Source organism: Harmonia axyridis, chromosome 1 (assembly GCF_914767665.1).
Source record: "Harmonia axyridis chromosome 1, icHarAxyr1.1, whole genome shotgun sequence".
Classification (NCBI taxonomy): Eukaryota; Metazoa; Arthropoda; class Insecta; order Coleoptera; family Coccinellidae; genus Harmonia; species Harmonia axyridis.
Window position 1 is genome coordinate 3,524,350 of NC_059501.1, and position 139,426 is coordinate 3,663,775.

At 34.9% G+C, this 139,426-nt stretch overlaps 5 protein-coding genes across 17 annotated transcripts; all 5 read right to left on the reverse strand.

Annotated features, from left to right (window-relative positions):
- Positions 1 to 1,748: 1,748 nt before the first annotated feature.
- LOC123683260 lies at positions 1,749 to 78,967 on the reverse strand. Of its 8 annotated transcripts, XM_045622220.1 has the most exons (14): positions 78,798 to 78,967; positions 77,494 to 77,543; positions 77,392 to 77,432; positions 19,756 to 19,912; positions 19,120 to 19,327; positions 17,051 to 17,363; positions 10,000 to 10,325; positions 9,619 to 9,823; positions 7,916 to 9,558; positions 6,890 to 7,588; positions 6,450 to 6,829; positions 5,798 to 6,217; positions 5,527 to 5,706; positions 1,749 to 3,829 (listed from the first exon to the last, which is right to left on the reverse strand). In XM_045622220.1, exons 3-14 carry the CDS (start codon positions 77,426 to 77,428, stop codon positions 3,649 to 3,651), a joined length of 4,749 nt encoding a protein of 1,582 aa, XP_045478176.1. In that variant the 5' UTR covers positions 77,429 to 77,432; positions 77,494 to 77,543; positions 78,798 to 78,967; the 3' UTR covers positions 1,749 to 3,648. The 8 variants fall into 8 exon arrangements, with proteins under 8 accessions (XP_045478176.1, XP_045478143.1, XP_045478161.1 ...); XM_045622187.1 differs by lacking the exons at positions 77,392 to 77,432; positions 77,494 to 77,543; positions 78,798 to 78,967 and adding exons at positions 70,038 to 70,272; positions 74,151 to 74,310; XM_045622205.1 differs by lacking the exons at positions 77,392 to 77,432; positions 77,494 to 77,543; positions 78,798 to 78,967 and adding exons at positions 70,038 to 70,192; positions 74,151 to 74,301.
- A 2,596-nt stretch (positions 78,968 to 81,563) lies between these two features.
- LOC123683304 (glutamyl aminopeptidase) lies at positions 81,564 to 108,146 on the reverse strand. Of its 5 annotated transcripts, XM_045622274.1 has the most exons (17): positions 108,009 to 108,025; positions 107,539 to 107,646; positions 100,695 to 101,059; positions 88,263 to 88,407; positions 87,479 to 87,740; positions 87,155 to 87,325; positions 86,702 to 86,799; positions 86,510 to 86,644; positions 85,440 to 85,738; positions 85,089 to 85,174; positions 84,151 to 84,470; positions 82,835 to 82,914; positions 82,634 to 82,773; positions 82,383 to 82,512; positions 82,027 to 82,140; positions 81,858 to 81,966; positions 81,564 to 81,753 (listed from the first exon to the last, which is right to left on the reverse strand). In XM_045622274.1, exons 2-17 carry the CDS (start codon positions 107,638 to 107,640, stop codon positions 81,607 to 81,609), a joined length of 2,703 nt encoding a protein of 900 aa, XP_045478230.1. In that variant the 5' UTR covers positions 107,641 to 107,646; positions 108,009 to 108,025; the 3' UTR covers positions 81,564 to 81,606. The 5 variants fall into 5 exon arrangements, with proteins under 5 accessions (XP_045478230.1, XP_045478239.1, XP_045478214.1 ...); XM_045622283.1 differs by lacking the exon at positions 107,539 to 107,646 and having other exon boundaries at positions 108,009 to 108,146; XM_045622258.1 differs by lacking the exons at positions 107,539 to 107,646; positions 108,009 to 108,025 and adding an exon at positions 102,145 to 102,549.
- A 577-nt stretch (positions 108,147 to 108,723) lies between these two features.
- On the reverse strand, positions 108,724 to 110,654 carry LOC123683068 (protein Wnt-8b). Its single transcript, XM_045621969.1, has 2 exons — positions 110,373 to 110,654; positions 108,724 to 109,226 (listed from the first exon to the last, which is right to left on the reverse strand). The coding sequence occupies exons 1-2, from the start codon at positions 110,623 to 110,625 to the stop codon at positions 109,012 to 109,014; spliced, it is 468 nt and encodes a 155-aa protein (XP_045477925.1). The 5' UTR covers positions 110,626 to 110,654; the 3' UTR covers positions 108,724 to 109,011.
- Positions 110,655 to 116,428: 5,774 nt separating this feature from the next.
- On the reverse strand, positions 116,429 to 119,668 carry LOC123670764 (protein Wnt-8b-like). The gene is made up of 3 exons (XM_045604311.1): positions 119,660 to 119,668; positions 118,404 to 118,522; positions 116,429 to 116,933 (listed from the first exon to the last, which is right to left on the reverse strand). The coding sequence occupies exons 1-3, from the start codon at positions 119,666 to 119,668 to the stop codon at positions 116,429 to 116,431; spliced, it is 633 nt and encodes a 210-aa protein (XP_045460267.1).
- Positions 119,669 to 125,297: 5,629 nt separating this feature from the next.
- On the reverse strand, positions 125,298 to 133,998 carry LOC123670712. 2 transcript variants are annotated; one of them, XM_045604244.1, is made up of 2 exons: positions 133,605 to 133,966; positions 125,298 to 125,796 (listed from the first exon to the last, which is right to left on the reverse strand). In XM_045604244.1, the coding sequence occupies exons 1-2, from the start codon at positions 133,843 to 133,845 to the stop codon at positions 125,468 to 125,470; spliced, it is 570 nt and encodes a 189-aa protein (XP_045460200.1). In that variant the 5' UTR covers positions 133,846 to 133,966; the 3' UTR covers positions 125,298 to 125,467. The 2 variants fall into 2 exon arrangements, with proteins under 2 accessions (XP_045460200.1, XP_045460199.1); XM_045604243.1 differs by lacking the exon at positions 125,298 to 125,796 and adding an exon at positions 130,892 to 131,244 and having other exon boundaries at positions 133,605 to 133,998.
- Between the last annotated feature and the right edge of the window lie 5,428 nt (positions 133,999 to 139,426).

The following is a 139,426-nucleotide window of genomic DNA, read 5'->3' on the forward strand; positions in this document are numbered from 1 at the left end:
AATGAAATATGGGTACTCGCGTTGGGATATTATATTTAATATTGTTATGGAATATTTTCTATAGGAATTTTTGCTTTTTTGATTATAGGCTGAACTGGGCATGCGTAAATTAGATTTTTTACAATACTTAAAAAGTCTTGTATTATTATTGTGCAGGGCTGATTTTTGAGGCGTAAGGACGATAAAGCATAGTGCCACATCTATCGGCATTCTTTTCGGAAATAAATGTTGAATACTTTAAAATTTTCGTAATTTTGGATGCTGTAGAAAAAAAATGTATATGTATTTCACTCTATGGTTTACTTTACTACATCCTTTTATATCATAAAAAATCTTAACTCGAAAGGAAAAAATATATCATGAAAGTGAAGCGGCGGGGTTCGAACCCGCGGTTTACATTTCGAAGCCTGAATGAAATTTTCAAAGCTACATGAATATCGAAGCTAATATTTTGCTGTAGAAGTAGAAATTTTATGCTTTTACAATTCATTTTAATATTCTCTTCATTAGATGAATAGATGGATCCATATTTCGATTTTGGAGTCAAATTTTTGAGATAAAATTCTGTGCTTTTGTGAAAAGTCTTACAAAAAACGATAATGAAATTGATGATTGGGAAATTCTATTACACATTTTTGCTGATGAGTCATACATCAAGGCAATTTTATATCAAATGTCAATCCACAATTGTATGCTTGATAAGATTTCTAGAATTAATTTTTCGACTTGAATATATCATTAAGGGTTTCCAAGAAAGATATATCATGGAATTTTTCGTCCTAAAGATCTAGTACTTTAATTGAAAAGAAGTTACTATCTTGCAAATTTTTTTATTCTGATTTTTGTTTTTAGATTTCGTCTCAATGGCTCATCCAGGATTTTGTTTGGGGAGCCGAACAGGTTGGGTAGGGTATTGGGGTAGGTTGTAGAATTTTTTTTTCCCTCTTTGCACGAGTATTTCACGATTATCAAGCATCCCATGACTTTCAGGCGTTATGAAATGGCTGGTTGCGTTACTCTCAATGATCCTGCTAATTCTTGTTGCGTTTGACACGAGTCTTGATCAAGTAATGCCTTCAATTCTGCATCTTCGAAAACCTTCTCTCTTTCACCGCCATGCTGGTCTTCGACGTCTAAATAACCGTTCTTGAAGCGTTGAAACCACTCTCGGGCTGTTCTTTCGCTATAAGCTGTCTCACCATAGGTATTTGAGAGCATTCGATGAGCCTCAGCCTCAGCTGCAGATTACTTCATATTGAAGCAGAAAATTAAAACCTCCCGCAAATGACAAGAATTTAGCTCGTAAGCTGGAAAGTTAAATCGAGAATAACTTTATGATGCAGACACAAATCGACTTATTTTTCGAATGCGTTATGATAATTTATTTTTATTTTATTTTATGACATCTACGATCTATTTATTTCGATTAGCACTTACCGCTACAGCCATCTCTATTGCAAAACGGCGGAAGCAAAGTTGTACACCTTATATTCAGATTAACATTCTGAGTATGATGCACGTCATTAAATATATAACTGTTCAGACCACCAGTGAATATAAGTGATAGTTTTAATATTTCTGATCATACAAACCCAACTAAAATAATCCAACAAAATCCGATTTTTATTAAGCCAGACATGTTTAAGCATAGCAGGGCGGTAAATTTTTTTTTGTCGGGGCACCAAAATGTCTGGTGGCGGCCCTGCACCCTGTATATTAAAATAGGAGTTGTCTACTAAAAGAACGAGTTTGCAATAATGTTTTATTATCATTATCCTGGCTAAATGTTACAAACTAATGGTCAACTTAAATTAATGATAAAATCAATTTAAAGCTATTCAACAAAGTTTATTATACATAACATTATAATAATATATGGTAACGGGTGTCATGGCACCGCTAATAATATGGTAATCTGGCTCCCGAAAATAATTAAAAAAAAATCTCCAATAAGATATTTACACCAATCTTCATTGCCTTTATATACAAATCAAAAGTTTCAAAATCAATTCCAAGTACTTTGCGAGTTCGAAAAATATCTGCCTACTATAGACATAAATATCAAATCCAACACTACGTCGATTATTATTCAGTTAGTTTTCCTTTCAAAAATAGAATTTTTCAAACGAAATTAACTGAAGAAGGTGGGTAAACAACGCGAAACAAAAACGATATTACCTTATCATCGAAACAATATAACATCTATTCCTCTTTAGTCTATCTAAATACCAGTAACTTATCACATTTTTAGGGTAGTATTCGATGGAAATTTACAATGATATTTTGAACCGTTTTTACAATGGTTCAATCTTAACATTAAAGTTTCCTAAAGTACTAAAATTATTTAAGTTTCTAAACCATTCGTGAAGGTCCAAAGTAAATAGAGAATCTTGACAAGGTTGGATCCCACCGGTATTGATACTAATACATGGACCACACTTGATTCGGTGCTTAAGAGTTTTGAAGGAAATATTGCAGAGCAATGAAAGGTGCGAACACCTCTATTGAAGTTAGTAAAGATAGACTAACTACTGAGATGTGGATTGAAGAAGAAATGAAGCGTAGAAAGCTTTAAGAATTTTTTTTAGTCAAGAGTTTAGCATCAAACTAAATTTGATTGTGCTCCTCCTTCATTAGAGAAGAAGTTAACATGCAAGGAAAGGATGTGAGGAATTTTATATTAGTAACTGAAGGAAGAGCTATCACCAGATTTTTTCAATTGAAGCCACCACCACCGTTAACATGCAAGGATAGGGTCTTAGGAAGGGTTGATATATTAAAATTTAGATGGCCCAAACAAACCAACAAAATTAGAATCATTCTAAACGTCCGAATACAACAATAGTTAAACAAAACAAAGACCTTTGTTAAACCGAGTAAAATGAAAAAACAAAATTTCGAATAAGAAACACCAACACCGAAACAAATCTAACAGAATATCCCAAGAAACCAACCACCAATAAACAAAAAGGGACCTTCGTAAATGGTCGGAAACAAATAATTCTAAACGAATAGTTCTATAGGATTCTTGTATAGCTCCTAATAATTTTTTTTTCAGTTCGTTAACTGGTAGAATAAACTAAATAATTGGAAAGGGAAAATTTAGATTAAACTGATGACAACCTAATGAAAGAAGGTTTATTACCTAAGTGCCAATATTGGTTATTTTTATTATTTGGATAATTATTATTTGTTTTTTATGTTTTTCTTCAGATGTTATTTTTCTCGTTAAGTACATTAGACCCATTTGGTACTAGAAGCTGGATGATAGACAAAATAATATCAAAATAGCGTATTACAACATTAAAAAGCTGTATAATATCGTCGCGTAATACTGCAAGAACGATATCGTTCTAATAAATATGATATTCATCAAATGAAACACGAAACTTTCATCTTAAACCTACGATATTAATAAATAAAATTTGGGATTTTTCGAGATATTTTTGATAGGTTATAATATGCAATATGCGTACAACTGAGCGTTCAACTCCAAGGACAAGTCTACAGTTAACCGAAAAGACACCACCTTAAAGTCACTTGGTAAAAAATACTGCCCCATTCTATAAAATACAAATTTGCAGTTTTGTATAAAAAATTTACAACCGAAAAATGCCAGTGAGATTATTTACAAGGAGAAATGCTCTATCAGAAAGTTCCGATATCTGCCGATATTACGGCAGATACTGGAACCAGACCTTTCTGAGTACCTCTGCAGCAAAGCAACCACTTGTCGTCCACCCTCAGTATGACCTTCAGGTTCTCCCCTTCATTGTAGGAAAGGTGACCACTTTCGGAGGGTAGTCTATGGGATAGTGTCCTCACCACTCTGGAAGGAAAAGCAATTTGAATATGGATGATAAGTAAAGTACCTACTGAAAGAAACACATTTCTTTCGATACACAGGAACTCAACGCAGAGTCAACGCCAAACTTTTGCCGCTCGGCAAAATAAAATTTCGCCGCCCTGCTTTGCCTAATTCATCTGAATTTTCTTTTGATGCTGTTATTCTTTCGGGTATCTTTTCAATTTTATATGAAATTGTATTTTTCAACCTTGTCAAATTTAACAAAGGATGTTTTGTCGTTTTCATAAAAAACGTCCTGAATTATTTAAAAGCCCAACGCTCTAAAGTAAATTGAAGACGTATAGTCCTTAAAGGTGAATTTCAATAAAATTGGCTATTGGTAACTATTTTATTTTACTGCAGAGAGTGGTATTTTCCACTAAGAAAACATTTTTGTGTTTTTTTAACTGACTTTGCGCCCCTACAATTTGGCGCCCGGCAAAATGTCTAGTATGCCGGTCCTGCTTACGTTCTTTATTACGGTTAAGTTCTGAAATTTTCGAATTTTTTTCGACACAGTATCATTAGGGTCCATTGAAGTAGGGCCTCAGCCAGATATTTTACCGCCCCGGCAAAATAAAATTTCGCCGCCCTGCTTTAGCTAATTTACATGAATTTTCTTTAAAGGCGCCTTCTCAGGCATCTTTTCAAGTTCATATTATGAAATCGTATTTTTTTTTCTGAAAATCTCCTTGTCAAATTCATCAAACGACGTTTTGTCGATTTCATCAAAAAACGTCCTGCATTGTTTAGAAGCATGACGCTCTATTTATAAGTCCTTAGTAAAAAAAAGGAGTTCTTAAAGGTGCAAAACGTCCAGTAAAATGTCCGGTATGCCGCTCCTGGCGGCGGCCCTGCATTAAAGCTTTATTCTCAAATTATTTGGAAATACACAGAGTGTACCAAAAATGTATAAACGATCAAACACGTTTTTGCTTATTGAACACCCTGTTTTTCATTGAATTTTAGATTGCGTGGACTAAATTATCCCAAGGTTGTTCGAGGTTTCATATGCATAAAACTTTCAGTTTTTGAGATATTTCGAGATCTCATAATTTGGAGAGTCTTTGGAAAATCCTGATAGGTAAGTACTGACTTTTTCATAATCATTGAGAACTCTACTGGGTGTTCAAAATGAGAAAATTAATTGATGAATAATTCAAACGTTTATATCGGGCTTATTCCAAATGGTATACCCTGCATTTAATTTCATTAGGTAGCAAATATAATTATCTTCGAAAAATTTTCTATACCAAATGAGAAAATAAGATATAGGGTGTGCCATTTGGAATAAACCCTATAGTGACGTTTGAATAAGTCATCAATGAATTGTCTCATTTTGAACACCCAGTAGAGTTCTAAATGATTATCATAAAGTAAGAACTTAATTCAGTTCTTCCAGTAATTATCATCAAAATCTATTAATTACAAATATAAACTTGAGGGACTCGGATACGAAAAAAAGTTGTAATAAATTCTTTATTACTGGGTGTTCTTCTTTCTATGTCTCTTCGTATAGTACCGAATAAAAACATTCCAGACTGAAGACTGTCTCTGGTTAGAATTGCCATAACGTTCGAGTTCAAATGGAAAGTTAGGTTAGGTTAGTGTATCTATAGGTGCTACATTTCTCATCTAACCTCTAAAACTACTGGTTTCACACAACACATCAGTCTTACTTGGGTGTTTTTGAGTGGATAGAAAGAGGTCTTCTGTTCAGGGAACTGGAAGCTGCTCTTCTGGGCGGTATTTTTGTAGCCTTGTTGTTTGTTGTCGCTGGTTTGTATGGCAGACTGCTTGGCCTTGGAGGATGCTTGCTGTTGTCACTACCAGCCTCTACTTGATCAACCCGACTTGTCCTAGAAAATGGCAATGAGTTAGATTTTGCTTTGGAATTTGTATTAAAATTTAGAGAAGATAACTGACTTGGAGACATAAACACTCACTCACCTAGTATTACCCACTGGCATTTTTCTAGCAGGCGAACTCTTCACAGAACCCACTTTATTCGTACTCGGTGGTTTAGAACTTGGAGGCGTCGTAACCTTCTTCTGTCCAACCTTAGCATTAGCTGTTTTACTTCCTTGACATACCGGAGTTGGTATTCCTGACACTGGCTTAACTGGGGAGGTTATCAGCCTGGGTATCCTGGATTTGCTTGGGGTATTTGGTGTATTCGGGGTGTGGGTAGGAGAAAGAGGTGGAGAGAAGGCCTGATCCTTGCCACTGAGCATTTCCCATCTTTGTTGCAGTTTCTTGAACCTCTTACCGTTCAAAGGTTTACCTTCTTCGTTAGTGTTATATTCTAGCGATTCAGGCTGTATCTGTGGGATGTTTTCGTCTGAATTGTTGTCATCGCATTCTTCACCCCTGGAAAGATTGCATGTTACATTTGGAAATGTGTATTAATCCTCATTTGATAGTTTAAGTAACCACACTCTTGTCCAAGAGAATTTTCATGTCACTAACTAAAATGGCAATATATACAACATGGATTAGGTGCTACTCCCCCAGTACTTACAAATCCTGTAGACAAAAATGTGGCTACTTTAGCACTCAAATAGTGAAGATTCTACTCTAACTATTCCAAACTTATTTTTACCTGAAATTATTCGCATTTTCTAAACTATCTGTATACTCCTCGTCATCTTCTCTAGCTAACCTATCATAGACCTGATACAATTTAGAATTCAAGGCGATACCAGACCACCTCTTCTTAGCTATACTGGTAACATCTTCTCCAAGCTTGAATGTAGGTTTTCCCAAAACTCCAGGATCGCAACAAGACCTAGGACGTTCTTTATCACCCCTACCCTTCATTTTAGATGAGGTTGAACCATTTAGTATGTCTGGAAGGTTCTCTTCGTCTTGATAACCTGACCTATGCCTTACAGTTGTAGCAGCCGATGCCTCTTCTGAGTCAGAGTTAGATTTGTTACTGTGCGTTGAAAGACCGGTGTTTGTCCACTGTTTGAAGGATAACTAGAAGAAGCAAACAATTGTTGTCAACATACAAAATTGAAGGAAGGGATGCTTAATTACCTTATGAGTAGGACTTAAAGCTTCCATCCTCTTGAGACTCATATGAAGCTGCTTGGTCTCATATAGCAAATCAAGTTGGAAAGGATAAACAGCCAGTGGTTGCAAAGCTGTTATCAACTTATCCAAGAGCACCCTAACGTTAGACCCGCCAGTATGGGACAAAATCAACAGAGAATCATGGTCGTAATGCTTCTTCAACACGCTTTCCCTAGTCCTCAAATAGCTAGCCCAAGCGTCAAGCGACCTAACATTCAACAAGCCAAAAACAAAGGTATTGAACTTGACTAGACCTTCAGTTATAGCGTCTTCACTGTTGATCCTCATTACCAACTCGTTGAGCGCTTTGGTAAGGGGACCTTGCTTGGCCGAAGCTTCGACAACTTGCCACACTGAATTATTCATAGCACCAAAGCTGGTTTCTAGGTTAGGTTTCAAACCGTCGCTCAGAACTGCGTATAAGGCAGGGCAGAGGTGGGTTAGGGCTAGTTTAGCACACGTAGGGTTCAAGCTGGAGTCTCCTAAGGCTGTTAGTTCAGATTGGTTGGAAGCCGAAGAGAAATGTTTGACTAGGAGGTCTACAGCGTTTGTGACCCCGTTTACAAGAGACCATTTTTGCACCATGTTGTAGGACTGTCGGTGTATCGGTGTCGTTTGAGGACTAGAATATGTGGGGTCGCATTCTTTTCCATCTTGAGCATTCTGTAAGCAATATTTCAGAGTATTACGAAGGGTATTAACATAATTTTATATTGTCTTAAAAATAAGGATACATATTGGATGGTTCATTGAGATTTCGAAGTGAATTCTGAGAGCTTCAAGTACTAGTTTCAAGAAATATACTGCACCACAGTCCACAGAAGTTAAGGAAGTCCAGAAATTATAAAGAATAGGCACAAGAATGAGTTAAATAAGTGAATAGTTATTCAGATTCTTCATATTTAAAAAAATTGGAATTTTTGAAACAGTCTCAAAACTTTTATGCAGCAGAATATTTCCAGAAGAATATAAAGCATTACTACTGCTCACCTGATAATTCCTCTGATGACCAAAAGCAGAAACGTTTGGCGAATTATTAGGTGCCAAAAAGGTGGGTTTAACATCCAAACACCTCGGTAGCACGTTCACTTTCTCCGCAAAACTGACAGTTTTCTTTCCACCGAAGAGCTCCCCACCCTCTTGGTTCATCTTCAAGGACAAGAACCTACTGACGTAAGATCTAAGTTGTGTAAAGTTTTCGTCACTTAGATCTTCACCATCCGAAGAAGATATACCGCTGCATTTTAAGAACTCCTCGAACTGCGTCAGCTCGTCGATGCTCATGTTTGGAAATAGTCTGTTGGATTTGGATCTGGTGACCAGCGGTGGTTCGTGTTCGTCCAAACTACTGCTGGAGGTTCCAGCGTCAACTCCTTCATCCTCAGTCTCTGAAAGCTTTTTGTTCCTAGCTAAGTAGTAAGGTTCTTGAAGAGAAATCCTCTTATATTTGTTATCTTCGAAAACTGGAGAGTCGCTGGTGGTTTCACATAGACTGAACCTTTTGGGATCTTTAGAGAGTATGTTCTTTGGTAGAGGGGGTCTTGGAGGTATGATTTCTCCGTGAGTGACACTGACGCATCTTTTGGTTAGAGGAGGAGCTGTGGTAATACTTCTCTGCCTGTCGTTCTGCATGAAACTAGCTTCAGAGCTCGTTACACTGTCGTACCTATATACAAACAACGGATTGAGGTTATTTCCAGGAGCTGGACTATTCTGCGAATCGTTTAAGATAGTTGAAGAACCTCTATAGCCAGAGCTTGGTTGAGTAGCTGTGCTAGAACTAGAAGAAACGTTGGTTTGGTTTGAAGTGAACGTTCGTTCAGAGTAATCACAACTGACAGGCCTCCTTCTTGTCCTTGTAGTCCTTGGTGGTGGTTGTTTAACACTGGTCCTCTTGATGTAATCTGCGACTTCTGGTATGTCAGACAATATTTCTCGGCATTCTGGAGGAAGTAGGAAGTTCAAGGAATCCCAATCTTTGACGTGACTGAAACCTTTGGCCTTCAAGATCTCCAAGTCGTTACAACTCAGTGGTCTCTTCTTTTGAACGGTAATTTGCGGTGGTCTCTGAGGCATCAGCAGGATCTTAGCAACGTCGTCTTCCTTTTCGTTCAAGAAGTCCAAGTTGGGAAGGACATAGTTCGGGTAGATCACGTAGACTGGTTTCTCTACCTCGCCTTCCTTTTTAAGCTTATTCAAGAACGAAGGCTCCACCACTTTAATAGGTTCTTGTGGTTTTGGACTAGCTGGTTTTCCAACGTTTTTGAGGTTCACGATCTCGGAGAAGTTGGAGGTCTGTATACTCCTGTTAATTGCTTCATTTTTGAGAGATTTCATGCTTCTTTTCAATGGTGACTCGACCTTCCTCACGTCACAGAAGCTGGTATTGTTATTGACGGATTTCTTGCTGCAGTCCAGTTTCGATATGTCTTCTTTCTTGGTCAGTTCGTCCTCCGGTTCTTCTGCTATGTACCCGTGAATTTTGGATACACTGTCGCAAATTCTGCCATCATGACTGTGGTCAAGGTATCTTTGGTGATCAGCCGATTTGGTTTCTGAGCAGTTGCTTTCGACGGACTGGGTTCCAGGCCAGTTTTCAGAGGAAGAAAGTTGGTCTGCTGTTGTGGACATCCCTTGAAACAGATTAGGATCGGTTAGGTTTGATCATGTGGACTGCTGGTTTTCTGACTTACCTTCGGTACTCAGACTCTTCTGCTTCATGAAGAGCTTCACCAAACTGAAGTTTGGTTGTTTGGAGTTGGCAACATTTTCACTGGAACTGGCGTCGACCGACGTTGCCATGTCTGATATGCTGGCGCCGCTGGCACTGTTGATTTGGGCTTGGTGTTGAATGTCGAAGACCTTGACCTGCTTCCTCTTCTGCGTGCAAACGTCAGTCTAGAAAGAAAAGTGGTTATTTTCCGAGAACCATGATGTTTGAATATAAACAATAGTCATAGTAACTACAACTGTGATTAAGTGTTATCTCAAGGGGAAAACTGTGTTTTTCTTAACCTTGGTCATCCAGAAGTAAACAGCGGTGTCATACTCTACATGCTTGTGAAAAATCTTACCGCATTTTTGGCGTTGTGCATTATGTTGTTCTGCATCAAACTCTTGATCAACTTCTGCTTGTACAAGTTCGGCATACTCTGACTTTTGGCGGTGTTGTCGTTTAGTCCCAAATGCGTGGCGTCGTCTCCAGAGTTGTTATTGTTGCCAGAGGGGTGCCTCCGGACCTGGTTGTCACTTCCAGCGTTTTTCAGCTTGCTCCAGGTGGTGAAGCTTACAGAATCGGACTGCGTCATTGGTAATGCGTTGGATAATTTCTTAATGTTCTTGGCTTGGACCTTGAGTTCATTTGAGAAGTGGGCGCTGTTGGAGTGTTCGTCAGATTTTTCTGGAAAGAGAGGACATTTTGGGAATATATTTGGGAATGAATTTTTGAAAATATCATCTAAAATTCGATTAACAGTGAGAATTTTGATCTCTTAAGACTACCCTTTTCAAGGGTTGTCCTATAAATGAATGGCAGAATAAAATTTAAAATGATTATTATAAAAACACTCTGTTATTTGTGTTCATTAGGTTATGTAATTTAATCATGGAAAGATAGATGCTTCAACAACGTTTAAAAATTGTTTCATCAAAATCAGTGCTCATTTGTGAATTCTAAAAGAAATTTAAAAAGGATACATGGACGACATCATTCAGTCTCTCTATTTGTAGTATTGTAGACAAATTCGAAACTGGTAGTACTGGTTCTCTTGTATTGTGTTGAACAAATTCATTTGCAAATTTGTCTACAATACAACGAATTATATCGTCGTCGTCGTTATATTTTCTTGAATTTCTTTCAGAATTCACAAGCACCGATTCTGATAATTTAACAACTTCCAAACGTTGTTGAAACGTATATCTTTCCATAATTGAATGGCAGTACCTACTCAACATAAATAGTTAAATGGTTTAAGAAAATTGAAAAAGGCGAAAATGCCAAGAGGTGATTTCGTGTGACACAGTTTTTTGCTTTTAGTTCAGTTATGTTTTGATAATAATAATAATAATAATAATGTTTATTCATTCCGAAATACAAAAAAATCTATCTACCGAATATCGCAATAATTTATAGATCTTTGAGACAGTCTTGCCATGATTCACGAAAAATAAAAACAAAAGTGGGCTGAATTCGGTAGGACTTTTCAATTGTTGATGTGAATTTGGGATAGGAATTCGAAACTAAAAATTTAAAACCGCCTAGCCTTTATTCTATTATTTGTATACAGGGTGTCCCGTAAAGACCACGTCAAACCGAGAGAGAATGTAGATCAAAGGAAAACCCACCTGCTATGACAAAATTCCCATTATAAAAGTCTTACCGTTTTCGAGATATTTTTTTTCGTTGAAAATAATGAATTTTTGCCCCTTTCAATAGTTTTGTCCTTAGGGTTGGTACACTTTTACATCTTTTTGGTTAATTTTTTCAGTAAAATATTGCTGAAGAATGATTTTAACGTTTACATTAAAAACATCCTCCGAACATTTTAAAGGGGGGCTATGAGAAATATTTTTATTGGAAATTTTGGTAGTGGATTATTTTGTTCATGAAGTTTAGCTCATCGTAGTGGAAAAAAAATTTACCGAGCTACTGCTGCACATTACACCAATAAATTGTTTATTTTATAGTGATTTCAAAGAGATATCATACAAGTCATTTGTTATTTAAAGAAAAAAGATATGGCTGTTTTCATCCAAATGGGTACGTTTCTGACAAAATCAAGTTTGTCGATTCTGTTAAGAAATCTTCGATATTGCATTACTAAGTGAACAATGGCAATTGTTTACGTGCGAAAATATTACTCGCATAATTATTCACCTCAACGAAATTCAATTTTTCCGGCAAATTTTGCGATAACATCATGCAGATCCAGATTTTATCAAGAAGATCATTTGGAGCGAAGAGTCTCCCTGTACCAAGGATGGGTACATGAAACGTTAAAATCATTCTTCAGCAATATTTTACTGAAAAAATTAACCAAAAAGATGTAAAATTGTACCAACCGTAAGAACAAAACTATTGAAAGGGGCAAAAATTCATTATTTAAAAAAAAAAAAAATATCTCGAAAACGGTAAGACTTTTTTAATGGGAATTTTGTCATAGCAGGTGGGTTATCATTTGATCTACATTTTCCCTCGGTTTGACGTGGTCTTTACGGGACACCCTGTATATTGTGATTTATATAAAACAAATGATACACATTTGTGTGAAATTCGCAATGTTCTTCATTCAATTGAGATTTTACACTACACGTTATTCCCACAAACATTGAACATTTTTCCTCACACCATTTTTATTCGAAATGATAATAATAATTTTAAAATTGAAACGTATGAATATTATTTCTAATTTTGTAGAAATATACAATATTCTCAATCAAAATTTGCAATGATTTTCAACATTCTCAAATCTTACCGTAGCTGATAATGTAAAATCCTTATAGAAAATAAGGAACTCACACCACTATTCAGTAAAAATCACAAACTGAACTGAACAGAAATATACTACAACCAATTATGTTAAAGGTAGGTATCTCTTCCTTTTCATTCACTAATTGTACACTAAGTGGAAGTTATCAAACTCGTGTAACGTAGAACACTTATTCTATAACAAAATCAAAGTTAATAGGAGACTAATAAACTTATCGCTGTCATTTTGTTTGCATAAGACTGAACTGCAATGTGAATCATCATCTTGTTGGTTTTCAGTGGTTTAGATAAGAGAAACGATTAAAAACCCACTGTGTTACTTTATGATTAACTATATAATACGAAATATCGTCAAAGTTCGTACTAATTTTTTTTATCTAAGTGAGGCATTTTCTGCTTTATACTCAATCGGGAAGTGGATCACTTGCGAAATTTTTGTTTACGCCGGTAGATTTGTTTGAGCTGAATTAGAAATGAGGGATTCGCGTATTTTGTGGTATCAGATAACTTTTTTTTGTATGCCAGTGTGTGGAATTCAACTTTATGCACACAACAAATACTTGAAAAATTTCTTTTTTCGAAGGAGGGGCGGAGCGATGATTCAAATTTTCAACATCTTAACGTTTGAGTCGATTAACTGAAAAATATTGTCAATTTATCCTTCTTAAATATCTTTCAGTATTCACAAATGAGCACTGATGTTGATAAAACAATTTCTACATGTTGTTGAAGCGTGTATCTTTCCATGATTAAATGGCATAACATACAGGACGGGAATTACATAAGAAATGTCAAAAATAATACACAGTGTTGCCCATTCGTTCATTTGCGTATATATGTCATCGATAATTCTATCTTTAAGGGTTTTGAATCGATTGTGGAGTATTAATATAGAATAAGTAAGGTTCAATCACACCAACTCAAAAATCGCAGCAAACAATAGAACGTTGAAGATGGAAAGGCTTTTCAAGAATTATTCTTGGATTTTCTCGATAGTTTTCCACTAGTTTCACCATTTCCGACCAAGAAGGTGCTTCACGACGACCCAAAAGTGCTTTAGTTTTGTGAATTGTGTCTGCAAAATTTTCACCATTTTTGTAGTGAATTTTAACAATTACAGTGCGTTGTAGAAGTGTGTACCTTTCCATTTTTAGTAGTGACATAGTTTTTACTAGTTGAATGTCAAAAGATTACAGCTTCAAAAGTGACAGCTGCCAGACAGCGGCTATTCAATATTAAACCTATAATTGGTAAACCCTTCATTTCGTGTTATTTTATGTGATAATGAATTTCCATTAGTAAAGGGTTTTTTTTTCGAGGTATATAACTTTAAGTTGGCATTACTGTTCAAGATGGCGACCAATTTGACAGCTGTCAAGTGATTTATTCTAAATTTGGTTTGGCAATTCATGATGAATAGACTCACGCCTGAACAATGCTTGCAAATAGTGCAAGTTTATTTCGAAAATGATGGTTCTGTGCGAAATACGTATCGCGCATTAAGTCCATTAGCGATGAAGCGCACTTCTGGTTGAATGGCTACGTCAATAAACAAAACTGCCGCATTTGGAGTGGAGCTAATCCTCAAGTGTATGTCGAAACACCGTTACATCCAGAAAAACTGACTGTTTGGTGCGCTTTATGGGTTGATGGAATCATTGGTCCGTACTTCTTCAAAAACGATGATGGCCAGAACGTTACAGTCAATGGTGATCGGTATAGAGCCATGATTACTAACTTTTTCATTCCTGAATTGAACAACCATGATGTCCAGGACTATGGTTCCAACAAGACGGCGCAACATGTCACACAGCTCGTGCCACAATCGATTTATTGAAAGACACGTTTGGTGACCGCCTAATTTCACGTTTTGGACCTGTGAATTGACCACCGCTAGACTACTTTCTGTGGGGCTATGTAAAGTCATTGGTCTATGGCTCTATGCGGATAAGCCACAAACCCTTGACCATTCGGAAGACAAAATTCGCCGTGTTATTGCCGATATACGGTCACAAATGTTGGAAAAAGTCATCGAAAATTGTACGTCCAGATTGGACTACATCCGAGCCAGCCGTGGCGGTCATATGCCAGAAATCATATTCAAAATGTAATGCCACAAGATTATCTTGGGGATGATTAAAATTCATGTCAATCGAATAATCCATCGTTGTTTTATTGCAATTCAAAGTTCTATAGCTCTAAAAAAAACACCCTTTATAAAGACTCGAAACCATTAAATATTCATGAGGTTACTATTTAATTTGTAGGAGAATATTTTCATACTATCAAATAGTCTACATTCTCTACGTCCAGTATAGCAATTATCTAAAACTCTCTTATTATTCCCAAGCTCCACGCCCATTCCAGGCACCAAAAGCAAATTTCCAGACAATCTGCGTTCAAGATGAGTCAAAAGCAAACAAACCACCCAGCAAAGCAAACCTCGATTGCTTCTTGTTAACAAGCGCACGAGCAAAGCTTATAGGTGTGTGTAACGCTTTATTACGAATACGCTGCAGGACGTAATTTCAAAGATATCGACCTCAAAGGACCTGGCACCTGTATCTGTGAGAAATGGTTACCGGTTAATTTCAAATATTAGTATTGTTTTTGTAGGCCTTTATGTCCTATAAAGCCTTTATCAGCCTATATGCAAAGCTGATTAGAAGACTTTGGTCAATGCTGGATCCCAAGTTGGGTATAGGGTGTTCAAAGTAGTCATAGCGATAAAAACTAGTAACAAATTTGAGTGGTTTTTCGCTACTAAAAAGGCTATTCTTTATTGATTGCTAGGGTTCTCAATTTTTATAAATTTAAGGGTATTTATCGTCTTTATTCCTATCGTCTTTATTCCTTATTATGTGTTATATATATTAGAATTTCAAGTTTATTTTTGTAACAATTTACAAAAGCTCTGACACCAACATTTGTTGATTAAGAGTCAGGAATAAAGATTATTATTATTATTTATGAGTGACATGAATATAGACAGAAAACTACATTGTTTTATTATTTCGCTATTCTTGTTGAAATATTAAAGGCAAAATAATATGATAATACACTGCAGTACACTATCTAGTAAGTTTCTCATCTGCTCTGAAGTGAGATTCGGCCAGTATACCATCGGTATAAAGTTGATATGGGTAACTTTGTTCCTTTTCGATAATTTACATGGACGTACAACTTTGCTTTCGCCGTTTTTTCCGAAATTCGAGGTTTTATTGTAAATTACTGGTTATACATTTATGATTCAAAGTATTGTCCATCGCTGGCCACTACTTTCTCCCATCTTTCAGACAGCGTACGAATCCCTCGTTGAAAAAACTGGTCATCTTTAGAAGAGATCCACGAATCGAACCAATTTTTTATTTCTCCATAAGACCGGAAGTGCTGATCAGCCAGGTCGTGTGCCATTGATCGAAACAAGTGATAGTCCGAGGGGGCAACGTCTGGAAAATACGTCGGGTGGGGTATTACTTCCCATTTTGACGGTACAAAAGGTATCTGCACCGACAGTGTCCTGTCAGCAGTACCACCATTACCCGAAGCTCAGCTAGTGGCAGCTTCAGGAGCTTTGTGGTATAGGTCGGTGAAAGCACCGCAAATTTATTTGCATGAGCAAGACCTGGAGTATTACTCCAAAGGGTTTTCCTATTGTCCCTCTCCCATTGTTGGACCGCTGTCTTGTATTGGTATTTTCCAAGCCCACAGAAGGGCTCAGGACCAACAGGTATCAACCTTGATGCCCTTTTCGTAAGTTCATCGGCGTTTTCATACCTTCAATACCACAACGCCCTGGTTCCCATTTTATATCCCTCAGGAGCTCTAGTTATGACTCAAAAGACAATCAAGCGTTAATGTTATTAATGAAATTGTCCAAATCGAACTGAACTTAAGAACACTAGAAATGAGGCGAAAAAACTTCGACATAATGTTTGTATACAAAATGCTGAACAATTTTCTCGAAAGTAAATACCTATTGAATCAAATAGGACTAAACTGTAAGCCAACATCTTTGAGATCCAGAGAAACGTTTCACGTGAGATTCAACCCAACCAACTACACGATGAATGGTCCAATTGATAGAGCACTTCGTTCAGCGAATGGTTGTGACATGGATCTATTCTCTACAACAATTTTTTCACTAAAACGATACTTCGAGTCCCAAGGCTTGATCGGTAGATGAAAATTCGAAGCTTGTAAAAAGTCATGTTTATTTTTGATGTTATATTTTGAACACTGTTTCTTTTTATTGGTTTTTTTTATTGGTTTTTTAATATTATGTAGAATGGCTTGTCCGTATAAATAAATAAATAAATAAATGTTCATTCAGCACAGCAAAAGTAAATTTCAATAAAATCCCAACATTTGGGCATTTTAGATATACATGGCAACACCGCAATGTTCTCCCGAGAAGAGCTATAGGTACTTTCTTTATGAGTTCAACTGGTAGTAAAATTGTTTATAGTTGATGTTTAAAAACCTCGAAAAGATGAGCGAATATCGAGTTTCTAGCTAATGCAAACATTGACACATTAGTACCTGGCCAGAGTGAAAAGTTTTAGTGTTCAGGGCCAGCAGGACAAAGCAGATCAAAGGCAGATCGGCAGTCTTCTCGTTCAAACTTGCACACTTACCAGTTCCATTGAAGTCAGACTCCTCCGAGTACATTGTCATGGACCCCTCAAACGCTATGGTGTAGTTGTCCTTGTTGGCCTGGCAAGTCAGCATCATGTCATGGATGTCGCAATCCAGAGAATCAACGCTGTAAGTCGCCCCTGGAACAGGAACCTCCCTTACGGGACTGAAGAGCAGCTCCGACTTGCAGATGGACATGGAGGTTGAGTCTTCACCTTGAGAACTGCTATGAGGGCTCATGGAACTGTCGAAGTCAAACTTGGCCATCATAGAGCCTGACACGCTGGCGTAACATTCTCCCTGTCTGTGGTTCTGGGGAGAAAAAGAGAGAAAATCAGATTTGTGCTTATTTTAGGAAGTGAACAACGTTTACTTTCAACAAGACGCAGCTACGTGCCACATAAGTAACTAAACAATCACAATTTTGCAAGTAAAGTTTTCTGGTCGTGTATTGGCCATAGACATCTTGCGATTTAACACCTTTAGACTTTTTTCTTTGGGGTTACTCCAAAATCGATTCAAGACCTTGAAGATAGAACTCTTGAAGTTATTGAGGACATACAGCCGTAAATGTTCGAGTTGAAAATTTCATGAAAAGTATATGGTGCTGCAACCGTAGCCGTGACGGCCATTTGGCTGATATCATTCTCCATTATTGATAACATACCTTCCTTTCTACAATGAAATAAACATCCATCGATTTCTCTTAAAATATACTAGTTTTTCTTAATATCAAAATTATTGGAAAACCCTTTATTAGGTTTTTTTAGATATTCTGTTTGAATGGTCTAGGATTCTGATAAAACTATCAGAATTTTGAACTATCCTAAAGAAATTTTGAATTAGCTTAGCTGTCGTCATTATACAATTGAATGCTAATTTTGAATTTGCTCAGGTGGATATTCTAAAGAATAAAATCCACCTAACCATATCTACGAACTTATTGCTCAGATTTCTCATATGTTGCCAAATGATTTTAGAAGTGTTCAGAAGATGTGAACGTCTCTAAATATTTATTATTGTAATTAATGAACCGAAATTGATTAAATGTCAGAAAACTAAACTAGAGACATTGAAAAATGAACTAATCAACTACATATACGACAACGCAGTGTTGGCAAATCACCACAAAAAAAATCACTAAAGGCTTAACACATATGTCTCATTTGTAACATGATAACAATATATTTTTTCGAGAATACCAGGAAATAATCAAATACTTGGCATCAATTCGAATGAGTATCACGCTAACTATAAGTGTGTTCTGAATCATTGGATACACCTTACAATTTTTTTATTGGCTAAATGGCCACAATGTGAAAAATTTATTTTCGTTTATCGTTTACAATAAGAGACCTCTAGAATCGTTCTATAAACAAATTGAACCACTCTCATGAAATATTTACAGTGAAAACGTTTACTTTATCTAAACTTTAATTTGTTTCTACAGGATTGGAATTAGATGCATTAGATCTGGATTCCAGCCTTCAAGATGAATTGATAAATTTAATAAATTTGGAACAATAAGGACTATAACTTTCATCAAATATCTCAAAAATTATAAAGATCATTTGGATTGATATAAGTAGAAGTAATAAACCTTAGTGTGAAATTCGAAGTATTTTTTCGTGTAACATTTCAAACTTGAACCAAGTTTTGGATTGTTCCCAAGTTCACTCCTGATTTATTGCTGTTATTTATTGCACTGTTAACTAGAGAGGCAATGATCCAAAAAGAATATTCGAAACACGTGTTATTCTCTATCGATACAAACATAATAAGATGAAAGTTGTAATTTGAACTGAAGTATCCAAGAACTTGAATTTAATAATTTCACTTTCCTTCTTTAATTGTCTGGTTCACATTTTGGTTTATTCGTATTAGTTTTGATAATAATTGAAATTTCTGAATTTTTGTTCACAAATGCTTCGTAGTTTTTCATAAAAACTGGATATTTATTTATTGCCTTTTATTTCTTATAGTTAACATTTGGAATAGTTAAAAAAAATTCAACCCTCTTTAAATTTTCATTTGACATTTTGGAATAAGCAGAATCCACTAATCTCACCTCTTGGCTCAGATGATCTGTGCACATGGGCGGTAAATTGGTGAGAAGGGCGTGTATATCTTCAGTCCTGAAACTCTCCATGTCTGCTTCTGCAAGATTTGCGTCCATATTTTTGGCAAAGGCATCGTAGTAGTTGAGATCTCCAGCTTCGTAAGATTCGGGAAGTGACAGCAGACTGGTATGGTGGTTGGTGCCGCCATCTCTGTACCTGAAAACGATTTAAGTCAAATTGGAGTGGATACGACCCCACACTAACCCATGGGGAACTCCTATCCCAAATGAATTGAGGTTGAAAAAGTCACTTCAATGGTTTAAAAAGTAGAATTTGATAAGATTAAAAAGGAAGTATACTAAAATAATCCCCTGAAGAATACCAAATAAATCTTGAAGTTGTCATTTTGCAAATTACAATTTTGCTATTGAGGAAACTGTTGAGTGAATGAGTAGTGTGGTGATTTTTCAGGGCGATAATTTGAGTTGATTATTCAATTTTATTTGTTTTTTTTTCTCCATCAGGTGGAGAAAGGGAGATGAGAGAGTAAAGTATTTTTTTTTGTTTCTTTAGTTTTGATAGGAATTATTTTTGGTAATATTTTTGTCATAAAGAAAATATATTCATTTTGGTCTTGGACTCACCCATAATCGAGAAACCATTGGTAATCCGAATTGTCCTGTACAAAGTCAACATCTTGAGAAGAAACAGAGAGGAAACTGGCCGAGTTTGGATGGTTACTGTTGCAGTCGGAGTCTGGTGTGACTCCTTTGGGGACAACCCCTTCGTTCATCCCCTTGCCTGGAAAAAAAGAGAAACTGAGTATTTTTTTCGAGCCCTTTAAAATTTGGGTGCTAGCTGCGGCACATCCTGTATAACCAAGTGAATAAAATCATCTTAAATAGAGCCCAGGGTTATATCATTATACCACTCGCAACATAACATCATTGCAGATATATTGGGTTGAAGGGTTCCTCCAAGTGAACGAACTTATCGGGGACCAGAAAAGAGCCTTGGGGTACACCATTTTCCGAGAAAACGAAGCGTGAAGCCCACACGTTCTGATATATCATTTCGATTATACATCTTTTTCGGCCAACAGCGATTGCTTAAAATAATTACACATATCTGAATGTACTTGGACAGCTTTGAATTATGTTTAAATTGCTTTCAGCCTCTCCCATTACGTACAGATGATTTCCAATTAAGGTGCTATCAGTATCGGCGAATTTTATGGGACTAATTATACTTGCCCAACAATCGTGATGGTATACAATGGGACATTCCTTTCGGTTATTCACTTGAGGAGTTTGGAAGGTAATGCTACTCGAAAACGTGCAATTTTTACATGAAGGTTCATTGTTATGAAGATTTGAGTTGGATTTCCATGGGAAATCTCCTAATGGTGGAATTATAAAGGAAAATTAGCTTGAGGAGTCTGTTGTTTTTCACTTAGTATAATATAATTTGTAACTCGAGAGCGGTTGGATCGATTTTTATGAAGTTTTGATTTGGTTTTGGTTTCTTTTCTCTCCAATTTTTAGCCGAGGTAGTATCAATGTATACTCTGTAGCATAAAATCTTCAACACCAAGAAGACGTTGGAAAGTTTTGACAAAACTAGGCAGAAATTTTCTACTAGTTGTAATCGATTAAAAGTTAATTCGAAACAATCTAGTAGCTATGGAAAATTTGATGTTTTGAGGCTGCAATCATGCCTAGAGTGCACAACGTGAAATTCAACGACAAATGTGTGAATTTGGCAGAGGCTGTATTATTGAATTACCTGAAGGTGTTTTTTTATTTAGAGAAATTGCTAATTGTCTAAACCGTAACCAATACGATGTTATCAAGTATGGTCTAGAGAAGGCCAAGAACGTCGTAGAGGAAGACTGCCAAGATGGACAAATGAGGATCAGGACAGCCATCTTCGATTGATGGCATTAAGGAGCTTTATAAATAGATTTTAAACAGGGTAATACCCATTCCTATATTGCAAGGAGATCTATGGAGCGTTTCGAAGAGGTTAACGTCCAATTTTTAGCCGAGGTAGTATCAATGTATACTCTGTAGCATAAAATCTTCAACACCAAGAAGACGTTGGAAAGTTTTGACAAAACTAGGCAGAAATTTTCTACTAGTTGTAATCGATTAAAAGTTAATTCGAAACAATCTAGTAGCTATGGAAAATTTGATGTTTTGAGGCTGCAATCATGCCTAGAGTGCACAACGTGAAATTCAACGACAAATGTGTGAATTTGGCAGAGGCTGTATTATTGAATTACCTGAAGGTGTTTTTTTATTTAGAGAAATTGCTAATTGTCTAAACCGTAACCAATACGATGTTATCAAGTATGGTCTAGAGAAGGCCAAGAACGTCGTAGAGGAAGACTGCCAAGATGGACAAATGAGGATCAGGACAGCCATCTTCGATTGATGGCATTAAGGAGCTTTATAAATAGATTTTAAACAGGGTAATACCCATTCCTATATTGCAAGGAGATCTATGGAGCGTTTCGAAGAGGTTAACGTAGAATCTTGCCGTGGCCACCTTGATCTTCCTAACTTTCGCCTATCGAGCATTTATGGGACATGATGGGTAGAAGATTGAAGCAATTAACCAATCTTCTACAGACCCAAAAGCTCTTTGGCATGAATTACAAATTGCCTGGGATGCAATACCTCAGGAGGAAAACGATCACCAGGTGAAATCCATGCTAAGAAGGAAAAGGAAGTGTCAAACTAATAGTGGTGGTAAAACAATTCGCTAATTTTTCGTTTGATTTCTTTAAAATTCTACTTTTGACTAGTTTATACTTTCTGCAAAGTTTAATCGAAAAACTTCAAAGCCTTCTCTTGGTGTATTTTTTATGTCACAGTACTGGATGGGCCTATCTCTAGACTCTGCATATCAGAAATTGAAATACCTTAAGATAAACATACTGTGCAAGTGCCAGTTTAAGAAGCAGAGAAGCACACTTCTGAACAAGACAGTTTGGAATCCTAAATGGACTTTGCCAGATTTGTCACTATGATCTCTGCAATTTTTGGGTAGTTATATAACAGCAGATCAAACTGGTAGCAGTTTTGGGAGACCGCTTTCCAGAATGATTTAATCTACTCTGGGGCCTATTTCACCTATCTACTTTGTATTTTGTTAAATTTGCAGAATATTGCACTACAATAGGGTTGAGAGATATTAAGGCCTGCTCCACTAAACTTGTTTTTCTTGATTTTCCACTTTGCAATTCTTTATCTTTTTTGTAAAATGCAATTCATTTGAAAAGAATCTAATAATGAAGTGTTGCAAAGTTGTTTGGTGAAACAAGCAATAAATTTCCATATTTTGTAATCGAAAATTGGTATCATCATACGATTGTTGTGATTTAAGTATTTTCAATTTTTTTTATGTTTCTAAACTGCCAAAACATCAAAACAAAATATTTCAACGATACTCTTTGATCTCAACCGATGCCAAAATTCTAGAAATGGATATAATTCACCAAATATCGGCTTGAGAACTTTCTTGAAGAGATGTAAAGAAAAATACAGCCGGTATTTTCGTATGATGATCCTTACATACAATTTGATCGATCTTGTCCAACAAGATGTTTATGGTACGTGATTTGAATGATCCGACATGCAAGACTAACTCTTCAATTTCTACAACGTTCTTGAATAGGGACATCATTACATACCTACTGCCCATCTCCAGCCATGTCTGTAATTGATGTTTTTCGCGTACACAGGCGTGCCAACATTACGGCGCCTGGGTCTTCTTATTATAACCAACATTGTCTCACCAGTTCCTATTGTTCGTTTTGAAAGACGCACTTATGGTATTAGTCACACTTAGGATGTTTATCGTCCATACGTTTTCGATTCATCCAACTATAATATTGTTTTGATCGAGCTACGAAGTTGATCGGAGAGAAATTAAAATAATTGAAAAGGAAAAGTAACGAAAATTATAAAGGAAATTAAATTATAAAATATAGATTGCTATGATTACTACATAATGGTTCGAAAGTCACTTCATTGAGGGTATACCTGTTGAATATCGCATAGTATATAGTAGAATTGTTAGTTAACATAATTAACATTAATATTTTTCATTGATTTCATTATACGATAATTTAAAAAAAAAATGATCGAGAAACTCGAGTATTTTTAAGGACTGTATTTTAGTTTAGCAACTCGAATAACATCGATTTCGTCGAATAGAAACTTATACTTATCACAAAGAAATTTTATAATTCAAGATATTTAAAATTTATCGGTAGAATTATCTCGGAAATTGAAGTTGTTTCACCCTTCACGAATGTCTCACCTAAATTTTCCTCAAATTATTTAGGAAAACTTTCTATCAAAAAGCTGGATAAATAATAGAACAAAAACAGCAAATAAATTGAAAATATTTAATCTTGAAAACAATTAATCAAAAATAAAATATTTTCAGTTCAGCAGATATTGTTCAAAATGATAATCCTCCATTTTAATGCATTTTTGGGCACGTTGATATGATATATAGGTAGTTGTTTCACAGATTTCGCTATCTTATTCGGTTGAAACGGTTGTACATCTTTCATGAGGGAATGTTTATTGGTCACCCTGTATGACGGTGGCAAGCTGAGTTTTAGAATGTTGATTATGAATTAATTCGTTGTGGTTATGAAAACGCAAAAATATATGATATTGACGTACAGAGTGATCCAATATTCAAGAAAATAGAAAAAGTCTAAAATTTTTTTAGGCCGGATCTGATTTATTCGATTTCAGAAATATTGAAAGAAGGCGATAGTAAAGGGTGACAAAACTTCAAAAATTGAAATTATTCGGTGGATTTGTTGAAGAGTTATTGAACTAAAAAAGTTTCACTCATAAGGGAATGTTTATTGATCACCCTGTATGACCTTGCCAAGCAGGGATTTAGAATTTTTATAATGAATTGATTCTTGTGGTTCCCAAAAGCTTCTGGTCGGATGTGAGTGCTTTCCTGTAATTTTCTCCTATAATAAACTTTTGGAATATTTCCTCTGAAATTTCCACCTCCGAATGTGTACAAACCGAAGCTTCAGAACTGGAATAATCCACCAAAATGAAGAAAACTGTAATATCCAAGCGTTCAGTTCTCGAAGCTAGGCACTTATTTCTGGACCTTCTCTAACAGGCTTGGACTTGAATATCTAGATTTAGACGAATATATTTAGATGGGAAACTGAAAAAGCAACGAAAGAGGTTGCAGATCAGACCTGGATGGATGCCTGGTGCCAGAACTGCGGTCTTATAATTGGCTGGCGAAATATAGTTTTTCACTGTTTGTACTCTGGAGTTTATTACCCTCTCGAGAAAAATCCAACCTTTCTAATTTCGTCAGAAGTTTCGTTTAATTAAAGATAAACAGAGGTTTCTTTGTTCAATTCGCAATGTTTCCTTTCTTTTCAATTTCGAGATTCTGGAATAGCGGTGTTAATTTTTTTTTAGTTGAGAAATTCGTTCATCGCTTGGCAACTGGGCAAATAATGATAAGTGGAATGTAAAGATGGAGAGATACAGACTGCCCGAATAAGGACAATGTAAAGGGTGAACAACAAAACTTTTTTCAAGACGTTATAAGAATATGAATGAGGTTTTCGAAACATATCGTGTTAGTGCCACCCTTATACACTGTTGACAAGTAATTTTCATATGTAATACCACAAAAGATAAAATGTTGCCGGCAAATTTTCTCGATTGCAATATTGCGAATGAAATTTGATCAAAATCACATTTTTGAAAAAATTCCTTGAGTGAAAATGCCTTCAATGTCAAAAATTGGCGAAATATTAATTTGTAAGACCTTTTGCTAGTACCAAGAAAAGTTGAACCAATAGTTTCCAAGAAGTTTTGATTCAAAACCTTCCAATTTCTCTTGTGTGTATCCTAATTTACCTGTTTTTAATCAAATTAAACCGGATTTATCGTGAATTATAACCGAAAATTGGATTAATCGAATTGGATGCTGTCAACAAAGCAGAGTATAACTTTCGAATATCGTGTAACTTGAAACATTATTGCATAAATTATATTTTAATCCCAAATTGAATTTTAATTACACATTGAATTATCGAATTTATATATGTAAAGGGTGTTTTTTAGAGCTATAGAACTTTAAATTGCAATAAAACAACGATGGATTATTCGATTGAAGTGAATTTTATTTATCCGCAAGATAATCTTGTGGCATTACATTTTAAATATGATTTCTGGCATATGACCGCCACGGCAGGCTCGGATGTAGCCCAATCTGGACGTCCAATTTTCGATGACCTTTTCCAACATTTGTGGCCGTATATCGGCAATAACACGGCGAATGTTGTCTTCCAAATAGTCAAGGGTTTGTGACTAATCCGCATAGACCAATGACTTTACATAGCCCCACAGAAAATAGTCTAGCGGTGTTAAATCACAAGATATTGGAGGCCAATTCACAGGTCCAAAACGTGAAATTAGGCGGTCACCAAACGTGTCTTTCAATAAATCGATTGTGGCACGAGCTGTGTGACATGTTGCTCCGTCTTGTTGGAACCACAGCTCCTGGACATCATGGTTGTTCAATTCAGGAATGAAAAAGTTAGTAATCATGGCTCTATACCGATCACCATTGACTGTAACGTTCTGGCCATCATCGTTTTTGAAGAAGTACGGACCAATGATTCCACCATCCCATAAAGCGCACCAAACAGTCAGTTTTTCTGGATGTAACGGTGTTTCGACATACACTTGAGGATTAGCTTCACTCCAAATGCGGCAAATTTGTTTGTTGACGTAGCCATTCAACCAGAAGTGCGCTTCATCGCTACACAAAAAATAAAATGGGCGTAGTGCGCGATACGTATTCCGCACAGAACCATTATTTTCGAAATAAAATTGCACTATTTGTAAGCGTTGTTCAGGCGTGAGTCTATTCATGATGAATTGCCAAACCAAACTGAGAATAAATCACTTGACAGCTGTTAAATCGGTCGCCATCTTGAACAGTAATGCCAACTTTAAGTTATATACCTCGAAAAAACACCCATTATTACCTACTCCATGAAAATCAAATCAAATCTTTGATTTATTCACTTTACACAGATTGCAATGAAGAAAAACAAATAAGCAACAATGAAAAAAATTGAAATCGTTTAACGTTAATTGCAGATTTTACATTATGGCTGAAAGATAAATGGTGCTACTATTGAAAAGGAAAAGTATATCATTATCACAATTCTTTTTAGCTAGTTTAAATGATCAATATTACTCCTGCAACCACTCTTGGGAAAATTACAAAGAATAAAGTGTCACCAACAGCAACTTAAGGTTTATTGACAGACCAAACATTCGTCTATCCTATCCATCGGCATGTTCCCAGGAGATTAGGAAACTTTTTGTCCAACCCCTATAACTCGAGCAAAGCAAGCTGTCGACACGGAGATGCATAATTCAATTTTCCATTCCGAGAATGTACGATATTTACCCATCCAAGAAATTCTTTCTTAACTCGTCGTCTTTTGCAAACAAAATTGCAGACTATAAATTCTGCGAAAGCGCTTGAAATAGTGTATAGGAGCATAAATTATGGAGGATTTTGTTTGGAATTTTCAGAGCGTTTTTCGGAGCTTCTATAGTTTTCTCATTAGATGAATACAAAGATCTGCTAAAGACAATTGGCAATACTTGATGTAGATGCTAAAATGAATTGATTAATTATGTAGATTAAATAAACGTGATTCATACCGAAGTTTTATCTTGCATCTTCCTATTTCTTTTAATTTTAAATTTACAATGAATCTTGATATGATTCTATCTTCGGAATGGTATATTTTTCACCCCTTTCAAGTGTTAGATGTCATGAATTGATTCTTTGAATAACTTCTATTCATGATCTCTAAAAGTATTTTTTAAAATTTTTTTGTGAAGCAATCCTTATGTAAATTCGTACAGACAATCCTTCCTGTTTTTACTTCACAATTAACTATCAAGTTTTGAATGTATCTAAAGGCTGTTCTCTAGAATCAATCGATTGTGGCACGAGCTGTGTGACATGTTGCGCCGTCTTGTTGGAACCACAGCTGCTGGACATCATGATTGTTCAGGAATGTTTCAGGAATGAAAAAGTTAGTAATCATGGCTCTATACCGATCATCATTGACTGTAACGTTCTGGCCATCATCGGTTTTGAAGGAGTACGGACCAATGATTCCACCAGCCCATAAAGCGCACCAAATAGTCAGTTTTTCTGGATGTAACGGTGATTCGACATACACTTGAGGATTAGCTTCACTCCAAATGCGGCAGTTTTGTTTGTTGACGTAGCCATTCAACCAGAAGTGCGCTTCATCGCTAAACAAAATAAAATGGACGTAGTGCGCGATACGTATTCCGCACAGAACCATTATTTTCGAAATAAAATTGCACTATTTGCAAGCGTTGTTCAGGCGTGAGTCTATTCATGATGAATTGCCAAACCAAACCGAGAATAAATCAATTGACAGCTGTAAAATCGGTCGCCATCTTGAACAGTAATGCCAACTTAAAGTTATATACCTCGAAAAAAAACACCCGTTATATGGTTTCTTCAATCGATATTCTGTTTGAATTTTATATGGTTTTGATGCTTAAATGGTTATTTTAAATATGCACCCAAAATTATAACCCGATCGAATTTGTAATCGAGGAAATATCGGATATTTCTTTTTCAATTTCCTTCTGGAAGTTCCAATGATGAATAAAATTTCACAGTGAGCTTGAAACTGTTATTTTATATTCATTCTCAAAATTAAAACTTCACATGTCACCAAGAAACTACGTTTTCTAATAATTTAGAATTCTAGAGAATATCGTATTTTTCAGTTTAATCATTTTTTATAGATTTTCTATCCAATATGCTTCTGATGGGATGCTGAGCTTCCCAGTATTTCATGGATTCATTCTCAAACTATTCCATATGGTTTCCTCGAAAATATTCGAATGAAGTGACTAATTCTTTCAATTAATGCTAGTCTGGCAACTATGAAAGCGAATTTAGGTGTTCGAAAATACTGTCTGGTGATGTTATTTGATATAATGGAATTATAATGGGTCAATGTAAGTCTACGACATACGATCCTCTTTATTTATTAGCCGGATATGACTCGACACTCTAATAAATTCATATTGAGGTTTTGAAGACTGATATCAGGCCTAGATAATGATAAAATAACCTGAGTTGTATGTTGTATAGATTTTATACAGGGGGTTTTCCAATTGAAATTGATCTGTGTAGTCGTAATTTCATGTCAAAAAGTTCATGTGAATACAGGATTCAAATTTGTCTACAATACAATAACTAGTGAGTCTATTAACTGAATAGAGTCCTTGATTTCTTCTTAAGTTTTTCCCAGTATTCACAAATGAGTACTGGTTTTGATAAAACAATTTAACAATTTCTAAACTTTGTTGAAGCTTGTGTCTTTCAATGATTAAGTGGCATAACCTACTGAACACAAATGACATAAGGAAGATCACAAATGATACACAATATTTCAAAACCCTACATAAGGCAAAAAAGTCTCTTCAAAATCTTTTAATTTTTTATTCAATATCGAATATACTGCTCTGCAAAAGTTAGGGAACTCTGAATTCGTTTATAACGTTCTGAAATGTACGTACATGAAAATACATAGGCACTTTTTGTGTTTTTTCTTATATCGATTTCGAATGAGTAAATATACAGGGGGGTCCAGATTTTAGTGCAATAACTTATCGGATAAAGCTTCTCTTTTCATGAAAAAATTGCTAAACATGAATCCTAACAAGCTTCGTTTTCGAGTTACAGGGTGTTGAAGTTTGAAAAATAAATAAGTTTTTTACATATAACTCTAGTATTATTACATTCATTGTTCCACCTCTTTTTATAATGAAGCTCTGGTAATTTCAGAAATGAAACAATTCTCTCGAAAAAAAGACAGTGGTGTAAATTTTCAATGAGAAAAGGATCATCGCACCCCTATATCTACGCCACTGGATAAGTTTGGCAGGAGATACTTACCTAATTCATTACACTATCAAGACTTCAGTACCTAAAAGTTAAAACAATGAATGTAATAATAATAGAGTTATAAGTAAAAACTGAGACTTTTTTCAAACATTAACTCCTTGGAACTCGAAAACGAAGCTTGTTAGGACATATGTTTATAGGATTTTTTTCATGAAAGTGAAAGTCTATCCGACGCCAAAGTTATTGCACTAAAATCTAGACCATCGATATCGTTTTTTTCTTAACTTCCTAACTTTTCAAGAGCAGTATACAGGGTGTCCCGTAAAGGCCACGTCAAACCGAGGGAGAATGTAGATCAAAGGATAAACCACCTGTTATGACAAAATTCCCATTATAAAAGTCTTACCGTTTTCGAGATATTTTTTTTTTGAAAATAATGAATTTTTGCCCCATTCAATAGTTTTGCCCTTACGTTTGGTACACTTTAACATTTTTCTGGTTAATTTTTTCAGTAAAATATAGCTGTAGAATGATTTTAACGTTTACATTAAAAACATCCTCCGAAAATTTTAAAGGGGGGCTATGAGAAATATTTTTATTGGAAATTTTGGTAGTGAATTATTTTGTTCATGAAGTAGAATATTAACATTCACCTAGAAACACTCTAAATCTTTTCGGGTTCAATGCTTCCTATTTATGATTTCCTACCTCTCGAGAAAACGAAATCTAACCACCAGCGAAATTTCCTAATACACGTTCAGAATCTGGATAGCGAAATACGATTCCCTTCATTCGACTAGAATTTCAGGAATGGATATCACGATATGTGGGGAATTCCTGGAACTGAAGCTTCCCAAATGGTTTTTTGATCCCACTCTAGAATATCTCTGGTTGTTCGAGATTCAACGGCCACATTTGCGTGTTGAAGATAATAATTTGTTGGAGGCGATCCAAATATCTATTGGATATCTCGATAGGTTATCGATTTTCTTCTCAGCACCACCGTTAGTTGTCGGTTATACTGATCAGCAAAAAAACGAGCGATTGAAAAGAAACGCCATCTTGGTTTTGAGTTTTTGTTGTTTATAAGCATCTAAACAGATCTCATAGGAGCTTGGTCATCCTTCTTTAAATTTTTAAATATTTATCTTTTTTCGATGTTTTTCAATTTGACCACGAATTCTGGCTGTTGAGTTCAATGATGAAGATATCAGGATCAACATCTCTTCACGTGGCTACGATAACTTTAAAATCCAGCCAGATATGAATGTGGCAGTGCTTGTAGTAGCTAGAAATCCTAAATTCCAAAAGAAAGCAGTTATAGACTTGAAATTTTCATGGTATGGCCCAACGTGTCAAATGGTTTTGTAGTTTTATAGCCATCTGGAATTTCGTAAATTTTGTTTCCTCAATTATCTACTCAGAAAATATTATGTTGTCCCCATCATCCTCACTCCTACGAGTGAGTGAGTTTCTGACTTGAAATGCGAGTATTATTTTAGGCCCAATGTGTCGAACAGTTTAGTAGTTATGTCCACCTGGAATTTAGTTTTCTCAATTACTCAAGAAAAAAAGATTCGATCGAATTGAAACTTGGTAGTTGTAGATTGTGAATTTGAAGCGAGTTTCATTGCACCATTCCCTTAATGTCTACTGTGTTCCTCATCAGAACTGTTCTCGTCATTAGTCGTCCTCTACTCTACAGCTCGCCCTCCAGTCCCTGAATTCTAATGAGCTGCACTGCTTGGGAAGACTCCAAGAAGGGTACTTCCCCACTTCTAAAGGGTGTTTTTTTCAGAGCTATAGAATAAATATATAGATTTATTCCAGTAACAAAAGATCCGACGGAATTCCAAGCTTCGTGCAAAATTTGGTAATAATAGTCGGCAGAACCATAGAAAATTGGAGCAGAATACTAAAAAAAATGAAGAAAGCACTAATGTGAGTATTTTGAGTGCTTATTCATTCATGAAGACCACAGAACTGTATGTAGAAGCAATAACAAGCTTCTGAGATCACGTCAATGATAAATGCTGCGCAATAACAAATCATAATGGAATTGAATCAAGTGCATTTCCAACCAGCTTATTTTCCAGATCTGGCCCCTACTATCAGTGATTACTTTTTGCAAACCTCAAAAAAATGCTTCAAGAAAATACATTAGGCTTAAATGAAGAAGTTATTGCTGAGTTTCAAGCCTATTTAGAGAGCAAAGACGAATTTTTGTACAGAAAAGGTTCGGAGAAGTTTGGGAAGTTTTAAAGTACATGTATCACTCTTGAAAATGACTAAGATTAACTAAATTCCAGAAAACGAAACAAAAATGTTATAATTCAAGATGAGTTATTAAACAATAAAAAAAACTTTTAATTTTAGAAACAAAATTCACGTACACAACCCAACGCTTCATTACAAGTCAAATAGCCTATTGTTGAGCAGTGTATATTGTATCATCAGTAAACAGGAGAATGGTTAGATACCTCCAGACTCAACTATATTCAATTTTGCTGCCGAATGCCTGCTTTTCAAGATAGACACGTGTCTAGCTTCACAGGAAGTTCGGGAAGCATCGGACACATCTTGAATGTTTAACGTGCACAATGATTTGTAACGGTACACCCAGTTTTATTGGCGCAAACAAAGGGATACTACAAGTCTATCTTATCTGATAGAAGCAACAGAAGCTCGTCACCCACGTCCCGATTTGAACGAAAGGCGTGAGATGTGTCGCGTGTGGAAACTTTAGTATTTTAGTACGGTACTTCTTGTCTTGCTGTAATAGGATTATCTGCTTGTCTTGGAGAAATTGCAGGCTAGCAATGACAATGCAGTCATTAGCTAGTTTTTTCAGATTCGACATACGAGTTAGGGTCTACCGGGGGACAAATAGAGCGTGAATTCCATCCAGTGGCGTCTGTTGTCTTGTCTTAACGCCAGTTCAGAGAAAAGCAGTATAATTTTTATACATTTCGAGACGTCAATTTTATATATCCCAGAATAAATGGTCAATAATAATTCACCACAAGATTCTATGATCAAAAATATTGGGGAAAATTTCAATAATTTTTTTCAGAAATGACAATCCAAAGTTTTGTACTTCCTCGTCTTGATTTCCACCAATAACAAACGCTCAATTAAATTCAATTTTAATTATTCAAAATGGTTTCCAGATGGAAAAACTGTATGACAGCACCTGTCAGTAGTTTTTTCTAGTTTACCCGCGGCAAAACTTGACATGAAAGATAGCAATATCTTTGAAAACAAGTAATTATGGTCTAATGAAATAGTTTTGTCAAATACCATTCGGGCGTTTAATTTTTCCTGTGAAAAGAATCGAAAAACCGCACTGCAAAGTAAAAAACCTAACAAATAAAGAGCATTGATTCAGGTTGCCACAAGCACTCATGATTTTTGTTAAAATATTACTTAGCACGCGTTCTTTCGATCTTTTTCGGAAAAATTAGATAACCTTATGATATTACTTACTAAAAAAACTTGTTTTTCTCTTTTATCGATCAGATACACGAAAAGACAGATTTGAAAATCTTCCATGACTGAAATGTTGCCTGAAAATTGGAAAATATTGAAATATTTTGTAGAATCCTCATTTTGAGGAGCATCTGCTTGAAAATTTTCATTGTAGGTTTGCTCTAGTAGTTTGGGCTCCTAAGTAACAAGAATCATATCAAATCTGATGATTTATGTTGAAAAACACTAATTCTGGTCAATGGCCTATTTTGTTATTTTATTTACATTTAATGTTTCGCCACCTGATATGATATGACCCTGTATGAATCTGCATGAATTCAATTTCAAGATTCAGCATTGACGTAATACTGGATATTGAACAAAATTCAATGAAAAATCGCTATTAGGAAAAATAGTTATTTAGGGTTATTCTACAGAAAAAATAATGAAAAAAGGTGCGATGAACAGTTGACTATGATTTGTACATTTTAAATAATGTATAATTCGGTGAATCCTAAAAAAATAAAGTAAAGTAAACTCCGATACAATATTCCACAGGTAGGCACATTCTGCAGTATTATCTTTTAAACAGGCCACGAGCCGCCACTGGTTCTCTTCCGTTAAAAATGATCTTTTTGACGTAGTGTGAATGGTTGTTCTTACTATATCTTCGACAGATCTTCGGTTAGGTTAGACTGTTAATTCTATTTATTATCAATGAACGTATCTAAGATTAATCGACCTATCTATTCTTGGAATCTATTTGAGATAATTGGATGCAATCTGGTTTAACAATCACTGTCAAATGAGAAAAGCACTGACGTGAAGTCTGGATCTTCTGAGCGCAAGAACCTTCAAACCATGATAACTGAATAAAATTAATTTGCAAAAAGGAAAATTTTAGAAAAATTGTTTTTTGAGGAAGTTACATGGATTGGCAAAATGCCAATGGAAACCTCAATCGAACTCAATCTTTGAACGGGTTCACAAAAACTTCACTTAATTTTCATTTGAAGACCTAATGCACAAAATTTCAGAATCCATTTCAATTGTTGGGTAGTATATCTGAAGAGTTGTTGAACAGTCCCTGCATGTGATGGGGTGACCTTATTGAGTTGGGGTTTGAAATTAGAGATGAGGGCATACACATGGCGTTTTAGGAGCTGGCAGTTGAAATTGGACCCTCCTAGATATCCTTATTTGCTTGGAGTAAGCGATTTCATATGATTTCTGTTCGATCAGGTTTTTTGAACTTTTCATACAACCGTTCCGATTTTATTTGTTTTGGCTTAGATGATCGATATGAAATGTGAGCATTATTCGAAGGGTATTCATATTTTCCATTCAATCCATTCGCATTGGAATATTGAGAAAAACATGGCAAGTTTTGCAAAATGATTCATTATTTTCGTCCAGATCTATTGAAAACTAGTTCCCCAATAAGTTCTTGTATGATTTCTCTAGTTCACAAACTAGTTTCTTATGTAGTTCCGTGAAAGACTAGTTCTTGTATATAAAGGGTGTTTTTTTTTAGAGCTATAGAACTTTAAATTGCAATAAAACAACGATGGATTATTCGATTGACATGAATTTTATTTATCCGCAAGATAATCTTGTGGCATTACATTTTGAATATGATTTCTGGCATATGAAAGCCACGGCTGGCTCGGATGTAGTACAATCCGGTCGTCCAATTTTCGATGACTTTTTCCAACATTTGTGGACGTATATCGGCAATAACACGGCGAATGTTCCGTGTATGTCGAAACACCGTTACATCCAGAAAAACTGACTGTTTGGTGCGCTTTATGGGCTGGTGGAATCTTTGGTCCGTACTTCTTCAAAAACGATGATGGCCAGAACGTTACAGTCAATGGTGATCGGTATAGAGCCATGATTACTAACTTTTTCATTCCTGAATTGAACAACCATGATGTCCAGGAGCTGTGGTTCCGACAAGACGGCGCAACATGTCACACAGCTCGTGCCACAATCGATTCATTGAAAGACACGTTTGATGACCGCCTAATTTCACGTTTTGGACCTGTGAATTGGTCTCCAAGATATTGTGATTTAACACAGCTAGACTACTTTCTGTGGGGTTATGTAAAGTCATTGGTCTATAAGGATAAGTCACAAACCCTTGACCATTTGGAAGACAACATTCGCCGTGTTATTGCCGATATACGGCCTCAAATATTGGAAAAAGTCATCGAAAATTGGACGTCCAGATTGGACTACATCCGAGCCAGCCGTGGCGGTCATATGCCAGAAATCATATTTAAAATGTAATGCCACAAGATTATCTTGCGGATACATAAAATTCATGTCAATCGAATAATCAATCGTTGTTTTATTGCAATTTAAAGTTCTATAGCTCTAAAAAAACACCCTTTACTAGCCTAATTCCACTTCCATACTGCCATATCAGCTTTGAATCGATGAATTACAAACACATATGGAAATTAATTGATTTCTTTCATTTCCATGAATTGAAAACAGAAGTTCAATAAATAGATCAAAGCCTTAGACTATAGTAGTTTTCAACATTTCTATGACAGAACAGAGAGAAAATACAAATAAAAAAACAAGAAGGTATGTATGATAAAGAAGAATACAACACAATACAATCGATTTTCATTTCTAAGCAACCAATAATAGGGAAGTAGGTTGAGTCTTCATCCATAATGATTCAAGCACTATTGTTCAAAGGAGTATCGCAATTGTTTGCTTTTCTCTAATCAAAACTGACTGAGTCAGGTGATTATCTCCATTTAAATGAAAGGTGGTCTCTAATGACTAAAACATGTTTGCAAGTCTACTTCTACGAAATGATAAGCTGATTTCCAAAGAAATCCAACATACATTCTTCAATTGGAAAACTTCAGTTGAGAGCAAATTCCAGAGGTACTTCTATACCATATCAAATGAAAAATGTTTATGACATCACTTTTCTTGCTTGAATAATCAACCAAGGAATAATAAAGACGTTCATTTCAATTCAGAAATATAGAGCTGTTCCATTCATCGAACAATACAAGCGGTATCGTTTCTGAATTGGGTAACAGATAAAATAGCAGTTTTTTTTTTCAAAGAGAAACAATAGAATTTGTTGCATAACGCTTCCTTGGTAATATAATACCCAATATAGCTATTGTGAGCTGTTTCGAAACATATTATATTTTCGATAGTAAATGAAATCTAGACTACTACATAAAGAGATTGCTGGAATTTTTACGATCAAAAAGTCAACAAGTTATCAGTGAACAGACAGTAATATCGCTATATGGAAGATATATGAAGTAACAATGAGGAAATTGAGTTATTAGAAAGAAGTTTCTTATAATTTTTTTGTAGACAAACTTACTACGAAATTATATGTTCCAATTACAAAATGGATACATTTGAGGAGAATAGTGATTTGTCATTAGAAGTATTTGAGCGAATTTTTGAGAAAAAATGTGTTTTTACTGATATTGTTCTGATAACTGAATATTAGGCTTGAATTCTGGTTATGGTTATCCACGAAAAGCTTGAAATTATTATTATACAGCCACAATTTTGTTGGATCTTATAAAATATCAGATTTTTTTCAATATATGCTCAAACATTCAAGGATTCTGAAACGCAAATCCAGCATTAATCTTGAAATTATTATTTTACACGTATCATCTACCAATTCCCAAATGAACAATCGACTTTTAATGCATCTCATATTACCAATATTTTATCACCTCTCTATACAAGCTTCCCGAACCGAAATATTAACTAGAACAATCACATGTTCTGGTTGATGATGTAAAGTGTAGGTTGCCCAACTGATGCATCACCCGTCGTAGTCACATGACCTGCGTGTATTTAAAACAAAATCCAGACCACACAAGATTAATATCGATGCGTGTTTTATTTTAAGTTTTATGGTTAATGAATGAGGAAATACACTGACTTCTGTTTTCTTTCACCGTGAATGGTGGAGATATCCATTGATGAAACAGTGTTCAAATTAGAAATGGATGATATCAAGGGGAAAGATAAATTAAGAAGAAATACATGATTTCAGAGTTTGGAAATTTTTGAATTATTTTAACGAAATCAGGGCTCATTTGTAAATACTGAAGAAGAACTCATAGACGCCGAGAGTATTCAGTTGATCGAGTCATCATTTGTTGTATTGTAGAGAGATTTAAAAGTGAAAATTTCTTCACACGATACAATACAAGAGTACCAGTACCAAGTACTGAGCCACTCTAAGTACTCTACTCTGTGAAGTAGATCAAATAAGATTTTAAATATGCAATAAACCAAAATTCTAAACAATTAACTCGTTACTTTTTCATATTCAAAAACGGTTTCTTACAATCGTGAATCAAAAATATTGAATAATATTAACGGGTGTTTTTTTTCGAGGTATATAACTTTAAGTTGGCATTACTGTTCAAGATGACGACCGATTTCACAGCTGTCAAATGATTTATTCTCAGTTTGGTTTGGCAATTCATCATGAATAGACTCACGCCTGAACTATGCTTGCAAATAGTGCAATTTCATTTCGAAAGTAATGGTTCTGTGCGGAATACGTATCGCGCACTACGTCCATTTTATTTTGTTTAGCAATGAAGCGCATTTCTGGTTGAATGGCTACGTCAACAAACAAAACTGCCGCATTTGGAGTGAAGCTAATCCTCAAGTGTATGTCGAAACACCGTTAAATCCAGAAAAACTGACTGTTTGGTGCGCTTTATGTGTTGGTAGAATCATTGGTCCGTACTTCTTCAAAAACGATGATGGCCAGAACGTTACCGTCAATGGTGATCGGTATAGACCCATGATTACTAACTTTTTCATTCCTGAAAAGAACAACCATGATGTCCAGGAGCTGTAGTTCGAACAAGACGGCGCAACATGTCACACAGCTCGTGCCACAATCGATTTATTGAAAGACACGTTTGGTGACCGCCTAATTTCACGTTTTGGACCTGTGAATTGGCCTCCAAGATCTTGTGATTTAACACCGCTAGACTCCTTTCTGTGGAGCTATGTAAAGTCATTGGTTGACCATTTGGAAGACAACATTCGCCGTGTTATTGCCGATATACGGCCACAAATGTTGGAAAAAGTCATCGAAAATTGGACGTCCAGATTGGACTACATCCGAGCCAGCCGTAGCGGTCATATGCCAGAAATCATATTTAAAATGTAATGCCACAAGATTATCTTGCGGATAAATGAAATTCATGTCAATCGAATAATCCATCGTTGTTTTATTGCAATTTAAAGTTCTATAGCTCTAAAAAAAACACCCTTTAGATAGATTTAAAAGTGACAATTTCTTCAAACGATACAAGAGTACAAGTACCAAGTACTGAGCCACTATAAGTACTCCACTCTCTGAAAAAGATCAAATAGATTGTAAATATGCAATAAACAAAAATTCTGAAAAAATATCTCGTTACTTTTTCATATTCAAAAACGGTTTCTTACAATCGTGAATCGAAAATATAAAATAATAATATAATCAATTTATTCCAAGTTTACGGAATATTAGAAGATTACTGTCGACTAAAATACATTACCTGAGCAAGAATTCAGTTCCTGCCACTCTTCGTACTTATCCTTTTGGAATATTTATGAAGCCTGATTAATATTCATTAGGTAGGTTGTTAATACGTGCTAAAGAAGTTATCCTAGTACTCGCAACATGAAAGAAGGTAGATTTGTGTTTATCAGAAGTCGGTTTCCTGTCACCATATGAGAATATTAAATAACGAAATACAACACTGCAAATTCTACAAAAAGGTTCATTACCCTACATTGAAAATTAAGGAGCTTACTAAAATGTTTTTTGGCTTATGGCAAAGGTTTTGTGAGTAACACTCATAGAAACGACAGTTATAATTAACTCAAAATGATGCATGCAAATCGATTTACACTGGTGAAAGATTTGCATGGATCATTTATTCTAAATAATGGCTGGATTGCAGTGAAAACAATAAATCTGTTTGTGAAATTTACAACGTTTTCTTATTTTAAGTTTTGTTCTACGTGCGAATGATTCCTTTTACAATTGGCAAATGATACTTTTCGCACATTTGTAGAGGAAATAGAACTTCAAACCAAGTTTCAATGGGCTTTTAGAAGTTAGAAGTTCGTCGTCCAAGAACTTTTGTAATTTTTCATCGCTATCAATTGTTTCTACGCCAAATTGAAGATAAATTCTTTGGTATTAATACAAACTCCAGAAAAGTTTTCCAAAAATGTTGATAGCTGATTTATATAGTGTGGAAAAAAACATGTAAAGGGTGTTTTTTTAGAGCTATAGAACTTTAAATTGCAATAAAACAACGATGGATTATTCGAATGACATGAATTTTATTTATCCGCAAGATAATCTTGTGGCATTACATTTTAAATATGACTTCTGGCATATGACCGCCAGGGCTGGCTCGGATGTAGTCCAATCTGTACGTGCAATTTTCGATTTTTCCAACATTTGTGGCCGTATATCGGCAATAACACGGCGAATGTTGTCTTCCAAATGGTCAAGGGTTTGTGGCTTATCCGCTTCCGCATAGACCAATGACTTTACGTAGCCCCACAGAAAATAGTCTAGCGGTGTTAAATCGCAAGATCTTGGAGGCCAATTCACAGGTCCAAAACGTGAAATTAGGCGGTCACCAAACGTGTCTTTTAATAAATCGATTGTGGCACGAGCTGTGTGACATGTTGCGCCGTCTTGTTGAAACCACAGCTCCTGGACATCATGGTTGTTCAATTCAGGAATCAAAAAGTTAGTAATCATGGCTTTATACAGATCACCAATGACTGTAACGTTCTGGCCATCATCGTGTTTGAAGGAGTACGGACCAATGATTCCAGGATTCCACCAACCCATAAAGCGCACCAAACAGTCAGTTTTTCTGGATGTAACGGTGTTTCGACATACACTTGAGGATAAGCTTCACTCCAAATGCGGCAGTTTTGTTTGTTGACGTAGCCATTCAACCAGAAGTGCGCTTCATCGCTGAAAAAAATAAAATGGACGCGATGCGTATTACGCAGAGAACCATTATTTTCGAAATAAAATTGCACTATTTGCAAGAGTTGTTCAGGCGTGTGTCTATTCATGATGAATTGCCAAACCAAACGGAGCATAAATCACTTGACAGCTGTTAAATCGGTCGCCATCTTGAACAGTAATGCCAACTTAAAGTTATATACCTCGAAAAAAAACACCCGTTATTTGTAGTCGAATTTCTTAATACCCTGTGAAACAGTTCGATAAATTTTTGGAGTAAATGCTGCGAATTTCAAAGTCTTTTATATGATTTTTTGACGATTTGAGCATTATTATAGCCACTCATAGTATAAATTTTGCTGTATCTTTTCTTTTTTCCACTGTTAACCCATTTGAGTGTATAGGAGTGAAGTTCGTACATTTCTCAGGAATCTACTCTATTAAATATTTACAACATCGGCATTGTAGAAGCAACCTTGAACTCATTGAAAGATAACATATCACTCCTCTTCATCTTGAAATAAGGCGGTGATAACGCATATCACTACTTGACAATTTTGTCGACAGACGAATAAACGTCAGAAAACCTGAGTTAACCGAAGAAGATGATAACCACAAAGACATTATAAATAACCTTCCTAGTGTATAAGCAGTAGAAGCGGCTTAATAAAGAAGCAGTGGAATTCTGTAAGCAGCCTCCTTATACAGCACTTCTGGGGGCGTTAATTGAAGAAATTCTTTCATGGACCACAATAACTCAAACGAACATGACTGTAATTGATATCTATTTCGGAATGATTAGAGTTAAATGTACAGGGTGTTGGTCTCCTAGTTCTGTTACTGCTGGAAACTGAATATGATTGAATAGAACAATTCTGATGTCAATTACTTGAAAACCAATAAACAGCTCAATATATGTAACTAACAGTAATGTGATTAATCATTTTTTATGGCTGAGAAGTTCAGAAAATCATCTAGCTACTCTTAATGACTTAGGAATCCAACTCAGAGAAATTTGGGAAGGATTAGATCAGAACATTTTAACATCACTCATTTTGAGTATGAACCGTCGTTGCCAAGCTGTAATTAACGCAAGGGGTGGAAATACCTAGTATTAAATCACTTATCAGCATTCCAGTATTTTGAAAATTGTTTATTTCTCTTCTTTCACATAAGATTCGGTGAAATCCTGAATTTTTCTTCCATTTAATGTGTTTTGTTTCGTTCAAAACCTTCCCGAGAGAACATAAAAAATAAGTTATAAAGTCAATGTAGATTTAACTTTCATTAAAATTGAGATTTTCAGAACGTGCGTTTATTTTTTTGCGCAGTGTAGTTTTTTGTTGATATCAAAATGAAACCTCTCAACAGAAAACCCTTCAGTATAATAAGTTCAATCTGTGCATAATTTCGTGTCAAGAGCTGCGTCAGAACCATAGAAAATTCCGGAAGTATATCGAAAACAAAAAAATTAAATCAGGTGCTTGTACTCTCGAAGACCACATATATACCTATATACATATATGGTCTTCAAGTTTCCAATTGGCACATGAATGAACGAGTGTTGAAAAGTATCTGACATTAAATAAGTGCTTTTTTTCAAGATAAAAATCGACCACTGCTCACACGATCAAAACACATGTGCATCCCAGATACAAAAACTCATTGTGATCATCTGTGGGATACCTCGTGACTCAACAACTAATTAACATAACGTCGATGTCGATTCCAAATTCAAATCTCCTTATTAGTAAGACTTGTTTTGAAGCCCTGGCATCGAAACTGACCAATCGATTGTTATGTACCATTGTTGGCGATTCTTGGAACCCAGTTTTTTTTTAGTTTCTCCAAGTTTGTTTCGTCCTTCATAACCTCAGGATGTTTGTGGGAAAAAAGTAGAGATATATAATTAAGTTAGGTTAGGTTCGTACGATTTCTTTTCTTTGGAACTGTGACATAAGATAAGAAATCAATAGCTGTCTTTCAGAGGCATTCACAGCACCAGAAGAAAATACTGTCGTTTTAGGAGTGAAGAACAAAGAAGCTACAAGCTATGCCTATTGATAGAGTTGGTTTTTTTAAATCGTTCAATAAATATTATCCCCCAAATAACTTCACCCTGAAACTCTCTGCATGGAATCATTAATTATAAAACAACAATTTTTTGGTCAAGTAGATCACGTCTTTCCAGCAACCCAATTTGCAAATCGTGCAACAACAAAGGTTTCAAACAGTTCAAGGTTCACAAACTAAAGTTCCCATCATACACATTGTTTGTTAATATCTGTTTCAACGTTTCGAATGCAACACCACCAATTTCTCAGCTACAAGCTCCTAATGAGCAGGTATACTGAGTTTCTCTCCAATTCTCACACTGTCAATGTCAAGAACGGCAGGTTAAAAACGGTCAGTTCATAATTCTGACCGACATGTGAGAATAATTGGCTGTCTTCAGATATTCTGCGAGAAAACAAGAAAGCTATGGGATGGCTAATAACTAATATCCTTTAGGTACTTTATGATTGTGAGGTTTCACCACGTGCATAAATATTTGAGAGCGGAACTCCACGATTGTACACTGCACGACGTGAAAATTGTGACGTCCTCTTCGAAACAATACTCGGATATATCCAGAAACCAAACAACAGTCGAAATTATTAGAAGCACTAAGTGAATAAGCTTCTTGAAGAGGGTAAGAAGTAAGATTAGTTCAGATTAAATGTCGATTGACATTCAGAATTACGACCTGTTTGGTCGTTCGTATTTAACCCAGCTTAAAAATTCCAATAGAGATCGTCTTGCATGTTGGCAACTCTGACAACGTCCATGGGAGCCTTAGCTATCACTTTGTGAGGATACAGAACTGGCTTGCCTAGAAGTGTGCTCCAGAATATTTGCATAGTGGCAAGCATACCTAAAAAAAAAAGCAGACACTGCAAATCTCATCTGCCAACTATTGGCTTCTTTGTGTAGGACGAAAAAATCCACTAACCTTAAGTTTTTTTTTTTAACCCTCATAAGAATTCAGGTCTAGCAAGTGTTACCCTTGATGCCTTTCTTGGAAGTCTTATCTGCTTGTTCATTGCCTTCAAGACCAATATGCCCTGGCACCCATAGCAGGCACTTTGATGTATTTAGTATAAAATTTTATGGTTTAACAACTACCAGATCGACAAAGAGATGTAGCTATGTGATCCCAAGTTTCATCTTTTGGTAAATGTACCAGAGATAAAAACTGATAATAAGTCCATTTTCACAATTGTTAAAGAACAAGAAATGAATAGTTCAAAGATGATTAGAGTCTTTATGTCCACAGAATTATCCAGAAAAAAAAATCCTTTGGCCTTTAGAAAAAGCACTTCAAAAAAACACATATGGCAACATTCCAAGTATCATTACGAAATATCTGAGTTTGTGATTTACTGAAAAATATACAGGTCAATGACTACGTCGAATATCGCAAATTTTTCTGGCAGAAACTGTAGCCAATATAAGGGTATGCTGAAATATCATAGTGGTTAGCAGATTACGTCTATTGCTGAAGGATAATATATAGAGGACAGTATATCTTCCAAAAATAAGGGTTCATATCTTCTGGGTCCGGTTTGATAACCAGGCAATAAAACATGAATCCATGTTTGATGCAGACAATCTCTCAGAATTACCAATTTCATATTAATTTGAATAAAAAATGTTGATAGTGTTCACATATCTTTGTTGTTTGACTATAGTATGTTCGGATTGAATAATAATGGGACTGAAACCGAACCCTGTGGAACTCCTAAATCCACCGCAAATAGATGTATGCAGCTGTAAATCATGCAATAAGAGAAAATACAAGTGGAAGGATTCTTTCCGAGTGAGATTAACAAGTATGTATATACCGGGTGTGACATTTTCTTTGTCACACAGCTTACGAGATGTAATCGCGAAACTCCTGCATGTATTATTACAGATTGGCTATACACGTCGGGCCAAACAAAAATTGAATTAATAACAGTAATACCTCAGGTTTGATAACCCGTGCGTTTATTATACAGTGTGTGGGGATTCCAGGCCTGCGGCGTTAATAAATTCAAATTTGCCGCATTCTTCGTGCTGGTATAATGGTCTTGGCCGGTCGGCGAATCGGCCAGCAACAACAGTACTTTTCGTTCGGACGTTGCCAAGGTGCTTGAGCTGGCGCCTTGATTGCATTTCGTAAAATGGCTTGTTATGTCATAATTTCTTGGATGTTTTCTGTGGTTTTTGGAGATGGAGGTTAAGGAGAATTTTAGTTTTTGATTTGGTGTCGATGGAATTCTTCTGTTTTTGATTTCGAGGGGTAATAGAACAAAAATAACTATGTTCAAATTTCTATGTTTTGTGAAAACTCGAAACTCGAAACACACGAATACAAAGCATTTGCGGGCCCTTGTTTATGGAACTTTTTTTAATGATTCAGGGAATCTATCATTTTCGTTGGTACATCCAATTTAGGAGCACCTGTATATGTGGTTCAATTTGTACAGGGTGGGCAAATTTCGATGTTTTAGCACTACAACTTTTGAACCAGGGGAGATAGACAAAATCTGATACCCACTTCTCGATCTCTTTTTCTGAGAAACTAAAAAGGGTAGTTTTCGTTTTTGGCCACCTTCTTTTGTTTTCGAGTTATGAGTGAAAATTGGAAAAATGGCGAAATCGAAAAACAGTTATATCTCCGCTAATACTGATGATAGAGCTCTGAAATTAAAACATTATACAGGCACTTTTTTACGTAGAATCCAGTGGCGTGCTTGTATTTTCAAGAGGGTTTTTAATTACGAAGCTATGACCCAAAGTTATGTTTTTTTAAATGGGAACACTAGATTTTTGTGTCATTTTCTGAAAGCTTAATTTTTCCTGATTTCAAAAATATATAACATCGTATGATTCGGATCAATATAAATAATAGAAAATGGCCAAAAACCTCTTTTCACCTAAGAGTCTCAATATTTCTATGGTTTCAACTGTTGATGAACACAGAAAAATTGAGCTTTCTATAACAAGAGCAGTGTCCTTCCGTCAATCTGATTATTTCTATGCTTTTCACTTATTTCTACAAAATTCGAATCTAGATATGTTTTATAAATATTTTATCTAAAAATTGATTTGGAAATAACGGAGAAACCACAAGATCGAATTTTTCAATCGAAAGAGTTGTATTGAGATGCATGTATCAGGAGATTATTTACATAGGTCTCCAGAATCAATACGCACAAGTACCAATCCATTTTAAACAGCATATGAAATAATGCATATCTGATTGAACTCAACACTTTAATTACGAAGGGACAAACAAGAAATAATATTTAACCTAATAATGACAACAATTGCACAATGCGCAGTCGACACCTCTTCTCGATATTTCAATAGATGAATATTTGAAACTGTGTTCAAGCTACCTAGGAAACTTTTTCCAAGTTCGTTTATCTTTTCGAAACTATTTGTATAAAATAAATATAGATTCGAATTTTGTAGAAATAAGCGAAAAGCATAGAAATAATCAGATTGACGGAAGGACACTGCTCTTGTTATAGGAAGACTCATCAACAGTTGAAACCATAGAAATATTGAGACTCTTAAGTAAAAAAAGGTTTTTGACCATTTTCTGTTATTTATTTTGATCTGAATCATACGATGTTATATATTTTTGAAATCAGGAAAAATTAAGCTTTCAGAAAATGGCACAAAAATCTAGTGTTCCCATTTAAAAAAACATAACTTTGGGTCATAGTTTCGTAATTAAAAACCCTTTTGAAAATACGAGCACGCCACTGGATTCTACGTAAAAAAGTGCCTGTATAATGTTTTAATTTCAGAGCTCTATCATCAATATCAACGGAGATATGAATGTTTTTCGATATCGCCATTTTTCCAATTTTCGCTTATAACTCGAAAACAAAAGAAGGTGGCCAAAAACGGAAACTACCCTTTTTAGTTTCTCAGAAAAAGAGATCGAGAAGTGGGTATCAGATTTTGTCTATCCCCTCTGGTTCAAAAGTTGTAGTGCTAAAACATCGAAATTTGCCCACCCTGTACACTATTATAAACAAATTTCATTCGATTCGGTATTTTTCAATAAAATGCTTTCTTGAGTAGGTATATCGTTTGTGGTAAAAACATCATGTTTCACCTTTTTGTGGTTCACTCGAAATTATCATTCAGTCTCGCCACAAAAAGAAAAATTTCTCAATTTTAACGCAACAATATACTTTCATACTGCCTCCAATTCGTTGTTCAAAATTGGTTAGATACAAATCGACCAAAAATGTCACCAACAGAAACCACATCTCCGCCATCTTTCTTCATACTTTTCTGTCCCCCTTCGATCAACTTGTAATTGAAGTCGAGTCGCAGAGTTTGAAGTCCGATCTTCCAACTTTTCCGCTTCCATATACCAAGAAAGAAAAACAAATCCCTGTAATTTGATAAATCGAACTGAGACATAAGGAAAAATAACTCCGACAAACTTTATAGGTCAGACCAGATGGCATCAGCGGCATGAGGTTTCAGATGGAAAAGATGAGGTTGTCCGATCTGATAAGCAGGATATGAACCTCCAGGCTCTTCAGGATATCCAGCTTTATCTCCTGGAAACAACATCCGACTGGTGTATTTTATCTTTTGGTTTGTTTTGCATATATGGGTTGATGTTGACAAACAAAGTGTTTAGGAAAGCCACATCCACTGATATATTCAATGCACTAGATTCAAACGAATCATATTCACACAAAATTTCAGCATTTCTATCGATGATTCATAGAGCGTTCACCTTACAATTATCTAAAGTAAACCGCGAAATTTAACTAGAAACTATAAAAACAATAACTGCAAACAATTGGTTCAGACATTCAATTTTATAGAGAATTGAGTAAATAGAAAACAGCACAAATAGTCATAAATTGAATTTACCTCAACATATAAAAACCAAAGAAACCAACAAATTAATTTCTCTCTCATACTTCGGTGATACGAGTGTAAAAGTAGCTGATAGTCTTTCCAAGTTGAATCTGATTATTGTTCTCAAACCAATAAATAAAATATCATCGTTGTTACTCATTGAAAAATACACAACCAAAAGCCGCATGAGCGAAATGATTTTATATAAATCAAATAATTTGACAACTTTGTGTCTAATCCTTCACAATAATATATCTATATGATATATTTAGTTTATTTTTGTCTTGGAATATATTCCAATTCTAAAAATGACAAATTTAATAATCAACCAAAAGAAGTTTCAAAATGACTAAAAATGTATCAATTAAGTAAACGGTTAACTAATTGAACAACTACATCAACATAAAGACAGACGTGAAGGATTAGACACAAAGTTGTCAAATTATTTGATTTATATTAAATAGCCTTCAACAAGTAGACTCATTAAACTTTTATAATTTTACGAAATGATTTTCATAAAACTGGATGAGACAGTCAATTATAGAATCGATAACACAAAATATAAGTCAAGGATATGCTAATTTATTAGACAGATATCGGGAATTTCACAATCAATAAATCTGTTCATAAGGTATTTGAAGATCGTAATTCCTTAATTTATAAATTCAACAAAGTGTTACTGTCAATTTCCAATATTGTCTGAAACTAAATGAACTTTATGGGCCAATATTTTGAATTTTGACTTTGTCATTTTTTATTTATACATATTTGTTTCTTCAACTTATAACGGGTGTTTTTTTATCGAGGTATATAACTTTAAATTGGCATTACTGTTGGCGACTGAACACAAATGACATGAGGAATATCAAGAAATAAAAACATTATTGGTATTATAATCATTTTAAAATGTATCAAACCTATTGGAAAACCTGTTATAACAACTAGAGTCCTGAAATTTTTGTACTCAAATCTATTTCGTTGAATTCTACGAATTTCCCCAGTTGACATGTCCCTTTTTCCGACGAAAAACTTTATGTTATCCCCGAAAACCAAGCCATTATCGTATTAGAACTTTTCTGTTTCCTCCAAAAAGAAATATGAGGTTGAAAAACCTCTGTGGAATTTCTACGAAGCTGTTCGATCATTCTCTGCACTATAATGGGGCGACTGTAGTATGGGGGGGGTGTCTGCGGAAGGGCATGGCACCCTATTTTTCACCCTCTTCATCTGAAAGCTCCGACGAGATGAGCCAGAATTGCATCATCGGTATTTCCAGCATCGATCGCCATTTTATGAGCATCAAGGTGATTGGAAATGTGTCTGCGAGAAATGACGGCAAAATCATGTTTTGAGCTAATTTCGAATTTAAATTCTAGTTTTGAAAGCATACCATATTTTACATATACACTGTTTCCGTAAAGTGTGGAACAAATTCATTTTTAGCTAAAAAGACCATTTGAAGAAATAATGCTGAAACACGTCGATTTTTCATTTTAAGTTAACGTATTTTAAAATAATAATCTAATATACAGGGTGAATTACTTTCGAGTAATTACGTCACCGTCATTTTTTTTTAATGGAACACCCCCATTTTGTCTCAATTTTCCGATTACTCTAGCTGAGTTGATTCCAACAATGTATCACATGTTGATTCCAATTGGTACAGGGTGGACAAAAATAGTTTTGTGTGTGCTCATAAATTAACGCGTAACATTCTTTATATTATGTATATTATGTTATGTTATAATATTACCTATGTAAAGTCATTGATCTATGCGGATAAGCCACAAACCCTTGACCATTTGGAAGACAACATTCGCCGTGTTATTGCCGATATACGGCCACAAATGTCGGAAAAAGTCATCGAAAATTGGACGTCCAGATTGGACTACATCCGAGCCAGCCGTGGCGGTCATATGCCAGAATAGTTATTTATAATACAAGTGCAGAAGGCATTGATATTCTTCCACGAGTTCAAAATTCAAAAACGAGTCACGAAGTGGCGAGTTTTAGAATGAACGAGTGGTAGAATGAGCCTTTTGTACGAGTATTATACATTATTTTCTCTCATTCATTGCATTTTCGTTGAAATTAATGAAATATTTCCATAAATATAATTTAGTGATTTTTGCATTGAAAAATGTTGGTTGGCAGAACTGATTTCTTTAAGGCAAATTGATGAATTGACAGATAAAGCCGTGGCGGAAAGTTCGGAGTACCAACATAGAATAATAAAATATAACCATGAAAACTGTGCGTTTCTGATATATTCTCGCACGATTTTGTTCTACAAGATGTGGAAGAATGAACGGAATAACCACAGAATTAGAGAATAGTTATTCATAATACAAGTGCAGAAGGCATTGATATTCTTCCACGAGTTCAAAATTCAAAAACGAGCCACGAAGTGGCGAGTTTTGGAATGAACGAGTGGTAGAATGAGCCTTCTGTACGAGTATTATACATTATTTTCTCTAATTCATTGCATTTTCATTAAAATTAATGAAATATTTCCATAAATATAATTTAGTGATTTTTGTATTGAAAAATGTTGGTTGGCAGAACTGATTTCTTTGAAGCAAATTGATGAATTGATAGATAAAGCCGTGGCGGAAAGTTCAGAGAACCAACATAGAATAATAAAATATAACCATGAAAACTGTGCGTTTCTGATATATTCTCGCACGATTTTGTTCTACAAGATGTGGAAGAATGAACGGAATAACCACAGAATTAGAGAAATCATATTTAAAATGTAATGCCACAAGATTATCTTGCGGATAAATAAAATTCATGTCAATCGAATAATCCATCGTTGTTTTATTGCAATTTAAAGTTCTATAGCTCTAAAAAAAAACACCCTTTACAAGGTGTGGTAGATTGAACGGATTTGACACATAATTGATGAAATAACTATTTGACATTCTACCTCGTGTACCTATGCGTCTAAAATCAATATAAATTTGATATTCAAATAAAAATGAAAATAATTTCAATTTGTTCAAAAATGTAAATGTGATGATGGGAGTTTTTTGGAATTAAATTTATGATGATTACATGCTCATATTCGTGTAATTAAAATAAATTCTGCTACCGAAATGAAAGCCGAATTTCTGGGAAGACAACCTTGTTGCTATAGTAATTATTTGAAACCAAAATTCTCACGTTCCCAACATATGTTAATCTCATCGTAAAATACAATATTTAAGTGAGATATTATTCTGCTTATTACAAATACACATCAAGAAATACAACATATGGAATTTCCTTTTCTCTGAATCAACATGACACTAAAAAGGACTTCTTTCGCTAATAAACCTATTAATTAGAGGGAAAAAAAATCTGGCAAGTTGAAAGTGAAAGCAAATCCGTTTTATGTCTACATTTCAACGTTCAAACCGATTGTCGTCGGTTTCAGATTGTTGAAAGAGAAATTTGGGCGAAGATTGAATTATCGTTAATTGTGCTATTTAAATATGAAATAACTTCACACTTCCGTGGGTTCTTTTTATTGTGCTCGAAATTGAGTTTAATGTTATAGAAGGCGGTTATTTCGTCATTGTTTCGTAACGTTCATCTGGATTAGGGAAACGAGGATGCGATAACCGAAAAAAATATGCAAATTTTATGCGAAGGTTGATATTTTCTTTGTCACAATAAGTATATTCTGACAAAAATTGACAGAATACAATACGAAAAATATAGTTGAACATCGAACTGATGGAATAATTAGTACTTTTTTTGTTTGCACCGACAAATTCAAAACTTTTCGATTTTTCATTTATTTATTTATTCAACATAATTTTGCTGTTGGAAATGTTGTATATTTAGAATCATTGTAGCAAATGCATTTTTAATGTAAATTTTTTCCCCACGGACTGTTGGAAGTACAGGGTGACTCAAACTACAAAAAAATTGCGTTATTCAGAGATGATTGTGTTGGTGTGAACAGATCTAAAATATTTCCAATGGTCCCCGAGTCGAAAAAACTAAAAATCGAGATTTTCTTTTTTTCTGTATAACTTATTTGTTTCTGGAGATAACTTCACGAAATTCGGTTGCAGGTCATTATCCAATATAGAGATTCTAATGGTGTCGTCAGATTTTTTCTATTTTCCATTCTTTCAAAGACAGAAATCACCACGAAAAAACTGGAAGCCATTGAATTGTGGCTATATATCTAGCAATATTTCTTATAATATACCCCAGGTATTCGAGTATTCTTCTCTTAACTGTATGAACGATTTCCAGGTCTCATATTTTCTGTACAAATAGAGCTCAAACGGTGATTGCGAATCCATAAATCACAACTAACTTATCGAAATCGATACGACAGGTCGAAATCAGAACGTCTGCACCAACACAGCCTTCTATTTTATGCTCAGAAGTTCCATCTGTTCCGAATACCTTCGCTAATTAATACATACAAACCTATAAAGTGCTTCGTAAACAATCGTACGAACGTCTGTGTCGAATTCTGGTACCGATACTACGCTTTCGCGACAACAATGCACGTTTCTGTTATAAATTCGACGTTTCGTGTTTTGAATCAAGGTCCCCAAGATCGGTATTATATGAAAACTGATATAATTTTGCAGTGGTAATTCAATAGTGGATAATTTTGCTGATTATTAAGGTATGTTTCACCCATCAGCATGTTGATGAAGAGGGTTTTCCAAAAGGTTTCATTTTGTATAGCCAGCTATCTGGGCAGCTGTCACTTTTGAAGCTGTCATCTTTTGATATTCGACAAGTAAAAACTACTTCATTACTATAAAAACGAAAAACGCTTCAACAACGCAATGAAATTGTTAAAACTCACTACAAATATGGTAGAAATTTCTTAGGTCTTCTTCTTCTTTAAGTACCTATCCGATTCGAATGTTGGCAATCATAATCTTGTCGGTAGCATCTCGGAACAGTACTCCTGAGCTTTTCCCATACCAGGTTCTAAGGTGATATAATGAAAGATGATATTCTTCTTTTTCTTCCGGGTCCCCTCTTACCTTCTATTTTCCCTTGAATTATATTCTGCAGTAGGGAATACCTCTCTTTATTTCTCATAATATGCCCCAGGTATTCCAGCTTTCTTCTCTTAACTGTATGAACGATTTACAGGTCTTTTCTCATTCTCTCTAGCACTCCTTTATTTTTTACGCTATCCAAGGTATTATGAGCATCCTTCCATTTAGAAGATTGCTATGCAAGGTTTCTTGAACATTCTTCTATATAGAAGAATGCTCAGAATACGTCGCTTGAAAACAACTGAGAATATTGCTGCTGTAGCCTATAGTGTTGACGAAAACCCAGGTTTGTCGATTCCTTCCTTGTCAATCTTGGACACCAAGCATTTCACAAAAGTCATTATACCGCATTTTGCATGAAGAATTAGGTCTCAGGAAGGATTGCCACCTCGTGGCTTTCCGGGTATCAGTCAAACTTTAGTACCTTTTTATTGCCTCACTGATGGGACTCCTGTGATTAAAAATACTGTGATTTTACAATGTAGAGCACAAATTGTGTGAAAACCCCATAAAATTCGGTGGTTTCAAGAGGAAAAATCCATAATTTCGTTTTGAAATGTGCAGTCACTTGGTAGTATTTCCTCTTAAGACTTTTGAAATTAAGTTGACACAAGAACTCAAGCCGGTCGATCACCAGTAACATTATATCTTCGCTGATTGGGTACTTGAAATGCATCAAAATGATTTTAATTTTCATCGAAAAATTATCTTCAGTGATGAAGCCCATTTTCACCTCGGAGGCTACGTTAATAAGCAGAATTGTCGTATTTGGGGCTCGGAAAATCCAAGTATCATCGTTGAAAGCTTCTCCATTCGAAAGTGCCACTGTTTGGTGCGGTTTTAGGGCTGGTGGTGTGATTGGACCTTGCCAAAATCAATTCAAGACCGTAATGATGAATTAGAGGACATACAGTCAAAATACAGCCACTTAGCCACAAATTAATATGCAAATTGGTTATGGAAAAAGGATATCTGGCTGCAATAGTATTTGTCGGAAATGGAAATAAACAACCATTGATTTTTCTTGAAAATAATAGTTTTTTCACATCAAAATGCAACCTCTTATTGGAAAAACTTCGAAATTTTCTCTCAATAACATGTCAAACTGTCATGGCTTGGTCTGCTTTGCCCTCTAGTAGGCATTCATTGAAGCGACTGATTCTTCACATTTCACTTTAGCTAGCGCCAAAAATATAATTTGGCTGTATTTTCTTTCAGGCGTCTTATTTCACCAACGATCAGTACAAACAATTATTTCGAATACTCCCACCAATGCTCCGCTTTCGCGACAACAATTCTGTTATAAATCCAACGTTTCATGTTTTCGATCGGGTTTAAATCAAGGTCCCAAAACCAGCATTCAACGAAAACGAATAGTTTTGCAGTCGGATTTCGAATAATTGTTTACTGGTAACATTTCCAGATTTTTTTGGCAGAATTCCAACACTGTAACTCATTGCGATATGACTTTCTGTTCGAAAATAACAAAGGTCGAATCCTTTGGACCTCTACAACCTTTTTGCAAAGGCGACAGCTACGAAATGTCAACTTTAATGCTCTATTGGAACTTGGAGCAATGTCAGGGCTTCTGGTTTGATATTTATTGGTAGGTCAACTTCTTCGTTGCTTGGATTCTAAGGTCAGTTACGTTGATTTTAAGTGGGTGTTTTACCAATACTCATATCGAAGATGCGTTATTTTTTATTACTATTTCATGCATAGCATTTTCCTACAAGATTTATTTCAAAAAAACTGAATGGAAATAACTATTTTGTTACTGATAGATAACGTATGTCTCAAAAGTTTTGGCATAAATTTCAACTGTATGAAAAAAATTCAAATTTTCATTCTGAAAAATTGCCGTGAACCTTTTTTTTTCGTTTGAAAGTTATATGGAGAATATTATTCCAAATTTTTGAGACATATGTTATTGTATTAGGTGTAAAACTTTGCTTCCGCCGTTTTTCATTAGATGGCTGTAACGGTAAATGGTAGTCGAAATAAATAGATCGTAAAGTTTTTACAATTAGCTTAGGTATTTGTAAACCTAATGCTATCAAAATATTAGTCGATTTGTGTCTGCACCATAAAGTTATTCTCGATTGAACATGTCAGCTTACGAGCTTAATTCTCGTAATTTGCGGAAGGTTTAAATTTTCTGCTTTAATATGAAGAAATCTGTGGTCGAGGCTCGTCGAATGCTCTCAAATACCTATGGGGAGGCCGCTATTAGTAAAAGAATGTTCTGAGAGTGGTTTCAAAGCTTCAAGAACGGTGATTTTGACGTCGAAGACCTGCATAGCGGTGAAAAAGAGAAGGTTTCCAAAGATGCAGAATTGGGGGCATTATTTCATCAAGACTCGTGCCAAACGCAACAAGAATTAGCAGGATCATTGAGAGTGACGCAACAAGCCATTTCGAAACTCCTGAAAGTCATGGGAATGATTCAGAAGCAAGGAAATTGGATGTCGTACGAATTGAAGCCGAGAGATGTCGAACGGCGTTTGTTTGCTTGTCAACATCTGCTTGCAAGGCAAAGATGAAAGGGATATCTGCATCACATTGTGACTAGAGACGAAATATGGGTTCATTTGATAATCCCAAGTGCAGAAAATCATGGGGATATCCCGACAATGCTTCCACGTCGATGGCCAAAACGAATATTCACGGTTCCAAGGTCATGCTCATATTTGGTGGGACTAGCTCGGCGTAGTGTATTTTGAGTTGTTACAACCGACTGAAAATATCACAGGCTTTCGTTATCGAACGAAATTAATGCGTTTGAGCCGAGATGTGAAAGACAAACTCAACACGAGTGGTGAAGTCATACTTGAAAACGTTGAAATGGGAAGTCCTACCCATCCCCCGTATTCTTCAGACTTCCTCTTCGGACAATCACTCCTTTAGATCAATGACACACGGCCTGGCTGACCAGCACTTTCGGTCTTATGAAGAAGTAAAAAATTGGATCGATTCATGGATCGCTTCAAAAGGTCAGTTTTTTCAATTCGGGATTTGTACGTTGCCTGAAAGATGGGAGAAAGTAGTGGCCAGCGATGGACAATAATAATAAATGTATAACCAGTTTTTTTTCAATAATGCCTATATAATGCTAATGTAAGTTAAAGCAGAAATTAATGTTCTACAGCAATCACTTTTTGTAGCGAATGCAAATAGCTTTCATGGTATTCGAGAAATGCACTAGACGCTCAACCTTATTTCGTATTATTGACAACAATGAGTTTCACAAGTTAAATGATTTCTAAGAACAGTTATATTCATGACTTCATAATAGAACTTCGAGTGAAGAGTCCAAGCCGAGGTCCAAGCACTTATATTTTGGGCTAGCATCCAGAACAGTTAGCCAAGTATTCTTTTCTCGGAAGCCTTTTCCTCAAGATGCTACCCTACAGACATAAATCTTCAATTCTTAAAAAATTCAGACCTTCTTGTTTTACATTTTTTTTACGTAGCCAACCGATCAACTGAGTACGTAATCATAATATAAGCGAGGAACAAAAATAAAGACAGACATTGTGCGTTGAGATCTTGATATCGGTACATAACATGTATCAACCACTCCTCCAAGAATCGTTGGAGTAGAAAATTGCCGCATACCACATGATAAATAGTAATCAATTAGTGGCGTTCATAATTTACTTATTGACAAGCAGTTGTTAAGTCTTGGTTGTTCAGAGGGGCTCAATACAACGTATAAGTACAAAAATTCCAGGAAAATACTGACACCGATTGAGAAGCTAAGCTATAGGTATTTGAATAAATTAATTCTTTCGAATAAGAATGCTTGATTAGGAACTCAATGGTTTAATAGAGATGTTTATCACTTGTGTTAGATGTCAAATTGACGTCTGATTCAAACGTGCTTCTATGAATATTTATTTTCAACAGATTTGACATAAATTGACGTCTAATTCATCAATTAGGATTGGATTATAGGTAAATGTAGCTATTGGGTTTGTAAGTGGGCGAAATATGATTAGAAGTTCCGTTCGAAGTTTCGTTTTCCTGTCAATTTCAAAACTGCAGGTTCAATCGAAATGACTGTTTCAAGCTCCATGCAAAATTTCATCTTAATTGTATAACCAGAACCAGAAAAAATTCAAGAATAATTTCGTTACTTCAAAACCGACGCTGCTCAGATTATGTCAGTAGGTATAAGGCAATTCTTTTCTTTTTATTTAGCTAAGGTAAACATAATGCCAACGAAATATAAGTCGATTTGTGTCTGCATCATAAAGTTATTCTCGATTAAACATGTCAGCTCACGAGACATATTCGGGAGGTTTTAATTTTCTTATTCAATATGAAGAAATCTGCGGCTGAGGCTCATCGAATACTCCCAAATACCTATGGTGAGGCCGCTATTAGTGAAAGAACGTGCCTAGAGTGCTTTCAATGCTTCAAAAACGGTAATTTTGACGACGAAGACCAGCATGGCGGTGGAAGAGAGAAGGTTCTCGAAGATGCAGAATTGGAGGCATTACTTGATCAAGACTCGCGTCAAATGCAACAAGAATTGAAAGGATCATTGCAAGGGACGCAACAAGCCATTTCAAAACACCTGAAAGTCATGGGAATAATTCAGAAACAAGAAAATTCGGTGCCGTACTAGTTGAAGGCGAGAGATGTTGACCAGCGTTTGTTTGCTTATGAACAGCTGCTTGCAAGGCGAAGACGAAAGAGATTTCTGTATCGCATTGTTACTGGAGACGAAAAATGGGTGTATTACGTCAATGCCAATCGTAGAAAATCATGGGGATATCCCGGCCTGGCTTCCACGTCGACAGCCAAACCGAATATTCACGGTTCCATGATTATGCTCAGTATTTGGTGTGACCAGATCAGCGCAGCAAAAATGAAACAATCACAGGCGATCGTTATCGAACGAAATTAATGCGTTTGAGCCGAGAATTGAAAGACAAACGGCCGCAATACAACGAGAGACATGATAAAGTGATATTACCCAGACGTTCCTCCCTCGGACTATCACTTGTTTCGATCAATGCCACACGGTCTGGTTGACCAGCACTTCCGGTCTTATGAAGTGAAAAAATGGATTGATTTAAGAGATGACCAGTTTTTTCAAAGCGGAATTTGAACGCTGGCCGAAAAATGTCAGAAAGTAGTGGCCAGCGATGGACAATACTTTGAATCTTAAATGTAAAACCAGTTTTTGAAAATAAAGCCTCGAATGTCGAAAAAACGCCGGAAGCAAAGTTGTATGCCTATGAAGTTTTGTCGTATCAGCTTTCGATTTCTAGAAAAAATTTCAAACAATTCTCTTATAATCCTCAGGAAAATCCAAATTATCATAAAGATCCAGTTAGCAAGCTGTGATGAATAAATTAATTATATATGTTGGTATTTGTTTACCTATCAATATGAAGCGAGTATTAATAAAGAATAAAGATTCGATAAACTGGAAATGTAATCATCACAAAAAAGTAGGACTACAAAAAAAACAGTGTATCTCGAAAACAAAGCGTTTGCGGGCCCATGTTTATAGGACTTTCTTTCATGAAATTCTCCGAGGAATCTCTCATTTTCTTTTATACCTTCAATTCGGGAACACCCTATATAGTGTTCCTCAAGGGCGCAATTGGAGAAGGAATTAACGAGCGATCAAAAGCTCCTGACTTTGCTCGAGTGCTTTTCGTATTCTTTTTCATTTTGTAAGTATCTCTCTGTTGAAAACCCAGTAGATTTGGAATATTTATAGACATAGCAATGAATTAGCGGTGTTAAACATTTGCAGAGCTAATTTTTTCAAAAGTTATGGTCAAGATCATGACCATAACGTCCAGATGTCGACGTAACCCAATCCCCAATGACCATAACCACACCACATACGTTCAAAGATCAAGAGAAAAGCTGCCATAACTTCGACAAATAGGTACAAATGTTTCTGTTATTGCATAATGTGACCATTGCCCCGTTTTTCTACATCGGTGAAAGTGTTATCACATTAGCAGTGTAGTTTCTAATCGTCGTCAGCTAAACCTTCGTCAAATAAGGATGTCTCAACCCAATTCTTAAATGGCAAAACGAGCGAGTATCTGCTGCCAGTAGTCATCGATCAAAATCAACGTTCTTATGTTCTCTCGACGACATTGTGATGTTGTGAGGCTTGCAATGTAAGTCGAGACTTGAATCTGTTTATGCGTATCTGAGTATAAATCACTAGCGAGAGAGATCTGTTTGTTTGAAGAACGTGGAATTTTTAACACAGCATCTCTGTGAAAAGACATAAATTTTGTTGTTTTAACTTGGGCGCTGAGATGTTTGTCGACGATTTGAATGCTCTTCTTCAGCTTGTTTTGGAATTCGAATTGATTAAACACTGAATTTTTTAAGATTTGGGTTAATTATTTTCATGAATAAACATTTGGAATCGTTCAAGAGAATAAATTCACACTATGGTTTATAATTTTCTCTTTCAACGCCTAATATCTCCACTCATGAAGAAAATATAGGAAAATATCAAGGAATGAATATTTCTCGGAATATTCTTATATCTAATATCTTTCCTTAAAGATTTGAGTTATTTTTCGAGGACCTAATTAATCAAAATGAAAAATATGCCTTCTTTTCACTTTCCGCTCATCTTACAGAATAACTCACTTGGTATGCTTTTCGATTAGGGATTCATTAAGCCATTTTAACTTGACTTGAAAATCAAGCTCGTGAAAAACTACATACTTGAACTTGACTTGACTGTATTTTAGATATTTATTGCATGACTTGATATTAACTGAGCTCGATATTACTTGAGCTTGATATGCACGCGTCGCACGGCATATATTTCTGCAATCTCGTGCGCGCTTAGATTAAATAAGGGGATTCCTCGAGCGCCGAGAGACTGAAGCATTCGCCAGTGTGACTTCATTAGTAGTATTATCACATTTCTATGAAATCTATCGGTAGATTTTGGTAGTTTCAGAAATATCTTTGCAAATTTGGCCAAAATGGCCAAGGATTTTTTATCAACGCCAGCATCTTCAGCTCCTGTTGAACGACAATTTTCCAGAGTTGATGCACTACAGTTACAAAAACCTGCAATAGGTTAGGCAACAAATCTATAAGATTTAAGATAACTCATGTGTCTAAGATCCTGGATGGAAAATTATGAAATCAAATAAAGCCTGGAGGATTCTCAATATTAAGAAACTTTAAAACCTCTTATTGGAAAACCCTGCATTTCAAGGATATGATGATCAATTTTAACTTAGGAGAGATCTGTATCTTCGCTAATACTACTTTCTGATGTAATTATATCTTCAATTAGAGGTGTTTGAACTCCATACTCCAACTAAAGTTAGACGGAAAAATCGAGCGAAAAGTTCTTACTTTCTGTTTGGTAGCGTGTTGATTATTTGTCAATACTTCAATTCTTGGCATATTGAGGCTGCACATGCAATCTAGTTGTCTTATCCGATAACTCATTAGATATAATTACGATTTTCATCACGACGTTCACACAAAAATATCTTGTTTTTGCGGTAGTACAGTTTTCACGCGAATAACATAAAACATCCAGAGAAATCTCTGTTGAGTTTAATCACCTATAATTAAGTGTTATCATTATATTATGTTTACGACATAACTTACATACCTTTATGTGAAACATTCCGCAGATTTTACATAGAGATTTAGTGTTTGCACATCTATAGAAACAATATTGGAAAATTTATCATATATGTACAGGGTGGGCAAATAAACGAGGTAAGCGGCTATATCTCAGGATCCACTCATCGTAGAGACTTGCGGTAAAAATTTTTACCACTAAAGTTTACACTGGAAATTGTTTTGAAGTTCATACCTCTACCGCTAGAGGGCGTAATAGCTACCGTCGAGTAGAAAAATTAATTTTACTTGAAAATGTTTCATATGAAGTTGAAGGAAAAATATTATCACTGTAATCCTTGTAAAATTCTCTATCTTTTTGAATTGTCACTTTCGATTTTACGACATCAATTAAGGGTAGGGGAAAGGGAGAAATCTGACTGATTGAAATGCCTGTAACTTCAGTTTGGCTCAACATTTTTGAGCAAATTAGATCTCGTCTGAGAGATAATATCTTGTTGATTGAGGACAAAATATATTCATGATGAAGTGGTTTTTGCTGCTTTCGATAGGGGGCGCTAAGTCAGAATTTCATTGTTTTGTTCATTTTACTCCGAAATTTCGAATGTAATGATAGGGATTTTTTTAACAGAAACAGAAATTCCATCAAATTTGTGTGAAAAAACCAAAAGGTCCCAAAGCGATAGCTTCAGGCGTTCTGGAGTTAAGGCCGAAAAAAGATATTATTTAACTGATGCACTGAAAAATTAAATTGTCTTTTTTCGGCCATAACTCAGAACGCCTGAAGCTATCGCTTTGCGACCTTTTGGTTTTTTCATACAAATTTGATGGGATTTCTGTTTCTGTCAGAACTTAAAGACACAATTTGGCTTTTCGCAGTGCATCAGTTGAAGAATATCTTCTTTCGGCCATAACTTCAGAACGCCTGAAAGTATCGCTTTGCGACCTGCAGGGTTTTTCATGCGAATTTGATGGAACTTCTGATTTTGTTAAGAAAGTCCTGTCTTTACACTCGAAATGTCGGAGTAAAATGAACAAAACAATGAACTTATGACTTAGCGCCCCTTATCGAAAGCAGCAAAAACAAATTTATCATGAGTATATTTTGTCCTCAATCAACAAGATATTATCTCTTAGACGAGATCTAATTTGCTCAAAAATGTTGAGCCAAACTGAAGTTACAGGCATTTCAATCAGTCAGATTTCTCCCTTTCACCTACCCTTATTTGATGTCGTAAAATCGAAAGTGACAATTCAAAAAGATAGAGAATTTTCCAAGGATTACAGTGATGATATTTTTCCTTCAACTCCATATTTTTTCGAGTAAAATTCTTTTTTCTACTCGACGATAGCTATTACGCGCCCTAGCGGTAGAGGTATGAACTTCAAGACAATTTCCAGTGTGTTTTCTTGTAGGTACACTTTAGTGATAAAAAATTTTACCGCAAGTCTGTACGATGAGTGGATCCTGAGATATAGCCGCTCACCTCGCTTATTTGCCCACCCTGTACATAGAGTGGAATTTGAAATGTTTTGTGAAAGTGAAGCGAGCCTAATTTTTCTTTTAAATCGACCAGATATAATTGTTATTGTCTATTTTTAAATCTACTTTGATGTTGAGTTGACAAAGCAAGATAGATCGAGACTCAACATTCGAAAATTACAGACATTGTGACTAATAAATCGAAAATTAACTATCTAGAAGTGAATCAATGAATTTTCCACCTATCCACCTCGAAGGACCAATGTTAGTTTCTATGGAATTACGGAAGATGAGGGTTGGTAGCCCTGCTTTCCCACACACCCATCCTCTAAACTCTTACTTCCCCTAACCTAGGATTGATCAGGAAAGCATCCCTCTTCCATGCGACAGGGATGTAGGGGAAGGTTTGAAGGGGATGATATACGAGGGTATAAAAATAATTACGCTGACAAATAAGGGTGTAGCTTGATTGGGGTTTTCACACCGTCAGTGTTTTTGCTTGATGAGTAAGAGAAATGTTACAATTAGACTGTATTATTGAGAAAACGTGTGAATTAATATTCATCTGTGTTGTGGTTCATTATTTCCAATAATGAGAGAAATTTGTAAAAGATGGTATCGATTTATATGAAGTTTTTCACTTTACTTTAAAGAGTTGGTCATTGCCGAAGGTTGTTTTTTATTAATTTCTTTGAAATAGAAAGAAAAATTGGATTTCGAACATACATTTAGTTTTTTATGACAATTCACATTCAAAAAGTCCAATCCTGAAAAGTGGTGGGATCTCAAAGATGCTGAGGAGAGATGAGCAACGGGTGTTTTTTTCGAGGTATATAACTTGAAGTTGGCATTACTGTTCAAGATGGCCACCGATTTGACAGCTGTCAAGTGATTCATTCTCAGTTTGGTTTGGCAATTCATCATGAATATACTCACGCCTGAACAACGCTTGCAAATAGTGCAATTTTATTTCGAAAATAATGGTTCTGTGCGGAATACGTATCGCGCACTACGTCCATTTTATTTTGTTTAGCGATGAAGCGCACTTCTGGTTGAATGGCTACGTCAACAAACAAAACTGTCGCATTTGGAGTGAAGCTAATCCTCAAGTGAATGTCGAAACACCGTTACATCCAGAAAAACTGACTGTTTGGTGCGCTTTATGGGCTGGTGGAATCATTAGTCCGTACTTCTTCAAAAACGATGATGGTCAGAACGTTACAGTCAATGGTGATCGGTATAGAGCCATGATTACTAACTTTTTCATTCCTGAATTGAACAACCATGATGTCCAGGAGCTGTGGTTCCAACAAAACGGCGCAACATGTCACACAGCTCGTGCCACAATCGATTTATTGAAAGACACGTTTGGTGACCGCCTAATTTCACGTTTTGGACCTGTGAATTGGCCTCCAAGATCTTGTGATTTAACACCGCTAGACTACTTTCTGTGGGGCTATGTAAAGTCATTGGTCTATGCGGATAAGCCACAAATCCTTGACCATTTGGAAGACAACATTAGCCGTGTTATTGCCGATATACGGCCACAAATGTTGGAAAAGGTCATCGGAAATTGGACGTCGAGGTTGGACTACATCCGAGCCAGCCGTGGCGGACATATGCCAGAAATCATATTCAAAATGTAATGCCACAAGATTATCTTGCGGATAAATGAAAATCATTTCAATCAAATTATCCATCGTTGTTTTATTGCAATTTAAAGTTCTATAGGTCTAAAAAATCACCCTTCAGTTAAACTTTGGCAGATCATGAGAATGCCGCGTGGTATAAACCCCTCTTAATTATTCCATTTCATCGAAAAGAGATTACTTCGAAGGAAACAAGCAGAAATAAGATTTATAAAATATATTCAATCAATTAGTCTCATTACCAGCAGGAACCTCACCATCAAAAGATGCTGAAATTCAGCCAGCGAGAAGGTTACAACATCAATAATTCAAACAATAATTACTGTTCTGTTTATTAGCCAAGGTCCATTCCTTTAATTGTTGGCCACTCTAGGACGGTCGCTACCATTTGAATTTCAAACGTTAAAAACTATATGGGAGTTGATAGAAACGCGTCCAATCAGTTCAATTTTTTTAAGAGTTAATCAAACCCGTTTTCTAGTTGCCAATCTGGTTTTAATATCATTTCTTTGGCGTTAATGACAACCGAATATATAAGATACGTCATTGGCGATCTGCAAAAGAAATCAGTTCATGCTGAAATTTATGTGGACGACAATCTGAAATTGAGATTCTCGTAAAGATTGGCTGTAATGTTTTGTTCGCGCGTGTATAAATATGATTGATAATGATATTAGTTACATAACATTTTTGTAGCCGAGTTTCGATAGAAGTTGTCAATAAATAAACATACGTTGTTAGTTAATTGGGTAATAGTTTACGAATAGTTGCAGTTGTTTTGTACAAAACTTTGTATTGAAGTCGGCGACTTCAAAAAGACGACAAATATCATTTTTGTATCTATTTCCTATAGTTGTTGTTTCCGTCATTTTGTTTATTATATCATATCACGAACCTTTGGAATTGTTTTCGAAACAATATTTCTAATTATTTCTGAAATTGTCACCGTAAAGAGCTTTTGATGTTGAAGAATTGAAAACGGAATAAAACAAGTAAAACACTGAATTAAATGGAAAGTTTTGATAATACGATACTCCTGAAATTTAGCATGAACCTTCGAATAATTATTTTATATCAACGAACTAAATTTTACTGCTTTGTTACAGAAATATTGTGAATTTTTTTTCCATAATCTCTGGAATTTTCTATGTATGCTGTGTATTATTTTTTTTATATTTCTTATGCGTTTTGTATTCAGTTGTTCTGAGAGTTGTTCATGTCATTTAACTATTGAAAGATACAGTATTCAACAACGATTTGGAATTGTCCGAGGAATTGTCAATAAACCTTTGTGTACAATACGTTGAAAAATGAGTCAACGTTTTGAGATTATTATCCGAAATTCTCCTTGACTTTTCTATGGTTCTCGTAACACCATGAAGCTTAAAATTGTAACCCTACATCCAAATGAAAATCTGCGGTTTTAAAATTAACAGCAGCTCAAAATGTTGATCAGCCATATTTACGGAACCCTTATTCCCATTATTTCCATTAACGAACTAAACCTCAATAATCGAGATCCGAACCTACCCCAAAAATTTCAAGTTTCTGAGTTGTTCCGTTCGTGAGTTATCGTTTTTACGACCCGGACGGACAGAATCAATTTTGAGGACATATTCGTCACAGCGGGTCGAACTTTATCGTTTGAGACCATTCCCGACTAAAAAAGAAAAAATTAGGGATATTGTAAGGATATGTGCGATCTGCGAAGAAAAAAACAATGTATGTGTAAATTGAATGAATCTACATTTTTTTGGCACTTGGGAGGTTCTCATAACTTATATCGTCTGCATAAAAAGGCGCTTTGTATTCTAGTTGTATAATTGGCAAAATTGCAGCATTTTAGGTTGATTGTTCATAATAATCATTTTGATGAATATAGTATAGTATGCTTTCCTTTTTCAACATCTGAGAAAACAGTTCCAATGTTTAGTATACACTAGATTTTTTTGAGATTGAAAATTACCTTAAAATATTGTTCACCAACAAAAAAAAGTAAATAAAAGGAGGTGAATGTGAAGTTAGCAGACATCATTTGTTTTCACTTCAAATTGTTGAATGCTAAAATTAATAATTTTATTTATTTTAACTTTCAAGAATTTGATTACAGAAGAAGTGACAGGTCTATTTTATATGTAGCTTTTAGTCGAATGGATTTTCTGGAAATAAATCATAGAATTTATTTTGCTGAAATTCAAGAATAATCTTCCTTCAAACGTCACAACATTGCTTTGTTTACTTTTGTTGTGGACACAAAATGAGATTGAAACATGTGAAAAATATGCTGAAATTTAGTGATGCCTCCCAACAAAACATCCACCAAAAAATAAATAAATGAAAAAATAAAAACGAAAAAAATAAAATCAAAAAAAAAATAAAAAATTACCATATCAAAACATAATCCTAAAAATCCGTATGTCATAATCCAAACATAATACCGGCAGATCACAGAAGCGATTATCTCACATGTTCGCGGAACTTCCGTTGACCGGCCGATACAGAACAAAACACGGTCGGAAAAGCGCTCGGCCAACTGGGATCAGCTCTCGGAAAAACCGGTGAGTCATAAAACGATGGGAAATCGCCCCGGAACGAACGTCCTCGCACAACTGAAGCGAACCGCGATAACTGACAGACGGAACCCACCGTCTATGTGACGCACGGACGGACGGACGCCTGGTGGGGATGAGTATGCAGTTGCTGCGCCTGCAACTTTGCCTCAAATCCGCGGTTCAGATAGCTGATGATCCGAAACGCGCGATCCTGATATTTTGTATGGAAGAGTAAGAAAAACATTGTTTTCTATGGTTATTATGCAAGAGTTTGATTGATGTTCGCCTTGAGACCGATGACGGATTACTATGTTATTTTTTTTCTAGATAGAGTTTTTCATCACGAATCGAACAAGATTTACTCCAATGTTGGGTAAGGTATAGTTTGGGAGATATGATTTTTTGAAAATTGCACGTCGGTTCATCGTGATTCTGACGTTTCAATGTTAGGTTCGGTGTTTGTTGACAGGTTACCATAGAAAATTCAGTTTCTTCTTTTTTAATTGAAGTACTATGAAGTCAAATAGGAGATTCTTCTTTGATATTATCGTAGGTAATTGCACAAGTGCATCAAAATTACCGATAATTTTGCATGACAGCGTGTTGTCATAAAAACTGCCATAGATTCGAACTGTGTAAGATGCATAGAAACTATGCATCTATGAACAGAACAATTATCGCAGTGCAGTTTCGCTTCCTACAATGCAATTATCGCTGTAATTTTCGATAATTGTTCTCCAGATACATAGAATTTTTGACAGGAGGGAAATATTCGTAAGTAATTGCACAAGTGAATTAAAATTACCGATAATTTTGCATGACAGCGTGTCGTCATGAAAACTGCAGAAGTTCATTTTCATTTTTGGAGAAAGAGCCCGACACCGAAGGTGGAGGAATATACCCCTCCTGTCAAAAATTCTATGTATATGGAGAACAATTATCGAAAATTACAGCGAATATTTCCCTCCTGTCAAAAATTCTATGTATCTGGAGAACAATTATCGAAAATTACAGCGATAATTGCATTGTAGGAAGCGAAACTGCACTGCGATAATTGTTCTGTTCATAGATGCATAGTTTCTATGCATCTTACACAGTTCGAATCTATGGCAATTCCATTCTAAAATAAGTTTGACAGGTAATGTAACAGTTTATTCGGGAAATATTCCCCCGAATTACACTCGTGCATCAAAATTTCCGGATAATTTCGCATTCCAGCGTGTTTTCTTTGAAAAACTGCATTCGGTCATTTTCATTTTTGGAGAAAGAGCCCTCCACCTTCGGTGTCGGGCTCTTTCTCCAAAAATGAAAATGAACTCATGCAGTTTTTATGACAACACGCTGTCATGCAAAATTATCGGTAATTTTGATGCACTTGTGCAATTACTTACGATGATTGCATTGTAGGAAGCGAAACAGTACTACGATAATTGTTCTGTTCATAGATGCATAGTTTCTATGCATCTTACACAGATCGAATCTATGGCAATTCCATTCTACATCAATTTGACAATTGATGTAACAGTTTATTCGGGAAATATTCCCCCGAATTACACTCGTGCATCAAAATGACCGGATAATTTCGCATTCTAGCGTGTTTTCTTTGAAAAACTGCATTCGGTCATTTTCATTTTCGTTAAAATTTCTCAATTCAGCGGAGATAATCAGTTATTACCTACTATCTAATTAATATACCACTTGTTTCTACACTAACCAAGAAATTTAATTATATCTTCAAATTCTTGAGTATTTCACTTATCCTGACATAAACTTATTAGATAATACACCACTCAACATTTGGAACGTAGCCTTACCTAACCTAAACTAACCGTATAATTTTCGTCAAAGAACTAAATGAAATATTGAGGAACTGTTTCGATTATTATATATTCAATTTTCAATTAATGCAGACTAAATAATTCGTTTACAATAAGACGAATAGTGAGCCGATTAACTGAATCGAATCCATGGATTATCCTCAAATTTATCTCATTATTCACAAATTAGCACTGATTTTGAGAAAATAATTTAACAGTTCCTGAAAGTGGTTGAAGCGCGTATCTTTTCATGAATAATGGCATAACCTACTCAACATAAATGACATAAGAAATGTCAAAATATAATACACACAATTCCATAAAGTGAATTTTCATACACAACTGTAGAGATGAAGAAATAACTTCAAAATTTACTGATAATAGACCTAATAAAGCCAAGTTCAAACTAATTACGAATATTACGAATTTGATAATGTTAGCGCCATGTTTAGAAACATATTCTGCATATTTGATTTACATGTATAGGGGTAGAATAAAAGAACATGGTAGAATTTAAGATTGTCTACCCAAGTCTTTGTTCTATATCAAAACAAAGCAGTTGTTTTTTTCTGATTTATCATCCCCATTCATTTCAATGATTAGAAACAATGATACTTTTGCCAACATTACCATACTAAAAAAAAATATTTGATTATTTCGTGAAGAATTTAATCACCTTATTGTTATTTTTATCAAGTTTTCCTAATTACGAGTATATTGTTCTAATACAATATAATCTAACTAACCTCAAACATTCAACTCCATTCTTTCAAGACGGAAATTATGACAAATATTCCGATTAGAGGAGGAAAATTCTCGTTATTTCTTTTCGTAATGACTACTCCTTGTAAATTAATAATTGTTTAATCATTTTTTCATAGACGATAAATCGCTAATTGTTAAAAATGTTACAACAACCGCATTCACATAAGAAACTAGATCAAAGCCAGATATAAACCATTATAACTGCTGAAAAATGAGATCTTCAGTTCATATCTTCGTATAGTCCGATGGAATAAAATTTATTAATTCAAGTCAGTCTAATGAATTCAAAACTATGCTGTCAGTTTCTGTTCAGTTATTCATGAGATAAAACCGAGAGATACCTAAGATAGGGAATGTTTTTCTCAATAACTATTGCTTAAACCGGTCAAGATATTAAAATTAAATCTGGTGGATTTTAAGAGGTAGTTACTACTCATTTACCTATTGACATAGAATCATTTTATATCCTTATTGGCGCGCAGAAAAAAAAATACCACGGCACTGAGATATTTTGAAGTATATATCATTTTTGAATTCCTCATTCATTTTGTGATAAAAAAAAATCCTCATGCCTTTTTTCGTATATGGGACGCCATTTTAAAGCAAAAAATTAACGCGTATTTTTCATTTCTTTAAAAAATTATTTATTTTTAGATATGATAGTTCTTGATAACGTATTGAAGTTAAGATGTTTTATTTTTTTGCATACAAACGGCGCCCCATACAAAACAAGAGAAATTTTTCGTCGCAAATTGAAAGAGCAATTCAAAAACCTAACCTAACCATATTTAGTTTGGAATATCTCAGTGGCGTAACATTTGCAGAATCACCTCCTGAAGCATGTGTTACTTATTCTCTAAAAACCTGTTTAAGTTGGTGTACAAGCTCTATTTAGTATCAGTTGATAAAAATCAAGAAAGGTAAATTGAAATAATTAGAGTATTTGCACAGTTTGTAATAATATCCATTGATTTCCCTTGATTCCCCCTCAAATTGCCAAAAGAGTTATCTATTAATATTGAAAAACTTGTGGGAATTAATTTTTTTAACTTCGATTTTAAGTTTCTTTCTGTGTTTTACGGAAGTCACAGACAACTCCACACAGTTAGGAATTGCGGGTTTACCTCATTTCAAGTTCTTCCTTGATAACTCTTAGAGTATTCATTTTAGGTATAGGACTTACTTCCCCTCATGAATTTGAGTTGTCCAAGTTCATGATCTACTAATAAGCACCCTGTACATTTTTGGTCCAAACCGCAAACAGTCTTATAATACATACTACGTATTTGCAGAATCAAAAATGAAAAAAGTTTTTAATAATATAATAATAATAATAATAAACTTTATTTAGCACTCGGCTATTGAAAACAATAATATAATATAATAATAATTTTGGAAAAAACTTTTTCTGCAGAAGTATTAAAAAAATGCCCCAATTTTCTTCATAAGAATCCTATTATCTCATGAACTCATGAATTTTCCGATTTCACTCATGAACTCAACCGATGTGTTGAGATATCATTTATTAGTCTATCGGCTCTATTAATCTGTTGACTCAATGGATCTACCGAGTATGTAACGGGTGTTTTTTTTCGGGGTATATAACTTTAAGTTGGCATTACTGTTCAAGATGGCAACCGATTTAACAGCTGTCAAGTGATTTATTCTCAGTTTGGTTTGGCAATTCCTCATGAATAGACTGAAGCCTGAACAACGCTTGCAAATAGTGCAATTTCATTTCAAAATAATGATTCTGTGCGGAATACGTATCGCGCACTACGTCCATTTTTTTTTGTTTAGCGATGAAGCGCACTTCTGGTTGAATGGCTACGTCAACAAACAAAACTGCCGCATTTGGAGTGAAGCTTATCCTCAAGTGTATGTCGAAACACCGTTACATCCAGAAAAACTGACTGTTTGGTGTGCTCCAGTGACTGGTGGAATCATTGGTCCGTACTTCTTCAAAAACGATAATGGCCAGAACGTTACAGTCAATGGTGATAGGTATAGAGCCATGATTACTAACTTTTTCATTCCTGAATTGAACAACCATGATGTCCAGGAGCTGTGGTACCGACAAGACGGCGCAACATGTCACACAGCTCGTGCCACAATCGATTTATTGAAATATACGTTTGGTGACCGCCTTATTTCACGTTTTGGACCTGTGAATTGGCCTCCAAAATCTTGTGATTTAACACCTCTAGACTACTTTCTGTGGGGCTATGTGAAGTTATTGGTCTATGCGGATAAGCCACAAACCCTTGACCATTTGGAAGACAACATTCGCCGTGTTATTACCGTTATACGGCCACAAATGTTGGAAAAGTTATCGAAAATTGGACGTTCAGATTGGACTACATCCGAGCCAGCCGTGGCGGTCATATGCCAGAAATCATATTTAAAATGTAATGCCACAAGATTATCTTGCGGATAAATAAAATTCATGTCAATCGAATAATCCATCTTTGTTTTTTCATTGCAATTTAAAGTTCTAAAGCTCTAAAAAAAAACACCCTAATGAGCCTATAATACCTTATTTCATAGAAAAAAAGCCAAAAGTTTTAGCTTCATATAAAATATTCTGTACAAATATCTTAGTTGTAATCTTATAGAAATTCTTACCTTTTCTCCTAACATATCTCCTCCTCTTCTGCTTCCTCACGTCAACAATCGGTCTACCAACCGAAAATTCCACTAATTTCATCATACAACACAAGGCCACTACGATCATGTCCAACAGTTACTTAGGCATTTTGTCCCACAACAACATGTTTCAACTAAAAAAAACACGATAATTCAACCACGATTCCAAACAGTCTCTCCCTACGATCCCACGGCACTGTCCTTATTCTGTTCCCTGCAACCTTTTTGATGAGCGAACACATACAAGACAGGAGTTATAAATATAGTATTAACTTTAAGCAGGAAGTGACGGGTGCTTTGTACGCTCCTGTCAGAGGTATTTTCAACGAAAGAGCTCTCTTAATGAATATAACATAACATGTGACGCTCTATGGTTTCGAATATACGGCTCGTTATGTTGCGGTGAGATACCGGAGAAATGGGAAAGGTGGGATAATATGGGATGCTGTTAGATGGACGCTTCGAAGACCACGTTTAATTTGGTTCAAATTGGGGGAAAATTGCGCCAGTCAATGAACTGAGCGCTAGGTGCTTGAAGACCAACCGTAATTAATGATGCAAGACCGTCCAGCAACTTTATTTTGAGATTTAGTGTAACCGAGAATATAAGTACTGAAATCGTCACGTAAGGAAAAATCGTTATAACTCCTCCGAGAGATTATTTAAAGGGTTTTCCAATGAGATGTTTCATTTTGGTATTAGAGAAGAAAAAAGAGTATATTTCAAGAGAAATGAGTGGATGTTACTTTAATTGTAAAGGGGGAAGATATTATCCAAATAGCTACCACAGCAGCGAGAGAAGCACCTAATCCTTTTCATAAAATTTTCCATGACCAATCCGCACATTCACGGCTTGACTTGGGCTTGACTCGAAATCAACTCAAGTTCAAGTCAAGTAGTAGTTTTTTAATGTCAACTCAAGTAACGGGTGTTTTTTTTCGAGGTATATAACTTTAAGTTGGCATTACTGTTCAAGATGGCGAGCGATTTAACAGCTGTCAAGTGATTTATTCTCAGTTTGGTTTGGCAATTCATCATGAATAGACTCACGCCTGAACAACGCTTGCAAATAGTGCAATTTTATTTCGAAAATAATGGTTCTGTGCGCAATACGTATCGCGCACTACGTCCATTTTATTTTGTTTAGCGATGAAGCGCACTTCTGGTTGAATGGCTACGTCAACAAACAAAACTGCAGCATTAAGTGTGAAGCTAATCCTGAAGTGTATGTCGGAACGTTACATCCAGAAAAACTGACTGTTTGGTGCGCTTTATGGGTTTGTGGAATCATTGGTCCGTACTTCTTCAAAAACGATGATGGCCAGAACGTTACAGTCAATGGTGATCGGTATAGAGCCATGATTACTAACTTTTTCATTCCTGAATTGAACAACCATGATGTCCAGAAGCTGTGGTTCCAACAAGACGGCGCAACATGTCACACAGCTCGTGCCACAATCGATTTATTGAAAGACACGTTTGGTGACCGCCTAATTTCACGTTTTGGACCTATTTGCTTTCAAGATCTTGTGATTTAACACCGCTAGACTACTTTATGTGGGGCTATGTAAAGTCATTGGTCTATGCGGATAAGCCACAAACCCTTGACCATTTGGAAGACAACATTTGCCGTGTAATAGCCGATATACGGCCACAAATGTTGGAAAAAGTCATCGAAAATTGGACTTCCAGATTGGACTACATCCGAGCCAGCCTCGGCGGTCATATGCCAGAAATCATATTTGAAATGTAAAGCCACAAGATTATCTTGCGGATAAATAAAATTCATGTCAATCGAATAATCCATCGTTGTTTTATTGCAATTTAAAGTGCTATAGCTCTAAATGTTATATCTTCACTAAATGCTATATCTTATTGGTTGTTCGCCGTGCGATTTACTTCACAGAATCAATCGTATTGGTTGTTGATCGTGCTTTCTGTTTACGGTGAAGTAAATCGCAAAGTTGCGCACAGTGTACAAAAAGACAGTTACATAATTGTCGAGTCGTAGGAAGTAGAAACACGACATTACACCATATTTTGCATTAAGACTTAGGTCTTAAGGCTTTTAAAGTTCAGTTGACACAAGAACTCAAGCCGATTTAACACCTTCAGACTTTTTTTTTGGGACCACGTGATTGATAAGGTTTTTGCCAATGCACCACAATCGATTCAGGACCTTAAAAGATTAAATTCGTGAAGTTACTGAGGACACACATCCACGAATGTGTGAATGGGTCATGAAAAATCTTATGAAAATGATATGGTGTTGCAACCGTAGTCGTAGCGTCTATTAAGCTGATATAGTTTTTCATCGGTAATGGCACATCAAACTCTTTTCGAAAAAAAAAAAAAAACATTTATTGGTTTCCCTTGAAATTTACTCATTTTTTCTTTACCAAATTGAAACCTCTTACAGGAAAACCCTTTAGCATCAAACCACCCCATGCCTATGTTTCATAAAAATTCAGTCAATACTTGTGTCTACTCTAGTATTTAATTTTCATTTCATGTCACCCCTTGAAAAACATTTTTTTCGAGAACCCCCCTAAAAGAGAAATGGGATAGATATTAAATAACTGAACAATAGGGGATTATATCGAAGCTTCATTTAACCAATTCCGATCCATTCTTGTCTCGGTCTATGCAGGGTTAAAATTAGAATCCCCTATGTGGAATATAACCGACAATTCACAAAACAAAGGTTCTCCCAGATCATCAACTGTTCTATTCATTTTATATTGTCAATTTCAGTATCGATTCAGTCCGACTAGACGGAAAATTCTTGATTACCCCCAGAGTTTATAGGAATGTTATGATAGAAACGTTGAAACATCGTAAAATACAGGGTGGGTCGAAATTGACTGGAAGAGAAGGTAACTGCTGAAGTGTCATAAAGTAAGAAAGAGATAAATAAATAATGCGAAATAATAGTTTCCAAATTTGAGGTCATATATTCATTATTTTGAATAACTTTATTTTCAATGATTTTTTTTTAACAACAATTCCAAGATAATACATTTTCCTGCAAAATATTACATATTATTTTATCATACCTGCATCATAATCCTTGTTCTATGAATTAAGAATATCAATATTGAAACATAATGTGTTTTGAAGTTTGGTAGGTAACAAAAACAAAGTCAACATTTTATTTTTAGTATGTTTTTCTCTATCCTTGACATCACTTCTTACATGGTCGATAAAATGATTTATTGGATTTTTTTAGGGTCAATTTAGATACAACATTCTCGCCTAACTTCAAAATTATTGATTTGCAAATATTTTGCAATAATAAATATATCACATGAACAGCGAAATAAGTTAGTCAACAATTGGAAGGAACATTATTATGCTTATTTGAATTTAATTTTCAGTGTTATTAATGAAATTATGATGCAGTCATAATAAAAAATTACCGTATCAAAGATGTGCACAAGATGCTTTCGAAGTGTTGGTAGCATATCAAAGTTATAATTCATTGACTATTTCTCGATAGTTTTTTGACATTGAGATATACGACAATGTGATTATAAGAGGTACCACAAAGTTTTTTCAATATTTCTCATACCTATTCTGCAGTTACCTTCCAACACCCTGTATTTTGAAGTCAAATACGCACACTATACCTAGAGCTAAAGCTCCCCATCCATCATCAGACTTATCAACCTTTACAATCACACACATCCAAACCCGAAAAAACTTCTGAAATCCTCAGCATCACAAACGAAACGGATCACCCCGTATACAAAACCGAACGAAGGATCATCGAACGCTAGAAAACCGACCACAGAACACAAACAAAGCGAGAAACTGGATCACCAATGCGGTGGATCTAAATTTAAAGGTAAACAAATTTAAAAAATCGTCCGGGTCAGAGATCATGCGCAAGACGTTTCCTATTCGATTTGGCTGTTTTTGAGGGAAATGGGGTGAGAAAATCTAAATAGAATCGTCTAGGAAAAGTTTGAAATGGAAAACTATGAAAAAACGTTCACAACAAAAAGAAACCTTCAAAGCACCGTGCACCATAGAATAAATGAACTATTAGAAGAGGGAACAGGAGCTTATCCAAAATGTAAATATAGTTACCGCGCCAAAATCGGCAGGACCCTGTATACAAACGCAAAAAAAAGCAAATCACGCAACACTTAAAAACCCGATAAGTCACTAGATAAACAAACTATCGAATTATTAAAATCACAACGAATCCACCAACTTTAATAAAGATATCAATATGGCCGACATAAAATGACTAAACCATTACTCAGTACTGAGTAGACTCTGCGCACAGAACTCAATCCCTGAAAACGATCACAGACGTACGATGCGCGAAAAAATTAAATAGATCACGTTGAAACCATATGCCGTACGTCTGAGATGAGTCCACGTGATCTTATTTTTAACTCTTAAAATAATTGCTGCTGAACATGTGTTGCAGCCTCGTTTGGTAGAGGAGAGGGGGGAGATGGCCGCCTATTTTATTATTCTTTATTACTTTCACCGTTCTGGATTTATTTCTGGATAGCTCCCGTGGGAGAACACGTGAATTCTTGGATTATTGAGACCCTTGTTATTTGACCCTTTGGGTTGACTTATTAACTATGAGAAGGTGTATTTATAGGTGTTGGTGGTGTGAACATCTGTAAATGGGTGCATCCCCCACTGGTTGGTATTAATATTATGCAGAAAAATTGGCTTCTTGGCGAGGACAAGTGGAGGGTATTTGAGAGTGTTCATAGAGATATTTTGCTGAATTGTTACATAAGCGTACAACTTTGCTTCAGCCATTTCTTTCTGAAATTTGAGACTTTATTGTTATACATTTCTGATTCAAAATATTGTCCATCACTAGCCACTACTTCCTCCCATCTTTCGAGCAGCCTACGAATCCCACGTTGAAAAAACTGGTCATCTTTCGAAGTGATCCACGAATCGATCCAATTTTTATTTCTTCATAAAACCGGAAGTGCTGATCAGCCAGGCTGTGTGCCATTGATCGAAACAAGTGATAGTCCGAGAGAGCAACGTCTGGAGAATATGGCGGGTGTGGTAGGACTTTCCATTTCAAACGTTTCCAAGTATGTCTTGACTACTTTCGCAACATGGTCCCGAGCATTGTCATGCTGTGAAATCACTTTATCGTGTCTCTCGTTGTATTGCGACCGTTTGTCTTTGAATTGTCGGCTCAAACGCATTAATTGCGTTCGTTAACGCCTGTTATTGTTTCAGTCGGTTTGATATTGTTAAATAGGCCTTGTACCAGTACTTGTACTGTATTAAAGGTCAAGAATAAAGAAGTAAATAAATAAATAATACACTACGACGACCTGGTTCCACCAAATACTGAGCATTACATTGGAAGCTTGAATATTCGGTTCGACCATAGCCGGGATATCCCCATTATTTTCTGCGCTTTGGATTATCGTATTATCGATTATCACAGGATCTTCATTTCATTGCTCGGCTCAAAAGCATTAATTTCGATCGATAACGATCGCCTGTGATTGTTTCATTCGGTTTTAACAACTCATGATACACTACGCCGATCTAATCCCACCAAATGATCTTGGAACCGTGAATATTTGGTTTGGCTGTAGACGTGGAAGCAAGTCCGGGATATCCCCATGATTTTCAGCGCTTGGGATTATCGTAATGAACTTATTTTTCGTCTTCAGTCACAATGCGATGCAGAAATCCCTTCCATCCTTGCCTTGCAAGCAGCTTTTAACAAGCAAACAAACGCTGTTCAACATCGGCTTCAACTCGTACGGTACCCAATTTCCTTATTTCTGAATCATTTCCATGACTTTAAGGTGTTTTGAAATGGCTTTTTGCGTCACTCCCAATGATTCTGCCAATTCTTGTTGCGTTTGACACGAGTCTTGATCAAGTAATGCCTCCAATTCTGCATCTTCGAAAACCTTCTCTTTTTCATATATTTCAAATTTAAGTTAAATATCTTGTGAACGGAAACTGCTACGAAAAAAATACACTTTAACACCATTTCTTTAAAACAAAGCATTTACCCATGTTTATAGAACTTCTTTATTGAAATGATTCGAGGAATCTGTCATTTCCGTTTGTACCTCCAATTAACTACTCGTTCAAAACAATTAATTAAGCTATATGCATAATTTTGGGTTGAACACGTCATCAGAATTATAAAAAATCCAAATCCAAAAGCTTTTCCCGTCAGTGCTTTCCTCATTCTTTTCTTCAAATTTCATTAAAAATTCATTAATAGGTAAGGATAAGTAAAATTTTACCTAAAAACCTACCCAAAAATTCCACTAATGCCTGACAGACAATTTCTGATATTTTGAATTAAAAAAAAACATGATTTTGTGATACGATTCCCATGAAATTCTAAACTCAAAAATTCAGTCAACCACTAGTCCTTCGAATATGTGATTTTTAACGACAAACTCCATCAGATCCCTGTATTAACGGCCTCCTTCATCTTGCATTACTTCATCCAAGTGCAACGGCCCAACAATTCATTATATTGAGACTGCTTAATTAGAGTCAATTACTGCTAATGGTCATCGTTGAATGTACAGAGGGTGAGGTCATCCTGAAATGGTCTCTAACTGTCAATGTCATAATCTAATGGTTTAATTTGGAGGACGTTATGGATCAATTTTTATATCGTGGGCTCCTCAAAGTGGTATGGAAGTTTTTTGAGCGATGGATAGCTCTATTATTGGGTTCAATGTACGAATTTTCGGATTTTGAGCCGAATGGTTACAAACGATGAAATTTGACTAACTCAAATTCGATTTTGTTCCTCAGTATACAGGATAACTTTCGAAAGGAAGGATCTAGGAACCATTTCAAGAATCGTACAGAATATTCTCTTGATAACGTTACTAGAACCATAGAAAATTCAAGGAGAATATGGAAAAAACTTCCCTTTATTTCTTTGACCACGAAACCGACAAAACTGAGTTTAGTTGGAGTTGTTTCGATGATGCCATTTATTAAAGGTTCCCTACGTTCCATTATAAATGAAATTCGCTGTTCCTGGGATCAAGATAGATGTGGCTGCTACCGTTAGTGGAAGAATTCCTTGAGGGTTCATAAATGAAAAACATCTTCATTTTCATCCATCTCTATACAATTACACAAACACTGAGGCAATGCAATGTCACTGACACTTTAATTCATTTTCGTATTAGTCCTCTTTTTTCCATTTGCGTTATACTTTTATGAACATATCAATAGTGTAACCTCAAACTTTATCAATATGTTATATCATTCGGTGTTATATAGTCTATAAGTCTAAACTCATTTCAAATTTGTCTTCTTCTAACCCTCAATTTTTACTCACCTACAATAAGTTGGCTGTTACATATATTATCCGTCATTGTCCTGAAAAGGACAAATAGTTTCAGCAAATATAATCATTAGATCTTATTTGCAAATAGCTCACCTTTATTTTGGTTCAGCCGTAATCCAAATGGCTCAGCATCTCTGAACGGCCTAGAAAAGATTGAACAACTAGTTAACAGGAACTTATGGATACAAACACAACAAAAAACAATTTCATCTTCAATAAAAACCATCATCATATAATTTCAACTCTTTGCAAAACCATTCCATCAAATTTCTGTGGAATAAAGATTTAATGTTCAACTGTTCAATGAAATTTTGTGTAAAATTCAAAAAGTTCTGAGATTTCTCTATGAAGAAAGGATTCGAATAATTATGGTAAAATGATGATAACTTTTTCATCAATTTCTATTTTAGTTTCATTTCGATATCATCATTGAGAAGAATTAAGTTGAGAGAGATGTTATTCAATAAAGCAAATAGTTACTTAAATGTGCTCAATTGGTATTGATACATTTTAGGAAATAAAATTTCAAATGTATACACTCTGTATTCCCAATACTGCAGAGAATTATGAATCGTGCATGCAGCTTCCAGTATTCTTATTGCTGATATGTATAGTTGAAGGTCAGTTAGAGCAAATGCTCTAATTCTCAGATATTAGGAAAAAAAAAATGGATCAATAATTTATTTCGAATATTTTTTCTCTCAATGTATTAATATCTGGTGATGTTTTCCTGAGGTAGAAATTTCATCCAAATTTTAAAAATCAGGGGATAACTTCAGAAGAATTTAAAGACTATTATAAACAGAATGAGAATACTGAAAGTTTAATTAGGTGATAAATTCGAGGTTGATGTGTTTAAGTTGGAACTCCTCACAAAGAACTGAAATTATCGAATAAACCAAATATCTTATTCTTATCTTCTTGCTACATGAAGTGGAGAAACAGATGATAATAATATTTGAAGAAAACAGAAACATATCACTAAAAACTTCAGGAGTAACTTAAGATGTAGTTAAAGTAGAGATTTTTTTTTGAAAAAAAAAGTAGGGTACGCAAAAATCAATTGGGTGACTAATTTGAGGTTGACGTGTTTTAGTTGGGACACCCCTTAACATAAATTAGCAATCAAACCACAATCACAAAACACGACGTAACCTTATGAAAATAAATTATCGATAAGATCAACAACATGAAGAACAACCAAGACAGATCTTGTTGATCAACGTAAAATCAATACAACGTCGGAACAACAGGTAACTTAAGATCCAGCACAATCAAAAACACCTCCACACCATCCAAAAACACATATTCGTCACAAAGAAACCGTGAAATACGTAACAAATCAAATTAAAGGGTAGAGGTAAATAAACATCCAAGAAACTACGTCCTACTCTCACCTGAATACAGTCCAATTTTTTGGCGCTTATCCAGACACTCATGTGGAAAAACAAAATGACACAAACCACACACGAAGAAACGTCACAATCCGCGAAAACTGCAGATATTTGGGCGTAAGAATTAAGAAACACGGGGTAGTTTAAAAGGGGTGTATTACGTCCGAGAAGTAACCCCCATAAGGAAGTCTTGAACGGCGCCCCCTGGCGGTGGACTTGGTGCACTACTATCGATTATCCTTCAGTTCGAGTGACGTCATTGTTGCGTGCATTTATCGATGATTTGTGGTCAAGATTTGGTCGTGAATAAGTGGAGAATGATGGTTTGGGTTAAAGAGGAGGAGGAGTTTGCGAGATTTTTTGGTTTTGGGGGTTAAGCGAGGTTTTGGGAGGAAGTTTTGATACTTCTGGAAGAATTAACGATTTTGTAGATGCACTAGGATATTCAAGGACGAAGAAGCCGGAAGGACGTTGCCCGATGCGCTGTGGGTATTAGAGTGTAACGTCCTTGCAAGCCTGGCATACAGGGTGGATTGAACAAACTTTTCAATTAGAGAGGAATTGGTTTTGAACATCATAAAGGTGGTTTTTTTCGAGGTATATAACTTTAAGTTGGCATTACCGTTCAAGATGGCGACCGATTTAATAGCTGTCAAGTGATTTACTCTCAGTTTGGTTTGGCAACTCATCATGAATAGACTCACGCCTGAACAACGCTTGCAAATGGGCCCAAAATGAGATTGCCGTTATTCCCGATTTTCATAAGCGAATTTTGTTTAGCGATGAAGCGCACTTCTGGTTGAATGGCTACGTCAACAAACAAAACTGCCGCATTTGGAGTGAAGCTAATCCTCAAGTGTATTCCGAAACACCGTTACATCCAGAAAAACTGACTGTTTGGTGCGCTTTATGGGCTGGTGGAATCATTGGTCCGTACTTCTTCAAAAACGATGATGACCAGAACGTTACAGTCAATGATGATCGGTATAGAGCCATGATTCCTACTAACTTTTTCATTCCTGAATTGAACAACCATGATGTCCAGGAGTTGTGGTTCCAACAAGACGGTGCAACATGTCACACAGCTCGTGCCATAATCGATTTATTGAAAGACACGTTTCGTGACCGCCTAATTTCACGTTTTGGACCTGCGAATTGTCCTCCAAGATCTTGTGATTTAACAAAAAAAAGTTCTATAGCTCTAAAAAAACACCATTAACATCTAAATCGCTAATTCGACGATAAACTGAAGGAAATATTACAGGAAAGGTTTCGAAATTATTGATCAGCTAATGATCTTGCCCTCGAGAATCAGTATCTTAATGTTATTAATCGAAGATGGCGGCCCTGGATCTTATTTGTCCGTCCACTTCCTTGTCTACGACGTTCTTAACCTTCTCTATGCAGTTTTTGATAATACCGCACTACAGTATATTGGTTACGGTGAAGATGCAGAGGCAATAAAGTAACTCTATTATGGGTGCTAAGGCATTGTGGTGAAGGAAATGAAGAAGCCGATGAACTTGCAAAAAGGGCATCAAGTATGACACCTGTTGGTCCTGAGCTCTTCTCTGGGCTTGGAAAATACCAATATAAGACAGTGGACCAACAATGGGAGAGGGACAATAGGAAAACCCTCTAGTGGAATGCTCAGGCAAAGAAATTTGTGGTGGTTTCACCGACCTATACCAGGAAGCTTCTGAAGCTACCACGAGCTGAGCTTCGTGTAACTGCTGATAGGACACTGTCGGTGCAAATACCTTTTGAATATGTAAGTCAGCAGATGAGATCTGCAGACTCTGTGGAAAGTAGGTAGAAACATCAGAACACATAGTGTGCAAATGCCCGGAGCTTACCGGCCCCAGAACCACTCACATGGAAAAGTCAGTTCTGGATACTCACGAAGTAATAGCCAAGGCTAACAAGGATGTCGTCGGTTTCATTAACAGCATCTAAGGCCTTCTTGGGTTTGTATGTATAGGTAGGGTTAAGAACAAAAATCAAGTTGGTCGCAGTTCCCGGCAGGCTACCCCAATTCAGTAAAATAATAATAATACCTACGGTTAAGACGAAGCAATTTCTGTTAATGAAAAACCACTTACACTTAATAGTGGTTTAATCAAATAATGTAACCTCTGTCGAATTCACTCAGTTAACGATAATGTTATCGCACTCTAGGCCTTATAGCAGCATCAAAAAGCAAGGAACAAAAAAAAAACTGAGATCAACTGAAACTAGTTTAATTTAGTACTAAACTGAACTCAAAATGTAAAAACGGAAGAACACTGCTGGGCAAATAATGTATTATGGGTTTCATTCATATTTGGTTCAAATTACCTGTAGAAACTAAAATTTAAGTTTAAAAAAATAGTTAAATTGCTATACAATTTAGGAATAGCTTAAATGTTTTATTTCGGAAAGGGCACTTTTTTAAAGATGATACAGTAAATTTGAATGACTATGGCATATTTTTTATTTCCCTCACATACTACTTGGAACTTTACAACTTTTTCCTTTCTTATATCTCGATTCACACACAGAATTTCCATAAAAAATCACCCTCCGTTTTAAATAAGAATCGAAATTTTTTTCAATTCAGATATTGACAATCTCATCACTTTCATTATTATCATCATAATATAATTTTAGCAATTATTCATATACTGATGGAGATCAATAAGTTGAGATATTAATCTGTCGGCCGCTCAATTTTTCTTTCAACCCTATAACTATTGGATTGGTTAAATGATAGAAATAAACCAGCTAAAATAAAAAGTAGAAACATTTATTTTACAAATATATACACAATTTTCTAGGAACTATTGACAGATATCCATTTTTCAACAGTGTCTTTGTACTTTGATAACCACAGAATGTTATTCTTGATATTCTCTATAGCTCTTTCTCTAGCTGCTGTACCTGCACCACCTTCGGGATGTGCAGCAATAAAGTCATTCAGCTGGAAAGAAAAAGTTATCCTCAATATTTCATCAAACAAAGTCTGCTTCCACCACTTTGATTAACTCTCAATAGTAAATATGTAATGAGAAGCTAAACACCTACCTCTGCTAGCTTGATATTGGTTGAAAAACTGGAGGTGATGGCTGGAATCATCTCTCCCAAATATCTGCTGTTCAGCGTGAACCGTTTGATAAGAACATCCCAGTTTTCCCTGAAAAATAAAAGTTCAGTTAAAACACATATAATAAATAAAGAAATAAAGAATCCATACCTGACATAATCCCATACTATAGGAAGTCCAATAGGATTTCTAGACATCATGATGATGAAATTGATATAATCTTGAGAGCGGATGTAAGTTTCATCTTTGGCAAGGTCAAGTAATCTGCAAAACATAAATTGTGAAGAATCGCGATTCTCAAAAATTACAAGAAAATTGAACTGACTAAAATTTTTCAGTAAAAAACCAGTCAATGCTTGTTTGATGGCAAAAATTTAGGGATAATAAATACAAAAAGAGAATATTCTTGTTGTTTTGATCTGAAACTTTGTTCATATTAACTTGAAGACTAATAATTTTTCTCGCATTCTTAAGTACGCTCTGAAGTCCTCATTGAAGAACTTTACCTATATAAAAGTGTTGGGTTATTCACAGCTGTCAACCCCCTTAAAAGCTTCAACTTCTCATTGGCATCAGACTCCTCTTCGAATAGCTTGAACAACTTCTCCCACTTGTCAAGGTCAGCATTCTTCATACCTGCAACAGAGAAGTGGCCTTAGCTAAATCTAATCCATAAGTTGCTCGATGCGCTGAATTAAAAAGTAAGAAGGTAATATCAGAAGTTCAATTTATAAATTAATTGTGAAAGAAAACTCACCATATTTATAGATGATTTCTCTTAAATCTGGTGAGGCTGTCCTTGTGGTGAACCAGATGTCCAATTGATTGGCGGCATCTTTCAGAGCTGCGTCGTATTCGATTTCACAGGCAAGTTTCAACACCAAAACGCGCGTCAACCTGTTCAAAAATACGTTAGAGATAAAGTGGAAGGTTTTTGGGTGGTGGGGTTACAACTCACTTTTTGAGGTGGGAGTCATCTTTGCCTATTATCCAAGACAGATTCTTGTAGATTGGGTTGAGGATCTTGATGACGTAATGCTTTGGAAAGAAATAGAAAAGTCAATAATCTTATGAAATCACTAAAACACCATGTTTTTATGAATGACATTTGCCAACACATTTAATTAACAATTCTTCTCATTTTAACATCTAGTATCACCCGTAGCTACTAACGGGTGTTTTTTTTTTCGAGGTATATAACTTTAAGTTGGCATTACTGTTCAAGATGGCGACCGATCTAACAGCTGTCAAGTGATTTATTCTCAGTTTGGTTTGGCAGTTCATCATGAATAGACTCACGCTTGAACAACGCTTGCAAATAGTGCAATTTTATTTCGAAAATAATGGTTCTGTGCGGAATACGTATCGCGCACTACGTCCATTAGCGATGAAGCGCACTTCTGGTTGAATGGCTACGTCAAAAATCAAAACTGCCGCATTTGGAGTGAAGCTAATCCTCAAGTGTATGTCGAAACACCGTTACATCCAGAAAAGTTGACTGTTTGGTGCGCTTTATGAGCTGGTGGAATCATTGGTCCGTACTTCTTCAAAAACGATGATGGCCAGAACGTTACAGTCAATGGTGATCGGTATAGAGCCATGATTACTAACTTTTTCATTCCTGAATTGAACAACCATGATGTCCAGGAGCTGTGGTTCCAACAAGACGGCGCAACATGTCACACAGCTCGTGCCACAATCGATTTATTGAAAGACACCTTTGGTGACCGCCTAATTTCACGTTTTGGACCAGTGAATTGGCCTCCAAGATCTTGTGATTTAACACCGCTAGACCACTTTATGTGGGTCTATGTAAAGTAGATAAGCCACAAACCCTTGACCATTTGGAAGACAACATTCGCCGTGTTATTGCCGATATACGACTACAAATGTTGGAAAAAGTAATCGAAAATTGGACTACCAGATTGGACTACATCCGAGCTAGCCGTGGCGGTCATATGCCAGAAATCATATTTAAAATGTAATGCCACAAGATTATCTTGCGGATAAACAAAATTCATGTCAATCGAATAATACATCGTTGTTTTATTGCAATTTAAAGTTCTATAGCTCTAAAAAAAACACCCTTCATAACCTATAAGTTATGGGTCTTTTACAGGGTAGACTTGAAGTTGTAGATTAAATTAATAATTATAGATTCCTTCCATCAAACAAAACATTTCTTTCCAGATTCGGCTATTTTATGAGAGGAATCGATGGTTAAATATACTTTAGGTGTCGCCCTGTATATATCAATCGAAATCAACGACTCACCTTGAACTCCTGCTCTTTCCTCGAAGCCTTTAACAGCTTCAGAAGCTCAAGTAGCTTAGACGAAGCTACCTCCCAGGGCGTATAGTTAGTCTCGTCTTTGAGGTATTTGGTGAGTTCCAACGGGATCTCGTAGCTCAACTGACCAGATCTGGCTATACTGAAGGCTTCTTCTAGAAGATGAGTTCGGTCGGAGACCGGCAGTTCCAACATGTGTTGACCCAGTTCTTTCCACATCGCGTTCGGGTAGTTTACTCTGTAGTATCCCGCTTGGTCCGGATTGAATTTGATCCATTTTGCGTCTTTCGGCCTCTCGATTGTCACTGGAACAACGCGTCTTAAAGTTTGACTTAACAATTTTTTTATGTTTCTAGGGTACTCTAGTCCTGCAGGCCATCGAAGACACGAGCAGCAATCAACCATCATTTCCCTCAAATTAACAGGAAAATCAATTATATGAACTGAAGCGGTCCAAGAACAGAACCTTGAGGAACTCCAAGATTCAGTTCATGTTCATCTGACAGATAATCATCAACCTGTACGGGCATTGTTTTAACCTCAAGATAACTTGAAAGCCAATTAAAATTAAGTGAATTCGGGAGTTTTTGAGCTCCTGTCATGCCCAACAAACGCATAACTGTATATTGAAATATTCGGTCTCCAAGGGTTCAATTGGCGTATGAATAAACAAGAGCTTAAAGTTTCTGACTCCACGTAGTGCTTTCCCTATTTTATATACTGAGATATCAGAAAACATATCACAGGTATCTTGCTTCGTTTTCAGATACAGGGCGTTTTAGTTTGAATTAAGGGTTTTCCAGTAAGAAGTTTAATTTTTAATAGCCCGCTATATGGGCATTTGTTATTCACCATTCAAAAAACTATAGTTTAAGCACATAAAGATCTCTTCTTTGAGCCAATTTATAAACTAAGCCACTCACCATTTTTGCTGGTATGATTGAACCAAACGATTCCTTCTGATTTTCCTTTATCGGTAATATACGTAACTGGTACAGTCCATGTGTAGCTGCAAAAAACAAACATCACTTAGAATACTACACTGTGTTCAATCCAGAATAACTGAATAAAAGAATGACATAATAAAAGATTTAGCTGTGAAGCATACATCAAAATTATTGCAATTCATGCGGAGTAATATCATGTTCTAAGTTGATAATATCTTCATAACGGAATAACAGAATAAAAAAAAAGCAGAAAAAAAAATAGCAATAGCAGAATAACAATATAACAGAATAACCGAATCAAAATTAAGTAATTTGAGATCAACTCACTTCAATGGCGAAGGTTTCTGCTTGTCTGCGTCAGCTGGGTTGATCAAGAACCTGGTTTGGTCCAGTACTAACTTGTCCCCTTCAACCGTCACGTTAAGTATCGGGTAGCCCATCTGCATCGTGAAGGTATCCATAAAGTCACGAACATCTATAGACTCCCCGACAACTTTCTGTATCTCGCGCCACAAGTATTTGGTAACGGCGTTGGAGTATTCGTATCTCTTCAGGTAGTTGGTAACCCCCTTCCTAAACTTCTCCTCGCCGACTGTTTGTTCCAACATTCGCAGCACGCAGGCGCCCTGCAAAAGAAATTTAACTCAAATCAAAGAAAAAAAGATTGAAATGAAGAAATAAGATTTATTACATTTACACCCAACAGATAAAGTGTTGGCAAGTCGGTATTTTAAGATTTGAAAGCTATGTGTTAAAAAGAAATGCATATGAAATGCCAATAGTAAAACTAAGAGCGATAATGCTTTTTAATCTTCCCTTCTACAAATAGTAGTCCAATTAAAAATAAGAGGACACTATATCCTCTAACTCTCCAAATCTTCATTTCTGGCATTTCTATCATTCTCGTAGTGTACTTTCATTTTCACCTAGACTTTAGCAGAGCCTTATCAGAGTAAGAAGACGAGGGGTGTACGTGCTGTAGCACCATCTTGTTGGAAGCACAAACTCTCTAGATCATAGATCTGATTATATTATAGGAGGGACGATAAGGCCATGCTAGCTTCGCAAACACTTTGACAACACAAAGATCTATTATGCTGTCCTGCACTATGTGCCAGTCAGGCAGTGAATTTTCACTAAACTTCACTACCTTCCTAAGAGCTTTCTTCCAGAAACGTCAAAATGGTATTCAGATGGTTCAAGAGCTCAACAATTTTACTATTATGAACTAACAAGATTTCAGATTTGGAAACGAAATCGTCAATCTCTTGGTTTAAGTCGATGAAACTTGACTTTAACTACGTCAATTAAAAAAAGACTGGTAAAAACGCGCAAAGATTCGATGAAAACGATCTTGCGAATAAAGGATAAAATATCTAATGTTGTCTTGTCATTACCTTATTGTACGAAATGGTGTCGAAAACTTCTGTTATCTGATCAGGGGTGCCAACGTTCTGGATAACGGGATGGGAGCTGATCTTCGCGTCAAGGTCCAGAACCGGATGCAGTTCTCTAACTAAGAATTGATCCAACTGAAAGAGTATAGAAAATTAGGACAAGTTGAATATGAATCGTCAATTGTGTTTTACCAGTCCAAAGGTTGGTTCTGCTGCATGTCCACCCTTGTATTCTATGTAGGAGGCGAAGCCTTCGTTTAACCAGAGATTGTCCCACCAGGCCATGGTGACTAAAGGAAAACAGAAGGCAATTAACTTATGAATAGCAATTCTAAGCTATTAGTTTTATATTCGTTATTTTTTATTTATTGGGTATTCATTATTTCTTTTTTATTATTTTCCCATGAAGATATTCAATATTATATGCTCTCATTTTGTCTTAGTTATTTTCAACTACTTATTTCGAATTCAAAGACAGAAGAAGTATTGAAAAGTTATAGAAGCGTTGGAATAGATGTATTTCTCTTGAAGGTAACGGTTATCGAATAAAGTGAAATTTTTAAGAAAAAATGTGTTTTTACAGGTTAGGCCAAAACTTATTGAGTGAAGTTTCTTATTGGTAGAATTATGTTTTTCTGAACTCACCTAAATTACCGAACCAACTGTGGGCCAGTTCATGTGCAACCACAACCAACACTCTCTGCTTATTCTCCGAGGAATGATCTTTGGGAGTGTACAAGAGAGCTGTTTCTCTGTAGGTGACCAATCCCCAATGCTCCATGGCACCAGAACTGAAGTCGGGAATGGCAATCATGTCTAAAAAAAATCAAGTCAAATCTGCCTTTTCACGGAGAGCATAGTAATCTTCTGAAGTTATTACTGTCACTATTGTAACAAGCAGTAACTTTTAATTTCTGAAGGACTCAGAATTTAACAAAGAACTTTTAATATCTCTTGATTTCTCCTCACCTAACTTGGGTAGAGGGTAAGGTATATCGAAATATTTGATGTAGAACTCAATAGTCTTCTTTCCCACTTCACCAGCGTAAGTTGTCTTCTCCAGCTGTTGGGGCGTTGCATATACCCTGAAAGGTACGTTGGTACCATTGTTCTCGAAGAAGGTTTCCGTGTAGTTGAAGTCGCAAACGATGAAACATACGAGATATGTGGACATCTTTACAGTTTCTTTGAAGTGGACAAGTTTTCCGCCGTTTAGGTCTTCTTCGCTTTCCTGAAACAAGAAGGATCATTTAGGTGTTGACAAAGAAGTCTAGAAGAGAGTCCAACTGCCTAATTACTATTGATATTCAAACTGCCAAACTCTACTTTGCTTGGGAATGGTTCTTGAAGAATACATCGCTGCAACTTCTAAAAATTAAAATATTTAGAGGTAATTCAACGGTTTGCCAGTTTGGTTATGACAGGAACAGGAAATATACCTTCTACAGAGGTAATACTGAATCTGCCTTTTATACATCAACATTAAAAGAAATGTTGCCTGCTTCATGCAATATAAATCTACCCTAAGTTGATATCGAGATACTGAATCGATTGGATCCAAGACTCATGACCAAACCTTCTTGGTGTTGCATTTTTAACGTCACATAGTTTACTTCACATCTATAAAAACCAAATAAATTGGAGCCTATACAGAAGAATGCAACCAGAGAAGACTTGAACTATTTTCAGAAAGAATTAAGTAGTTTTTACTCAGTTTCTAGTTGAAATAGTCAATAAGAAAAATATACTTTACCACTGGATAGTTGCTCAAGGCTATATAGTCTGAATCGTTTGGTTTCCATATGTGAACTTTGAACGTCGCTTTCAAACCAGGTTCATCGAAACATGGAAAGGCTTCTCTTGCGTAGGTGGGTTCAAATTTCGAAGTTGCGATCGTTCTGGAAAAAGGAAGAAATATAGAAGAAGGGAACAACATTTCACGTCAAGGTTCAACGATTTAGTACTTTCATTCATGAGAAATTTTGTCGACCGTGGCTTCAAAATAAAATCAAATTTATTCTGGTATAAATTCGATTACTAAAGAGTTTTCCATTTAATAATATATAATTTTAAATAGTTATAATCGCAACATTGTATATTATTTTCGGAATTTTCATGAATTTTTCATAAAATTTTGTCAGTACTCAAAAATGAGCACTAATTTTGATCAAACAATTTCCAAAAGTTGTTGGAGCGTGTATCTTTCCATGATTGAATGGCATAACCTACTGAATACAAATGACATAAGAAGCATCAAAAAAATACCACACAATTTTGCCATTATAACATTATTATTTCAAATTGTATGATTACTTCTGGTAAACCTTAAATATTGGAAAAATGTAATGGATTTCAATTTGCGAGTCCAAGCATACGTAGTTTTGGTTATTTTGATCATTCTTTTGAGTTTTGGATATATAACCTCGGATTCAGTCGTTCAAACCCAGAAGAGTTGTATACTGATTACACTTAAAAATTTTTCAAATAAGTTGCGGTATTCTGTGAGTTAAAAAAAAATAATTAAAATATCTAATATTATAATATTTCTATTTTACGCTGTGCAGAACTGTGATATTTCACAAGAATATTAAGTGTTTCCAATTTCCACAATGATTCAATATGAACCAATTATTTACGTATTATTACATAAGTAGTGAATTTCCCTTCTTATGGTGGGTTATCAACCAAATCGATCTTTCAGAATATTTTACTCCAATCAACACTTCATGCTCCGTTTTCTCGACAAAACATTTTCGTAAATAACGGAAAAACATAATTATAAAACTTTTTTTCAATTGAAAACTCTATTAGATACTTCCTCAATTAATAGTAATTTTTCATTCATATTCAACAATTTCTGAAATTAATTCAAATTATCTTCAGTAACCTTAAGAGAAAGTATGGAGGAAGCTTACTCTTTTGCCTTCTTTATTTCAACAATATAGATTTAATGTTAATTTTTATTATATTTGTAAAATGTCTTGACTTAATTTCAAGTCAAGCTCATGTCAAGTAGTAGCTTTTCAATCTCAAGTCAAGTTTTTATTTATCAAGTACTTGAATCCTATCAAGCTACTTGATTTTTTGCAGTTTTATTGCGTAGAGTCATTTTCAATAAAAAAATGATGAAATGTGAAGGAACCTTGCAAAAAACACTTTAATTTATTAAATTTATTGTATATTATTCTTCTTTGAAATAAAAACATGACTTGAATCACTATAAATCAGTACAAAAAAAAATTGGAAAATAAAGTTTCTTAATATTGCGAAACCTTCAGGCTTAGTTTGATTTCATAATTTTCCACCCCGGATCTAAGACACATGGGGCATCTTATAGATTTGTCGTCTAACATATTGCGGGTTTTTGTAACTGTAAGAACAGCTCTGGAAAATTGTTTTTCAACAGGAGCTGAAGATGCTGGCGTTGATAAAAAATCCTTGGCCATTTTGGCCAAGTTTGATATTTCTGAAACTACCAAAATCGATCAATAGATTTCATAGCAATGTGAGAAAACTACTAATGTCTCACTAGTGAATGCTTCAGTCCCTCGGCGCTCGAGAAATCCCCTTATTTAGTCTAAGCGCGGATGAGAGTTCCGTGCGACGCGTGCATATCAAGCTCAAGTAATATCAAGTAGCTTGATATCAAGTCAAGCAATGAATATCTAAAATCAAGCCAAGCTCAAGTATATAAATTTTCACGAGCTTGATTTTCGAGGCAAGTAACGGGTGTTTTTTTTCTCGGTATATAACTTTAAGTTGGCATTACTGTTCAAGATGGCGACCGATTTAACAGCTGTCAAGTTATTTATTCTCAGTTTGGTTTGGCAATTCATCATGAATAGACAAACGATCATCAAGTAAGGCGTAGATTCGTCGAATGGCCCAAAATGAGATTGCCGTTGTTACCGATTTTCATGAGCGAATTGTATTTAGCGATGAAGCGCACTTCTGGTTGAATGGCTACGTCAACAAACAAAACTGCCGCATTTGGAGTGAAGCTTATCCTCAAGTGTATTTCGAAACACCGTTAAATCTAGAAAAACTGATTGTTTGGTGCGCTTTATGAGCTGGTGGAATCATTGGTCCTTAGTTATTAATAAAGTTAATTTTTAATGAAAAATTCAAAATTAATGGAAAAAAAAACCTAAGTATTAATGAATTTTTCTTCAAAAACGATGATGGCCAGAACGTTACAGTCAATGGTGATCGGTATAGAGCCATGATTACTAACTTTTACATTCATTAATTGAACAACCATGATGTCCAGGAGCTGTGGTTCCAACAAGACGGCGCAACATGTCACACAGCTCGTGCCACAATCGATTTATTGAAAGACACGTTTGGTGACCTCCTACTTTCACGTTTTGGACCTGTGAATTGGCCTCCAAGATCTTGTGATTTAACACCGCTAAACTACTTTCTGTGGGGCTATGTAAAGTCATTGGTCTATGCGGATAAGCCACAAACCCTTGACCATTTGGAAGACAAAATTCGCCGTGTTATTGCCGATATGCGGCCACAAATGTTGGAAAACGTCATCGAAAATTGGACGTCCAGATTGGACTACATCCGAGCCAGCCGTGGCGGAAATCATATTTAAAATGTAATGCCTCAAGATTATCTTGCGGATAAATAAAATTCATGTCAATCGATTAATCCATCGTTGTTTTATTGCAATTTAAAGTTCTATAGCTCTAAAAAAAAACACCCTTTAGTTGGTTAAAATGTCAAGCTACATGGCTGATGAATCCCTAGTCGAAAGTATTTTTTCAACACGAGATTGTGCTGATGAAGTTACTCATGGGTCAAATCCGTTCAATAATTTTGCAGTTACAGCCATCGTACACACAAAAATTAGCTCCTCATAATATTAGAATAGCGGCAACCGAGAAAGAAAATTACGTTTTAGGTTGAGCTCTACTTGGTAATAAAATAAAGGTTTGCATTTCATGCGAAATTCTGGGAAAAAATTACATAAAAATGAACAAACAAGCATTCAATTTAATAGTTTGTTGAATTTGTTAAATATTTCTCATGTAGAATCAACTAATGCGCAAAAGTTCCCATCTTGGAATTTCCCTTCAATTAAGTTACGGCTTAAACTTAATAGAATTCCCATTTCAAAAAAAGTCGACGTGAAAGTAAGTATACATAAAAACCTTAAATCACGGTTCTCAGTAACGTTAATTTATATTCTTGCCGTGATTGTAAACTGACAAGACCTATTAATGGTATTGAGAATCGTCATCCTCAGCAATAATAAATAACAATTGACCTTCTTATGAGGTTTCAATTCGTTCTTGTTCAATTTTTTCGATTAACTTTCTATATCAGTCTATATCGGAGGCAAATAACGACAATGTGATTGTTTCTATCGATCCTCTGTTAGGCTGCGTTTATCGACAATATAAATCAATTAGCATCGGCGACCTTGATCGAAAGGTTTGCACCTGACGCTGGAGAAATATTTTTCTTACTTGGCGACTTGATTTGAATTGAATTGAATCGCACATTGTTGATAATAACCGGTAGCTAGGATGGTTTTTCAGGTATAAACCAATTATAGTAATTCCGCGTTGATTTAAAGATAACCAACATACCAGATATGAGTCATTAGAAACCTTATTAGTTATTAGCGTTCGAATAGAATTTTTGAGCGGTAGTTTACCGAACAGATCGCTCTATCATTCTTACAATTTTTACATGTCCCCAACAAGATAAAATTACGTTGTCGGATTGTGATATATTTTCAAATCCACAATTTTACTAGATCGTTATGAATGTATATTATATTGAATAAAATATATTTATTTGGTTGATTCCAGATTAAATAAGCAAATTTGAATATTTGGAATCCGATATTTTTCCTAATTGTCGAATTTATAATGGGCAGAATATTTATTATTTTAGGTATCTACCTTCTGAAATCCAAGGTTTGGCAAATTTTGCTCTCCTAGTGTCATCGGTTGTTTCACGTCGTTTAGCGCGCTTGAAGTTTTTTTCTGAATTTTAGATATATTTAGGTATTTATTTCAATATATTTTGGGTTAATATTAAACGTTGATTCACTATAGGACATAAGAAGTGCGTTCTTTGAGGAGAAACTCACGAATTGAGTGAAATATCGTAACACTGATATGTTTTCATTTCCGAGCACTTCATGTCAAATTTGATAGTGCATGGAGGGACAAAATTTGCTTACTGAAAAATCCTAAACATTTTTGAACCGATTTATCCCTAACTAGATTGAAATTATTGGCTCAGTGAGCATAACAGCCAACAATATTGGAAAAAAAAATACGCCACTGATTCCTTTGGTTTTTATTTCTTTATTATCAAGAAACTAAAAATTCAACCTTTTGATTTCACTTCAACCCATTTTAAACAACATAAAATAAAAACCGAAAGTAAAAATAGACACTTTTAACTTCAAAATAAATTAGCGAATCGGTTTAAGAATATTTATGATGTTTCATAAATACCTTTTTTTTAACGCCTTCTTGTATCTCAGAAACGAAGCAACTTCGTACATATTATGTTCATAGAAACTTTTGAAAACGACCGCGACCTTACGAATTGGACCGTGATTAGGAAACACCCTGTATAGCAATCCCAAGCTTTGTACAAAGTTTCATAATAATATCATCAGAACCATCAAAAATTCAAGTTGAATATCAATAAAATAAAATAAAGTGGGAAAGTTCCACAAATATGTATTTGTTAAATTATAATTGTGTAAATTATTGTGTTTTATTCTATTTATAATGAATTTCTATCAAGTAAGGACCGAATCCTATGAATATCAAGCAGATTATCAGAAAAATAATAGAAATTGAAAAAGCAAAAACGTGGAGTCAGGATCTTCTGAGCGCCCGTTCATTCGTGCGCGAATTGCAACCTCGGAGATCTCGTATTACATCTATATACAGTTATGTGGTCTCCAACAAGTGCTCGAAAGCTCCTGACTTCGCGTAAGAGCTCTCTCTTAATTTTTTCCATTTCATAAATTTCCTGAAAAAAACTGTCCATTACTTTTTCGTTTTGACGTCTGTCCCTTAAAACAGTATCTGTATAATTTTTTGTGGACATTCCACTACATTCGAGATAATGTTACGTTTGAAGTATTTCGAGACCTTGATTTCATATAATGTTGAATAGGTATTATTTTCATTTCATTTATTTGCTGTGGTATTATTGCAGCATTAATTATAATCCGATAAGTTGAGATGTTTTATTTTCTTTCAATTCAAGTGGTCAAACAATAAAATCTAGTGAAGGTTTCTCAATGCTATTATATCTATCAAAAATACTACAAATTTTACACTGTTTCGTTCTTTCCACTTTTATAATAGAATATTTCAAGTTATTTCTCATTTCAAATAAAAATTGTAAAACATGGAGGATGATTACTACAATCAAAATTAATATTCAACAATACAGTAACTCAGAAATTAGCAAATTTTTTTTAAGGGAGGTTGGGCAGAATCATCATATCTTGAGATCTAGAAGCAGTCTGTATATATAGGAAAAAATATACTGAGTAGTCTATAAGCACAATTAATACCAGTCATAGATAAAAGTAGGTACTTATTTTCAATAAACTCAGTTGAACGTAGGCGTTATGTAACATTTTCAGCACTTCCCCACACGTAATGAAAAATTCAAGACATACTCTTTGTTCTTTATTTTTATTTGTTGCGAGAATCGCTGATCAAACTAGATGAACTTACAAAATGGAGCGCTGTAAACAATCGAAGCAAATGAATGGTGAAGCTCAAACTCCACGTTAGTATAGATAAAAATGGTGCCAACTTAGTCGTTCTTCAGTTCCTAAGAAATAAATGCTCTGAAAGATTAGCAGGTATTCAGGTATAACAGTCAGCAACTACAGCTGCAACAAGTTCTGTTCTTCCCAGAAAGAGAAACCATCAATTTTCCATATTACAAACATATCGAGGAAATTGCCGATTACCAAATCGACTTTAATCGTAATTGTTTTCACTAACGTATAATTATAATGTAATCAAATAACCAATTGTTGAATTTTATTGCAGTCATCTGCTTTCTCCTAAACGATTTTTGTTTCAACAATTACCATCCAAGAATTTTTATGACTCGCGATTTGCATTATCGTGAATGTTTTTTGCATAAGTGAAAACGGGGGAAGAACAGAAAGGTTATCATCTTCTCGTCCCCTGTTTTCACGTATGCAATTTCTGGCAACAATCACAGTTCGAAATTTCATTCGTCCTGACTAAATTCCATATGTTTCAAACTCAAAATTCTAGTTTATTACTGGAAATGCGAGAATATTCTCACCACTGTCCAATGTTTTCACAGTTTACGTTTTGCAGCTTTTTTTTCGATATTCTCTTTCTTTCTATATATATATTTTCTGTGATTCTGTTCAGGCAGTTCTATTAACAAGAAATTTTGCATACATCTCAAAATTGTTTTCTTTATTTTACCTACTTTTTGATTTCCTTGAATATTTTTTGGTTGAAATATCAACACGAAATTTCACAAATAAAGATTCTCATTTGTCACTTTCATTCATTAATTTGAAAGATATTTTAAATTCCTCAAACAAAGAGAACTTAAAAAATTATTCAGTGATAATAAAATGTGGATTCTTCAATTAGCATAAATATTTTTCAAAAAGAGACAGTGACACGTTTCCTTAAGAAAATTGTTCCAGAAAAGTGACAAATGCTATTGTGTCACGTCTGTATATGTTTTTATGGCATGTCTTGGACAAGGAAGTTTTGATTCCAAAGTTGTATTCGAAAGCGAATTATCGAGAAAAAATATGAATATGTATAAGAGCGCAAAAGCTCTTACCTTCACATGAATGAACTTTCAAGATTATTCCTCATGAAGGTGTTTAATTTCAATAATTCAATTGATTTCATTATCACCAATGACTCAATGATGATAGAGATAACTCTTTGAGAATTCTGTAGCCAATTCGACAAACCTTCATTGGATTTCATTGTTTAACTCCATCAAACAGGAAAAATTTTCTATTTATCTCATATTATCTCAATAATTCATCCTGCAATGATGCCATTAAAAAAATTGCAAATAATACTTTTCAACATTATACAAAATCAAGGTCTCAAAATACTCCAGTCGGAACGTTCTCTCAAATGTTACCATGAAATATTATACAAATGTTGCTTTTTAGTTACAGAGGAAAAAATCTATTTAGCCAACTAACAAGAATCGATGTTCAGACAACGGGATTTTTTAAATTCTATTCATTACACAGATAAACTCTGTAATTAAGCGAAGTTGAGTTTGATTCCATGATTCTAAGCTTGCTAAATCATGAATATTATAATCCCTACCCATTTCAATCATATAAAACCTGCTGCTTGGATCTTATAAATAACAAAGGCCTAATATAGACCTCTGTTACTAAAAAACTCAAACAAATCCCTCACTTCGAGAAGATAATCGACCCAAGAACGTACCCTTGCATAACCCCATACCAAAAAAAAACACCAATTTACCTAGTCTCATTATCTTCCCTCAAATATTGACTCTGATACAACCCCTTGAGTTTCTCCCTCATCTCACCACCGAAGGTCATCGTCAGATGGTACAAACTAGGCACTATCTTCTGCGTTAGATTCAACACAACGACCTCATCGTCAGGCCAGGTCTTAACACTGTTAACTCCGATCACTGTCCTGTTAGAATCCTCCACAAGACGCACTTCTTTAATGTCTAGGTTCTTGCTATGCAAGATGATCTCTTGGTGGACCACCTTAATCTCAAGGGTGATATTCACAAGCCCTTGGTAGGTACCATTACCGAGGTAGGGTTGGATGAAGAGGTCATAGTGAACAGGAAAGGTGGTCTCGGCCAGCCTAGGGTAGCGGTAGATCTTCTGGCTCTTCCAGGGCTCCTTCCTCAGCTGGTTCATCAGGATGAAGTTAGCCAGGAGCATCAGGGACACGAAGAGGACGACGCAGAGGATGGTCTGCAAGACGCAGCATCCGCAGAGGCATGGCACGCAGCATCCACAGCTCTTCTTCCGTCTGTGGGGTTTTTCTTCAGACGCTATCATCTCGGGACGGTCTAGGTGCGCATAGCAGGTTCCGTAACGCGGTTCTAACGGTGCCTGTCGATCTAGGCCAGACGCGGTATTGGCGTGTACTGTTAAACTTGCGATATGTCTTCTGGATTGACATCGGACGCCCGTTATGGTAGGGATATTGTACGAGAACGTGATGTGTGTGTATCTGTGTGTTTACTATTTTATAATAGGCAAGTGCTGACTTTTAATAAGCGGCGGGCATTGGCGTAACTTTGGGGGATATGAGAACAAGCTGTCTTCTGAAGAACGACTCGACAAAGAGCAACTATTTTTTTTTAATTTACGGATATAACTGGTGTTTTTTTTTTCGAGGTATATAACTTTAAGTTGGCATTTCTGTTCAAGATAGTGACCGATTTAACAGCTGCCAAGTGATTTATTCTCAGTTTGGTTTGGCAATTCATCATGAATAGACTCACACCTGAACAACGCTTGCAAATAGTGCAATTTCATTTCGAAAATAATGGTTCTGTGCGGAATACGTATCGCGCTCTACGTCCATTTTATTTTGTTCAGCGATGAAGCGCACTTCTGGTTGAATGGCTACGTCAACAAACAAAACTGCCGCATTTGGAGTGAAGCTAATCCTCAAGTGTACGTCGAAACACCGGTACATCCAGAAAAACTGACTGTTTGGTGCGGTTTATGGGCTGGTGGAATCATGGGTCCGTACTTCTTCAAAAACGATGATGGCCAGAACGTTACAGTCAATGGTGATCGGTATAGAGCCTTGATTACTAACTTTTTCATTCCTGAATTGAACAACCATGATGTCCAGCAGCTGTGGTTCCAACAAGACCAATGGGCGCAACATGTCACACAGCTCGTGCCACAATCGATTTATTGAAAGACACGTTTGGTAACAGCCTAATTTCACGTTTTGGACCTGTGAATTGGCCTCCAAGATCTTGTGATTTAACACCGCTAGACTACTTTCTGTGGGGCTACGTAAAGTCATTGGTCTATGCGGATAAGCCACAAAACCTTGACCATTTGGAAGACAACATTCGCCGTGTTATTGCCGATATACGGCCACAAATGTTGGAAAAAGTCATCGAAATTGGACGTCCAGATTGGACTACATGCGAGCCAGCCGTGCCGGTCATATGCCAGAAATCATATTTAAAATGTAATGCCACAAGATTATCTTGCGGATAAATAAAATTCATGTCAATCGAATAATCCATCGTTGTTTTATCGTAATTTAAAGTTCTATAGCTCTAAAAAAACACCCTTTACAATATGGAACAAGCTAGACTCTTGTTGCTTCCTTATGTATATTTGTCGTTGAAATGTCACCTACACACACACATCTGAAGACACTTTACTTTCGAGAGACCAAAAAAATAACTGCAGATTAACTATAAAATATTGTTGACATAAAAAACACTTTGAACTGTATAAGTTTTATTGCATATTTCTGTACTTTTTCTGTTCAACAACTTACTTGATTGAAGTGAGAATTCAGTAAAATTTTTACCTTAATGAAAGTGACTATTACCCTGTAACCGGTAAATTATTGACTATCGTAAACTGACAAGTGACAACGTTTCAATAAGCACCTTAGAGCATTACATCACTCCGTCCACCCTGAGATAGTTCAAAAGAAGTACTCAATAAATTGTCATTGGTTTATTGAAGATTATCAAATAAAAGATTTCATATTGACATTAAAAAAAAAATAATAATAATAATAAATATATTTCAAGAAAAATTAATGTATGTTTATTTCATTGTGAAAAGGAAGGTATACCATTACGATCGAAAATTATATCCGCCAAATGGCCATCACGGCTACGATTGCAGCTTCATATCCTTTTCATGATCAATTCGCACATTTGCGGCTTTATACACTAGATCATTTCGAGAATTCCAATGTAGTGACTCACAGATGGCGTTATGGGTTTTCGCGGCACACATACTTTGGCCCCGGCGGATTTATAGGGGTCATAGCGTTGCAATGGGGTCACCTCACCACGATGGTGTGAGAGTGTGTGTCTTGGGCAGAGATCGCTGGATAGCCCAACTGATGAATCCACCAGCGGTCTCGGGACGAAACACCAAACCCCTGTCAGAGGGCGCACCTCGTAACTTGGCTCGATAAAGGCTCGCTAAACCATTTTTAGGTATTTAATCGATTGTGGAGCATTGGCATAGATCTCATCTTTCAAGTGACCTCAAAAGAAAAAAATCTGAAGGTGTTAAATCACAAAATATCGCTGGCCAATTGTGACCACTTCTTTAAGAAAAAACAATGCCAGAAAACTTTTATTGGAATGTCACGATTTTTCGTTGCTTGTGTGGCACGTAGTGCCATCATTTTGAAAATAAACGTCGTTTACATCAATATCTTTTAATTCCGCCCATAAAAATCATTTATCATAGATCGGTAGCGCAATCCATTCACCGTAACAGTTGCACCAACCTCATTTTCGAATAAGTAAGGTCCAATCAAACCACCAGCCCGAAAACTGTACCAAATAGTGACACGTCGAGGGTGGAGAGGCTTTTCAACAACCATTCTTGGATTTTCCGAGCCTCTAAGGCGAAAATTCTGCTTATTAACATAGCATCTACAGTGAAAATGGGCCTCGCCACTGAAGAAAATTTTTCATTTTGATGCATTTTATAGACCCAACCAGTGAAGATACGACGTTGCTGGTGATCGACCAGCTTGAGTTCCTTTGTTTACTCAACATTAAAAGCCCTAAAATCTAAATCTTCATACAAAATACGGTGTAATTTATTTTGTAGAATGCCAAATTCCTAATATCGACGAGGAATCCACAAACCTGGGTTTACAGGCTACAGCAACAATATTCTCAGTTGTTGTTGAACGATGCACAAGTTTTTGAATCTTCACATCACTTACTTGTCCCAACAGCTCAAATTTTCCACCAGATTCACTATTACTAGCCGAGAAGGTACTTCACGACGACCCAAAAGTGCTTCAGTTTTGCCAACAGAAACTACTAATTTTTCACTGTTTTTGTAGTGATTTTAAGAATTTCAATGCGTTGTTGAAGCGTGTATCGTTCCATTTTTAGTAATTTGTAGTTTTTTCTTGTCAACTGTCAAAATATGACATCTTGAAAGGTGACAGCTTTCCATATAACGGGCTATTCGAAATGAAACCTCTTATTGGAAAATCCTTTATTGGAATTAAATATAAAATATTTATTGAATTGTGATATTGCTTGAAGTGTTCGATAGTAGTACCAATTATTCAAAAAACTTCGGACTTCCGCTGGTCGGCATGTAACTACCAACCGAATAAAAACACACATCGATACTATTTACAACTAGTTTTGCTTTCACCGACATACCTACACCCATGCATAGTAAACAACTACAATTAATTATGTCGCTATAATATGTAACTCCAATGGCAATCACGGTATTACGAAACGAGTTGTGTTAACATGTCGCCAGTGCAATTTTCTTGCAAATTTCTACCTACTCTAACGGCATAGCAATACTGTTTGAAGGCGAAATCACTTGGAGTTGTTTGAATGAATTTGATTTACTTTTAGCGGGTTAGACTTTTGTACGCGATCTATTTTCGACACTTGTTGCACACTATACTTTTCCTACAACTGCACAAATTTCAATAATTCAAGTAATGTACTTGATTCAAATCAAAATGGCCTTCTTTGACAGTATGTGCTAATTTATTGCGTTTCCATAGAAACGACTCGAAAGCCCAATTTCATTGGTCTACCAAGCGAGGTGTGGGCAAAGTGTCGTGAGAAATAATATTTCCCATAGTGTGAGCAATACATAGTTTTGAAATCGGGTAAGCTATGAAGAATACGCTACTTTTCATAGAAGTTGTGGAAAAATCATATGTCCAAGTCGGCAGCAAAGTAGATTGACTGCCTTAGCAGAATTCCTATGATCAATGAACTATCAGCCGCGGCAGTCAATCTACTACTTTGCTGCCTAGTAAAACAAATAATTATTGTCCGCTTTATAATTTAAGAGGAACCAAAGCTTTCTCTTGCTTCCACAAGCACACCAAATGATATCAAAGCTGAGCAAACGCCTCAAAGAACACAGAACAGCCAAAACACTCACCTCAATCCTTTCTTTCCCGTATAGGTGCTCTGGTACAAACCCACCAGCTTGTTCTTCATGACGCCCTCAAATTCCAACTCCAAAATGGTAGAACCATTGTTGAAGGCTGTCTGGTCTTCCTTCTGGATGACCATAAGCTCATCGTGGGGAAACGTGTAGAAATCCAAAGGAGACTGATCGCACTTTGCGCTTTTGATGGTCAGGTTCTTGTTGTGCATGGTGATCGTTGTGATGTCTTGAAGCTGGAGCGTAATGTTAACCTTTCCTTCGAAGGTGCCATTCTTCAGGTTTGGGTAGAGATAGAGGTCGTACTTCTCCGGTGTGATCTGGTCGATAAGGCGGTGCATAGACATGCCGCGTGATGTCTGGAAGAATAGGAACGGTCATAGAACGGAGCCTTGAGGAATGCCGAGTGTTGCGTTTCATTTTAGATTAGGTTGATGATTGGTATCGAGTGGCTAGAATTCATTTTTGAATATTCGTTCCCTGAACACATGTGATTCGGTTAGAATATGTAAAATACCCACTCGAATGTACATGACAAATTTCAAAGGGGTTGTATCGTCAAAACCATAGAATTTAATTTCTAATGGATTGATTTTATAGTTTTATATGATACCCTTTTGAATCATTTAACGTTTTACTTGTCCAATTTAGATCAAATTTGGTATGGGTATAGAGGAATTTCAATTCTTTCGAATTGAATTCGAATGTGCAAATTAGAGCTAATAGTGTTACGAAAATAACTTACTGTGGAGGGCTGAAGAAAGAACAAAGGATAGGGAAACATAAAGTCACACCCATTGGTATTTTTTTCGGTCCCAATTAACAGAATAACTATCAAAATATAGGAAAGTTCCATGAAAAAAATATTGAAAATTAAAAATAACTAAACTATAGAGAAAATACGACGTTTTTCGGAAATTATGACAAATCCAGAAACCACAGAATTGAATCAAAATGACGGTTATTCTATTTACACGTTCTACTACATAAATAACAGATTTTACATTTTCAATAAATATTTTTCAAAAGTAGACTATTTTTCAAATAGTCAAATAATTGTCATTTAATTCTTAACATAGGTTGAAATCAGTTTGACAGACATTATGTCGTCGTTAGCGGATCATAGAATGGGGTGGGATTTCAATTAGTTCACAGAAGCATTCAATAGAAGGTGAAAATAAGCAATTTTGATATGAAATATTGGAATTTCAAAAATCAAAAGTTGGATGATTCGAAATTCGAATTAAAAAAATAAATAAACATTATTTGAACTTGTTGAAAATGCTTATGTAATTATGAGAATCAAGTAAAATTAAATTCATATTTTCAAAATCAGTTATCCCAACGAGACGAAAGCCAAATTTCTTTCAGAATAACGTCCGTTGAGTCATTAGTGGGAAATAATAATAATAATCAACCTCTATCATTAGTTTGATCCACTCACTTTGTCATAATAAAAATAAGGCCATTTTTTTGCAGTAGTAGATTCAGTATCAGTTTGTTTCAGGAGTTCTATATCATATTTTGTCCTCAGCTCATTCAAATCGTCTTGGGCATACCAAAACAGTATCTGCAAGGCGGCAGTCCACAAGATAAATATAATGGATAGTGAGAAAAAAAATACCAGCCATTTATTCGTTTTCACCCAATCAAACAAACCCATTTTCAGACGTTCAATTTCACGAACACAACTTCAATATATGTTCTATATTTCTACTATTACTGGACACAAACAGAATGAAAATAATAACACAATGAGACGTGAGAAATGAAGATTCAAGTCGATAGAATAAAAAGAGTGTGTACTCAAGTAGAGACAAATCGGACGGTACACAAACTCAGAATAATAGACGGAAAAATATGTAAGAAACTGATAGCGTGATTTTTTTTTTCGAAAGACAACAGATGGAGTGAAGATTGATAAGTAGTGGGGACTGTTCTCAGAACTATAAGCGGTGACAGAAACATTTAGAATTTTAGACAAAATTCTTTATTTCCTTCAACTTAAGAGATATTTTGAACCCTAAAAACATAAACAAGGTTTGAATGTGGGAATACAGAATTATTTGTTCTAAATCAAGCGTTCAAGAATCAATAGCTCCGAGAATATTGAGAGTAAAATTCCACAATTAATTTTCCATCTAGAATGAATATAGAAAAATAATAAACACTAGTGGGATTAATTTTTTAATAATTCTAGCTTTGTATCACATTCGAGAACTAGTTCCCAATCATAACATTGTATTTTTTCAAATTTACAAACTTGTTGCAAATTGGTTTATGCGTATCTAAGTGAGAAATGTTGGGATGTAACATAAACTTCTTGTTTTATCGGTATCGATATTTTTCAACATATCTGTGAAAATATAGTTGAAACATCGATTAAAAAAAAGATATATCCCAAAAATTGTAATGTAATAAAAGTTATGTAAGTAGGTACTGAAAATAATGAAATGTTCATTGATGTATGCTCTTCGTCATTTCTGTATCATTTGAACTATTTGATGTTCTGTATCCATAACCCTTTTGACATGTAGGGAATTGGTAAAGTAGGTGAATTAAAATGATTTCTTTTTCAAATCTTTATACAAAAATTTGTTTCAAAACAGAAATGTTCTCTCGCAGATTCAACGGACAACTTTTTACGCTTCAGAAGACTTGATCTTGAACATATTCAAGGAAAAATGAAAAAAGCACTCTCGCAATTCTCAACATGAGCAAGTGTACAAACTTAAAAATATTCATTTTTTTTCTCTGGATCAAATAAAGAAAATAAAAACCGTTGAAAATAGGAAAACAGAATCAGGTGGACACTGACGAGAAATCAGAAGCTTCTGACTTCCGCACCGATTGCGTCCTTGGAAATAACAGAACTCTATACAGGGTGTTCCACGGAGGATGGCCTATTAGAAGTTTGCAGTGGACGAATAATAGGATTGTTCTGAGAACTTGGATTTACGCAGTACTCTTTTGATATATCGTTCTAAAATATTTTCAGTGTTGTGGCGTTGCCGCTTATATGAAAAAATATTATCTACAAACTTCGTTGGGTCAAATGAAGCACTCTAGTTATTTTAACTTTTTTCGCTTCTCTATCGCATCTGAGTATTTTTTCTAGTACTTCACTTTCCCTATTTCTGATACTTCCGGAGATCTTAAAGACTTTAAAAAAAAATAAAAACCTGGATCCTATAAGAAAGGCGCAAAATAGGCTTTTCTTATTTTAGGAAGCTGAAATTTTGTGAATAAGTCACCGAGATCCTTAGAATGAGTTCCACGTAGAAACAATCGGTTTATGATATACAGTGTTCTCCAAAACTCTTCGTCTTTGCAGTCGATACAAAAACTGCAAAAAGTTGATTTTTTCACATGTATTATCTGATATTTTCAGGGGAAACAATCATTATAAAGATCCAGTAATAAACCAGTGATGAATAAATTGATTATGAGTTTTGGTACCTATCTACCCAATCTGTAGCGAAGATTGATAAAGATTCGATAAACTGATAAAAACATCACCAAAAAAATGGACTACAAGAAACACCCTATATCGCGAAAATAGAGCTTTAGCAGGTCAATGTTTATATTACTTTTTTCTTGAAGTTATTCAAGAAATCTCTCAGTTTCCTTTATACCTCCAATTTAGGAAAACCCTGTATAGTTGTACCTAAGCAATTATGTATATACAGGGTGTTCTGATTTGTTTCCGACAAACTGAAACGGGTGATAGATCACATCATTTTAAGCAAAAAAGTTCCTATGAACATGGATCCGGAAATGCTTCGTTTCCGAGATACAGGGTGTTAAAGTTGAAAAAATAATTCGCGTTTTCTTAAATATCTTTCGACTGATTCCAAATAATTGCATGAAAGTTGGTACATAGGGTTTTTTGAGGTGAGAAATTCAAATTTGTGGTCGATTTGGTTGTATTTTCTAGAGGGCGCCACTGGCAATCATTTCGTCCCCTTTAAACCGTTGCAACTTTTCTGTGCTACCCTGTACGTCATTCTGGACTAAAAAATCGATTCCCCTAACTTTTATAGTTAAAAAAGGTATACCTCATTTAAGTTGCTAGGGGCAACCGTTTCAGAGAAAAACGCATTTAAAGCCAAATCCATATTTTTGTAATCGCTAAAACATGTAGAAACAAATTTGTAATAATTTTAAATTAAATATTTTTCAGAAGTAAATTTAGAACAAAACAAAATAACATAATAATTTTTAAAGAAGGTGTTCGAAATGTCCACCGTTCTGTTGAAAGCACAAATGACATCTTCGAATGATTGATTGTTTTACATTCAACAATTGTTGCGGCAATAGATTTAAAATGGCTATACACAATGACAGATTTAAAGTGTGTTAGGTTCAGATGTCATTAATTATAATTATAGTTAACTAAGTTAATAGCTTATCAACAAATACAGGAAAATGGTATTGGTTACCAAAGGCCCGAACGAAGCATACAAAGAAGAAATCATCTACAGAGAAATAGGATTTTACAGACCTTCGAAGAAAATAAAAATTCAGTATTTGTAAAGCATCACAACAACGCAATATTTCAGGAAACAGAATATTCAGAACACTTAAAAGCAACAATTACATAGCATACTACTTCTACTTATTAGTGAGCAATAGAAAATCCGAATGCATTTCGCCTTAGAAATTTTCAAAATGAATTAAAATTTAATATTTGAATAGGAATAATGTCATGAAAGGATTTCGAAGCAGTTGAAACATATTAAAGAAAACGCGAATTATTTTTTCAGCTTTAACACCCTGTATCTCGGAAACGAAGCATTTCCGGACCCATGTTCATAGGAACTTTTTTGCTTGAAATGATGTGATCTATCACCCATTTCAGTTTGTCGGAAACAAATCAGAACACCCTGTATAACAAGTTTCCAGGATGATCACAAAGTTGAAGTTATGCACGTATTAACGTATTATACTTACCTTCCTCCACCTTACTTTCTCCATTAGATCGATACATTGGAAAGCAGATACAGGAAATGCTCAGTTTTACCATTTTCGCATTTATATAATAAGGATAATCGACTGAATGGAACGCTTCTGATTTGATACCGCTCATTTAGATCAAAGTTGGCCTTTCTCCGCTTAGGGCCTACTTTGAGACGTTTCTATCTTTTTGCGACCTCGGCCGTTATAGAAGCGCTAATGATCGATTTAGACGTTTTTTGTTTAAGTTTTCTTGGAACTGTTATAAATTATATGGTCTGAATATCTTCGACGACACCAAAAGGAATAAATATGCAGATTCGTTGTGAATCGAAACTGTTAAAAGCGAAACCAATTATCAATAACCGAGATCGTGAAGTTCAAGGCTTAGACGACAGAGGGCGCTGATACCGACTTAGTTTTATTTCCGTTATGTTAAAATTCTTCTAACTGTTCTTGACACCAGACAATTTCGGGCAACAACCTTCAGTTCAATAAACAAATTTAGAAGCCTTCAGATAATAAATCAGAATGTCCGCAATAAAACAAGTTGTCAACCTTCATTGTAAAAAAGGGTATAAGTAGACTCAAGACTTTCAGAAAGTGCAAATTCTGGACCAACTGTCACATTTGTTACTCCTCGTGAATCCATAAAATTTTGAATATCGTTTTGGAATTCTCAGAGAATAGTTATGTGTTTTACTAGGCAGCAAAATAGTAGATTGACTGCCGCGGCTGATAGTTCATAGACGAGCGTAGCGATCCAAGGCACTCAATCTATTTTGCTGCCGAGTTAAACATATAATTTATTCTTCGATTGTTTAATTTAATTTAATGATATATGAAGAATATTGTATTCGCAAATTATCACAATTCCAACAATCTTTTTATTTTTCCTGTAGTCATAAATTAAAACAAAATTTGATAGAAATCGCAATTGTTGGAATGGTTGGTTGCTATGGAAATATATATATATATGACCATGATAATTTAGTTTTGCAAGCTTATAATTAGTCAGATCAATTCAGATACAAAAAATCTACTTTGAAAATTTCATTTCCCAAGTCCTAAGAAAACCATATATTGAAGAGCGGTTACCCAAAATGTAGGTATATGAAGGACTCCAGGTAAATAAGCATTTATCAAACTCAAAAAAATTTATGCTATACCACCTATACTATCCTCATAAAATTTTGAAATATTCAAACACTTGGAAAAAAATCATGAATAAAACTCTAGCAGATTTCCCAGCTAGGCAAATGAAAAAGGAAATTTAAGAAAATAGTAATTTACGTAACAAGTCCGGAAAATAGGGTTTTTTTGGACGAATAGACAAAATTCCAGGACGAGCGTAAGCGAGTTATCGCGGTTGCTATGGATTCTATGATTCTTTTCCGGCCTAGTCCGGGAAGTACGTACTTTCCGGACTAGGCCGGGAAATGCTACTTTCTCAGAGAAAAAGCGTCCAGGAAGTGAGCACTTCCCGGACGGTTGCCGAAAAAATAGTTTTCGCACTCGACTTCAACTGTTTGATAATGCGTCATAGAATATTTTTTCACCAAAAACAGAAATAAGTTAGAGTTTGAACTGATCATTAGTGGATTTTGAAGGTTTTTTAGTTTATAATATTCGAACAAATCCATCACAAAATCCTTATTTATGGTGGATGCGCAAAATTTAATTTACCTACCATGAGTTACATACCTAATTTTTTCATTGAATGAAAAGGATTCGAGATTTTCGATGAAACAAATAAAGCTCCAATTTTATAACTTCCCGCGAATATATATGGAAGGATCGCAAATAATATGAATTAGATTAGAAAAAATCAAATTTTAATTCACAAAAATCTGAAATAGATCACAATATCAAACAAACTTACATGAAGATCATATCTTCTGAAGAATTTACAAAAATTTCTTTTTCTGAGAACTGGAGCTACAGTTCTAAGAAGTGAAGGAATCAATCTCAAATCAAACCTCATTAAACTCTGAAAAAAAACAAAATTTTGAAAGAACCTTACGTATGAAATCATAAATTTGGTCTCAGGTAATATCGAGACTGAATTAAATTCAATAATCAAAAGGAATTGTTAATCAGAGTAAATTTAAAAAAATATTTCGCTATCTTGTGGAGTATTACCGTTATCAATTTTTTTTAAATGATATCGATCTTCTAAATCCTAGTGTATACAAACTGTACGTAATGTTGAATAAATTTAGATAACTATAAAATTATTGTTTTCATTCATTGAATGTATCTTATAAAATGAATATATAAAAATTTATATCATATATTTATGATGTCAAATTTCAATATAAAAACGTAACAAAAGCATAAATTATTACATACCCGTTTTTTTAATTCGTAGCTGAAAACTTCAAACTGAAGGTCCCCCAAACAGATATTTACTGAAAATTTTGATAAGGGTATTTACTTTCGTCAGAATCAGCTGAAACTGACACAAAGCGTCATAACAACATAACCCCTAAAACAAAAGTCACGTTGTTCTTGATCGAAGTCATAGAGTTCCCATTCTTTTTTCTCGTAGTAATATCGATGACAATTCTTCACTGTGAAAATACCCATTATATGCAAATGGAAATGATCGACAATGGAATAAAAAAAATTCAAATAAAAAGAATATTACATTTATTTCCTACAAGAAGAACCTTTGAATATCTAAACAAAATATAATATAGATAATTCTATAGATGACATTGCAGTTTGAAAACTTAAAAGTTTGACCTTTTAATATCGATTCAAAATTTTGGAAATGATATAATTCATAGTCCAAGAGAGTTTGTTCTGAATTCGACTATCAAAAGCAACTGTGTTAAAAAGTATCTATGGAATAGAACATTCAAAAATTCTTCAAATAAATAATCTACAATGGAATAAATTAAACTGTACAAATGACTTAAAGATAAAGATAAGATTTCATCCTGTATGCGTGTTGCACAGAATCGCGTCTTGAAAATGTACCTAACTCCAATTTTTATACAGATAAATATATACATGTAGTTAGTACATGCTTTATAAAACTGATCATTCATATAACGTAGTCTCTTTCAACTAGTATATTGTAGTTTGTTCCTTTTTCCAATGAAAGTTTTCGAAACTTGTTCACTATTTTCATACAGAAAAACATATTTAGTTCCCACTATTTCGAGATATATAGAGAAATAATAGCATATTTTACTCTCTTTCACTGGTATTCATATTGCACTTCGTTCCTCAGATGACTGAGCTGTTTCTAAACTATGAAAACTCAACAGGAAACCGCCTAGGTATAGTACGATCAAAAATTTCATGGCTACCTGTTGCCATACATGAATAATTTCTGTGCTCAAATTCAAACACAGAAATATTCCTCGACTTCATAGTCACAAACATCGCATCTAACCTCGCAGCACATCCGAAAAGCACAATTGCATCGTTTCTGTTTAATTCTAGTTTCTTTCCTCAAATCGTATCCACAATTTCTACAAAGTTGCTGGCAGCTCTTTCTTTCCTCTGGATCTGTTGAATTTTCCTTCACGCACAAACGTCCCAAAGTGCCTGGCCAACCTAGAAAAAACAAAGTTATAAAATCTCCCTATTCAAAATGAAGTCATCTGGTCACTTCGAAGATGGATATGACTGGTGTTCATTTGTCGATAAGTAGAGAAATCTACGAAGGGTCAAGTAGTTTAATAATTAGGCTAGCAGGTGGCGCTCTCAGAGAATTTGCGAAGCATAATCTGGGACAATGTTGATATTTGTATCCACTGCAAAAATCTTGTAACACGCTTTAGATGGACTAACAAACTACAGCATTGTAAACAAACAAAATAACATATGTAGTTTAAACTTTGCGTGAGAATAGCTACTGTACTTTGTCGACAGAATTTACCAAATACTCGGTCACTCAGAAATCAGACGAAACAAAGAGGCCAATACAATTGCCAAAAAAGGAGCCGAAAAACCATTTACTGGTCAGAAAACTCTCTTTAGCGCAGGAAAACACTACTCATATTAAAGAGTATTATAGAGAAATATTCCAGCGATAGATCTCTCCAAAAAAATTCCTTTTAAAGAATTCAGGAAGCAAAGGATATTTGAATCTCAGTAAAAACATGCTACACCTCCTCCCTTGCGACCTTCACAAGGCATTGCCACACCAGGAAGAATTTAATGAGCATAGCATTATCAGAATCTGATGAGTGCAGATTCTGTGGGCAGACGGAAGAAACTCCAGATCACCTGATCACAGAATATTACACCATTGCAGCCAACACAAAAAATGCTTTAAGAAACTTTTAGGAGTGAGGATGCAACCTTCTTGAAGCCATCCCATACCATGAAGTTCATTTGTTACTTGTACATGTTAATGGGGTTTCCTCCTTAAACTGCAACCTACAGCAGATGGTTCAAGAGTAAGACAAGCTCTGATAGAGAGCACAATATGCAATAGTTTGCGGTGCAAGATTATCTTTTAACAGTAATCGGAGACATTTATAGAGTAATTTTTCGAATGTAACTCAATATACTTCACCGGATTATCTTAATGATCTAAGAATTCTAAGGTATATATCAGAGATCTTGAAGTATAAAGAAAAGTCATTCGTATTTGTATACTTAAGCATGATATTGATAGAACAATAAAGATTGAAACGCATTCCTTCTTTCAAAAACTTCTCGACATCAAAGTAGCAAAATTCACGATCTACATACCAGTCAACTCATCAGGGTAGCAATAGTTAGGGGATTCGTCCAAAAACACCAATTGTCTAGTTTTGATTTTTCTGCTTCTCTCCTCAAAATCTAAAACATTGATAGATCTAATAAAACTGGTTCTATCAGCATTGATCCTTATGGCCTTCTTATACTTCTTGATCAAGTCATTAACGATATCTTCGAATGGTGCAACTTCCATCCAGCAGGTCTGATGTGAGCAGCTACCAGAAAGGCCGTGACATCTACACATACGTCTCAAGGAGTCTCTGACAACCTAGAAGTGAAAATTTGTTGTGAAAATCATGGTAGTAAATGAAGAGAAAAAAAAGAATAGAACTGGGGAACTACACTGCGCAAAAGAATTAACGCACATTATGAAAATCTCAAATTTATTCTACAACTCTAGGTGTTCTCAATGATAATTATTTTTATCAGAATTATGCATGCATATGTTATCCACTTTCAACGTTTTTCTTCAATACAGATGTTTTTTCCCAGCAGGAATAAAAAAAGATGAGATTATCAGATTTTGAATGTATTGGCTCCATTCTGAAATCAGTTGTTCTCGATCAATTCTAGTGATCAATAGTTTTTCTTTCGTTTGATTTTCTACACTCGATCGCTATGCAACGCGAAACACGCAATTTGACCCAAGAGGAATGTGCCCAAGCGGCAGTTTTGCGAGAAGAAGGGTGGACATACACAAGAATTGCAGAAAGGTTTCTAGTTTCCCATACAAGTGTGTCTAGAATGTTGCAGCGATTCAGGGAGACAGGTATGAATGTCCGAAGACCAGGACAGGATAGACCACGGGTAACAACTGCCATTCAAGAACGTTACTTGAGAGTTTCTTCGTTGAGACAACGGTTTGCAACCGCTCGCCTCCTTCAAAATCAGCTTGAGCAAACTCATGGGGTGCAAATTAGCACTCGGACAATAAGAAATTGCCTCAGAGGCCTCGTGTCGCGGCAAGAGGCCCAGCTCTTACCCCAGCCCATCGAAGGGCTCGATTGGATTTTGCGAGAGAGCATATCCATTGGGAAGAGGCTGATTGGGAAAGAGTTCTCTTCACAGATGAGTCTAGATTCTGCCTCTAACATTGTGATCGACGTTCCCTTGTATACAGACGTCCACATGAAAGATATGGTCAGTGCACTCTTTCCCAATCAGCCTCTTCCCAATGGATATGCTCTCTCGCAAAATCCAAACGCGCCCTTCGATGGGCCGGGGTAAGAGCTGGGCCTCTTGCCGCGACACGAGGCCTTAAATCATATTTTCTGAGGCAATTTCTTATTGTCCGAGAGCTGATTTGCACCCCATGAGTTTGCTCAAGCTGATTTTGAAGGAGGCGAGCGGTTGCAAACCGTTGTCTCAACGAAGAAACTCTCAAGTAACGTTCTTGAATGGCAGTTGTTACCCGTGGTCTACCCTGTCCTGGTCTTCGGACATTCATACTTGTCTCCCTGAATCGCTGCAACATTCTGGACACACCAATGGGAAACTCCAAACCTTTCTGTAAGGGTGGACATACACAAGAGTGTATGTCCCTTCTTCCCGCAAAACTACCGCTTGGGCACATTCCTCTTGGGTCAAATTGCGTGTTTCGCGTTGCATAGCGATCGAGTGTAGAAAATCAAACGAAAGAAAAACTATTGATCACTAGAATTGATCGAGAACAACTGATTTCAGAATGAAGCCAATACATTCAAAATCTGATAATCCCATCTTTCTTTATTCCTGCTGGGAAAAAACATCTGTATTGAAGAAAAACGTTGAAAGTGGATAACATATGCACGCATAATTCTGATAAAAATAATTATCATTGAGAACACCTTCAGTTGTAGAATAAATTTGAGATTTCCATAATGTGCGTTAATTCTTTTGCGCAGTGTATATAAGCAGGGCCGTCGCTAGCCAAATTGCCGCCCTAGGCAAATTCCCAATTTGCCGCCCTAACAGTCAACTCTGCAAAATGCAAAAAAATTATTTTGGCTTATCGGGGTCTTCTACCGAAATATGGAAAAATTGAAGGTGACTGTTTGGGAAATTTTAATAATAATAACATAGAAAAAACATAAACAAAACCAACAAGTTCAAACTTATACAAAAAATAAAATTCATTTTAGGATTGGTAAGTAACAATAATAATAGGAACACATGAATGACTAGAACAAAAAATGAAAGTATCTGTCCGGAAAAAATATTCAACGAATTATTTAGAAATTAACTTTTCGATCATTGGAAAAAATGATCGAAGTTATACATTATTTCCATTTTTTGAACCAAAGAGAAAAGAAAACGAATTAAATATAACGAATTCGGTACGTTTTTTTGCCGACATTTCTAAGTTTTCATCAAATTATGCCGTAAATTGTAAAGAATCAAAAAGATGGAGTTCGCTACCAATACCTTTCGTCCTTTCATATTTCATAATAATATTCAATAAGGACCCGCTCTAGCGTTTCTGCCGCCCCGGCAAAAATACAAGTCGACGCCCTTGCAAATTCGTGATAAGATTTTTTTATAAAAAGTTAAAAAGGTTTTATGGACGTAATATGTATTGAGTGTAATTATTTCTTATGAATTCAAATTTAATCAGGAAAGATTATTAATTGATAAACTACTAAAGAAATTAATAAAAATTGTTGGACGAAACAGATAAAAATTCCATTTCTTGAATATATTTGGTTTTTTCCATGAATTGTTCGTAAACCCGTATTAGGTCACAAAAATCTACCCACGATTTCAGCAGCTGGTATAACGTAAACAAAACCGATCTTCGACAGAGGCAATAAAGTGATAAAACTGTGCTAGAAACCAATTGCTAGTTATGAAAGGAAGCAAGGACGATTTCTCATAAGGGCACGTCACAGTCCGTAATGTTTTCAAGATGTTAAAAATGCGGAAATGGAATCTATTACAAATGTTCGAATGATAACTATTTCAGTTCCGTTAATATCGCTCTTATGCCTACTACCGAAAACAAAATTGCAAGACCCTCCGAATTTCAGAATTGTACCTAGCATTTTAACACCTGACAAAGTACCTTATCAAGTATCTGAAAAAGAATCTTCAGATAGTTATTTGAATTCTTTTTTTTTTAAGTATCTTAAGATACCTTTGCAAAAAAGTATCTTATTTTGTATCTAGATACTCTTATAAAGTAAATTTGACGGCTTTGTCAACTTTATTTTAAAATATAGGTAATTGATTTATAAAATTTGAAATAATATTCCAATTTCCAATCAGCATTAAAAAATCAAGTTATTAATCCGAAAAAAAAATCACGGTGAAAGTAAAAAGAAATCTATTCAATACATTCTTCTAGTAATTTAGTACCTAGATTTCTCGGAAAAAGTAGAAAATACCTTCCTTCAATCTTTGCCGCCCCTCTAGAATAGGCTCTGCGATTTCAGGTTATTCTGCTGAGTTCCACTTTATAAAACGTTTGAACATTTTGTTTTTTTTCAGGGGGTTTAGACGACATCTGGATATTTATGAGTTGTTGTGTATAATGCGGCACCTTTGATGGTTTAAATTGTTGATTAAATTGTCTGTATATTTTCGTGTTGTTTCTAACCGATTTAAATCTCATTTCTTACTTTGAATTTTTACACATATGATTTTTGTTGATCAAGATTGAAATGCCGCCCCAGAATTTTGCCGCCCTAGGCGGTCGCCTCCCCTGCCTACCCCCTAGCGACGGCCCTGTATATAAGAAAAAAATGGAAGAACTATTTGAAAGAACTAGTTTGTGTACTAGGGAACTATACAAGGAAACTCATTCGCGAACTGGGGAACTAGTACTCGAAGGACATAATCAGTATGAACTGGAAGTCGACCGTTCTCGTCAATAGATCTTGACGATCTTGTCAAATTCATTAGGAACATATATAAAATATGGCTAGTTTGCAAAATGAGGAACTACAGTCCATTCAGGAATTATTGACATCCCGGGTGGCTTTGGAAAATCGAAATTAAGTTGGTACTGGCTCATTCAGTAATATTTTGAATTGCAGATTTCGGGTTGGCATTGGAAATGTCATTGACAGGAGGTTAGATTTCAGTTTGTTTGTGTTACTGGATTTGATCAAAGAAACTTTGAAACTTAAAAGTTGTATCAATTTCAAACACACATTGATTAATTTATTTGAGTATTTCTCACAGTACTGTTTGAAAAAAGAAGAAGGCAAGTCATTACAACCTGGATTATTAGTGGAAGAAAACCTGTGCAATACGATTTCACCTTCAAAGAATCATTGAATGATTTGATTGTTACCAAAAGCCGAGCCAAGCAATCAATATATCAGCCTGGATGAAATTTGACCAAAAAGCATCTGGATTTTAATCAATCAAAGACAACATTACATAAACTTAATTGGTTACAAGTTCAAAACAGTTAATAAAAGAAAATTCTTATTGATAAACAGAAAAATATAATAATAAGTTGAGTATGATTTTATGGTGAATACAGAGAATATTTGCAACAAAATGTGAAATTCATTTATCTGGAGGAAACTTGGTTATTTGAAAATGCCAGCATTATTCAACAGTGGACTCTAGAAAATAAACAAAATGTTTCTCAAGTATATTCAAGGGTAAAAGTAGAAGGAGCACTATTTTGAATGCTGGTTATTTGGATTTTTACCTGGATGTTTTGTTTTGACAGTGGTGATCATGAGGATTATATAAATCTATGAAGAGAGAATTATTTTATAATTGGATTGCTAAATAAAGTCTTGTCTTTGCATCTATTTATATTCTATATTGAAATTAAGTATCGTTATATCTGTTTTTTGTTCTTCAATGAGTAATCCAAAAATCTAATAAATTCCAATTGCTTTATTGAATTTTTACTGAGTATTTAATCGAAAAATATATTCAGAAGAGTAACTTCAAGAATTTCTTCACCTCTTATTCACTTGAAGATAATAATAGAATGCAATAAAATTTTAAAATTCACAAATTAAAAATAATTTCATGCAAAAATGCTTTTAGTGAGTGAGTTAAAGCTGTTATGGGCAAAATAATTTATGTAATTTAATAGAAACTAGTATAAAATCATTTCAATAAAAAACAGAAAACTCGAGTACAAATAGTACCAATATTTTTCATACAAGTTTAATCAATCATTCATGTCAGTTTCAATAAATAGGTACTTTAGAAAATAATTTACACATCGGCTGATAAATTGGTTTCAATTTTGAAAGTTACAGTACAACTGTGATGTCAAAATTTTTCATATACTAAATGGATTCTTTGAATTTTATTTCTGTCTTATTATAATATGGCTCTTTCATTCACTAAGGTACACTATTTAAATTTATCAACCAGTTTTTTCTGTTTTCTTCACCAGTTTAGACACCACAGTTAAAATGATCCATAAGAGTTATTTGATAAGAATTTTGCAAGCAGGTTGGTATCCAGTGTCCATCAGTAATGCAACAATTTTTGAAGAGCCTTTGGTGAAAAGGAATATGCATATTTTAATGATCTTCAAAGGGATCTTTCATGGGCGACTCTTAAATGAATATATATCTCTTCATTGGATTTCCTTGAAATGAGATTTCACTATATTTTTACGTTATATAATCTGAATTTCAATTTATGAAATCATGACTGTATGCGTCCCTTCGTAATAATAGTAATTTCGAAAATTCAGGATCTTTCGGATACAAAAATGATGAAAATAATTTAAACTGGTTATTTCTATGATATAGCAATTTTTAGTGATATTTTTGTAACCAGAAATAAAGCCGCGACTAGACGTTCATGGCCTACTTCGATGTCAATAATTCCTGAATGGACTGTAAGTATATAAGGAGACTAGTGAGCAATAGAGAGAACTCAATGAGGAATAAAGAAAATAAGAGCTGAATGGACCGTTTCCGTTCATTTAACTTGTCAAATCCACTGGGGAACTTTTAGAAAACTATATTGCAAACTGGGGAACTGTATAAAATAAATAGTACAGGAACTGGGGAACTTTATAAGAGAACTAATTTTGAAAGGAAAAACATAAATAAATCTTGTCAAATTAACTGGGGGTTGAACTAAATCGACCATATCCATTGATAAATCTTATCAAATATCCCTAAAAGCAATGAGCAGTATCCACTACGTACCCTTCGTCCAACAATATTATTCTGCTTCTCTGCAAAGGCAAGCATATCGTTTCCAGATTCAAAAGCCGAGAAAAGCTGCTGTGTTGTCTTCTCCGCGTTGCCAGTATCATCTGAACAACCTCCCCAAGACCAGCTGGTAACAATGTTGTCCGTTTGGATCTCTTTGTCAGCGTCTTCATCGATGTCATCGTCATATTCCTTATCATCTATGCTATTGGTGGTCTGGGTCAGGAAAGATTGGTGCTTCCCAGATGGGGTTGTATCTTCGAATTGGTTCATGGCTTCTAGAAGGGCATCTGAGTTGGTGCTACAAGCACAATGGCTTCTGCCAGTCTTAGCGCAGCGTTGTGAGAGGGTATGCATTATGCCAGCTGTAGTTATTGCTCTTGCGAAGGCTATTTCTTTGGTTAGGCCGATTTTTTGAAAGTTTCTCCTGTTGGATAAACATTTGGTTAGTTTGTTTTGATCGCAGTGGTCTCACTTAGGGTTTGATTTCGGTTTCACTATTGTGACTTGTCTAGTTTTTTCGAGATATCTCGGGAAATATTGGAGATATTTTGGATCTGTTTACACCAACACAGTCATCACTGAATAACACAACTTTTATGTAATTTAAACCACCCTATATCTCTAGAGGTTTTCGATGTCCCTGTAGTGCCCCTTTAAATAACGGGTGTTTTTTTTCGAGGTATATAACTTTAAGTTAGCATTACTGTTCAAGATGTCGACCGATTTAACAGCTGTCAAGTGATTTATTCTCAGTTTGGTTTGGCAATTCATCATGAATAGACTCACGCCTGAACAACGATTGCAAATAGTGCAATTTTATTTAAAAAAATAATGGTTCTGTGCGGAATACGTATCGCGCACTACGTCCATTTTATCTTGTCTAGCGATGAAGCGCACTTCTGGTTGAATGGCTACGTCAACAAACAGAACTGCCGCATTTGGTGAGAAGCTAATCCTCAAGTGTATGTCGAAACATCGTTACATGGGCTGGTGGAATCATTGGTCCGTACTTCTTCAAAAACGATGATGGCCAGAACGTTACAGTCAATGGTGATCGGTATAGAGCCATGATTACAGACTTTTTCATTCCTGAATCGAACCACCATGATGTCCAGGAGCTGTGGTTCCAACAAGGCGGCGCAACATGTCACACAGCTCGTGCCACAATCGATTTATTGAAAGACACGTTTGGTGACCGCATAATTTCACGTTTTGGACCTGTGAATTGGTCTCCAAGATCTTGTGATTTAACACCGCTAGACTATTTTCTGTGGGGCTATGTAAAGTCATTGGTCTATGCGGATAAGCCACAAACCCTTGACCGTTTGGAAGACAACATTCGCCGTGTTATTGCCGATATACGGTCACAAATGTTGGAAAAAGTCATCGAAAATTGGACGTCCAGATTGGACTACATCCGAGCCAGCCGTGGCGGTCATATGCCAGAAATCATATTTAAAATGTAATGCCACAAGATTATCTTGCGGATAAATGAAATTCATGTCAATCGAATAATCCATTGTTGTTTTATTGCAATTTAAAGTTCTATAGCTCTAAAAAAACACCCTTTAGTTCTAACCATGTATACTGACATATATTGAAAAATAAAATTGAACTATGCAAGTATATATTTCTCTATTTGATCTAGAAAATTTCAAAAAAGGCATAAATAACATTATATGAAAAGAACCACGTATTCTTGTTTCAATGACTTGTCACTTCGCATGTTAACAGACTTATTTGAAATATGTATATGAAAACGGTTCAAAGATTCATGGAAAATTTTGAAATTATATCAAGGAAACACGAATTTGAAACAAAAACGCGCAAAAATTGCCAACTTTACTTCCACGATTTTTTCATTCGTAGGGCGCTTAAAAGTAGCAAGTATTACCTAGAAAATGCCGATTTGGGACAATTCCACTGCTTAAATTTGAATTTTTCACTACATTGGTCCATTGCTTGTTTGATACCATCACTGATAGTATCAGCCATTTTAGTTGTCATAATATTCTGAAAACGAAAATGGTCATTATGTATTCTAACAAAAAAAAATTGAAAGTTTATGCATCAAAGCGAAGTATTTATTTATATATCTAACAAATGTAATAATATGAAACAAACAACGCAAATTTTCTGAAAATCTTTTACTCAGAATCTGGTTTGAAAATTACTATTTTATTCCCATATAATGGTTCAGATATTTTTTTACAAAAGAATTTTGCTGTATTTATTTTCAGTTTCAACCAATTAGATATTTATTGGTCACGAACTAACAGAATATAGCATCTTATTTTAGCAAGTAATTTCACTGAATTACGTATAATACGATATATTGTAATATTTTTAAAAAAAGGTGTTTGAAAATGAGTTTTTGAAAAGTTCAACAGATTGTGTAATAGTTTAAAGTGAATACATTGAAAATTGTGAAAATGCAATAATTTAATTTAAACATTAAGCGTACAATATATTCAATTCGTTCAAAGGCGATTCAAGAAGCGAAAAAAACTAAATAATGCGAATTATATATCTTATTTCATTCAAAAAACAGGACCCAATTTGAGATTATAACATTTCTACCTATTATGGCACTTTTGAATTGACTGTTTCTACTTAAGTGAAAAAAAGGTGAAAGAAGAGAACAACACAACAACTATAACAATAGAGTATTCGAGTTGACTTCATGCGTTTTTCTTTTGTATCAGCTGAAACGCCTATACAAGAAATTTGGACAACCAATAGAATTTTGACTTCAGACAGTACTCGATAGTTATTGGTTGTTGTCTTCATTATAAGTTTTAAGTTATTATTCTTCATTATCTGGAAGGAAGAAGGGATCCAATAATTGCTGGCCTGGCTGTTTTCAAAATGAAGTAACAAAAATGGAACGTTAAAATTTAAGGAAATCTATGTCTTTAACTCTTGGAAAGTTAGAATAAAATCACAGCAAGAGAATCGAAACATGTAATAAGAAATTTTCAAGAGAAAAAACAAAAACACAAGCAACAAATAACTTTCAAAGAACTATGTTGTAAAAAGATATCAAGTAGTTTTTGAGATCTGAGATAGTTTCGCAAAGTAACAGCTTAATCTTTCACTACGTGTTGTTCATGACGTAATCACCATATTCACTAGAAGTAAGTAACTCACCGGTACCATCTTAGAAGGAAATATAAAACCGATGAAAGGAGATCCAGATAAAGAAAATTGACCACACATAAAAACACCGAACACAACCAAAAACACCACACTGAACTTCATCTTGGACAGAGGACCAACGTCCTAACTGCTCAAACTTCACAAAAATTTGACGAGAACCAAGGTCCAGGATCTTCAAACCTCAAGCGACAACTACTTCCACCCTAAAGTTAAGGATATTGCACTAGGTCATAAAAACCAAATTACGTTTCAAGACTTGGAAAGGTACGAACAACGTACTCAAGGTACCCCCAGTTATACAAAAAAAAAGGAAGAGGGGTAAATTTGAATAAATCCATAAAATTCTGTCAGTCCATAACAAGATTACGAGGTACGTTTCAAAAGGTGCAATATAGGGTGAATGGGATAACATTTTTGTGCGAAATTAAAGAATGGTAAAGCTCTACCTGTCCCCTGAAAATAACTGACACAATCACATATTTCAAGGAGCCAATAAATGCAAATTTCGTGAAACAGATGGACCTCACGTTGAAGGGTTGATGTGGTAATCCCTCTTGTTCATCCATTCAACTCGATATGGATATTTACAGCGGAAGCTACTGATCGCCCGGAACTGATCAGGTGTGTCGCAGGGATCGGTTATAGGTCTAGAACTATTCGGACATATGGCATATTATATTAAGGATATATTCTTATATTTTTTTTTTTTTTGGAATCCAATTTTGGTTTGGGCTAACATCAATCCAATTATTCAGAAATGTGGCTGACAAGGTCAAAATTTCAGTGATGATACCCAACGTTTGAAGCGGACAAGGCACATGAAGAAGAACCATTTTTAGAGAATTTTGATTTATTATTTTCCATAAATGTGAACAATGGAATTTGAACGACCTTGAAATTTGTATCTATTGAAATGGTTTGGAATTCAACAATTGATTGAAAAAGTCCCCATGAAGATGCTAGTATTATTTGAAAAATCTTTCTGGAAAGAGCTTGTTGTCCTATAAATGTTAAAATTGTTGATTGGTTTTCTCATCTTAGCTCGACTACATTACTCAATCGTGACGTTTTTTTCAAATAACTTTTCTCGCTAGTGCGTTGAAGCTAATGTTTGATAGACTTCATAGTCAATAATTCATAAAATTGTAAACCAGGAACACAAAGATGATAGAATTTTCAAATATCAAGTCCCTAGAATTTTCGAGAGGTCGTTTCACGAATAGGTGTAAGTTTGAAAATTGAAGTAGTATATCGAAAAAGTAATGAGAAAGGCACTTATGTGAAGTCAGGAGTTTTTGGGCCCCTTAGATCGTGTGATTTAACACCATTCGATTTCTTTTTATGGGGTCATTTAAAATCACAGGTGGCATATAACGGGTGTTTTTTTTCGAGGTATATAACTTTAAGTTGGCATTACTGTTCAAGTTGGCGACCGATTTAATAGCTGTCGAGTGATTTATTCCCAGTTTGGTTTGGCAATTCATCATGAATAGACTCACGCCTGAACAACGCTTGCAAATAGTGCAATTTCATTTCGAAAATAACGTATCGCGCAATATGTCTATTAGCGATGAAGCACACTTCTGGTTGAATGGCTACGTCAACAAACAAAACTTCCGCATTCGGAGTGAAGCTAATCCTCAAGTGTATGTCGAAACACCGTTACATCCAGAAAAACTGACTGTTTGGTGCGCTTTATGGGCTGGTGGAATCATTGGTCCGTACTTCTTCAGAAACGATGATGGCCAGAACGTTACAGTCAATGGTGATCGGTATAGAGCCATGATTACTAACTTTTTCATTCCTGAATTGAACAACCATGATGTCCAGGAGCTGTGGTTCCAACAAGACGGCGTAACATGTCACACAGCTCGTGCCACAATCGATTTATTGAAAGACACGTTTGGTGACCGCCTAATTTCACGTTTTGGACCTGTGAATTGGGCTCCAAGATCTTGTGATTTAACACCGCTAGACTACTTTCTGTGGAGCTATGTAACGTCATTGGTATATGCGAATAAGCCACAAACCCTTGACCATTTGAAAGACAACATTCGCCGTGTTATTTCCGATATACGGCCACAAATGTTGGAAAAAGTCATCGAAAATTGGACGTCCAGATTGGACTACATCCGAGCCAGCCGTGGCGGTCATATGCCAGAAATCATATTCAAAATGTAATGCTACAAGATTATCTCGCGGATAAATAAAATTCATGTCAATCGAATAATCCATCATTGTTTTATTGTAATTCAAAGTTCTATAGCTCTAAAAAAACACCCTTTACTAATCTAATTTTGATTAAATTTTGTACAGGTATTCGGGTTGGGAAAAAATTATTCTATAGGAATTTAATTTTTCTCAATTATACAGTGTGCCACTCACCTACGTAAATTAGAACTTCTTGGGCGATAATAGTATTTCAAGCCCGAAAAAAACATAATGAGAGTAAAAAACAAAGGAACCAACTTTCGGGTAATTTTTTTCGGTTTATGCCGTAATATAAAAGTAAATAATAAACCAAAGTGTGAAATTCGCAGTTTTTCTTGTCTCAACAGGTAGAGGTATGAACAACAACAGCGGTAGAATAATGAATGGCCCAAATGATCATTTCCAGAGAGGTGCAATTAAATTTTACAACTCAAAACCTGGAACGTGCTTGGTAGCGTAAGAAAACGGACAGGGGATGACCTCGATTATAGCAGGAAGACTTGTTTTTGTTCGATTTATGGTGCCGTCCATTCAGAAATCTTTGTCAGACTGCCACAGGCCGAGTGACGTATTTTAAGATTTTAGGCGCCACTTTTGCTGGAAAATACACGAGGCTTAGATTAACGGAATTACTGTAGAATAAATTACTGAGCGACAAGTTATTAGCAATTTTTTCAATTGGATTTGGCGATTCACGTGAGATACTTTTTGGGCTAATTCACTGTTAAGTGCCAATGTACTATATTTTATTTTCTTTTTTCCCATGAGATCTTAATTCGTATGAGAAATAGTTGTTTATAGGAATAGAATTATATAAAGTTCGAATGAGAATAAGAAAATCCTCAAATAGTTAATGAAAGTTCTTCAAACATGGCTCCGCGAAAGCTTTGTTTCTAAGTTTTTTTTTTCATAGCGCCTGCATATCATAAGATATTCAATTGTAATTTGGAATAGGTATTCCCATTAAGAGTTGAACCCACGTGATGAACCAATTTTGATGACAAATCTAAAGAATGATATTTTTCCAGGACATATTATTTCCCCAGAACTTTTTTTGATAGATCACTGGTAGTTTGAAAAAATGTGAAATGAAACTTTTAACTAGTAAACAACTTTTTGTGGTTTTGTGGTATCTGTTACAGATTTAGAGGAAAAAATTCCGAACAATTCTATGGAAATCCTCAGCAAAATACAAATCGTAACAAAAATCTAGTTATTAAACTTTAATAAATAAATTAATTATGAAATACTTTTTGGTTGAGGCCACTTTTTGGAAGACTGCTTTAAGTTAAGATGGAAATTGTCAATATTCAATAAAGTATATTTTATTTTCTTTTATTCCATAAGATTTCAATTCGTATGGGAAATATTTGTATATGACTAGAATTATATAAAGCATTTGCACTAGACAAGTTTTCATAACGTGAGTGAAGAAACCTCGGAAGTGAAATACAGGGTGTTCTTAAATTAGAGGTATAAATAAAAATGAAAGATTTCTCGAATATTTTCAAAAAAAAAAGTCCTATAAACATGCCCCCAAAACGATTTATTTTCAAGATACAGGATGTTGAAGTTTAATTTATTTTCAAATTATTTTTGCGTAGCTTCTACAAATTACAAGAAGATATTCAACTGAAATTTGGAAAAGGTATTCCAATTTAGAGTTCATATCACATAATTTACCAATTTTGATGACAAGTTTACAGGGGGATATTTTTTTTAGAACAGTTTCTGATTTTTTCTCCAGAACTTTTTTTTGGTAGTCTACTGATAGTTATCCAAGGAATCTCTCATTTTGGTTTGTACCTCCAATTTAGGATTATCCTGTATAGATGGGAATGTTGCAGTTGCATATGATTCTTTGCAATACCTACTTTGATTTCGTAAAATAAAAAAAGTCAGGACTTTTTCTGCGCTAGTTTCAAATACATATTCTACACAAAATGTCAAAACTTTATTCCAGTGTGTGAGATTTCATCAGAACAAATAATGTGATACTTGCAAACCACTTTTTTAAAAACTTTCTCGGGACACGAAAGAATAGCATATATGAATGATAAATATTTGATTTTTGGTTGGTTTTATTTTTCCTGTTCAGATATATCGACATAAATCAGAAAAAAAAAACATTATGCATTGTCAAATAGAAATATTTTCCACGAATACAAATAATTATAAATATTTGTGGAAATTCAAAATTCATTGGTAATTTATTCAAACGTTAATATCGGAATTATTCCAAATGGCATACCCCGTATTTAATTTTTTATTAGCTAGCGCATTTTATTATCCTCGAAATTTCTTTATCGAATGAGGAAATAAAATATAGGGTGTGTCGTTTAGAATAAGCCTGATATTAACGTTTGAATAAGTCATCAATAAATCCTCTTATTTTAAACACCCATTGGTGGTCTCAGTTATTATAAAAAATTCAGTACTTACCTCCGTTCTTCTAGTATTCACTTTGAAAATCTCATTTTAATAAATTTATTGAGGTTTTTCCAAAAACCCTCCAATTAATGAAAAATCGAAATATCTCGAAAATGGAAACCTTCATTCATTACATGCAATCTGAAAATTCAATAAATCCCCCTAAATTTTCAGATAGTTTCAGTTGTTCCATAAGAAAAAAACATATTTTTAGTGATTTACAATTATTTGGTACACCCTGCATATTTTCAAACAATTTGATAATGTATTTCTAATGAAGTTTAATGATACAAAGTAAAAAAAAATCTCGAAAATTTCAATACTAATACGCTCTATTAGTGTGACGTCACACACCGCCATTTTTGGTTCTCCTGTCAGTGTTCGGAATCCAAACAAATAAATTGTCATTCAAATTAGTACGTTGTCGTTGAAGGAATTGGCTTATTTTCATAAATAAGAGTATTTGAGGAACGATTTCGGTATTAATTGATAGACAGAAGGAACGAGGTTAATACCAGTAAGTTTGAATCCTGTATCATTCCCCAGATTTTGTAAAAAGTCGTGTTTATTAGTTGAACTTCAAGTTCGAACTTACTGGCATTAATCTTGTGCCTTCTGTCTATCACTAATAGTAAAATCGTTCCTTAAATAATCTTATTCATCAAAATAAGCCAATTTCTTCAATTACAACGTACTAATTTGAATGACAATTTGTTTGTTTGGATTTCGAACACTGACAGAAGAACTAAAATGACGGTGTGTGATGTCAACACTAATAGAGCGTATAGAGCGTAGCGTCATTGGTGGAACACCTTGCTTTCTGATACCTAATTATTTAAAAAAAGATTGGAAATCCTCTAACAACTCTCATGGTTGTTCTCCCAATGAACATCGAATTTAGGTTAGCTTGCAATGCTTCGCTTTTCGTTTTTGCTCAATCAATTAGGATTAACAATATTGATTAAGAAATCGTAGTAAATAGTATTAATAAATATTATATTAAAATAAATAAAACAGAAACACAATTTCAACTCCTACATCCTAACACACAAATATAGATACCCGTTTAAAAATGATCCACAAATCGACAAATCAATCTGTACAATAACAGAAATCACCAAATAGTCCCTAGAGTTTATATCACCATCATAGACATTATCACTTTCTTCTATTCACATAAGCACCATATTCTTCATCCCCAGTATACCCATAATGACTTTTACTGAGTTCAGGGTCATCCATGACATGACCTACTGGCCTCCTTAGGTGGACGTTGTGGCTGTAGAGTCCCGAAGTGTCCCCCATGTTCCTCAGGATGTTCAGAGTGGCGAAAATGATGGCAAGCTTTCCCAGGAAAATGGCCTGGATGAGCATCACCTTCATCTGGGTGAGCATCATGGGAAGCATCATCGTGGACATCATGAAGGGCATCACCAAAAGGGGAAGAAGTCGAGATATGAGGCTCTCTTGCTTCTTTTTTCTTCCTTCTGTAAAAAGAGAAGATGATGAGATTAAATCGATATTGTGAGGTTATTTATACAGGGGTCTTTATAAGTGTATAAGTTATGGTAACATCGCAGTAACCTTTGAAAAATTTTAATTTGCCTACTTTACTCGGGTTAGCAAATAAGAATCACATAAGAGTTTTTAGAACACAAATTATTACTATTAATTTCGAAATTTCATCATATACAAGGTGTTTCTTTATTGGAACAATTAAAATAAACAAAAAAATTACCTCCTCGGATCATTTTGAGGAAAAAATAATATAAACATGAGCCCGTCAACAGCTTGTTTTTGAGATACAGGGTGTTAAAGTTGATTTTTTTTTAAGTTTCTTCTCACAACACCTTCTCTTCACAAGATAATCAACCTAAGTTTGGCATAGATATTCCAATTTTAATTTTCATCATGTGATATGCTAATTCTGAATTCAAATCCATGGGTTGATATTTCTTCTGGAACAGTGGTCCCTTCTTTTCTCCAAAATTTTTTTTTGTGGACCACTGGATATTTACAAAATTGTGGTAAGAAAGTTAGGTACACTACTACACTTTTTGGTTTTCTGCAGTTTTGTCGTTACTGATTTCGAGAAAAAAATTTCAACAATTCTTTAGTAATCCTCAGGAAAATCCAAAGTATTTTTAAGATCCAGTTAGTTAGCTATATGAAGAATCAATTAATTATAATTTTGAGTACTTATTTACCCAATCTGTAGCGTATATCTATAAATTTTCGATAAACTGGTATAATCATCACAAAAACACCCTGTATCTCAAAAACATAGCGTTTGCGTTTACATGTTAAAAGGACTTTTTTTTAAATTACCTATGGGATCTCTCATTTTCCTTTATAAACGGTGTTTTTTTCGAGGTATATAACTTTAAGTTGGCATAACTGTTCAAGATGGCGACCAATTTAACAGCTGTCAAGTGATTTATTTTCAGTTTGGTTTGGCAATTCATCATGAATAGACTCATGCCTGAACAACGCTTGCACATAGTGCAATTTTATTTCGAAAATAATGATTCTGTGCGGAATACGTATCGCGCACTACGTCCATTTTATTTTGTTTAGCGATGAAGCGCACTTCTGGTTGAACAGCTACGTCAACAAACAAAACTGCCCCATTTGGAGTGAAGCTAATCCTCAAGTGTATGTCGAAACACCGTTACATCCAGAAAAACTGACTGTTTGGTGGGCTTTATGGGCTGGTGGAATCATTGGTCCGTACTTCTTCAAAAACGATGATGGCCAGAACGTTACAGTCAATGGTGATCGGTATAGAGCCATGATTACTTACTTTTTCATTCCTGAATTGAACAACCATGATGTCCAGGAGCTGCAGTTCCAACAAGACGGCGCAACATGTCACACAGTTCGTGCCACAATCGATTTATTGAAGAACACGTTTGGTGACCGCCTAATTTCACGTTTTGGACCTGTGAATTGGCCTCCAAGATCTTGTGATTTAACACCGCTAGACTACTTTCTGTGAGGCTATGTCTTTTCATAGCTAGAGTCATTGGTCTATGCGGATAAGCCACAAACCCTTGACCATTTAGAAAACAACATTCGCCGTGTTATTGCCGATATACGGCTACAATATTGGAAAAAGTAATCGAAAATTGGACGTCCAGATTGGACTACATCCGAGCCAGCCGTGGCGGTCATATGCCAGAAATCATATTTAAAATGTAATGCCACAAGATTATCTTGCGGATAAACAAAATTCATGTCAATCGAATAATCCATCGTTGTTTTATTGCAATTTAAGGTTCTATAGTTCTAAAAAAACACCCTTTACCTCTAATTCAGGAATAAATGAGAGAAATTAACTATTCGTCGTATTCTAGACAAATTAGAGAGTATAGTTACATTTAGGATATAGATTTATAGAAATTTTTCTTCTTAAAACTACCTCAGGATTCACAACCTTAAGAATCAGCATCTTAATCTGAAACACTGTATAAAATTAATTATACGTTCTCATAGCAACTCATATTATAAATTAATTGAGAAGTTATTCTCGATTTATCCATTTTAATTAATTAAAGTAGGTGTGAAGCTTAATTACACAACACTGATAAATAGGTGAAACTGAACCAATTATTCCATAAAAAATTATATTTCCCCAATTCCTGCAAAATTATAGGTACTCAAGTAGAATTTTACTTCTATTCATAACTTTATAAAATTACATTAAAGTTTCTATGTTGTGGATTATTTTACATGATGGAAATTCATTTTAAATCGTAAATAAAATGACAGTTATATATTTCCATTTTTCAAGTACTTATATTCTTCATATTGCACATTTTGATTTTTTTTTTGTGGATAATATTTCAATATTATTCTGATCTAGAAAACAGCTCAATATGGAAAATGACAGATTTATGAAATACTGCATAAATACAAAATTTCATGGGGGTCCAATATTTTTCCTAATTTATTGTCAAAAACCTAAAGCACCCAATATTTACGACAAGAAATCATAATAATTTCAAAAACCCTTACCATAAATTTCTTGTCTGTATAACTAGCATAAATTTCTCAGAGTTCAAAAAAGTGTATATCCTGGGGCTACTAAAAAGCAGTTGAAAAATACATTTTTGCAATATTTTAGGAGAACTTTTACCTACTATCCTTTACGTATTATGTCTTCCCTTAATAAGCATAGGGGATTTAACACTCATCATCCAAAATGGGTTGTAAACTTGTAAAACTCCTGGAAAGACCTTAGACTTCCATTATGTAGGTAACTTAGGCAGGTTTATTTATGCAAACTAGAGATTGATGGTATTTAAATAATCTACGGAGAGATTAGAAAGAGGTAGTTTTAAAAGGATTTTTGCACCTCCTTACTACTATATCTTATTATTCTATGAGTTGTTGAAAGCAAATATTTAGACGCAAATGCAGAGATAACATCAGTTTATTATACTACGTGAATATTTAAGTGCAATAAAGTGATCTCGACATCATTTGTCTTCTTATTGCCTCTCTTGAAATATAATTTCATTCTTCCTTCATCATTAGCGGTGATTAGGACAATAACATCAATTTTATGCTAGAGGAGATGGAAATATATTTGATTGATTGAAAATGATTAGAGATAAATTCTTTCAATTAAATAGATGTCTCTACAATTATTTTTGAATACAGAATATCAATATCTATCTGCATTAATTTCTGTATAAAATTGATACACTTGATATAAATTAAGTAGCAAGAAAAATATCAAATTGCACTTAACGATGCATTTGACTATCTATTGGATTGTTTTTAGTGCATAAAATTTCATATATGGCTGACTTATGTAACAATTGGAGTAGAAAATGGAGAAAACCAGCTTGAATCAGATGCGTTTTGAAGTAATTGAGTAATTATCGAGCTACTAACCACTAATAATTAAAAATTTACGTAAAATTAGGTACTGATGAATTCAAATGATGATAAGCATAGTATCTAATAAGTATTTTGTAGCAACTTTTATATTGAAAAGTTGGTAGGAATATGTTATGAATAAAGAGAAAAAATTAAGAAAAATTGTGTTTTTACTAGTTAAACCTGGGGCTTAATAAGTGAAGTGTTATTCCCAATAAAACATTTGATATTTATTATCATAATAAGGTAATCTAGGTAACTGCATAGCGGTTTGCTGTAGTTCAGAGAAATGGCAATCAATAAAAGAATTTAATCATATAACTGCAATATAGATTTTCTAACCCTCATGTATAACATGCAGATATTGAATCATTTCAATTTATAGTCTACATAAAAAATAGGTTGACGTGAAAATCACATTCACAAAGAATGTATTTAGGTCAAAATTAAAAATCGATGAAATATTTTGTCCGTCAGAATTTGAAATCAGGTGTGCAGTTTTTTGAGATTTTCCTCGATAAGGTGACTTTCCCTAGAAAAAAACTATTAATATCAGTCCTTTCCGAATGAAGAAGACTAAAAAGTGCTTATATTCATATGGAATTTAGGACCTAATCCAAATATCCATACATTCACTTAAGCAAACCCTATATCTACAATGAATACTTCTGTCTGTACCCGGAAAACACAGAAAGAAACTACAAGTCGATGTTTCGATAACTAAATTTGACATTTCTTGAATTGTAATCAATTATTCATAATTGAAAATTTTATTGGTTTACCATTCATAAAATGTCAAATTGAGTTATCGAAACATCGACTTTTAGTTTCTTGCTGTGTTTTTTTCCTCCACTCAGAAATTGCGGTGAATCACCCTGTAAACAGAGTGTTTCGTTACAATTAAAAAAAAAATTCAATCATAAAACGCTGAACTCAAAATATGAAAAATTAATTCATATTAGAGTCAGATAAAATGTGACTTCTGTTTGGTTTACCTAGAAGGTGGTTTATTTTAAAATTCATAAATCATTTGTAACAATTACCATATGGATCTAGGTGTTAATATATCTAGAAGTATAGTGGCCATTTTAATCAATCCGATACTGGTGAAATACAATTCTAGTGATATCTGTCTGATAAGTTATGACTAGGCTATCCAGGACGTTAACAGAAGATGGTGAAACAGGCCCTAAGTTATATAAACGCTTACAACTACCACCAGTGACGTAGGTACTTCAGGGGAGAATGCCTCGTTGATTCTTCCAAAAGGCTTCATTTATATTTTCACAGAGTAACAATTGAAATTTACACATAACTATTGTAGACTTTGTCACAGCCGGGGGCTGCGGTATATCAACCCCCTCACCAAAGATAACAACAATTTTAATTTTTTCCAATATCTTTTATTATTCTTGTTATATTTTATTATTTATTTCATTTTTCTGACTATGAGATATAGTTAGTAATAAGTTTTGTTAATTGTTCATGTAATATTTCGAATTTATTCATATTTGGTTCATTTGTATTTTATCATTATGAATTGTTTAGTTCAGCCCTCTAAAATCCAGGCTGAGCCACTGATTAAAGCTACAATGAATAGGTACGCATAAAAAATTCTATAAACTGTGAATATCTTGGGTGATGGCTATGAAATTATTCTCTCGTTTTTATTTTCCTTAGATATATAATTTTTTCCCTTACTTATCACATTTTCCATGCGTTATGATTATAAACTCCCCCTCCATTCGTTCTTCTCTTGAAGAAACTGATGATGCCGAGAGTCACAGCCACCTTAGCCACAATTGCAGCCTTGATAAACAGCATTTTTATGACGAAAATCATCAATGGTATTATGGCGGTTGAAATCATGAATGGAATAAACATGATGGGCATTATCCTTTGCACCAAACTCTGCTGTTTCTTTTGGGTTTTACGCTTTTTTTGGCCCCCCAAGGATCCACCGTGGCCACCTCCATTTCCGCTACCAAATTTGATATCTTTTTTCGCCGATTTCGACTCGATTTTGGTCGTAGAGTTCTTAGTGGATTCTGAAAAAATATACCATAAATCAATAGGGTGAATTGTAACAAAAAACCATTTTTGTAGTTTACTAAGAATAAATTAAGAATTACTAATTATTATTGACAGTATTATTAAGTTAAATTGAATCAGGTAAAAACTAAAAAAATTAATCTTCAGATGAATTACTCTCATCACTTCATCTTTTATATTACTCAAAATCCAGATCTATGAATTGATTTTTCTTCTTTGAAATCTCGGAACATCACATGGAAAGGTCAACCGAAAACTTTCCTTATAGGAAATCATCTTAAAAAGATAGCTCACATTTTCCAAGATTGAAGTTTTTTCAAAAGAAAACCATAAGCGTTATTATCTTTATTGCAACCCAACTGAAATATGGAAAACCCGAATTACGTCTTAATCTATCCCATAAAATTTAATCTTTAAAATAATGTTGTAATGTGCACCAATTATTTCGAATGGTCCCACAAAAGTTAAGAGATAAGATCTGTTGCTGGCCTTTCTATATTTTAATAACTGTGAATTTACAATTAAAATAAATTGCAAGTACTTGGGCTGTAGTGTAAAGGAGATAAATCAGATGCTTATGACTTTATTTCGAAAGTGATCTTTATCGAAAGACCTTTGTCACTTCATCGGTGCAATATATAACTTTTTTGAGTTTTATTCAAGTAGTTTTTCTTTTCTGTTAGCATTTCTTCAGTTGGTACAAACTTTGAGGTTGAAACTTACGTTTTTCATAACTTTTCAAATATTATCAGATATTTCAATGCTTCTACAGGTTTTTTGTTACATTAAAATCTCATTTCTCTACAAGTTCTAGAGTTTTCCCAATATTGATTTATGATATTATTTCTTCAAAATCCAATCCAACAGTTTTTCACTAAGTGTACATACTTTAAGTCATATCATTTATGGAAAGTTCGGATAAGTGCCTACATTATAAACATTTTCTCGAATATATTCAATACCGAAATATTATCACTACTGGTTGAACCAATTGAATTACATACGTAAAAATTTCAAATATGATTTCATCATTTATATTTTCATTTATTCGACCAATTGAATCGCAAATTGTAAAAATTTCTCAAGACAATTTTGTATCTTCTTGTATCTAATAGAATCATTGAAAAATAGACTTATAATTTTTACAAAATAAGTATAATGGAATTTCTGACGTGAAGCCAGGACCCGCAAATTCAATTCATACTTATATACAGTATGGTCCAACGAAAACTTAACACCTCGATTTTCCGGCTTTAAAATGAAAATGTGGAAAATGGCTCGGACATATTTCATTATCAATGGATATTTTGAAGCGACATTTTAGGGTCAAATAGTACTAGATACGATTCTCAAAATTAGTTATCGCAACACCCCTCATCACTATTCAAAATCAAGGGGTTATGCTAACCCCCGTTAGGGGGTTGAAGGTACATGGATGAAGCAAATGAAAAAGTTGTTCTCCCTCGAATCCCTCGAAATTGAAGGGTATACGAGCAATTTTCCACATTTTCAAGTCGGAAAATCGAGGTGTTTAGTTTTCGTTGGACCACACTGTATATGTAATTTGTTCACGAGATTTCAAATGAACCATCAAAATTCAAAATTGCTATGTAACAATCAAATATTAGATTTCAAATTGATCGCATCTATAACTTTCAAAGTGACATGCCATGAAAACATAGATTTACGTGATATTTTCAACACAATGTCATCACTAGTTTGGGATAATTTTCTATGGGAAAAGAAAACCACATAAAAATAGTGAATGTATTATTGAAAAGTTTGATATTATAAGGTATGGCATTATTTATCGTCACCAAATAATTGAACCTTATTCACGTAACTTTGCCTTTTCCATTTTTTTCTTTTTGCAAAATACCAAAAAAGAAACTCGAAAGAGAATTCAGATCAGATGCTGTGTTAGAGATGGTGTGTAGAACTACCACCCTTTTTTTTCAAAAATATGATAACTTATTTTTTTCATAGCTTTTTGTATTTATTCCGTTTTCAGACGAATCGTGAATGGTAAGAATTCCCTAAAAAGTGAAATTTTGATTATTGTACTCATTTCAAAAGTTATTATTTGGAGACCTTATTTAGCCTTTAACATTAATGGACAAGGGATGATTTTAGAAAATTTTAAAACATGAAATATGCAAAAATGTTTATCTCGACGATTCCATAACATTCAAAACATGTTGAGATTGATAATATAAAAATATGTAAATATGTAAAATTTGCAGACATTTGTATACAATTTAAGAACATACTTTAGGCATGATACTTCATTCAAAAAATTATGACCTTGTACATTATTTTAAGAACGTTTCAAAACTTCAATTAAAACTACATTTACCTTCCAAACTCTTGGACTCTCTCTCATCCTCTTCATCATCCCAAAAATTCATAATCTCACCGAACGTAGAATTTCCGAGATCACTCACAAAATCATCCAGCATATTCTCAACACTAATTTCAGTGTCATTTTTTCCACCAAAATCCGCTCCAAATCCATTTTTTTCACACATGACATACTGGACCACAGCAAGCACAAAAATCGTCCTTAAAATCATGCTGCCAAAATCTGATACGCACATTTTTCCGACGACCGCTATCTAGATAAAACTTCTTCGGCTATCTGCAGGATGTATACTTGACCAGTTGTCCACATGGTAGGAGCGTTTCTGAGAACCGGGTACCATGTAGAGAAAAAGCAATGGTGATGGTATAGCAGTACCACCTTCTCTCGGTTGTTCCAATTTCTTTCATATCTCGAGATGTCGAGCAAGCCTATTTGTTTGGTTACGCGTGCTAGGTACAAATTAGTGTAATTAAGCTGATGTACAGGATGGGCCCAATTGGACACTTTTGAAGGGAAAGTCCTTTTTTATACTTGATGAAAGAAAACTGATGTCGGTGTCTGAGGGGCAATTTTCATGAGAAACTCATTGGCGAAAACCGCAATTCCATAGCTATCATCGATACATAGTTACAGGGTGTTTCCCCAAAATGTTCATTTTTAAAATATTGCTGCATTTTTTTTTTGGCCAATAGCAACTTTCCATGTAGAATTGAATGACATTAATTGAATTTTCCGCAATTTTGATATTTCATGAGATATCGCTATGATAATATTTTTTCAAATGGGACACTCCGTATATTTCTTTATAAAGGGTGTTTTTTTAGAGCTATAGAACTTTGAATTGCAATAAAACAACGATGGTTTATTCGATTGACATGAATTTTATGCATCCGCAAGATAATCTTGTGGCATTAAAATTTAAATATGATTTCTGGCATATGACCGCCACGGTTGGCTCGGATGTGGTCCAATCTGAACGTCCAATTTTCGATGACTTTTTCCAACATTTGTGGCCATATATCGGCAATAACACGGCGAATGTTGTCTTTCAAATTGTCAAGGGTTTGTGGCTTATCCGCATAGACCAATGACTTTACATAGCCCCACAGAAAGTAGTCTAGCGGTGTTAAATCACAAGATCTTGGAGGCCAATTCACAGGTCCAAAACGTGAAATTAGGCGGTCACCAAACGTGCCTTTCAATAAATCGATTGTGGGACGAGCTGTGTGACATGTTGCGCCGTCTTGTTGGAACCACAGTTCCTGGACATCATGGTTGTTCAATTCAGGAATGAAAAAGTTAGTAATCATGGCTCTATACCGATCACCATTGACTGTAACGTTCTGGCCATCATCGTTTTTGAAGAAGTACGGACCAATGATTCCACCAGCCCATAAAGCGCACCAAACAGTCAGTTTTTCTGGATGTAACGGTGTTTCGACATACACTTGAGGATTAGCTTCACTCCAAATGAGGCAGTTTCATTTGTTGACGTAGCCAAAAGTGCGCTTCATCGCTAAACGCGATACGTATTCCGCACAGAACCATTATTTTCGAAATAAAATTGCACTATTTGCAAGCGTTGTTCAGGCGTGAGTCTATTCATGATGAATTGCCAAACCAAACTGAGAATAAATCACTTGACAGCTGGTAAATCGGTCGCCATCTTGAACAGTAATGCCTACTTAAAGTTATATACCTCGAAAAAATCACCCTATAGAAGACTTGGAGAAAAAATCTTCTAGGACTCCCGGATCTCTCTTTTCGAAATACCCTGAACATATATAACATCTGAGTAAGGAAACCATAAATGAATTTGACTTCTTGGTGATTCCACTGATGATGCAAAAATGCTTCAATAAAGAATCCCAAATATCAGACAAAATCAAAACGATTACTAAATATTATAATTTACATATATATTTAGTATCAAGTACCTATCACTCTTTTTATTATTATCAAAACAAATATCTATTTGTTTGGTTATACGGACCAAATAACTACAAATAGATTGTAATTGAATCGTTTCGATAAAGACATCTTTATTGTCTATAACAATAATCAATCGTAACAGGCTTTTGTTGACTCTCTCTGAAAGTTAAGTGCTACTGTAAATAGATAAGTACTTCAGACAGTGACGGCTTAAGACATCCTTCTCATTTTTTCTATCCACTCTATAAGATTTGAACAACTTTCAAATTATGTTCAGCATCTATAATTGTTAGATATAATTTTAAAGGATGTGCACTGGAATGTCCATTCATATTAATTAACTCTTGTTCATTAACTCCTCTTTTGGTCGATAATGTGATGGCAGATGTTTTATGAGAATTAGTTTGTTAATTTGATCTTTTTCGTGCTCAATCCAATATCTTTCTCAGATGTTGTTGTTCATTTCCCTAGAGGCATGTTTTGTGCCAAATTTCTCTTTCCTAATTTGTGTATTGAAAAATGTCAGTTGTTGCATTAGGATTGGAGGATATTTTTTTCAGTTTTAAGTATATAAATCAATGGACATCTTCATTTCCTTTAGTTTCCTCTAACTATTTACTATTCAATAAGTTTTTTTCAGCTGCCTTGGGAAGTTTTGGAAAATATTGTGCTATATGTATATTCACCCAGTGAAGTTCTGTATTTGGAAGTAAAAATTGAGAATTTTTCTGGAAATAATAGTATTACAAGACAGAAAATTTGTAGGTACTATAAAGTGCTGAATTTTTAGGAGCGAAGAAAGAGGAAGCAAGTTGGCATCCATTGACATCCCTACTAATCCTGAATATTAACTGTGAAAGTTTCAGGAAGTTGAAATTCATTTCTTTCTAAATAATTCCAATATTTTCTTAATGGAAATAATAAATCCTAATTCTAATATTAGAGTGATAAAGAAAAAACAGGCAAACAAGAGGCCTAACCTAAATAGCAAATAAAATATGTTAGGAATAACTAATTGTTCAACTTCAATAAACTACATGTCTACATAGGTAACTACTTTTTTCATCTTGGACAAGTATAGGTGGATACGCCCCTGGCGAAAGATCTTTGTGTTACGACAAGCGTATACCTATACATCCTAGAGATAAGTAAGAACCAGTGTTATGACTATAGGCTATAAAATCTTTAGAATTTTAATTAGATATCACTTCATATCCATCAGATCATGTACCTACCTACGGCAAAAACTTATGATAATGTTAACCTATAAGGAGAGATTCCTAATGCAGATAAAAGTGATTTCAATTAATAATATTCAATATTCAGGTGGTCGAAGCAAAAAAAAGTCGAGCATCCTTATTTTTTATACGTTATGTACGTGTTAGTTATACAGTTCCTCCTTATTATCATTTGTAGGTATACTTTTTTTTCGTTGGAATGTATGAGAAAAAATTGCAATGATCCAAAAACATAAATTAAGTAAGATTGTAATATGATTTATGAGAAATGTTACACATTTACAGTGGTTAGCTTTTGGATAGTATAAAAAAATTTGTCAAATTTATACATCGACATCCGAAAAGATTGGACATTTAAGAACAATATTCATTGATTTGATAAAATAAACTATATCACTAAAGATGCAAAAAAAAACTCGAATAATAATTATTTCATGAGAAACGTACTGAATTGGGCGAAATCATGATGACGTCAATTTGAAGTAAACACGTAATTTATTTTATTATGTGCATCAGGGTGTTTACTAACTAAGTAGATGGTTCAACTTAAAAATTGTTTTTGAATTTCTCATTCAATTTGTGACAAAAATTATGTCATTCCTTATTTTTTGTAGGGGGGGGGCGCCCTTTTCATACAAAGAATGAAATTTGTATACATGATCGATAACAAATAGTGATCTAATAATAAATAACGTATTAAAAAATGCAAAAAAGGTGTTATGATGTATTTTTTTTTTTTTTTGATGAAAACGGCGCCCCATAAAAGAAGGCATCAGAGATCTTTTGTCACAAATTTTAAGGGGAATTCAAAAAAGATTTTTAGACTTAAATAATGTGGCGTACCATTCTTCTTTCAAACAAAAGATATTACTATAACCATATGCGCGCCAATGTTGAACATAAAATTTCAAATTACAACTCAAGAAATGCGCAATAACTACCTCTTGAAGCTCATCACATTTCATTTGAATATCTCGACCAGTTTCAGAGCAATAAAAAGTCAGTTTTCAAGAAAAACATCAACACGACCAATCTCGGAATATGAAGCACTTACGAATGAAAGTTATAGGTATATCAAACAGCAATTATTTTTTAATCCCCCCCTGAAATTTGACGTACTTATACATAAATATTTATTTTCCAATTTTGCGGAAACGTTTCTACATATAATGCCTCAGAATTTGAGAAAATTAAGGTACAAAAAAGTATCAAGTATCGACCACTAATTCTGAAACATCCTGTATAATAATACGTCTCAAAATGATGAAAAATTCTACTGATTTTTCTCATTCTCTCAATTGATACCTGCATCTAACTATCACCCGCCACTGATTCAATGTAAATTTCGATAATACCAATCATACTTTTACCTCTTTTTCAAAGCTTAATAAACACCAACATATAATTTCCTTTTGCAATTCAACAATCCAATAAGAATTATTAACATATTAATCTAATAGAAAATATTCATCATAAGTAAAAGTCGACACCATTATTTTACGATCAAACAATTCAACGCATCGAATAGGTAAAAGATTTTTTGGTTGAATACAAGAAAGTTCGTAAAGCGAATTTCAAACTTTTGTCATAGAATAAGGAAAGTTTTAATAAGGTCAATATTCTCAATCCATAATTGTCTCCTTCTAGATACCTAATAATTCTAAACAAATGAACGAAACCACAAATCGAATTTAATAATATTGATTCAAAATATCTGTTCTTCTAAAATAAGTACATTGCTCCCATTCTGACATAGATATGTCCATCATTTTACAAACGTAGAATTAAAAAAAAATATAGTCCGTTAGAGAACACACGAATTAAACCGCAAATTATAATACAATCCATGAGAAGTTTCTCCAAACTCATCGCTCTAAGACAAAAAGTAGACCGATTTCATTCATTTTTGACCTCTCACCCAAAAATTAACATTTTAGGAAGACTTTCATCGTGAGAATGTCCAAGAACACGACTCAAAGGTATAGGCTATAAATAAGCCTAGATACATATCAGACTTGTAGAGATTTTGGTGAAGTTGTGAATGGGAATTCCAAAAGACATTCTGTTATGGTAAACTTGATTGTTTCTGATAATAAGTGGAGCGTGAATAAGACGTACCAGATTTAAGTACTTTCGATCTTTTTTTAACCACAGTGTTTCGTGTAGAATTTTGACTTTTTTGTCGTGAAGAGTTAATCGAATTATTTGTAAAAAATTAAGGAAGTATTGGCGCGAATCCAGGAGCTTTGAGGCGCTTGTTCATTCATTCGTCTCTCATTGCACCCTTGGAGATAACATATAACTATATACAGCTTTGTCGTTCAACAGGGCGCAAGCATCAGAGCCCAATAATTTATGACATCACGTCAGTGCTTTCCTGTTTTTTTTCAGTTGATTACTGCCTTTATTGTAGTAGAACACCGAAGAGAAAATCACTGATATAAAGTCATTTACATCTACAAGTGAATTTTTTACGCTAATTTGAATTCATATAATACTTACATTGATGTAATTTCTTTCAAGAAATATCGTATTCACTTTCAAACCATGTCGCAACCTAGTAATAGATTTTTGCTCATATTCAATATTCCATATTCACTGACATAACGATATTTCAGAGATGATCAACATTCCCAATATTGTAGA

What these genes read in the sequence shown, in the direction of transcription:
- LOC123670764 (XM_045604311.1), bottom strand. An exon ending in CCCAAATCGGCATTTTCTAG is followed by an intron (nt 116,934 to 118,403) that starts GTAATACTTGCT and finishes TTTATCCAACAG; the next exon opens with GAGAAACTTTCAAAAAATCG.
- LOC123683260 (XM_045622187.1), bottom strand. Translation starts at nt 70,146, where the DNA reads ATGATCGTAGTGGCCTTGTGTTGTATGATGAAATTAGTGGAATTTTCG. An exon ending in GAAAATGCGAATAATTTCAG is followed by an intron (nt 6,218 to 6,449) that starts GTAAAAATAAGT and finishes CAATCTTTCCAG; the next exon opens with GGGTGAAGAATGCGATGACA. An exon ending in ATGCCAGTGGGTAATACTAG is followed by an intron (nt 5,707 to 5,797) that starts GTGAGTGAGTGT and finishes GCCATTTTCTAG; the next exon opens with GACAAGTCGGGTTGATCAAG.
- LOC123683304 (XM_045622258.1), bottom strand. Translation starts at nt 102,363, where the DNA reads ATGGGTTTGTTTGATTGGGTGAAAACGAATAAATGGCTGGTATTTTTT. An exon ending in ACGGGAAAGAAAGGATTGAG is followed by an intron (nt 88,408 to 100,694) that starts GTGAGTGTTTTG and finishes TCCTTTTTCCAG; the next exon opens with AACGATCGCAACTTCGAAAT. An exon ending in CAGAAACCTTCGCCATTGAA is followed by an intron (nt 85,175 to 85,439) that starts GTGAGTTGATCT and finishes TGTTTTTTGCAG; the next exon opens with CTACACATGGACTGTACCAG.
- LOC123670712 (XM_045604243.1), bottom strand. Translation starts at nt 133,845, where the DNA reads ATGTGCGTATCAGATTTTGGCAGCATGATTTTAAGGACGATTTTTGTG. An exon ending in AGAGTCCAAGAGTTTGGAAG is followed by an intron (nt 131,245 to 133,604) that starts GTAAATGTAGTT and finishes ATATTTTTTCAG; the next exon opens with AATCCACTAAGAACTCTACG.
- LOC123683068 (XM_045621969.1), bottom strand. Translation starts at nt 110,625, where the DNA reads ATGTGTAGATGTCACGGCCTTTCTGGTAGCTGCTCACATCAGACCTGC. An exon ending in CTACCCTGATGAGTTGACTG is followed by an intron (nt 109,227 to 110,372) that starts GTATGTAGATCG and finishes TGTTTTTTCTAG; the next exon opens with GTTGGCCAGGCACTTTGGGA.